The sequence below is a fragment of the Ostrea edulis genome, chromosome 4 (genome assembly GCF_947568905.1).
Source record: "Ostrea edulis chromosome 4, xbOstEdul1.1, whole genome shotgun sequence".
NCBI lineage: Eukaryota > Metazoa > Mollusca > Bivalvia > Ostreida > Ostreidae > Ostrea > Ostrea edulis.
The window spans coordinates 84,121,267-84,265,445 of record NC_079167.1 but is presented as its reverse complement, the minus strand read 5'-3'; the positions used below and the strand labels follow the sequence as shown (position 1 = coordinate 84,265,445).

The 144,179-nt window shown below is 35.9% G+C and overlaps 6 protein-coding genes and 1 non-coding gene across 9 annotated transcripts in view; 4 read left to right on the top strand and 3 right to left on the bottom strand.

Annotated features, from left to right (window-relative positions):
• Positions 1-31, bottom strand: part of Trnas-gga (transfer RNA serine (anticodon GGA)) — a 73-nt gene extending 42 nt beyond the window's left edge. The window contains exon 1 of the tRNA in view: positions 1-31. This exon is cut by the window's left edge and continues 42 nt beyond it. This is a non-coding gene — a tRNA (tRNA-Ser).
• Positions 32-23,434: 23,403 nt separating this feature from the next.
• Positions 23,435-32,345, bottom strand: LOC125671483 (uncharacterized). Its single transcript, XM_048907244.2, has 2 exons — positions 32,224-32,345; positions 23,435-25,847 (listed from the first exon to the last, which is right to left on the bottom strand). Exon 2 carries the CDS (start codon positions 25,819-25,821, stop codon positions 25,030-25,032), a length of 792 nt encoding a protein of 263 aa, XP_048763201.1. The 5' UTR covers positions 25,822-25,847; positions 32,224-32,345; the 3' UTR covers positions 23,435-25,029.
• Positions 32,346-41,101: 8,756 nt separating this feature from the next.
• Positions 41,102-43,262, top strand: LOC125671700 (GTP-binding protein Di-Ras2-like). Of its 2 annotated transcripts, none has more exons than XM_048907561.2 (2): positions 41,102-41,518; positions 42,172-43,262. In XM_048907561.2, exons 1-2 carry the CDS (start codon positions 41,450-41,452, stop codon positions 42,802-42,804), a joined length of 702 nt encoding a protein of 233 aa, XP_048763518.1. In that variant the 5' UTR covers positions 41,102-41,449; the 3' UTR covers positions 42,805-43,262. The 2 variants fall into 2 exon arrangements, with proteins under 2 accessions (XP_048763518.1, XP_048763520.1); XM_048907563.2 differs by lacking the exon at positions 41,102-41,518 and adding an exon at positions 41,811-41,972.
• A 19,930-nt stretch (positions 43,263-63,192) lies between these two features.
• On the top strand, positions 63,193-119,593 carry LOC125669198 (uncharacterized). The gene is made up of 33 exons (XM_056161514.1): positions 63,193-63,352; positions 63,670-63,784; positions 65,110-65,406; positions 65,562-65,697; positions 66,127-66,229; positions 66,997-67,114; positions 69,564-69,672; positions 70,358-70,458; positions 71,578-71,775; positions 72,077-73,183; positions 73,335-73,502; positions 75,046-75,180; positions 77,261-77,409; positions 78,702-78,826; positions 80,185-80,357; positions 81,112-81,193; positions 81,820-82,026; positions 82,120-82,201; positions 85,130-85,237; positions 85,370-85,413; positions 96,351-96,453; positions 97,634-98,525; positions 101,748-102,052; positions 103,728-103,764; positions 106,483-106,618; positions 108,770-109,412; positions 109,846-110,538; positions 113,127-113,251; positions 113,917-114,022; positions 114,124-114,331; positions 115,265-115,445; positions 116,300-116,472; positions 118,409-119,593. Exons 1-33 carry the CDS (start codon positions 63,317-63,319, stop codon positions 118,672-118,674), a joined length of 7,461 nt encoding a protein of 2,486 aa, XP_056017489.1. The 5' UTR covers positions 63,193-63,316; the 3' UTR covers positions 118,675-119,593.
• LOC125670585 (ATP-dependent Clp protease proteolytic subunit 1, mitochondrial-like) lies at positions 104,773-108,151 on the bottom strand. The gene is made up of 5 exons (XM_048905828.2): positions 108,063-108,151; positions 107,087-107,230; positions 106,478-106,762; positions 105,088-105,193; positions 104,773-104,950 (listed from the first exon to the last, which is right to left on the bottom strand). The coding sequence occupies exons 1-5, from the start codon at positions 108,090-108,092 to the stop codon at positions 104,838-104,840; spliced, it is 678 nt and encodes a 225-aa protein (XP_048761785.1). The 5' UTR covers positions 108,093-108,151; the 3' UTR covers positions 104,773-104,837.
• A 9,524-nt stretch (positions 119,594-129,117) lies between the features above and the next one.
• On the top strand, positions 129,118-131,638 carry LOC125671478 (uncharacterized). Its single transcript, XM_048907237.2, has 2 exons — positions 129,118-129,273; positions 129,574-131,638. Exons 1-2 carry the CDS (start codon positions 129,228-129,230, stop codon positions 131,280-131,282), a joined length of 1,755 nt encoding a protein of 584 aa, XP_048763194.2. The 5' UTR covers positions 129,118-129,227; the 3' UTR covers positions 131,283-131,638.
• An 8,091-nt stretch (positions 131,639-139,729) lies between these two features.
• On the top strand, positions 139,730-142,554 carry LOC125671679 (uncharacterized). 2 transcript variants are annotated; one of them, XM_048907526.2, is made up of 2 exons: positions 139,730-140,074; positions 140,136-142,554. In XM_048907526.2, exon 2 carries the CDS (start codon positions 140,158-140,160, stop codon positions 141,799-141,801), a length of 1,644 nt encoding a protein of 547 aa, XP_048763483.2. In that variant the 5' UTR covers positions 139,730-140,074; positions 140,136-140,157; the 3' UTR covers positions 141,802-142,554. The 2 variants fall into 2 exon arrangements, with proteins under 2 accessions (XP_048763483.2, XP_048763482.2); XM_048907525.2 differs by having other exon boundaries at positions 139,733-140,074; positions 140,151-142,554.
• The last annotated feature ends 1,625 nt before the right edge of the window (positions 142,555-144,179 follow it).

Here is a 144,179-nt window from a genome sequence, read left to right as displayed (position 1 = left end):
TCAGGTGCTCTACCAACTGAGCTAACTGGCCACCGGTGATCGAACCCGGCTGACCGCTACACAATTATTTAATTTTAATATCTTTTATTGTTTTAATACACAGAAGGGTGGGAAGGAGGTTTTTTCCAGATCACCTATTCCGCTAAATTTGAAGTCTTGTTGTGTACATCTGGGATATCTTAAAGATGAGGTGTTGGATCAGGGACCTATATACTAACAGTATATATAGGTCCCTGGTTGGATTTATTCAACAGGAAGAATTGAAGGCAGACACAGCAGGGTTAAGGTGTCCCGAGTAAAATAACAAGTAATAACAGCATATTCATATAAAAGTAAAATTCTTTCAAGTGTCGCATATTTTAAGTAAAAATCGTTTGTCCATCGTATCACGTGGGGAAATCCTTTGCTTACCTATTACGTCGTCATACAAGTGACGTAGAGCTATTTTTATCCGCTAGACTTTTAGTTGTTTATCACCTCGTTACAGGTGAAAGATGCACTCAAATCATTTGCAGCTTAGGCTTAATATGTCGACATTAATACGGTAAATTTAAAGAGTGATACGGATCGGTACAATATCCTCTCAAATATAGCAATTTCCTTAATCTCAACTCAAATGTTGGACATTTTCCACATTCACATCCAAATCGTATCTAAACGAGGCAAAATATTGTACCTTCCGTATCAAAATCCTAAATCTGCAACTAGTTACCTTTCTGAATATGCCTAGGTCGAAATAAAATATCGTCATCTTTCACCTGTAACGAGTCGATATACGTACATGCGTTGGTTTTCTTTATTCCAAATGACTATACACATCGGGGGCGATATCAAGGTCACAAAGTGATGTAAAGATTACTTTACAGTCTTTCGTGCACATATTATATATAAATATATGAGACTTATATATTATCGAAGAAATGGGGGGGGGGGGTGTCATCTGACAAACAAAAACACATACAGCTTGAACACTAGATAACGGCAATAAATAGCGAGAAAATATTATGACATTTTCCCCGCGACCTGTACGTCGTGACGTACTTTTAGGGTAGGATAGGTTCGACATGTGAGTGGTATGATTTTAATAAACTTTTCACAGACAGTTTACAACTACAAGGGAGTGGATTTTTATGGAGTATATAACATGCTTTTCTATCACGATCTGAAAGTCGATATATGGAACCTTTTTCTATTTTGTCTCTATTTAAACCGGCCTCAAACAAGGTTTATGACAAAATGGTCTCCAGCGTTTGAAAATAGGGAACAATTCAATCACAATAAACATCTGAAAATCTCAGCCAAGAAAACAGTGAGTCAGGAATGGGTGATCTAGAAATCTCAGCCAAGGAAACAGTGAGCCAGGAATAGGTGATCTAGAAATCTCAGCCAAGGAAACAGTGAGCCAGAAATCTCAGTCAAGGAAACAGTGTCGAGTCAGGAATAGGTGATCTAGAAATCTCAGCCAAGAAAACAGTGAGCCAGGAATAGGTGATCTAGAAATCTCAGCAAAGGAAACAGTGAGTTAGGTATGTATGATCTAGAATCTCAGCCAAGGAAACAGTGAGTTAGGAATAAGTGATCTAGATTGATTGATTTTATGTTGTTTAACGTCCCATTCGAGAATATTTCACTCATATGGAGACTTCACTATTGCTGGTGAAAGAATTCCAAAATTTAGGCCTATGCTCGGCACTTACGGCCTTTGAGCAGAGAGGGATCTTCATCGTGCCACACCTGCTGTGACACGAGGCCTCGGCTTTTGCAGTCTCATCCGAAGGACCGCCCCATTTAGTCGCCTTTTGTGACAAGCAAGGGGTACTAAGGACCTATTCTAACCCGGATCCCCATAGGACTAGATTATCTAGAAATGGTTCAAATGATACTCATTGTTTCCTTGGCTGAGATCTCTAGATGATTTATGTTTATGTCGTGTGCCTTTATCATTATGTCGTGTGCCTTTATCATTATACCATGCGCATTTACCATTATATCATTTGCATTTTTATGTCATTATGTGATGTGCTTTTCTCATTATGCCTTGTTCACCATAAACAGTTAGGGCGTTCTATAGGTTATGGATGATATTCCTTCCCAATCATGCCATGCCACCTTAAACTCAAATTTACTAACAAAGGAATAGATATCGTCTACATAAGCAACATTCTTTATAAAAAAAGGTCTTGTATTCCAGCTTATTTCAAGATCAAGTCCACACCCAATATTTTCTACAAATCTGTTTCCACTATAGCATCCAAACTATTTTAATTGGAAATTTTACAATGCTTATATACAGAGCATCTTATCCATAATCCACCTACGTTTTCTTTGTCTTCTTTCTACTGTAGTCAAGCTGGACATGTCAATCATACTGGTGATGTTGATATAGTTGAAAACGAGGACCTGAAATCTCTTATATTAAAAGGTCCTATATTCAGGGAACTTCGGTATTTCAATTGGCGACAGAACTCCATCTCTATTACAAATTTTGTGGAAGATTATGCCAGACGATCGACTACATATAACTTGTCAGAATGGAGAAAAAGTATAAGAATATTAAAATCTCGTATTAGACACATCAAAACAAAAGTACGTACCATTTATCCTTCGGTATTTAGTTAACCAGAAGTGATCAAAGAATTAGATATGTTATATGAGAACTATGTTTTGGTTACAGTTGACATTGAAGCGTGTAAAACATTGGCTTTGTTTGTAAGGCTCATTATTACAACTGTATTCTAAACGAACTTGGCATTAACTTCACAGTTGGTAATCGTACTTATACTCCAATTGCCCTTTTAAAAGATGAAATTCTTCAAAATCACGCTTCAGTTTTAAATATATTTAATATCCCAGTCAATGAGATGGATGAGTATGAGTTACCGTAGCAACACTGGATTCCTAAACTTCACAAAAACCCTTACAAACACAGATACATTGCTGGATCCAGTAAATGTTCTACCAAGCCCCTATCTTTGCTCCTCACGAAAATATTAACAGCTGTGAATGAGAAACTATAAACGCATTGTCTCACAACATATGCCAGAAGTGGTGTCAATTAGACGTGGACTCTAAAAATTAGAAATCAGAAAACGTTTCTTAAATCAACATCAAAACGCATGACTTTATTTTCAACACTTTACACGATCATTCCTCACGATAAATTATAGACAAGACATTTTGACATCATAGACAGTTGCTTCTTCAACCAAAGAAAAAAGGGGGAAATCTAGTGATCAGTCATTCAAAAACATCACCCTGGTTCTATGCACAAGTACTCGGAAGTGATATTAAAAAGATGCTGGAGTTACTCATTGACAATATCTTCGTAATATTTGGTGATCAGGTTTTCCAACAGTCTGTTGGAATTCCCGTGGACACGAATTGTGCTCCTTTGTTAGCTGAACTGTTTTTATATTCTTGTGAGGCAGAATTTATTCAAAGGCTTCTACATGAGAAGAAAAAAATCTCTAACTGTGGCCTTCAACTTGACATTTACATATATCAATGGCGTTTTATCTATTAACAATAATCATTTTCATTTATATGTCGATTCGATATGTCCCAGAAAACTCGAAATGAAAGACACCACAGAGTTTTCCACATCTGCTTCGTACTAAGATATTTTATTGAACATAGAGACTAACGGCAAATTAACAATTCAACTTTATGACAAACGGAATGATTTCAGCTTCTTCATCGTCAGCTTCCCATATTTATGTAGCAATATTCCATTATCACCTGCATATGGTGTTTATGTCTCTCAACTGAATCGATACACAAGAGTTTGTTCTGCGTATGAAAAGTTTTTAAATCGAGGCAGGCTACTGACAAACAAGTTGACAAACGAGGGGTCTTGTTTAAAACCATGCAGCATTTCGCAAATTCTATGGTCGTTATACGATCTGGTTTGCCAGTATAATCTGTCATTGGGTCCAATGCCACCTGAAGTGTTTCATATCAACTGTTAGGCCATTCTTTACGTATACACTGATTCTGACTACGGATTACTCTTTTACCTGATCAAAATATAGGGCTCGCGGCGGGTGTAACCGATCGACAGGGGATGCTGACTTCTCCTAGACATCTTTACTTTTCTTTTTTAAGGAGGTATGCTACACCAGAGAAATTTGATGTAGATGAAAAGTGGAGGATGTGTACAACAATATTTTGAAGTTGATTTTTTTTAAAATTTACTTTACTTTGTCAAAAAATACAGTTTTAGTAGAAGGTAATCTTAAAAAAAATTTAAAACCCCTGCTGGATTTGAACCTGCGACCTACAGTTCAGTAGTCAGTATTCTTTTTTTTTTTTTTTTTTATCTTTTATTAGTAGTCAGTATTCTAACCTACTGAGCTACTCAGCTAGGTATTTAAATGCATAAGGAAAAGTCTAATATTGCTGATATCGATTTTTTTATCCATGTTTTTAAAGGAAGTCAGCCATTATGACGATGTAGAGTATTACCTTAATTTTTTTTGGCTAGATAGTTAGGTGCTAATGATGCGTGCCTAATGCATAAAAACCTATTAGGAGCAGGCAATGTCTACCACTGCATTACGTGCATGGAATCAATATTTCTTAAAATTGATTTCTACAAGGAAATGTGTTTGTTTCCCTTAAAAAATCACAGTATAAGCAAATTAACAACAACAAATTCGAACATGGCATCGTGCAGCAATTAAAGCCATTTCAACCCACGTTCTGGTATTTCACAACCCACGAGAAGACAGTCATTTACCTGTAAATATGTTTACTTCCCTCAATGATCAGATATGGCAGAATCGCAACCAAAGAAATCAGTAAAGAATACAAGATAAACAAGAAAATTCATTAAATGAGATAGTAGACATGCATATACATAAATAAACAGTAGACACTTGGATTCATGTGATTCTTATTAAACAGTAGACACTTGGATTCATGTGTTCCTTATTAAACAGTAGACACTTGGATTCATGTGTTCCTTATTAAACAGTAGACACTTGAATTCATATGTTCCTTATTAAACAGTATGTATTCCTTATTAAACAATAGACACTTGGATTTATATGTTACTTATTAAACAGTAGACACTTGGATTCATATGTACCTTATTAAACAGTAGACACTTGGATTCATGTGTTCCTTATTAAACAGTAGACACTTGGATTCATGTGTTCCTTATTAAACAGTAGACACTTGGATTCATGTGTTCCTTATTAAACAATAGACACTTGGATTCATGTGTTCCTTATTAAACAGTAGACACTTGGATTCATGTGTTCCTTATTAAACAGTAGACACTTGGATTCATGTGTTTCTTATTAAACAATAGACACTTGGATTCATGTGTTCCTTATTAAACAATAGACACTTGGATTTATGTGTTCCTTATTAAACAATAGACACTTGGATTCATGTGATTCTTATTAAACAGTAGACACTTGGATTCATGTGTTCCTTATTAAACAATAGACACTTGGATTCATATGTTCCTTATTAAACAATAGACACTTGGATTTATGTGTTCCTTATTAAACAGTAGACACTTGGATTCATGTGATTCTTATTAAACAATAGACACTTGGATTCATATGTTCCTTACTAAACAATAGACACTTGGTTTCACGTGTTCCTTATTAAACAGTAGACAATTAGATTCATGTCTTCCTTATTACACAGTAGACAATTAGATTCATGTGATTCTTATTAAACAGTAGACACTTGGATTCATGTGTTCATTATTAAACAGTAGACACTTGGATTCATGTGTTCCTTATTAAACAGTAGACACTTGGATTCATGTGTTCCTTATTAAACAATAGACACTTGGATTCATCTGTTCCTCATTAAACAGTAGACATTTGGATTCATGTGTTCCTTATTAAACAGTAGACACTTGGATTCATGTGTTCCTTTATTAAACAGTAGACACTTGGATTCATATGTTCCTTATTAAACAGTAGACACTTGGATTCATTCGTTCCTTATTAAACAGTAGACACTTGGATTCATGTGTTCCTCATTAAACAGTAGACACTTGGATTCATATGTTCCTTTATTAAACAGTAGACACTTGGATTCATGTGTTCCTTATTAAACAGTAGACACTTTGATTCATGTGTTCCTTATTAAACAGTAGACACTTGAATTCATATGTTCCTTACTAAACAGTAGACACTTGGTTTCACGTGTTCCTTATTAAACAGTAGACACTTGGATTCATGTGTTCCTTATTAAACAGTAGACACTTGGATTCATCTGTTCCTTACTAAACAGTAGACCCTTGGATTCATGTGTTCCTTACTAGACAATACACACTTGGATTAATGTCTTCCTTTATTAAACAGTAGACACTTGGATTCATTCGTTCCTTATTAAACAATAGACACTTGGATTCATGTGTTCCTCATTAAACAGTAGACACTTGGATTCATCTGTTCCTTATTAAATAGTAGACACTTGGATTAATATTTTCTTTACTAGACAATAGACACTTGGATTCATGTGTTCCTCATTAAACAATAGACACTTTGATTCATGTGTTCCTTATTAAACAGTAGACACTTGGATTCATCTGTTCCTTATTAAATAGTAGACACTTGGATTAATATTTTCTTTACTAGACAATAGACACTTGGATTCATGTGTTCCTCATTAAACAGTAGACACTTGGATTCATGTGTTCCTCATTAAACAGTAGACACTTGGATTCATTCGTTCCTTATTAAACAGTAGACACTTGGATTCATGTGTTCCTCATTAAACAGTAGAGACTTGGATTCATGTGTTCCTTATTAAACAGTAGACCCTTGGATTCATATGTTCCTTACTAGACAATACACACTTGGATTAATGTGTTCCTTTATTAAACAGTAGACACTTGGATTCATTCGTTCCTTATTAAACAGTAGACACTTGGATTCATGTGTTCATTATCAAACAGTAGACACTTGGATTCATGTGTTCCTCATTAAACAGTAGACACTTGGATTCATGTGTTCCTCATTAAACAGTAGACACTTGGATTCATTCGTTCCTTATTAAACAGTAGACACTTGGATTCATGTGTTCCTTATTAAACAGTAGACCCTTGGATTCATATGTTCCTTACTAGACAATACACACTTGGATTAATGTGTTCCTTTATTAAACAGTAGAAACTTTGATTCATGTGATCCTTATTAAACAGTAGACACTTGGATTCATCTGTTCCTTATTAAATAGTAGACACTTGGATTAATATTTTCTTTACTAGACAATAGACATTTGGTTTCATGTGTTCCTTTATCAAACAGTAGACACTTGGATTCATGTGTTCCTTATTAAACAGTAGACACTTGGATTCATGTGTTCCTTATTAAACAGTAGACACTTGGATTCATGTGTTCCTTTATGAAACAGTAGAGACTTGGATTCATGTGTTCCTTATTAAACAGTAGACACTTGGATTCATGTGTTCCTCATTAAACAGTAGACACTTGGATTCATTCGTTCCTTATTAAACAGTAGACACTTGGATTCATGTGTTCCTTATTAAACAGTAGACCCTTGGATTCATATGTTCCTTACTAGACAATACACACTTGGATTAATGTGTTCCTTTATTAAACAGTAGAAACTTTGATTCATGTGATCCTTATTAAACAGTAGACACTTGGATTCATCTGTTCCTTATTAAATAGTAGACACTTGGATTAATATTTTCTTTACTAGACAATAGACATTTGGTTTCATGTGTTCCTTTATCAAACAGTAGACACTTGGATTCATGTGTTCCTTATTAAACAGTAGACACTTGGATTCATGTGTTCCTTATTAAACAGTAGAGACTTGGATTCATGTGTTCCTTATTAAACAGTAGACACTTGGATTCATGTGTTCCTTTATTAAACAGTAGACACTTGGATTCATGTGTTCCTTATTAAACAGTAGACACTTGGATTCATGTGTTCCTCATTAAACAGTAGACACTTGGATTCATGTGTTCCTTATTAAACAGTAGACATTTGGATTCATGTGTTCCTTATTAAACAGTAGACACTTGGATTCATGTGTTCCTTTATGAAACAGTAGAGACTTGGATTCATGTGTTCCTTATTAAACAGTAGACACTTGGATTCATGTGTTCTTACTAGACAATAGACACTTGGATTAATGTGTTCCTTTTTTAAACAGTAGAAAATTTGATTCATGTGTTCCTTATCAAACAATAGACACTTGGATTCATGTGTTCCTCATTAAACAGTAGACACTTGGATTCATATGTTCCTTTATTAAACAGTAGACACTTGGATTCATGTGTTCCTTATTAAACAGTAGACACTTGGATTCATATGTTCCTTATTAAACAGTAGACACTTGGATTCATGTGTTCCTTATTAAACAGTAGACACTTGGATTCATCTGTTCCTTATTAAACAGTAGACACTTGGATTCATGTGTTCCTTATTAAACAGTAGACACTTGGATTCATCTGTTCCTTATTAAATAGTAGACACTTGGATTAATATTTTCTTTACTAGACAATAGACACTTGGATTCATGTGTTCCTCATTAAACAGTAGACACTTGGATTCATGTGTTCCTCATTAAACAGTAGACACTTGGATTCATTCGTTCCTTATTAAACAGTAGACACTTGGATTCATGTGTTCCTCATTAAACAGTAGACACTTTGATTCATGTGTTCCTTATTAAACAGTAGACCCTTGGATTCATATGTTCCTTACTAGACAATACACACTTGGATTAATGTGTTCCTTTATTAAACAGTAGAAAATTTGATTCATGTGTTCCTTATCAAACAATAGACACTTGGATTCATGTGTTCCTCATTAAACAGTAGACACTTGGATTCATTCGTTCCTTATTAAACAGTAGACACTTGGATTCATGTGTTCATTATCAAACAGTAGACACTTGGATTCATGTGTTCCTCATTAAACAGTAGACACTTGGATTCATGTGTTCCTCATTAAACAGTAGACACTTGGATTCATGTGTTCCTCATTAAACAGTAGACACTTGGATTCATGTGTTCCTCATTAAACAGTAGACACTTGGATTCATGTGTTCCTCATTAAACAGTAGACACTTGGATTCATTCGTTCCTTATTAAACAGTAGACACTTGGATTCATGTGTTCCTTATTAAACAGTAGACCCTTGGATTCATATGTTCCTTACTAGACAATACACACTTGGATTAATGTGTTCCTTTATTAAACAGTAGAAACTTTGATTCATGTGATCCTTATTAAACAGTAGACACTTGGATTCATCTGTTCCTTATTAAATAGTAGACACTTGGATTAATATTTTCTTTACTAGACAATAGACATTTGGTTTCATGTGTTCCTTTATCAAACAGTAGACACTTGGATTCATGTGTTCATTATTAAACAGTAGACACTTGGATTCATGTGTTCCTTATTAAACAGTAGACACTTGGATTCATGTGTTCCTTATTAAACAGTAGAGACTTGGATTCATGTGTTCCTTATTAAACAGTAGACACTTGGATTCATGTGTTCCTTTATGAAACAGTAGAGACTTGGATTCATGTGTTCCTTATTAAACAGTAGACACTTGGATTCATATGTTCTTACTAGACAATAGACACTTGGATTAATGTGTTCCTTTTTTAAACAGTAGAAAATTTGATTCATGTGTTCCTTATCAAACAATAGACACTTGGATTCATGTGTTCCTCATTAAACAGTAGACACTTGGATTCATATGTTCCTTTATTAAACAGTAGACACTTGGATTCATGTGTTCCTTATTAAACAGTAGACACTTGGATTCATGTGTTCCTTATTAAACAGTAGACACTTGGATTCATGTGTTCCTTATTAAACAGTAGACACTTGGATTCATCTGTTCCTTATTAAACAGTAGACACTTGGATTCATGTGTTTCTTATTAAACAGTAGACACTTGGATTCATGTGTTCCTCATTAAACAGTAGACACTTGGATTCATGTGTTCCTTATTAAACAGTAGACACTTGGATTCATGTGTTCCTTATTAAACAGTAGACACTTGAATTCATGTGTTCCTTTATTAAACAGTAGACACTTGGATTCATTCGTTCCTTATTAAACAGTAGACGCTTGGATTCATATGTTCCTTACTAGACAATAGACACTTGTATTCATGTGATTCTTATTTTCTCTATCGAGGTGTCTTAGAAAACCACCCCTTTACAAGATCATAGACTAATCTCATCAAGAGAAGTAACAAAAGAGGGGGTAATCAAGCGCTGCTGATTTGACGAAATTAAAACTTTTATAAGTCTCAAGGATTGATTGATTGAATATTGTTTAACTCGAGAATATTTCACTCATTATAATATCGATCTCCGTGAAAATATTGAAAAGTAAAATGGAACAATTGATAATGAAAAAATGTTTTCATAGTACAAGATAGTTTTCTAAAAAAGAATGTACTTAATTCTTCAACACAGGTTTTTTTTTAATCAAATTTCACATTTTTTATACCCGGTTAACTTAGCTTGTTTATAGCTAAGAAGCATCTGTAACTGAAAGAGAATTATCACGTGATAACATGTCGTAATGGCTAGACTCCATTGGTAAACATGCCAGTGCAATTAGTATTGAATATTTGGAGATTTAATTAAGGACTATCCCAAGTAAGACCAATCAGTAAAACTGCCGAACAAGTTGTACAAATTATCTGCCAGACGAGATGAAATGCGAAAATATCCGGGTGTTCCGAAGGAACTCGAAGCCTGTACGGGCGTTGCTAAAACTTGGAACTGAAAACGAAACGGAAGACGGAACGGAAAATGGTGTATGCAATAATGTTATGAGGAGGTCAGCATTTTGCTAAATAAAAGGTTTATCATGCACAAGGGAATCAGAAATTACCGAGAGAGCGGGAAGTCATCCACAGAATCCATCGTTTCTCTATTTTGCATCGCTTATAGGAGTTAAAAGATTGATCACTATTCGTTGTCTTCACCTTTCATACTTCATACTAATCATTAACTTACCATGAAAAATATCAATAAAGAAAAAAATAGGCATTCTGAAAAAGACTTGGATTTTCAAATTTTATATCCAATGAATACCCCCCCCCCGCCGCCGCGAAAAAAACATTGCAAAAAGATAAAATAATTTTTTTCAACAATTTCCCCCAAACATAGCCTTCTTAAATCGAACTTGCTTTTATTCGTAATTTAGTTCTACACCTGGTATAATCCATATATGTATTTATGTATTGCATCAAATTTTAAAGCGAACGAGTCCGGTGTGTATTAGCTGCAATCATGTAGCCCTCTCTGATTTGGGGGGGGGGGGGGGGGGAGGGCTACAACTCCGTACGATCTCCGTAATGGTGCAAATGCGGGAGTGATTCACTCCCGCAACATTTGCTCTCATTCTAAACATTTCCTGACTTTCTTTACGTAAATAAAATGATAGTCTATGTTTCTTAGTCATTACATAAATTTACAACCTGCAACTTAAGATTTGTGAGGCTCTATTCTACCGTTTTCAACAATTTCGATAAATTCCAATTTTTCGATTCATATTTGTGCGCCATGTTTGATGTACTGAAGTTTCAACTTCCGATTGTCAAGTCATTTGCATATGCCATATAAGGTAGTATTTACATCAATGGACAAGTATGGAGGCGAAAGCTATTTCGTCGGTATTGAAAAGGTTTGAATTTAATATAAAGTTAAAAACCGAACAGCAGAGTGTAAATTCTTTCTGCAACAATACGATTTTCCTTTCTTTGTCGAAGTGGCTCGAGTAACTACATTTTCGCGCCGATTGTCAATGTTTAGGTTTTTCATTAGATCCACCTACGAGATCTCGTGATAACAAGCATGACGGAGCAGACGAAGAATTTTGCATGCTGTACATTATATTTAATGAAAAATACCTTTATTAGACATGCCCGAGCACAATGTTGGTACTCCTTTTGGTGTAAACAACATTTGGGACTATAACACAGAGTTTATTATCGGTTATTCATAAAATTATTTTGCACCATTACGTAGATCCTATGGAATTGTAGCCCTATCCCGAAAACGTCAGAATAAAAAAAAATTGGATAGGGCAGCTAGGTGTGTATAAAAGGTGAATTTATGTGAAAATTCGTACATTTACCGACATCCTGCGGATTAGTGTTGAACCCGAAGAGATACAGCGGGAAAGAAAGATTGAAGCAGAACCAATGAAAACTAAGGTGAAGTTTATGATCCATAGCATGAGGAATTAACAGAAAAGACTAACAGACAATTCATGCTTGAATGGAATTAAAAGGTCGTCTCATTATTAATCTAAATATTAAGATACAAGTATTTAGTTTATAAATAAACTGCTAGAAGTCCTCCCTATTTAGGACTGGAATGCTGCGGTCACTAAGCCTCTGTAACTTATAATATAATATATCAAACACAAGATGTTTAACTGGCTGACTTAATACGATCATGAATTGTCGTTGTTATATACATACCAAACTCCCTGTTGTAAGTATACACATACACGGTATTATGTATACATGTAAATGTGCGTTAATGACGTTTTGCCACGGGGGGGGGGGGGGGGGGGGGGGGGGGGGGGTAAAGTACGTGTGTTCTTTCCATTCTCTACCCATGGGTGTAGCTGTTCGCTAACACATCTGTCAATGCCGAGATTTCAAAATTCTTGTAAAACGCATTGTAAATTCTTATACAAGCATTTAACTTAGCTGAATCAATTTATGATGCAGAATTTTAAGATGAAATTGTGTTACCGCTTGTAAACAAATTCCACAAATTTTGATTTTAATCATAACAAAGTATTTTCTTCCGAATTTTGGTGTTATCTTAGTTACATTAATCATTCTTTTTTCAGTCTTCCGTTCCATTTTCCAGTAAATCTTTTGACATTTGATAATGAAGTCACAATTCTTTTGTAAGGAAGATGCTGATCTGGATCATCCCGACGTTTGTGTACACGCCGACTCCCCACAAACGTATACTCAAACGTCGAGATGACTCAGACTAGGAAGATGCCGGTGCGATCGTAACAACTCGGCCATTTCCGTAACCAACAGTTGTTACGATTGGATGCCGGTGGGGTTTCGTTAAAATGAACTTAGCCTATATAGATTCCCTATTTATGCAAAGAGAGGAAGAAGTGGATTTATAGATGCAGGTGAACAAGTAAAGAAGATGCCGGTGGGGTTTCGCTGAGGTAAGATATGCGTGTATGAAAGGTGAAAATAACGAACAGTGATCAATCTCATAACTCCTATAAGCAATGTAAAATAGATAGTTGGGCGAGCATGGACCCCTGGACACACCAGAAATGGGATCAGGTGCCTAGGAGGAGTAAGCATCCCCTGTATATATATATATATATATATATATATATATATATATATATATATATATCCTCTTCAGTCACATGACCGAGTAAAACCAATCAGATATAAAATCTCATTTACGTCTCTGTTTTAACATATCTTTACGCTGTGATGTGATGCACCATGACTGCATATCCGAAATGTGTTGTACCCAATGTTCTAAAATGTTATCTCCAGATGTTACCGTATCATAAATCAGGAGATAACGCGAAAAAATGAAAGTTGTCGTCACAGAATGAAGTCAAAATCACCCGACAGTTGGACATACACTCCCGTCGATCCTCCACAAAATTGGTAAGATGAATCTCCGTATCCACCTCAGACTCTCCACAACTAATAAGAGACGAACTTCCTATCCACCTCAGACTCTCCACAACTAATAAGTTACGAACTCCGTATCCGCTTCAGACTCTCCACAACTAATAAGATACGAACTCCGTATCCGCTTCAGACTCTCCACAACTAATAAGTTTTAACCTCCGAATCCACCTCAGACTCTCCACAACTAATAAGTTACGAACTCCGTATCCACCTCAGACTCTCCACAACTAATAAGTTAAAACCTGCGAATCCACCTCAGACTCTTCACAACTAATAAGTTATAACCTCCGAATCCACCTCAGACTCTCCACAACTAATAAGTTACGAACTCCGTATCCACCTCAGACTCTCCACAACTAATAAGTTATAACCTCCGAATCCACCTCAGACTCTCCACAACTAATAAGTTACGAACTCCGTATCCACCTCAGACTCTCCACAACTAATAAGATACGAACTCCGTATCCACCTCAGACTCTCCACAACTAATAAGTTATAACCTCCGTATCCACCTCAGACTCTCCTCATTTAATAAGATAAATCTCCGTATCCGCCTCAGATTCTCCACAACTAATAAGTTACAACCTCCGTATCCGTCCCAGACTCTCCTATTAAGATACAAACTGTAGGTAAAATGTGAAAAAAATAATCCTTCATTATTTACACGTGTGGGATAAGGAAATTCCACCTCTGGAACAAGATTCGATGTGTAGGACTCGGTAAAGCCTCGTCCTAGACTGCGAATCTTGTCCCCTCGGTGGAATTTCCCTATCCCACATTCGTACTAATGAAGGATTCTGTTAGCCTCACATGGGTAAAGTCGATCTCACACTGGTGATAATGTGAAAGTGAGAAAGCCCATCGTCGGTTACCCACGGGTGCTTCTCATCGATTCTCTCCATTATGAGGGAGCGTGTGTGGAATAAAAACCGTGGTTTGCGACGATACAGAAAGCCATGATATATGAGATACTGCTGCGACGTCATTGATTGTGACGTCATATTTTTCTCTATGATTCACGTTACAAGGTGTTCAAAGTGAAACATTTTGTATTGTTTTCTTCAAATTTTAATTTGATATTGCTTTCTGATGAACAACCTTGAGTTTTGTTGTTTACACTAGTGTAAACCATTTTCGGGTATGCTCTTTTTGCCTGTCTAATTAGTTTTTATGCTCTTTCTGCCTGTCTAATTAGTTTTTTCATTGAAGTTCAAATGAGGATCTTAATTTCAAATCTTCTCAAAGCTCTTGGATTAATGTACAAAACTACAGATAAAATGTGAGAAAAATAATCCTTCATTATTTACTCGTGTGGGTTTGGGAAATTCCACCTCGGGGACAAGCCACGTCATAGACTGCGAATCTTGTCCCCTCGGTGGAATTTCCCTATCCCACACTCGTACTAATGAAGGATTATATTAGTCTCAAATCAATATACAATGTAGTGAAATAATTTGAGGACCAAAAGTTTGTCTTGAGTTCTGTAGGAAATGAATTGGTACTCTTTCACCCAGTAGTGCGCAGGTGTTTTATAAGATCCAAACCATGCCGGGACGATTCCCAGAAAAGTTAATTATCGTTAATAATGAATTAGACTGAGTGCGAAGGAAATTATCTGCATATCGATTATGTACGCAAAAACACTCTACCAATAATTTTGTCTCAAGATAAAAACATCATAACAAATATCTATTTTCTAAGAACAAACGTCAAAGCAAAAATGAAGCCAAATTTTTTTTTTAATATATCGATATTATCACGTATTAGCGACATCTTTCCTGTATAAACGAGATAATTATCTCATAATTGTGATTCTTTTTAGTAATGACGAGATAATCATCAAAATTACAAGAGAGTAGAATTTCCTCGACACTACTCGACTTTCGTATTCACCCCTGGTGTTCATGTTCAACAATCCAGGGTCATGGTGTAACAAAATATTAAACTTTTTGCAGTAGTAAAACAAAGACTGGTATATACATGTATTTATTTATTCAAGATGAAAACTCTTTCCTCGAAAACGTTTTCTAAATGTTTTATTAGGTCGTATGCATCGTTGCAAGCCACGGCTGAAAAGTACGCTCCTCTCCCTTTTCGAAAAGGGAGCCGTGGCGTGCGACGATGGGTCATATCATTCACTGAGGAAAACTATTGCTATTGGTCTCGTCCGTCGTCGTCCGCGGTGCCTTAACAATGTATTTTCAATTTCTTCTTGAGTAACTACCCTTCCAATTCTCTTCAAATTTAGCATTTATAAAGCATTTTTGGGACAAGGGGGATTTGGATTGTAAATTTCAGAACTCCTGCACCCACAAAGTCATAGGGGCGGGGCAAATCAAATTGCAAAAATTGACCAATTCTTTTTTTTTTTTTAAATCTATTATAAAACTACAAATCTGTAAGAAAAAGTAAATGCATTTCTATGAAAAACAGGGAGGCCTCTACCAAAATTGTACACTTCATGATCCCCAGGGTAGAGGTTCTGACTCCAGGGCGGGGCCAAACTTGGTGTGTAGTATTTATGTGTAAAACATTTAGATAACATCTTTAATGCTAGCGATACTAAATTGAAACTAAATGGATATTTAAAAGGAGAAGGTAGCCCTTTACCAAAATTGTATGATATTAAGGGTAGGGATTTAGTACCAGGGTGGGACCAAAATGGTCATAGTTATCATTTGAAAGATTCTTCTTTAATTTTGCCGATAATATAAAAACTGAATGCATATTTAGAACAAGAGCACCGCAAACGGTACAATATACGCCCGTGGGACAGTGAAATTCAACCTGGAAGCATATTGTGCACTCTGAATTGATACAACACACACATTCTGAATAGAAAAGCATTAAAGTGGGTCATGGTGCACCAATTCATCTGACATGTGAACTGATTATGTATTTCTCTGAGAGGGAGGTTGAAACAAAATGTCGGTGCAATATCTATCTATGACGATAAAAAGTCCAGGAAACCATTTGATCTACCTTTAGCCTTAAAGTAGGTCATGGTGCACCAATTAAGTTGAAATGTGAAATGATTATGTATTTCTCTGAAAGGAAAGTTATGATTAAATTTCAGAGCAATACCTGTGACCATACCAGAAAAAAATCTGGAAAACTGTTTGACCTACTTCTACCCCTAAAGTAGTTGTAAGTCATAATGCGCCAATCCAGCTGAATTGTCTTCCTCCGAGAGGAAGCTTTTGACTAAATATCAGGGCAATATCTGCATCCGTAATGAAAAAAAGCCCAGAAAACTGTTTGACCTATTTTTTCCAAAAAGTAGGTCAAGGATGGAGCAATCCAGCTGAAATGTTAACTGAACTTATATTCCTCTGAGAGGAAGCCTTTGACTAAATATCAGGGCAATATCTACATCCGTAATGAATAAAAGCCCAGAAAACTGTTTGACCTATTTTTCCAAAAAGTAGGTCAAGGATGGACCAATCCATTTGAAATACAAACTGACCTTGAATTCCTCCGAGAGGAAGCCAATGACTAAATATCAGGGCAATATCTGTATCCGTAATGAAAATGAGCCTGGAAAACTGTTTGACCAATTTTTAGCTGAAAATTAAGTCATGGATGGACCAATCCAGCTGAAATGCAAACTCACTCTTACAATTCTCGAGGGAGATATTGTGACCAAATTTCAAAGTTGTACATGCATCCTTTACGGAAAAAAGTCCGGAAAACATTACCTCGGATGGACAGATGGACAGCCAGCCACCCGGACGTACACACGGACAGCGGCATAACTAATGTCGGGCGTATAAAAAGTAGAAAAGGATGCACACCCGTAGCCAGGGGGGGGGGGGGGTTCGTGGGGTTCGTACGACCCCCCCCCCCCCCCTTGAAAACTACTAAGCACTATTAAAGTCGGCATTTTGTTTGAATTGTGACTAGTAAAGTCGGGATTTTTTATGAAAATCATGAAAATTCATAGTAAAAAAGGCATGATTCCAAAATTCAAATTAAGTGCCAGGAAATTGCTAGATTGCAGGATTTTGCACCAAATACCCCAGACCCCCTACCGTATTGGCACCTCGCGGTGCGAGGTGATAGACTCGCGTTGCGAGTGTATGTAACAACCCCCCCCCCCTTGAAAAATCCTGCCTACGGGCCTGGGATGTATCAAAATTGTGAATTTCTCAACCCCAGGATTTTGACTCTAGGGCGGGTGTAAAATAGTCATCAGTTTGGGTATTTGTTTTAAGAACGCATCTTATTGTACATAATGTTACTGAATATCAGAATTTAGCTTAGATATGCGGAACAGGAAAATCAGTATAGATTTCATTGCCCATGGAGCTAGTGGTACTTTTAACTAATACTCGGGTGACTGATAAGGCCTGTGGACTAGTGATACTTTTAACTAATACTCGGGTGACTGATAAGGCCTGTGGGCCTCTTGTTTACAAATCAATCTGACTATAGTACGGGCCTATATAAAAATTTATTTATGATGTAGATCTGTGTTTTAGCTAGATTGTTTACAAATAAATTGTCGGTGCATTCGATCTACAGTATTCCAGTAGAAGAATTCGTAACTTCACACAGATTGACCGTGGAACAAGGCCGTTACAATGTGCACTACTTATTTGTAAGGTATGTGCTCTTAACAAACTCGAAGAGAAATATCACTTTAATTTAGAGTACCCACAGTATAGTTATTGGCGTAGTACATAACTTTAAAAAGTATTGTTGGACAAGGCCATCTACCTTTAAACTAACAGGAAAAAAACTTTAGAGTCTATATATTTTTCTTCGAAAAGCTACTGACCATAGAAATAGAATATTCTTATAGTGCGTACACTCAATTTCGTATTATACTAAAATATGCATCTAACATTCAACGCGTCTGTATATTGCTGTGTAATACGTGTGTATGTATTGCTGTGTAATACGTGTGTATGTATTGCTGTGTATTACGTGTGTATGTATTGCTGTGTAATACGTATGTATGTATTGCTGTGTATTACGTATGTATGTATTGCTGTGTATTACGTGTGTATGTATTGCTGTGTAATACGTATGTATGTATTGCTGTGTAACACGTATGTATGTATTGCTGTGTAATACGTGTGTATGTATTGCTGTGTAACACGTATGTATGTATTGCTGTGTATTACGTATGTATGTATTGCTGTGTAATACGTATGTATGTATTGCTGTGTAATATGTATGTATGTATTGCTGTTTAATACGTATGTATGTATTGTTGTGTAATACGTATGTACGTATTGCTGTGTAATATGTATGTATGTATTGCTGTTTAATACGTATGTATGTATTGCTGTGTAATACGTATGTATGTATTGCTGTGTAATACGTATGTATGTATTGCTGTGTAACACGTATGTATGTATTGCTGTGCAATACGTGTGTATGTATTGCTGTGTATTACGTATGTATGTATTGCTGTGTAATACGTATGTATGTATTGCTGTGTAATACGTGTGTATGTATTGCTGTGTAACGCGTGTGTATGTATTGCTGTGTAATACGTGTATATGTATTGCTGTGTAATACAGATGATCTTAAGTTACATCAGGTGATCTTTAGTTAGGCCTATATCAGGTGATATTTAGTTATATCAGGTGATCTTTAGTTACATCAGATGATTTTTAGTTACATCAGGTGATTTTTAGTTACATCAGATGATTTTTAGTTACATCAGGTGATCTTTAGTTACATCAGGTGATCTTTAGTTATATCAGGTGATCTTTAGTTACATCAGGTGATCTTTAGTTATATCAGATGATTTTTAGTTACATCAGATGATTTTTAGTTACATCAGGTGATCTTTAGTTACATCAGGTGATCTTTAGTTTTATTATATACCCATTAATATATCGTTCGTTAATACTGTGGATTTCACAGCGTGTGATCCGGTTTTTCGGATCACCACACTGTGGTTTTCTGATTCCGTATCAGTATCCTCTGAAACTGATGCCGTCACAATGACGTCACAATACATCAACGCAACGTTATTTGTGGAAAATATTGACCGCGTCACAAAACAAAACTACGTACACAAAACATAATTTCATGGTATGTCTGTTTTTGATAATTTGGATTACATTTATCATCTTATAAATGTGGATTTAAAATGCAGAAGGGGGTATATAATAAATTTATCATTACTACAGTAACTTGATCCGAAGAGTTGGATCACGTCTCGTTGACAGGCGCGGATCATCAGATCAAACTCGACGCTACGCGTCTCGTGTGATCTGATGATCCGCGCCTGTCAACTCGACGTGATCCGACTCTTCGGATCAAGTTACTGTAGTAATAATATATATTTATATATCGGGTGATATTTAGCATATAAGTCAGGGCCGTAAATTAACCTTCAATTTAGAGGAGGCAGGAAATTAGGCGGGGGTCTGGGGGCCGCCCAGGCCCCCAGACGCTGAGCACATTTTGTGCACACTGAACACGTTTCGTGCAAAATCCTTGATTCTAGGGCCTTCTAAGATGTTACTTGACTAACTCATTCTAAAAGAAAGATTTGGAATGCTTTTTAAGGGAGGTATCATGTTCTTAGTTATTGGAAACAACATAAATTCTAATGAACTTTAAATTTTAATTTTTTTTTGGCTCAAAAGTTGGAGGAGGCAGCTGCCTCCTCCGCCTCCATGTAATTTACGGCCCTGTAAGTAATCATTTATTAATTGTATCAAAGCGTAGTTATAGCTTCTAGCTCAGAAATTGGAAATCCCAATAAAAAATCTTAAATTACAATGAAAATTACGAATTTAAGAAATTACAAAATTCAGAAATTACAAATACAGAATGTCGCATGTACATTTCACCCAGTAAATAAAAATATATTTAGATGCCTTACAGAACCTTATATCTTGCATGCTCCTTTTTCCTAACGTTCAGGCACATGTTTTAAAACATATCTTAAACGTGTGTATTACACATACCCACCTTATTTTCAATGAAATATGAAAAATCCTGATTGAATGTCTGTTGTTATACCTATAGATAAATAAAAAAAAAATACTATTGAAGAACAATGGAGTGAAATATTTCTTTGATGGGGCCTCCGTGGCCAGGGGCGGATCCAGGAATTGCGGTTACGGGGGGGGGGGGGTCACTTTATGAGGCAGTGGGTCCAGGACGAAGCCCTGGTGGGGGTCCAGGGGGACGAAGCCCCCGGAAGCTCCTGGATTTTACAGATTTTATGGGGCTTGAAATATTTCTCCTATTTAGTCATTTGTACTATTTTCTATCATTTTAATAAGGTGAAATTAATAAAATGACCCACATTTTAAGGGTTTTTTGGAAAATTTTTAAAAAGTTCTCCTAATAAAGTAATTCAAGAAAGCAAAAGATTTTGTCATTTATTTCTCCGGGAGTGGTAGAAATTATTGCTTCTTTTATCGTTTAGTACATTTTCCGAAACAAGATACCGCGATTTACCTTAAATTTGAAAATTTTAGGGGGGGGGGGGTTGGCGCCGGCTGCGCCCCCTCTAAATCCGCCACTGGTGGCCGAGTGGTTTGAGCATGGCGCTCAAAATCACACGGCCTCTCACCTCTGGTCGGCGCGGGTTCGAATCCCGCTCGCGCCAGTAAGCGAGAAAGTTTCCCAGTTTACTTTCGGAAGGTCGGTGGTCTCTTCCCAGGTACATTGGTTCTCTCTTCCACCAATAAAAACTGGGCGCCACCAGATAACTGAAAAATTGTTGAGTGTGGCGGAAAACAGCAAAGCAATATTTCTTTGACAGGAGCACTAAAGATATTTAATGTGACATATCAGTCAAGAGAAAATTCAAAAAATCTCCGTCTATACACGCAAATGATCGGATGTCTATCTTATGAAACATAGTCATGTATTTCGAAATGCGAAACTTTGATGATATGCAAAAATATAATTTCAAAATTCAGTACATTAACTCTTGTGTAAGCAGATGTAGCCAAGACGAGCTGCATGTAGTGAACTAGAAATCACCGATCAGTCTAATTTGCCTGTCAGATTGTCATGAATATTTGGAATAATTTCAGCAAGTTTCCCAAGTTTCAATGTCGCGTGGAGAGATGTAGTAACTTTTATTGAACATCAGTACAAAGATCAGAGTGAACAACCTATCATTTTCTACGCAGCCTTTTAAGACCCATAGATACAAAAATAATGAAATGGCAAGATCCTCAATTGTCTCAGTTCACGGAACAATAAAAGTAAAACACACAACATTTTCCCCTTCTTTTTTGAGATTTTGCAGAGTCACAGTAACAGATTAAAGTTGTCAATCCCCTTATGGGTATCACGTGAGACCCCGATGTGGTACGATTCCCTTTTGTCATCACGGGGAATATACATTTCATACCAGTATAAAATATGTTGCATTTATCATGTACCTTTCCAAATTCTTTAATCAAATTACAGGATGTAATTTCAATATGCATATTCTGGGAATATATCCGATCTTAGGAGCCCTAGACACGCAGAGTAGGAAGTTACATATTGCCATCAAATCAGATTTGTATGATTTTAAATAGCAGAATTTCCCCCCAAATTTTTCAGGCATCGCCATGTATATAATAAAATGCATTCTGTATTTGTATAGGTTTTCAGTATTGTTATTGCATGTATAAATCGTTGTCAATATCATTAATAAATTCAAAAAATTTTCAAATAAAGATAAAATTACGGTGTGTACTGAGCTAGGAGTTTGAAATACATTTTTTTTGTAACAGTAAAAATTATGTGCTGGATTCTGAGACAACTTTGAGATAACAGTTCAAATCTGTGCTGGACTTTGAGATAATAGTACTGTATAAGTTTGTGCTGACTTTGAGATAACATTGTAAGTTTGTGCTGGACTTTGAGATACATATATGTAACATTATAAGTTTGTGCTGGACTTTGAGATAACATTATAAGTTTGTGCTGGACTTTGAGATAACATTATAAGTTTGTGCTGGACTTTGAGATAATAGTATAAGACTGTGCTGGACTTTGAAATAACAGCTTAAGTCTGTGCTGGACTTTGAGATAACAGTACAAATGTGCTGGACTTGAGATAGCAGTATAAATCTGTGCTGGACTTTGAGATAAACAATATTAGCCTGTGCTGGACTTTGAGATAACAGTACAAGTCTATGCTGGACTTCTAAATACAGAGTAAATCCGCACTCGATCCTTAATGTCTCCTTTTATCTCGGGGGTTTAGTAAAGAGCATGGGGCTTAAGGTCCAATAACTGCCCAAATTGTACCTAAAATTTCAAACTTTATTATTTTCTCTGATTGATATGATATATACATCTCATTGGTTGTGTTAGTTATTGAAACATCGCAGCCCTTCAACAACAATGGTGATGTCTCCATATGAGTTAAATATTCTCAGAGGGACGTTAAACAATCAATGATCACAAATTATACAATTTAATTTTGGCGATTTATTTCATTTTTTCAGTTTTCTTACTGTAAGTATAGTAAACCAACAAGATAAACTTTGAAATAAAATATTTTTTTTTAGATTTATAATTTGTTCAAATTCAAACCAAAATTTTGAATTAACCGATAGGCGATTTTTTGACGTCATATTTTGGTATGAAAAGCAGATCAGGTTAACTGTATTAGTTTTCAAAACCAGCAAATCTGACAGTTTCAACAAGATTTGGAGATATTCCCCTTCTTCTTTGTATAGTTTTATGTTTAACTTACGTACCTTAAATTTTAATGTCTGGGAAATGAACTGAACTTGTGCTCCATATAATTAATAAAAGCGAAGTAATAATTATCTTTTATTTATCGATGGAAAACAGACAAACAAAAACACAAAATTTCTACATCGACCATGACAGTGTAATCTCGTCAGAAGCACACGTGACTTTAAAGGTCGTACTCCGTGTCTGAGAATTGTGTCTGGCTATGAATAACATGCGAGTAGTCGTTTCAAAATAAACTAAAATTAGGGGGCAAATATTGTCTATCTTCTGGGTTACAATAGTACTTTCCAAAATGTCGCTTCACATCAGGCAAAATCTGTTTCCATTACGAAAGTGTTTTATAAATATGAAGAAACAATTTTAATTTGAGAAAGGGGCGGCCATTTTGGATTTTATTTCGTGATGGACATTGATGGTATCTAGTATCGTGGGTTAAGTGATTTTTTTGTTATGTCATGCACCTGTATAGTTTAAGCAGACATATAATAAGAACCAACGTACATGCATATGAAATTAGAAGTAGGGGGGGGGGGGGGGGGGCTCGATTGTTATGTTATTATTATTATTTTAAATTTGCCGATCTTTAACCACAAAACGAGAACAAAGCAGTCGTGAAAATTGTAACAAGGTGCAGGTTAAAAATGGAAGCGCCTGTGTGTAACAACTGCAAGCAGCTGTGTGACAAAATGCAGGTTAAAACTGGAAGCGCCTGCGTGACAAGATGCTGGTTAAAACTGGAAGCGCCTGTCTGACAAGATGCTGGTTAAAAAAGGAAGCGCCTGCGAGAGTGATGTGCTCATCTCTGCTTCGAAACTGATTAAGCCCCAATCTCTTCCACGATGGGCGGGGGTCAAGATTTCAGTTTTATTATATAGAATATATTCATATGCCTACAAATAGCAGACTTCTACATTGATGTTCAAAATTCATATTCTCACTACTACATTGACGCCCAACATTTACATTCTCACAACAACATTGGCACTCAACATTCACATTCTCATTACTATATTGCCGCTCAACATTCTCATTACTACATGTATATTGCCACTCATCATTCACATTCTCACAACTACATTGACGCTCAACAATCATATTCTCATTACTACATTGCCACCCAATATTCACATTCTCATTACTACATTGACGCCCAACAGTCACATTTTCATTACTGCACTGATGCTCAACTGTTTCAATTTCGTATTCCAAAGACACGAATAAATAAATGTACGTGCATCTAACTAGTATTATGCATAATGATACAATGATCACAATTCTTCCGATGTCTATAGTGTCAGTATTGAGAAATCGGCAGATATATCATTATGCATAATGATACAATGATCACAATTCTTCCGGTGTCTGTCTATAGTGTCAATATTGAGAAATCAGCAGATATATATGGAAGCTTGAATTAGACTACTAATATAACAGCTTGATAAAGAAGAATTATTCTCAGTTGTCTGTTGTTAACTGTCGTTAGCTAATGATTAGAAATTAACGAGAGCCAAGCATCACCCCCTATTCTCTTCTTAAGTACTTTGTTGGCATCAAAGCTTGGATTTTACACGTTTCACAAAGATTTATGGCAAAATAATGAGGAATTTGAGGGACATTTTTTCTACCCGTAGGTGATGAAAGGTATTGCAGACGTACGTTAAAAGCCGAATTTCTCCAGTTTTGCCATGGAGAGTTCGTATTGTTTGTTGGCTGACACAACATCAACCTTGACCTGTTCCTCATGGTCACTTCTCCGATTCACGTTGTAGTTATAAACAACAGCAGGACGGTTAAACTCCGGGTTCAGATAATTTGAGGCGTAAGGAAGAGGTTGGTAGTTCAACCACGAACGGTCCATTATCCGCTGACGTTCATTGCCAACAGGCCGGTCCGAGAGGGAGCCACTGTAACTCGCAACAGGGTTGCCATTGTTTGGGTCATTGTACAATGACCCGCTGTATCTAGTGTCATTTGTGGGGCGATGTCCGGGTTTACTTTTTTCGGCGGAAGGAAATCCGAGTAATGTTCGTACATTTTCGCGGTTTCTCTCTGTACAACAAGAACATGTGAGGTTACTAGATCCTTCATAGAGCGGTATGATATGGCCGTATTTGGCGTAGTGAAGGTAGTCCGCCACTAGACCGTCCACTAGAGTGTTTGTTGTATCTACAGGTGTCAAAGGCGCCGCGTACAAACTGCGGCGCGCCGGTGTCTGGGTGTGAGGGGACTCGTATTTAGGAGATCTTGCTCTCTCCGCCGGCAGAGGGCGCGCATGAACTGTTGGTCGCACTTTGGAAGGATCTTTGGACGTTCTGATCAAGTCGTATTTGGCTTCCGGTCTGACGGATATTCGGGCACTTCCTCCTCTGCTAGAGAATGTCTCTTCACGGATTGGCGGAAGTTTCTTGGCACGGGTTACTGAGATCTGACGAGTTTTGCCAGTGGCCATCGTAGTGGTTTTTGACTTTCAGATAACTACAAATGAGAAGAAAACAAATTTTCGTAAGGAAGATCAAGGTTTCTATACGACATAATTTAATAATTAAAAGCGAAACCTAGGGCCAGTATTAGCTAGAAGTTAAGGAGGCATCAATTTTTTTTTTATATAAGTCAGTACGAAATATAAAGAACTATTGCATTTTAAGCTGATTAATGGTAAGAGGAATTGATTGAATTTGAACTTTATATTGAAATAATATATCGTAATACATAATGTGATATAGCCACAATGTATCGCAATATATCGTGACATATACAAACTGTACCGGTGTAGAGGCAAATTTTGACTCCCATAGAATAATGACCGAGGGTCATTTTTAGACGTCGAAAAATGACCCCTGGTCATTATTCGACGTAGAATAATGACCGCTTTTGCCCGTTGAAAAAATGTCATTTTCCATTTCACGTTTAGAAAAATGATCCCCGTAGAATAATGACCCCCTTGTAAATTTTATTAAGGATTATTTCTCTGGTAATGCCTAAGGGAGGCAGTCCAACATTGTCATATTATAAGTACATCTAAATCTATCATTCATATGAAACGTAACCAGATTAAAACATATTAGGAATTGTAATTTTGTTTCAAAAATAAGAATTTACTTGTTTTAACAAAATAGTGACTAGTACCAAATAAGTGTCTAGTCACAACGAGTTATATTCGTTATTACGAGTAAATACATGCATAGTTATATCGAGATACATGCAATCGTCTTGTCATAAAGGGAATATGGGTTCAGGCGTGGAAGGGGGCTCTATAGTTACATTTGTAAACATGCATTAGTTTATTCTACACTAAGGACCATAACATGCAAACAGAGTGCGTAATTGATTTGATATACACAGAGTAGCTACTACCATAATTGTGAAATGCTTGTCCCCGTGTGTTATTAAGGTTAGAGTGTTATGCTAACCCATTCAGAATTGCATATAGTCAATATAGCTATAAATGTTTACAAAGAATATGGAGTACGATATCAAATGTCAGACTTTGCTTAAGAATGCAGACAAATACTCGTCAAGACTTTGCATAAGAATGCAGACAAATACTCGTCAAGAACATTTCTCATCAGACTTGAATTGTTAATGTTGTTATGAATATACATGCATAGCATAGAGCTACATGTAGCCTGTTTTGGATTTTCTCCGAGACTATTCTTAGTGGTTTATACATATGGAAGATCTACTGATCCTATCTCATTCACACTTGCTTGGCTGATGTGATTGTGGATATATGGCACATCTTATGATACCATTATGTCATGAAATTATGTAATGTTATTTGTAATAAATATATAATATACAGAATAGTAGGTTATCATATGATTTTGTATCGTACAATATCGTATCATATCACATTGTAAACATATATTTTGATGTTAAATTGATACATATGATGCTATTCCATTTAATCATATTATGATATTGAATCATATGCTGTGATATAGTACTATGATATGAATCGAAAAGCAAAATGTCTATCATATAAGAAATGAAGAATGAAGTGCAATTGCTCTGATGGTATATTCTACGATGCACTTCACACTCATGATAGGGAATTTGTCTGCAGAGCAATCGCACTTCATAATGACATGCTCAACGATAAAACATTTATTGATTTGACATATTTGCTTCGTGGATCATTGTATGGGTCGGTTATGATAAATATTGATGGGAACATTTTTAAATCATATTTTGAACGTAATTTCATGAAGAAACCCGTCTACATATTTGTTTTATAATTTAACTTCCTCAAAGGCCTCTATCACGTTCCACCTTATACACATGTATGTGTCTATGAGCAAAAGGGGGGGGGGGACTTTACGCTTCCCTTGCCACTTTTCCCCCCAACACTTTATATATTTTGCTTTTATGCCATTTCCTACTAACTTCATTTATCAAGTTTCATGTATTTTCATGTCTCCCGAAGAAAATTTTGAAGAATTCAAGATTCATGGCCTCTGGAGGGTCTTCCGACTGTAATGACTCAAAATTGTTTTATTTGTGGGTACTAACTAACAATCCCAATCTGATAAAAATGAGATCCTCCATCTGCTCCTTTGTTTTTATGTTGTAGAGACAATATGAAAACAAAGGAGCGGATCGGGGATCTTATTCTATAATCAGATTGTAAAAAAGCCTTACTTAAGGAGGGGGGGGGGCATAACCATACTTCTTCCCCCTTTGAAAAGTGTGGGGGCATGTTCCCCGGCTGTACCTTCCCCTACTCCCCTGTACTGTGTACGACATACTGCACTTTTGAACATTGCAATGGGGGGATTCCCTTCTAATATAAGTGAGATATAACTATTTTCACCGTGAGAACATTTTTCTTGTAGCTAACAATTTTATGACGGTTTAAAACGTAACTCGGTCAAAAAAAAATGTAGTACGGAGAGAATAGGTTAAGTACATGCAAGAAATAATACTTTGAGTGCTGAGAACCTGCATATTAGAATTGAGTATTTTTTTTAACCGTGGTATATTCTCATCTGATCAATCTATGTTAATTTTGTGTTAAAAAAGTGAGGGGGCACAAACCCACTTGTGCCTACCCCCCCCCCCCATCTTCCAAAAGTAAGGGGGCACGTGCCCCCGTCCCCTTGTCCTACACCCCTGATAGGCATAAATTATCCAGTGAAATGCTACAGTCTACCCAAAGTTATCGTTCGCATACTCACTAATACCTCTATCAACACTTACTCATTTTTCAAAATTCTTGAAAAACGATAATGATGCGTAAATGTAATAAGCTATTGACTTCAGTTGCAAAAAAAAGGATGTCAATTCATCAGTTTTAAGACGATTTCGCGCTTCTCTGTGACACAAGAAGTATTGTATTTAGAAGCAGCTCTTTTTTATGTGTGTGTTTGATTACACAAGATCTATACATGTAATTAGATAGCATAAATACATTGGTAGATTCAGAGGGAGGTGTGGAGATTTTATAGATTGTACCTCTGCCTATCGTTACAAAATGTTGCTTAATGAGGTAAAAATAACACAATTTCAGAATGGAACTCCCCTTTTGAAAACTAAAATTTATGGTAGAACCCCTTTTTGAAAATTCCCTGGATATGCGGGTTTTTTCCAGTTGTAATTGGTCATGGAACCTACAGTGGGTTTTCCTCAAATTTAATGAACTAGTTCTTACTTTTATTTTATTAACCGTGAAAAAAAAATTTACACATGGAATAAGAGGAGCAGCAGGAACGATAGCTCTGGGTAAATAATGACCTGAAAACCCGTATCAACTCCTTTAAAATAAATCAATCTGCTAAGAAAGGGAGGGGGTCATTTTTCTACGGGGGTCATTATTTTTCAGGTATGACACGCAAAATAATGACCCCTGAGTCTTCTTTCTACAAAATTATCCAATTTTTCTATACGACTAGGGGGCCATTTTTCGACGTCGAATAATGACCCCCGGTCATTATTGTATGGGAGTCAAAATTTGCCTCTACACCGGCACACCCCTATTATAATGTTCAATTAAATCGGGTTTGAAATATTCGACGACTTCCGGGCTTATTTGACTATGCTTGCAGTTATTGAGCGACTGCTTGATATGCTTGCAGTTTTTGAGCGGTCGTTTGTTATGTTTGCAGTTATTGAGCGATTGTTTGCTATGCTTGCAGTTAATGAGCGGTTGTTAAATATGTTTGCAGTTATTGAGTGGTTGTTTGCTGTTCTTGCAGTTATTGAGTGGCTGTTTAGGGTGTGGCAGTATTTTGATTGAGTTTGAAACGGATCAAGTGTACGTTTTGTTCCAGTTGACCTATACCTTCAGGAGATATGGCTTTGATCTTCAAATCTTTCATATCATCGCAAGTTTCGAGATACGTCCGAGTTATTTCCCTTTAGAAAAATCTTGTACATAGTAAGCCGCCAAACAATTTAATTTGTGCACATGCGGGAGTGGGATAAATAAGTGAATGTGCTCAGTAAGTTTCTCCTATGTAGTTTCATCACCCGAATTCGACTGATACACAAACTAAGTAAATAATACGTGCTCGGGGAGTAATATTTTACACATGGAATTAAGTTACCTATATCATTCTAGGATGTTACTGCAAATATAACAGTGTCTTTTATGTTTCCACTTTGATAAAACATTTCTTTCGATAGTATTTTGTATTTTCTACATTTACATATTTAAACAGAAACCGCTTTTAATGCATTTTATCGTCTTCCTCACTGACAGTAGGTCCACTCTATCCCACTTAAGCATTCAAAGTCCCACTAAATGTACCTTCTACACAGAAGAGCTCTTCACAGCTTTCCCTTACATTGTTCGATGTGCTTGTGCAGATAATGAGATGATTTTTGATGAGAAGTCGTATATGGATGAGTTGTGGAAAGAATTTATAATTGATTCCAATTGACTTGCATTTATTTAAGCAGAGTCATGACCCTTTAACTTTGAAAATTTCATGCAATTTCGTTTTTCTAACTTGTATGCTATTATCTCGAGGTAACCTTTTGACAAGTGGATAATCAAACAAAATCCTCGTGATTTGAACTGACAATCAGACAAACTCCTCTTGATTTAAACACAGAGTCAGGCAAACTCCTTCTGGTTTGAACGCAGAATGAATTTGCAAGACACCGCATTTTATTATACTATATACATTTCTATAGAGATAGATCAAAAACATCATAGATAGATAACTCTCTTGACAGCTAATGTACTTGTGTGTGTATCGGCTACATGAAATAAAACACGTTATATTGTTAGGAAACAGGTGCTAATCTACCTGTTTCAATATAATCTACCTGTTTCACTCAAATCTACCTGTTTCACTATGATCTCCATGTTTCACTATAATCTACCTGTTCCACTAAAATCTACCTGTTTCATTATAATTTACCTGTATAATCTACCTGTTTCAGTATAATCTACCTGTTTCAGTATAATCTACCTGTTTCATTATAATCTACCTGTTTCAATATAATCTACCTGTTTCATTATAATCTACCTGTTTCACTAAAATCTACCTGTTTCAGTATAATCTACCTGTTTCACTAAAATCTACCTGTTTCAATATAATCTACCTGTTTCATTATAATCTACCTGTTTCACTCTAATCTACCTGTTCCACTAAAATCTACCTGTTTTATTATAATCTACCTGTTTCAATATAATCTACCTGTTTCAGTATAATCTACCTGTTTCAATATAATCTACCTGTTTCACTAAAATCTACCTGTTTCAATATAATCTACCTGTTTCATTATAATCTACCTGTTTCACTCTAATCTACCTGTTCCACTAAAATCTACCTGTTTCATTATAATCTACCTGTTTCAATATAATCTACCTGTTTCAGTATAATCTACCTGTTTCAATATAATCTACCTGTTTCACTATAATCTACCTGTTTCACTAAAATCTACCTGTTTCAGTATAATCTACCTGTTTCAATATAATCTACCTGTTTCAGTATAATCTACCTGTTTCAGTATAATCTACCTGTTTCAATATAATCTACCTGTTTCAGTATAATCTACCTGTTGCAGTATAATCAACCTGTTTCACTAAAATCTACCTGTTTCAGTATAATCTACCTGTTTCAATATAATCTACCTGTTTCAGTATAATCTACCTGTTTCAATATAATCTACCTGTTTCACTTGATCGAGACGTGCCGTGTTCCCCTGATGGAAGATTTTCCTACAGAAGATTTTCCTACTGATCATTTTAGGAAGTAGAAGATAAATTTAGAAAGTATGCAGAGATAACCGTGACCCACGTGACTACTAACGTAGTCGATAAAATCTTGTTTCAAAATGCAAAGTGAAAAACATTTAATGACAAAATCTATCTTATGAAAATGTAACAAACATTTAATGGCACGTTCTCGTACAGGGACAACTTCATATACGCAAGCTCTCTCTCTATTTCGTTTTAAGAAGTTCTGATAATTTAACAGTTTAACACTTATATTTGCTTATATTTTGGAGAAAAGCCTGTAAATCTTGATTGACCCTGAATGGGTCTCATTTCACTGGACCCACAAGCAATGAATTCAAGACTTTCACTCCCACTTAAATATCTGCCAGGTATCGGGCAGCGAAGGAACAACTCCACACATATATGCCAACGCGTACACAGAAATCAAATTTACCTACAATGATTGCATGCATCTTAAGTTCAGCCCAGTAGGAGAGTAATGAACCTATATCTATAATTCTGTTTCACCCCGCAACATGGACTAGCGATACACCAATCGATATGACTTTATTAAGCTGGCCCCCAATTCAGAATGTAAACAACAGCGTGCGTGTCTTTATTCTTCGGGTACACGTCCAGGATTACTGAATTACGTCATAATTAATTAATGAACAAGAGTACCTGTCATTTCTGCTTAGCGTCGAACTAATGATTACCCCACCCGTCTGTGGCTTAAGTTTAGGTAGAACTTTCACCAGACCGCCATCTTGTTTATTCATTGCTATGACCACGCGTTTTCTCGTTCGGAGTTTTAACGAGATCAGGTGTTTATATAGTCTATTTAAATCCCACAGGGAGGAACATTGAAAACAGTATACATTACTAAGTCTTACGCGTCACTGAATAGTGCAACTGGCCAAATGTAAATATATGTCATTGATCCATTTAAAGAGACTTCAAATTGCTTAATTGATTTTTTTTTAAATCACGCAAAGTCGTGCAGTGTTCCGTTATACATTCCATAACTGTGATCAATCAATTTCTAAATTCAAATTAAAAGCGATGATTATTTTAGATCTGCGCGATAACACATTAACGATGGATCTGTCGATAGCTCTCTGACATTTATCCAATATTTAGCGGGGGAGTTTCTCGGAGTCATCAATCTAGGCTTTTCCTCCAATGTTGGCCCCGCGGGATTCTATTGGTCGAGACCGTTCACTTCATCACAGTCACCAAAATATCTACGAAACATGAAATCAATTAAGTCTTGATTGAATTAGTACTGCCCCACGCAGTTTTAAAAAAGTGATTTGTGCGTTTCATTTGAATGAAAGAATAAAATCAAAGCCCGGGTTCCGTGCTCGCTTTCCCCGGGATATCGTGCTCCGTATTTGGTCAGACATTTTATGATCCTGTCCAAGGTGCTTTGGTATTGTTGAAGAGAAGAAATAAACAGCTGGACTTTAATTATTGATGAGTGATCGCCCACTCCAACTTCCGTGAGGAATATGTGAATGGTTTCTCAGTACATTCTAGAACACTGTGTGTAGAGTAGATATAACCTAAAAGCCTCGCACTCTGTCTGCTCCACCGGCTGCCATGAGAAGTGAAAGCTTCGGGTACGATGTAACAATGAGAAATAGTAAAATAAAAACACATGATAATTTCACTCTAACATTTCAGGCTCAGGGACCATAAAACCAAGCCGAGTTCAGTTTTATCTAAAAAGGACAGGGCAAAACAAAAACCAGGTAGCTGAACCAAGAGTGAGTTCAATCTCGGTATTCATTGTGCTGATTTGCTTCGCACTGAAGACGTAAACACGAATATTTTTGACACGCGATTATTTCACATCGGTCGGAATAAATAGAATGTGCTGGTCTTTTAGATACCATTGATTCGGGATCCTAGAAATGGTCACCATAAATGTCTTCTGAACAATTATTTTCTAATGCACAAGTCCAAATGTCCTTGGACCAAAAATCAAGATATCCTAATCATTTGTTTCTGAAAATTATGGTAAAATATTGATTGGCCTTAGATGTATGGCATTGTGTCGACCCTCTTATTATTACGATGCACTGATACACATAGAAGAGCAGTAATCAGAATTATACTGGACCTGCTGTACAATATCATTATAAATGAACGAGTGTTTATTTTCCTGACTTCAGACAAAGATAGAAGACGATGAAGAGCCGATACTTACAGGGCTACAGAGGGAGAAACAGGAAATTGTCTGCTCATTAGCAATGTTAAGGCAAAGTATGAGCTTCTTATATATATATATATATATATATAGAGAGAGAGAGAGAGAGAGAGAGAGAGAGAGAGAGAGAGAGAGAGAGACTGAAAAACTAAAAACCAGCAACATTCAACAACCATTTATATGAATGAATTTTGACTTCTTTAATTAGTAACTTTAACCTTGGGTAATTGACTGGTTTAAGGTCAAGACACATCGTCTGTTTTTAATTAGTCTTTTGTATGAGCTTCTAATGACTGCCTAAGAAATATTTCTAGCTTCTTTTTGTTTATTACAAAGTTGTGACCAACATCAGAAATGAGAAGGACAGGAACAAGAGAGGGACATGATACACATGTATTGGGGTTCGTATATTCCACCTTATCGTTGTTTACAAGGGCTTAAATACTACGTACTTAAAAGCATGTTTGCTTTATGTTCAGGGACAAAAGAACACAATATATTAAGATTTAATGTCTTTTCACCATATACGAACTACATATTTGTATCTCTTGGGGCTTTAACAATGGAATCCAAAAATTTTGGTGAGGCTTCCAACTTATTCTGCACTCTGTGCTAGGTGTTCTGGATAAAAGAAGAATCTTAAAGATTTATAGTAATTCATCACATGATACACGTACATACACTGGGGTCTGGGGGCTATGAAATTCACTATTTCGGTAGAGCATTACTGTGTATTCAGTTTGTTTGATGTTTAGCTGTCCAGAAGATTTCTACAGCTCAAACAGAACAATAACACCCTAGCACCAGAACTGCTGACTTACAATGTAGGTGCCATGGATTTCATGATTTGGTAGGTCATCTGCTATTAAAAAAAAAACAACCTATGACAGTATGTCGCATACCACGGTGACCTTGATTTTATGCATCAATCTCAATTCTGTATGCAGTTTCTGTCAGCTAAGTTTGTTTGATCTATAAAAGTTTTTGACAGAGAAGATTCACTAAAACATTCTGATCAAACAAAGATCCTCTATATCCGGTGTCGATACGTATCGACATTTCAATCAGATTGGCGGAAGTAACACCTAATGCCGAACTAACAGAGATAAAGACTTATGGGTCACAATGCTCGCCTGAGTTATCTTGTTTACACAGAGATAAAGACCTATGGGTCACTGATTTATCTTGTTTACACAGAGATAAAAATCTTTGGGTCACAATGCTCGCCTGATTTATTTGTTTACACAGAGATAAAGAACTATGGGATACAATGCTCGCCTGATTTTTCTTGTTTATACAGAAATAAAGATACCAGGGACTGGGACATTACATTGGAATATTAATAATAATGTCCTTTATTTATACAAGATAGCACGATTAGTTTCAGAACTAATTCACATTGTGGTCCTGAAAACATATATATAAAGACAGCTTTATTATACAGATACCATGTAAACTGGTATATGAAATTATTTTACATACATACACTATCTACATACGTAAAACTGGAAAACAAAAACAAATCTATGTTTTTAATTTTCAGGGTGAAATAAGAATTCTAAGATTGTTTCCATTGTTGGATTTGAAAATTCTGGCATATACATATAATTGTAAAAGATCTTTTGAAATATTGTGTCTTTTTCTTGTGGATATATAATGAATTACTTTGACTTAGTCTGGTAGGTCTACTGCTAATTTCATGAACATACTGAAGTTTACATAATTTGTAAAGACCATCCTTGTTTTTCATATTGCCCCCAAACTGTACAACAGTAATTAAAACAAGGGAAAATAATTGCATTAAAAATTTTCCGCAATAATTCGGTTGACAAGAATGAACGTAATCTAGACAAAACTCCTATTTTACTCACAAGTTTTTCTAAAATAAAAATTTCAACATGTTCAGTCCACGTGGGACATCTGTCAATATAAACACCAAGTAGTTTTGCACATGATACATTTTCAATATCAATATTGTCCAATTGTATCGAAAGTTTTCTACAATTTCTTAATCTTTGCTCTGTACCAATTATCACGAACTGTAATTTCTTGAGATTGATTATAAGTTTGTTTTTATCCATCTATTCCAAAGTATTTTAAAGATCACTATGTAATTTGTTTTCTATAGCATCTATACTTTTATCCGAGACATCTTGAGTTGTATCATCCGCATATATATGGGCTGCAGAGTGTTTTAAGCAATGTGGATAATCATTTACATACAATATGAAAAAAAACAAAGGACTAAGTATTAATCCTTGAGGTACTCCTATTGTAATGTCTAATTTGTCTGACTGAATTCCATTCCACCTAACACATTGTGATCTATTGGTCAAGTAAGATTTAAACTAGTTGTATGAATTTTCACATATACAATAGCTTGAGAAGTAATACTTGATGATTTACCGTGTCAAAAGCTTTACTTAGATCTACAAAATAATCAGACACCTGTAAGTTTTCCACAGTCAATGTTTAGTAACCATTTTTCAATTATACTATGAAGTGCTGTTTCGCATGATTGCTTGGATCTGAAACCAGACTGTTTTTCATTGATAAGATTGTAACGCATGCGGTACAGTATTTATGAAAATTATTATGAACATGCTTTTTAATAATTTTGCTGGGAATAGGCAGAACACACACTGGACGGTAGTTATGGACTAAAATAATTGTCACCAGTTTTATACAGTAGGGTAACCCGATCATTTTCCCACTCATCAATAAAACACACTGGACATAATTAAACAATTCATGATATGTGTTAAATATCAAATTTTCATGGACACCGATTTTCAGGAGTTTAATAGACATCGTTTAAACCAGCAGTATGCCTTTCTTCGTAATGCTGCTCTAGGCCACATCGCTCACCTGATCACGCCCTCTTCTTGTGGTCCCACTGTGACCCAGAGAATCATGGTTCATACAAAATTCACATTATACCGGCTCCTAATGATGATTGCACATTTATGACAGATTGTACACTAGCCGATCTTCCCTTCACCACATGAATAAATTAAGACAAAGTTTGAACGCAGTTGTCCTCGTAAGTCTGGAGAAGTAAAGACAAGATTGAAAAATTGACGACGACAAACGATAAGCAATATTTTTGTCAGAAGAGCTTACATAAACCTAAAGCTCAGGTTCTTCGTCAACAGTCAGGGCAATTTCATTAAATTCACTCAGAAAGACTCTTAAATACAGACGGACAGGGCGATTGCTAAATATCACCCCAAACTTTGATTAGTTTCTCAGTGCTATTGTTAGCTCATTTAAACCGATATCAGAGATTCATATCATCAATATTTTATTAGGTTACATGTAACGGTTTCCGCACAAGCATTGTAATAGCATTGGTTTTTCTCCGTGACGCAGGCGGTGCCCTTATGCAACCTTTTCTCTGATGCCTCTTAAATTCCACAAGAAATAACATTTCGAAAATAACAGAAAATTCTAGCGAAGTTCTGAAATTGTTTAATGAAGTGGAATATATAACCTCTTGTCTCTGATTGCAAAAGTAGTTTATTCAATTAATGTTTTAATTCGTAGTAATCTCCGACAAAAAGACCGGTAACTTTTACATCACATGCACGGCGGTGAAACGTATTACAATGTATAGGGAAAAGCCGCCGATCATGTAAGAAAACTTAATTTGCAGAAATGTAAATCGAGATTCTACATGGGTAGGAATGATCGTCATGGCTGACAGCGGGGATTAAATAGAACTATTTGTAACCACCAGAGCAATTATACACCGGCAATGTGACGAACGACATCATATGCAAATAGCTTTAGGAAGAACAAGGAAAATCGTTACGTCAACATAAAGCGTCGTGATTCGACCTTTTTGTATAAAGTGTAACGCATGTGCACGCTTGCTCACATGTAGGGAGAAATCTTCACATAAATGTCAAACTTTGATTGTTACAATCATTATGACATTGCAATAACATTCACTATTTTGATTATTACAGTGGTGGTCATAATGACAATGGTGGTCATTATGACAATGGTGGTCATAATGACAATGGTGGTCATTATGATAATGGTGGTCATTATGACAATAACGGCCGTTATTCTATTCTAACTGCGGCATCATGTAACTGCTATTGCAAAAACTGTTACAAGTTTATTTTAAGATCTACTTCCCATATATTCAATGCACCATGCGTAAATATAAATCTATAAATGTTTATTCAAGTCCTCTTACTCACATGGAGACTTAATCGCGATAGTGATGTAGATTACAGTCGACTCTCAGTCTCTTACTCACATGGAGACTTAATCTCTACTGTGACAATTTCATCACTGACATCATTCCACCCTGGGACATTGTATTACAATAGCAATGTCGCACTATGTAGCTATACGAGTATATCATTGAAATAATGATCGCTATCACAGTGATTGCCTAAGTCGTTATCACAAAAGCGGTTACAACAAATCTCAATTATCAAAACGTCAAAGCGTATAGTTGTTAGGATGAAGATGATTTTGTTCTCGTAAACCAATGTACAAAAGGTATAGAGAAATACAAATACTGCAATATACAATACACAAAGTCAGTATCCAGAGTAAAACAAAAGATATAGAGAAATGCACATTCTACAATATACAATACACAAAGTCAGGAACCAGAGTAGAACAAAAGATATAGAGAAATACAAATATTATATACAATACACAAAGTCAGTATCCAGAGTAGAACAAAAGACATAGAGAAATACAAATACTGCAGTATACAATACACAAAGTCAGGGACCAGAGTATAACAAAAGATATAGAGAAATACACATACTACAGTATACAATACACAAAGTCAGGAACCAGAGTATAACAAAAGAGAAAAGAAATACAAATACTACAGTATACAATACACAAAGTCAGTATCCAGAGTAGAACAATGGGTATAGAGAAATACAAATACTACAATATACAATACACAAAGTCAGGAAACAGAGTACAACAAAAGATATACAGAAATACAAATACTACAGTATACAATACACAAAGTCAGGAACCAGAGTAGAACAAAAGATATAGAGAAATACACATACTACAGTATACAATACACAAAGTCGGGAACCAGAGTAGAACAAAAGATATAGAGAAATACAAATACTACAATATACAATACACAAAGTCAGGAACCAGAGTATAACAAAAGATATAGAGAAATACAAATACTATATACAATACACAAAGTCAGGAACCAGAGTATAACAAAAGATATAGAGAAATACAAATACTACAATATACAATACACAAAGTCAGTATCCAGAGTATAACTAAAGATATAGAGAAATACAAATACTACAATATACAATACACAAAGTCAGGAACCAGAGTATAACAAAATAGAAAGGAAAAAGGAAGAACGGAAAACAAAATGCATATACATACACAGACATATCCATACAGCTATGTATATACCACACAGAAAGAACATGCACATGATGCAACGTACATATTCTGGAGGACTAGTGCATGAAAGTTAAGTAATCAAAGGGACTGGTTCACGATTTTTGATAAAAATATTTTTCATTTTTGATGTTAAACATTAGAAATATAGCTCATTTAATGTTGACAGTCAAAATTTTGACCTTCTGAATGCAAGAATAAAAATAATATTTTAGCCTTAAATATGTGTTATGTAAACAAAGACTCGAGTCTTTTTATGTAATCAAACAAACAAGTGAAATATTGATTTTGCAATATAATGCATCTTAATTTTGCATAGTAACAAATTTTAACTTTTAGATGACACATTTCGCCCCAAAAATGCTTGAAATGTGAAAGATATAATAATACTTAGATCGATATCCATTTCTTTTGAAAATTTCGTAAACAATAGCATACCGCAATCTTTGTTTACAAAACAAATAATAAACTCTCTAAAATGAGATTCTGTGATGATGTATCACCTTAATTTTCATGTGAAATCTTTCAAACACATTAGACAGTAGATTTTGATCATTAAAAGTGAAAAACAAAATTTTGGGTAAAATCGTGAGTCAGTCCCTTTTTAGCTGCAATAATGTAGCCCTATCCAATTTTTTTTATTCTGACGTTTTCGAGATAGGCTCTCCCTAAAAAAAAAAAAAAAAAAAAAAAAAAAAAAAAAAAAAAAATCAAAGAGGGCTACATTATTGCAGCTAGTCCCTTTTAAGTGGTAAATTTGCATAATTTTTTGAAAGTAACAATATTTTAAGACTGGAACAAATTTTTAACATTATTTAATGTTATAACATTTGTTTTGTTTTCCAAACTAACTAAAGTGATTCCTGTACAAACATAAGTGTGGACAAAATAAAATATAATAAAACTCATCTCCTCAGTCATTTTTGTACATTTTAGGGACAGTGCGAGGGAATATTTCATTGGTGCAGGGCATATTTGAGCCACACACTAAGCGTAACCGAGAAAAGCGACATAAAGAAAATTCAGAAATACTGAAAAAGACAGATACACAGTGTAAAACTGTACTATATCTCCCTCGCTTGCTGCGCGGAGCACTCATATCTCTGTACCAGTATGTCCACCCAATTACTGGAAACCATGGTAGCCACGGACAGCGTCTGACATTGGCCAATCAGACGTTATGTAAGGAATTGTTCACGTGTATCCTCGACAATTTTCACGATTATTTTAGGACTTCTAATTGTCTTATACAACCACGAAAAACTGCGTCTGTGAATAGAGACTATTACACGGGAAGAATTGTGTCACTTAAATCTGAAGTTATATCGTCTGAAACTGTCGTATCATTGACGAGGTTAGATATATCAAATTAAGGCTTAATGATATAATACATACATCAAAGAACTAGAATAGCAAATTAAGAAAAAAGTTATTTTCATTCATATATAGTTTAATTTTTTTTTTTTTAATAATAAAAATATTCGAAAATAGTTATCACTTGGAAAAGAGTGAGTTACATAGTAAAATGTCGTACAGAACTCGGGGATATTGGGATTCATCGTTAACTCCTGATGCAGCCAGTAAGTATAGGGGTTTCCCCTCCAATTTTGCTAAATGTGACAAATTCCTATGATGTTCTAGTGACGAAAGGGAAACTGTACATATTTCCTATTGTTTCAATGTATGCCCACGGCGATCGCGCAATCTTCTACTCATTTCACCGCGTCACGGGGCCACACTCGTCAGAACTTCCAACTATAATCTATCGAGGACATCAGTGTATAATTTTTTCATCCATCAAAATGGGACATCTTGTTTTTCGGATCAATAAGCTAGGATCTATTTCACAGCCTCAGATGATTGTCACAAATATTATATATATATATATATATATATATATATATATATATATATATAACCACAGTTCACTCCATGACCAAAACTCAACAAGCCCCCAAGAAAATAGCACTCATGCCCGCCTGCTGATACGTCACAGCGCGCGACTAAAAAAAACATTCTACCACAGAGGCGCGGACTCTGCCAGGGCTGTGGTTTTGGACCGATAGGTAATGGTGCGTGCCCCGTGCCAGCAGACGATCGATTTTCTGAATCTATCGATGCTGTCAGTCTCAATTTAGCAAACAACGCCAGCTTATTTGAAGGCCGCGCGCAGTATATATCGATTTCTCAAAGAAGCGGGCGAACAGTGATGAAAAAATGGCGAATGGAGACATCAGCTGCCCTGTAGAATACTAGAGAGGATTTCATACCGTCATCATGATGAACAGTGGAACTCGAATGTCCATCCGTGGCTCAGCCAACGTGAATTCTCGGACATCGCTCCAGGTAAGGACTGCATGGTAGCTTTTGTTTATAGGAAAATTGGGGACTGGGTTCGATTTTAATGAGAATTCCACCCTAGTGTAGTTTGACGACACTTCGTATCTAATATCGGTCGTCATTCCCCCTGTTCTAGAAACATCGTAAATATACGCCTGTCGTGGCTATCTGTAGATTGCAGACACCCCGATTGATTGGCTGATGACGTCACAACTGCGTACAAGTTTCCATATCAAGTCATGTTCAATTACGATCTTGTCCATCCTAGACCTAACACCCTCGTTGACATTTAATAGCTCAATACATTTAGCCATTTCTTGAAGTTGTGAACGACTCTCATACAGACATTAATCAATTAAAAGAATCCATTATTCTCCCGAGACTTGGAGTCTGTGTGGGGTGATCTTTATACAGAAGAGTAATCAGTTGCCTTTGTTGTTCAGTAGGTGTTAAAACTAAGGTGAGAATTACTATTTATCGACGTAACGCCAAAAAATTTGTCTCTTGATATTCACTAGCTAGCGTGCGGTCGTCTGCTCATTATAAAATGAACATGCCATGAGGAAAAGACGAAGTTGTACATTTTTAAAAAAAAAAATTGTTACACAAGATTTACTAAAGGAAATATTAACTTCATGGAGATTCTGTCTATTTGCCAGGTACCACCAAAAGATCGTTCTGTACGCCTGCGCGTAATGCCAGAACAAAGCAATGATTACCGAGTGGTAGTGTTTGGCGCAGCCGGAGTAGGCAAAAGTTCCCTGGTGTTAAGATTTGTGAAAGGAACATTTAAAGAAAGTTACATTCCCACCATTGAGGATACCTACCGACAAGTGATAAGTTGTAATAAACAAGTGTGTACTCTACAAATTACGGACACAACCGGAAGTCACCAGTTTCCCGCCATGCAGAGACTTTCAATCTCGAAAGGCCACGCCTTCATTCTTACGTACTCTATAATAAGCCGACAGTCCTTGGAAGAACTAAAACCTATATACAGTGAGATTGTGCAAATCAAAGGTGACCTTCGGGACATTCCTGTTATGCTCGTGGGCAATAAATGTGACGAAGAGTGCCGTGACGTTAGTCAGAGCGAGGGCGCCGAGTTGGCGAAAAGTTGGAATTGTGCCTTTCTGGAAACTTCGGCAAAAACAAACTATAATGTGAAAGAACTGTTTCAGGAGCTTCTGCAGCTGGAAAAACGGCGGACAATGAGTCTCCAATTGGAAACCAAGAAAACAAAGTCACAGAAGAGAAAGGAAAAGTTAAAGGGGAAGTGTGTTGTGATGTAGACTCCAATCGTTGTATGTAATTTCTATGCAGATGTGTGTGCATTTTGTTGAATTCATTTGCGGTATCAGCATAAACATAACTTGTTTCTTTTAACAGTAGTTTGACGACTCTTCTCAGGATTATGCCCATGTTATAAGTTACATCATTTGAATTTGCGCATGCGTCGCTGTTACGTCCGGTTGTTCGTGTTCTGATGGACGTCTGGGCACCAGTGCTTTAGTTAACAAACAAGGAGTTCGAGAGACATCTGGAGTTTATGTTATAGTTAAATATGTTGAATTGGACTGATTATTAAGTCCAAGATCTTCGTTGAATACGGTTTATGAAAATCTCTTGGTGCAAAAGCGATTGTTTTTGCAAAAAAAAAAATATTTTTGTGTTATATCAACAACTAATTTGTATCAGGACTTAAATAGTGTTTTTTAGAACTTGAAATATAAATTCGATATTTATTGTGGTGTGTGTTGTAATTGATTGGATTTTCGTTTCACCGGAAGTTTTGCTGATAGAGGCTTATGTCCCCCTGATCGTCTTCTTCCCCTGGTCAATGACACACCGTCCAGTGACTTAATAGCAGCCTCTCTCCAAGGCAAATAAAGGCGGTCGATAATCACCAAAACAAAACCACATTTGTATAAATTCTAGGAATATTTGAGAAAAGCTATATATAGAGTCACTTATTAGATATGACCCTTTGCTGATCTATCTTGTTGTTCGGGTAGAATTACGAAATCTCTTATGGAGTATAGTATTGAATAACATGTACGCGTAGAATGTTTCGTAATTTCACCGACCATAAATATACCATTACCCAAAATGAGAGAAGTTAGATAACTGTATTGACCTCATTAACGTGTGTAATTTTATTGTTGTATGGCAGCTGCAGATCTGTGACTCTTCGTCCGGGACATACCGGGACTCAAGACCATAAACAGTCTAAATTTCGAATCTAACTAACTTTTGATATGATTTTCATAAACAAAACAAGATTTTAGTATAACGTTGCATTTAATTGTTTCTATAAACCAGCAATTTTTTTTAAAAAATACATCTGTGCAAGATAAATCTTAAGATATAATGAATTTAAATTTTGACTTGAGTCTATTATGGTCGGGCAACAGATCCACCCCTTATAAACGGTAAGGATTTTTTAAATATTCTATTTTTGACACAGCAATGCAAGATAAAGCCCCAACCTTTCGCAGATTTTTCTGCGCCGTAAATAGCAGGTTTTTGGAATCACCTCGATGCCTACTGGGGATACCTACTTTTGGATCACCTCGATCCCCCCAATATTTTCCCAGAGAGCTACTTATCTGCAGTGAGTTGTATGGATGAATTATGATTTGAAGCAAAATATGAATCTTGCCATTTTGGTATTTCCCCCCCCCCCCCCCCATAACCAATAGTAGAAAGGTACGAAGAATTCCACTGGACTCCAAGTAATATAACATGCCTTACTTTACAAATGACCATTTGATTGGTTGGTTGTAATGAGACAACCAGTTTCAGGAGAAGTGCCACAATGACATAGGGGAGGGGGTCATGGAAATTACCTTTTGGAAAGCAGATTTAGGAAGTGAACCTTTTAAAACAGAAATAATGCAGATATCTTTGATAATGCATGGGCGATTAACATGTTTCCAGAATTGCATGCTGACGTTGGACTGTATCCACTTACATGTAAACAAGGCCAATATACACTCCTTTTGAACACTTAAACACAACTTTTTTATTCGTAACTTTAATCGAAACTAACGTTTCACTTTACGACGTATTGGGGCGGAAGTCCACAATCTTGTATAATAGAATTTTCTTGCTCAATGTATCTATCGTGAACATTTTAGAGTTTTTGGTTATTTGTCATATAACAATGGCTGAGATTCTTGTGAGCTAAATTCTATTTCAGTTATTCGAGAGTTGGATGCAAACAAGATGCTTTTTAAAATTTGGATTCGATTCCAGATTACCAATACAATTTTTGTTCTTCGATTTCACCATAAAAAAGTTTTTTTCAAAACAGATATGATGAGTTAAAAATCATGAAATGTTTTTATTTCCATAATTAGAAATAATGTCAGCAAATATGTATATTTTACATCTGTATGTGAAAACAGTAGGCATTCTTCAGCCTTTTACCCTCATGTCATTTAAACATGGGTATGTGAAACACTGATTAGAGTCATTAAGCAGCAAGGATTCTTCATCACCGTACTCTGATTCAGACCTATCGTCGCGGCCTGGGTCTTCCTGTCACGGCCCGGGTCTTCCTGATTCAGACCTAACGTCACGGCCCGGGTCTTCCTGATTCAGACCTATCGTCACGGCCCTGGTCTTCCTGATTCAGACCTATCATCACGGCCCGGGTCTTCCTGATTCAGATCTATCGTCACGGCCCGGGTCTGATTCAGACCTATCGTCTCGGCCCGGGTCTTCCTGATTCAGACCTATCGTCACGGCGCGGGTCTTCCTGATTCAGACCTATCGTCACGGCGCGGGTCTTCCTGATTCAGACCTATCGTCGCGGCCCGGGTCTTCCTGATTCAGATCTATCGTCGCGGCCCGGGTCTTCCTGATTCAGACCTATCGTCACGGCCCAGGTTTTCCTGATTCAGACCTATCGTCGCGGCCCGGGTCTTCCTGATTTAGATCTATCGTCACGACCCGGGACCTTCTGTATAGTCATGAAGCGAGTCATCTACCATTTGCTTCTGTAACAATTTCTACCTCCACAATGCGCAATTACCGAGATACCTCATAGCTCTTTTGTGATAGAGGTACGTTCCGTATTCTGTTGAATGCTTGGGTATACATATAGGGTAGACTGACTATGTAATTAAGGATTAAAGTTCTGAAAGCGTAAATTTTGTGTATGTTAGCCGTTGGTATACATTAAACTGACCATATCAATAATAATTTACCTGAATGGGCTATTAAATTAAATCTGAAATTATTATTCATTTCCTCTTCTACACAATCAGTGATACTTTTATCAAAGAAAGATGGTGATTATCGATTTTTGCTTGCGCTATATTATCATCAAATACTCATAAACTTACTAAATTTGTGTTTCCCTGCAGCTCGGGTGGTTGCATGACGTCAGGTAATCATCCTTTACGCAATATATGAACGCAGCGATAAGCATTTGTACCCACCGCGTGAATACGAAAACTTATTTTGCGCCTCACCGTGCGTAAGAGGTCAACAAAGTGCAACTCGGAAATTGTGTATTGGAACTTCCGGTACAATGGTAAGATAATCTCGAACGTCTCTGTATCAGTGGTCTATTCTCGCCTGGACATAAATACATATAATCTCGGTTGAGATTCGGCTCGGCTGAATATTTGGACTGACGCCTTCACCGAATCTCGGAGCAGCCCTTCATAATTCATATAGAGACTTACTTAAACAGTGTATATATATAGAAAGTTAGTTTAACAGTCAAATCACTTATTTGAAGCGAACAGCAGTGTCACCTAAGTGCACATTAATTGCTAGAACTGGCTGAAGCTGAAAGTAAATTTCCAGACATGAATTATGAAGGACTGCTCCGTGATTCGGTGAAGGCGTCAGTCCAAATGTTCAGCCAAGCCGAATCACAGCCGAGATTAAAATACATAGTCTGTTTGAAGCAGCCATGTTTAAGCAAGACCTTGACTGGGATGCTTTTGTGTAATCTTTGCAAGCAATCATGTTGGCCTTTGGGTAGGTATGTACGGTAAACTGAATGTTTTCAAAAAAAGTGACTGGTGAAAATTGATGGAAGAACTTTGACATAGTTTTGAGTTTTCCTACTTAAAAAGTTTATTTAATGTAATGGAACGTGCACTAAAAAATACTGAGTGACGACATTTCTTCTGGGTCGGTCGAAAAGAGGGAAACAAACAAAATAATAACTGTCCGTCAATCCAAATCCATCGCTCTATTGGAAACATAAAGTCCATAGAATTTTAACAAATGGAGGTACGTGCGCAAATATTCTTTGGAGAAAAAAGACCGTAAGTTAATAATACAAAACTATTTTTATACTTATTATATTCTTTATTAAAGCAATCTTGCGCTAACCTTGGTCCTTAAAGCAATAAATGCAATGGCTTTCATCCGATCCCAAAATACCAGAAGTGTTGCCATTTGGTAACGCTGATTCAGTAAAAACTGCCGAGAAGCTGACGACTGAATGACAAAATATGTAATATTGATATCAACTGCATAGTAGTAAGTGTAATTATAACTCCATAATTACATCTGAAAATATCTTACGTCACGCTGCTCTCACACTGGCGAATATGGAACCAAATGGCCTAACGAATGAAATTTGCCACCAATTTGCATCCTCACAAGGTGATCATCAGACATGCAGGTGTTCGTGGTCGTTCGCAGGTGTTCGTGAGCATTCGCGGTTGTAGATTGCTGCGAATATTGGGAACATGTTTCTAAATCTTTTGAGTTTTCGAAAGCAATCGCAATTAAGCCATTTCTTATTGATGGTAAGTCATTTGTGGTGATAGTAAAATATTTGTAGAGATAACACTAGGCTTGACTTTCACTTTGACATTACCATATGAATGCGAACAAAAGGTCGCCAATGCATTACCAGAGACGTCTATATGGTATATATGTCGCTGTTATTATGAATAAAGCGAATGAGTTATGCTTTGTTTTTATATTATCATTTTGATAATGCGTGCTACCGGCGTGCCAACTCTTGCAAATGCTTGAGAATGACACATAAACATTAATATTGCTTTGCCATTTCCTAGCAATTTGAACATTCGCCCCAGGTAGTGGCGCTAGGGCTATAAAAAATGGAATGAATTACTCCATTTTCCCTTGTCCTGTTGTTTAATGACGTCACGGTCTCTCTGGCACGTGACAGACCTTCGTCGTGGTGTTCGCTAAAAGAGCACAAGACGACTAAAAAACTTCGGACCCGGTGTTGCATGACGGGTAGCGGGTAGTTTGATTTGAATATATTTTACTGCATATATAATATACAACAGGTTTGAACACAAGTTTATAAGATCACAACTTACGAGGTTCTCACCTAAGATTAATTGATAACAACTGTCATAAAACATATGTATAGACAAAATAAATACATGTACATATAGCATAAAATGAATTACTATCATGAAAATCTGCTTGAATTCAATATTTTGTGAACAGTATTAAAAATTTTGCCGTTAATTCCATACCCCAAATTGTAGTTTAGCGTTCCGGCGTATGATTTTCGTTCCGGTCTATAATTTACGTTCCGGTGTCACATGATTTACGTTCGGTGGGAACGCTAAATACCTATAATTTTTGTCCCGGGTTATAATTTACGTTCCGTATTTGTCTAAGAACATGGTGTACCTTGCATCGAACCTATCACGGTTCTCGCGAAGTTCTTTATTTTAGCGTATTTGGTTAGTTTCACGTTGTTATGTCACACGAAGTTTTATCATATTGATTAACAATCTCTCTCTCTCTCTCTCTCTCTCTCTCTCTCTCTCTCTCTCTCTCAATGAGAAGTAATAACAGAATGGCATTGAATTCATATAACAACGGTACAAAAAGATTTCAAAACTATATAAGTATAAAAATGATATAGACGAGTGAAATATTGTATGAAAGTTAAAGGGACTGTTTCATGATTTTCCCCCAAAATTAATTTTGTTTTTCACTCTTAATGATCAAAATCTACTGTCAAATGTGTTTAAAAGGTTTCACAAAAAAATTAAGGTTATATACATGTATTATCACAGAAGCTCATTTTAGAGAGTTTATTATTTGTTTTGTAAACAAAGATTGCGGTATGTTATTGTTTACGAAATTTTCAAAAGAAATGGATATCAATCTAAGTTTATTATATCTATCCGTATTTCAAGCATTCTTTAGATAAAATGTGTCAACTAAAAATCGAAATTTGTGACTATGGAAAATTAAGATGCTTTACATTACAAAATCAATATTTTACTGGTTTATATTGTTTGTTTACATAAAAATACCCGAGTCTTTGTTTGCATAACACAGAGTTGAGGTTAAAATATAGTTTTTATAGGATAAAATTTTGACTGTCAATGGCAAATGAGTTATATTTTTAATGAAAAATATTTTTTTCAAAAAATCGTGAACCAGCCCCTTTTTAAGGACGTATCTAGAACATTGAGAGGGAATTTTTTTTCCCTACCAAAAAGGGCTCTAGTCCCAAACGACAGAAAATAACTTATCATTCGCCCCCTTTTTTTAATTCTTCGTCAAATGCTTTCCACTAAATCGGGGCTTGCATTATTCCTCGTTATCCCCAGTTAGACCCACTACTGATAGTTTAGCAATCATGTTCTCTACATATTTGAATTCCCAAGGGGAAAATGAAACTAAAAGGGATTCAAAATTGACAACAAGCTTGAGAGTTCATTAGATATCTAGGCATCGAACGAAAAAGTTTAGCATCGATTGAAAGTGACATGCTTTCAGTGTACTTCCCACAGTAAACACACAAAACAAGGCAAATGGAATTGATGAATATGTACCAAATCTCTTGTGAATAAAGCGTGCTCACTTTTCTTATTATGTTTATCAAATGTGCCTTGTATTGCGAATTCAAATTCATTTTATAAATATCATATAGGAAGTAAATGCCAACTTTGTTTGTGTGGTGGGTGTTTGATTTAAGTAATCGATTGTGTAGAAGTCGCATCTGAGCCTCCAATGTTTCTTTTATCCTAATAATACAAACAAATAAGACAATTATCCCTATCACCTGTAGCCATTTCTCTGTTTAGTTGAAATGTCTCTTTAGTGTGTTACAGTTTATATCGAGAATTATAAAGCGAAACATCAAAGACTTACCAATGAAAACCATTGGCTAATGTAAATATCATAGAATACATTTCTATATTTATTTTTTCCGCAGAGCTAATGTCTTTCAAATTCCGTCAAATATGTCACTTCTCAGTATCGAACTATTCAATTCCAAGGACAGAACGCCGAGCTTCGCAATTACAGTGTCAAAAGAGGCATTGTCAATCTGAAACGAGCCAATATCCATTAAAAGGATTACATGTTTAAGCACCAACTAAGATTTATACACGATTGGATGTAATTTACACCTGTCGATCGCCATGGTGCAAAACAATCACCTTGATGTTAATTATAGGCATCTCTGGGCGCATTTGAGATCTGCGAAATGCATAAATGCTGATTCCGGATCTAATCTCGTTAAAACAGTTTGTGATCACGTGTCAAAAGCATGTAGACAACACGTGCTGTTAGTTTTGGATTGATTAATTAATTGCAGTCTGGAATTCGGCGCAGCTATAAGATTATTTTGGGGGTCTTTTTATCAAAACTGCTGTAAATTCATGCAAATGCGTTTCATAAAGGACGTGGGAGATTAAGCGAGAGAAACGCCCGTAGTTTGATTTTCACTTATCAGCTTAAGACTTAAATTGATCTAAAATGTATATCCCTGTGGTGTAAGTTTCAATTGATATCTACCGGCAATATACCTTTTTATACGATTATTGTCAAATTTTGAATATTGAATTTAACAGTTTTCAAAATACAAATAAAGTATTCAATTGATGGAAACTGTTTTTGGTGGGTTTTTGTTTTTTTAATCGGAAATATCTTGAATTCCAAAGTTATGGACACTATCATGACCATTTACACCAAAGTCAGAGTCACGTGTCGAGAAGGAGTACAAGATCATCAGTAGAACGCTTCACTTCATATATCACAGGAGAAAATATCGTAAGACTTCATTGGACTCAGATGCACCTTCAGTCGTCATGTTACTATTTAAGTGATGTCCCCATTACACATGATTCAGATAGACTAAACAAGCGCATTAATTGCACTTGGTATTTTGTTTAATGAACAGTAGGAGGTTTTCACTGAATACTTTCAGGTCGTCTGTTGGAATTCCCATGGGCATGAATTGTGCTCATTTCTTAGCTGACCTGCTTATATTCTAGTGAGGTAGAATTTATTCAAAAGCTTCTACATGATAAGAAGAAATATCTTGCTGTGGCCTTCAACTCGACATTTAGATATATCGACGACCTTTTATCTATTAACAACAATAATCATTTTCATTCACATGTCGATTTGATATATTCCAGTGAACTCGAAATAAAAGACTACATAGAGTCCTCCACATATGCTTCATACTTAGATATTTTATTGAAAATAGATATTAACGGCAAACTAACAACTCGACTTTTTGACAAACGGAATGATTTCAGTTTCTCCATTGTCAACTTTCCATACTTATGTAACAATATTCCATTATCACCTGCATATGGTGTTTATATTTCTCAACTGATCAGTTTTTAAATCGTTGCAGACTACTGACAAACAAGATGATGGTACAGGGGTTTCAACAGTCGTTTAAAGTCAGCATTTCACAAATTCTATGGTCGTTATAACGATCTAGTTTGCCAATACAATATGTCCTTCAGTCAAATGCTGTCTGACGCTTTTGATACAAATATAGCTTAGCTATATTGATATTCTTTCTTAACATACAGTTGTAACATTTAATACCAAGACGGTGTCTTGGAACTTAATTTATAGGGGACTATATTTTCAATGGAATGAACAGCGTAGTAAAATATTTAATCCCTCATTTGAAAAAAAAATGAAAGTACTGACTTTGCCTCCAGTAGAAGATTACAACAATTATAGATTTTAAAACTGGGAATAAGTTGTAAAAAAAAAAAAAAAAAAAAAAAAAAAAAAAAAAAGTAACAATGTATAGAAAATTTATATGACATTTTAACAATGAATAGTAAATTTGGGGGGGGGGGGGGGGGAATGAAAGTACTGACTTTGCCTCCGGTAGAAGGTCACAACAATAAAAGATTTTAAAACTGGGAATAAGTTGTAAAAAAAGAAGTAACAATGTATAGGAAATGTAGGGCATTTTAACAATGAATAGTAAATTTGTAGGACACCTTGAAGAAGAAAAAATGAGAAAAATAATTTTCTCTGCCTCATATGATCCGATGCCCTTACTATATTATACACCTTAATCATTATTAATTATTACACCAGTGTTATATTAAAAAGTCCAAAACATCAAAGGAGTAGAAGTATGATAGAAATAGCGATCAATATGGGAAAATATGAAATAATCAGAGGAAATTCAGTCTACCCTATGTCCATCTTTATTAGTTTTGTAATGAAAAAAGACAGATATATGGCAAGCCCTTTTACTATCTATTCAAAAAAGAAAATGAGAGATATCTCTTAATTTTAAGAATATCTTTCTAAAAAAGAGATATCTCTTTCACCTAAACAGATATCTCTTTCACTTAGAGAGATATCACTTTCACTTAGAGATATATCTCTTTCACCTAGAGAGATATCTCTTTCACCTAGAGAGATATCTTTTACTTAGAGAGATATCTCTTTCACTTTAAAAGATATCTCTTTCACTAAGAGAGATTTTTTTTTCAATTAGAGAGATATCTCTTTCACTTAAAGAGATATATCTTTTACTCTGAGAGAATGTTCAAGAGGTGGTTGGGGTAACATTATCAAGTTTCTAAGAGGTTAAATCCAGTCTAGCTCACATAATTTATCAATCTATTGTCTTTGTTTTTTGTTACCTGTATACACTTCACATGCAGTAAACGCAAAATCTTCCCCCATATTGCAGCCATCATGCTAAGATTTGCTTTGGCGGGCTTCCGGTTTAGGGAGAATTCCTTAAGTATTCAAAGTAATAAAAAATATGGGGAAAAGAGAGATATCTTTATTGGTTGTAGAGATATCTCTTTCGCCTTGAGAGATATCTCTTTTTCAACGATTAAAGATATATCTCTTATACTTTGAGAGATATCTTCCTAGCGTAAAAAGATATCTCTCTAACTTACAGAGATATCTCTACAACCAATAGAGATATCTCTCTAGTGTAAAGAGATATCTCTCTTATATAAAGATATATCTCTCTTATATAAAGAGATATCTTATTTTACGAATAAATTGTAAAGGGGCTTGCTATACATGTACATATATAGTGTGTACATGCTGCAAATTAGGACACCATTTTTTAAATTCCGTTAGAGCAGGAATGGTATGTTGTAGTGATTCATTATAAACCTTGTCCGAATAAAAACAGAAAACTACTCACGTGGTTGCATGATAATTATGTAGAAAGATTAGCAATCTTGTTTGTAATCAAAAGCGTGGGTTATTTAATGAGTTCTAATGTGTAGTTGGCTGACAGGGGATCTGTAATAACGTTTATAGACATAGACAGGCAGACTAGTGGTAACTCTGTTGATCACGTGACTCAGAGGATACTTACGGGGATTATTTTGGTCTAGAAGTTTAAGGTGGATTGATCCTCATGTGACTTATCAATGATAGTGGTTAAAAGTGCAAAAACTGTATTAATTTCCATTCAATATAGTTAAATTTAAACAATAACCAAAGAAAATGTGTATGTTGCCACATTTTTAAAGATGTCAGACATTAAAAAAACGGAAGTATATATTGACATAAGAAAATCACATTTTCGTTGTACAGAATAATTAAAATAGATAAAAACTTGTTGAAATGACAAATTTTAAATGTCAAGAGTTTAAAAAAACCTGTTAATTCATAAATATGTATAAATTATTTGTGGATATTAGGGAAATCATGCATAATAGACATGCTGTAGAAGAAATACCAGCATAGGAGTTATTGCCCTTGACAACATTTTTTTAATTATAAAGAATTGATTATCTATAGAAAATATACACTTTTTCAATATCAATATTTTACCAAATTTTTTATTTTATGCAGTGAATAAAATTTCTCTGAAGATATATTTCTATTATGTGCAAAGTTTAATTTGATAAAGATTTTTGTAAAACCTATGACATCACATGAGGATCGATTAACCTTAAACATCAAAACTACTGCTTTCAATTTATTAGTGCATCATATGATAAATCCTAGGAATTTCATTGGATAACGTTGTCTATTCTATAAATGATATCATCTTAGCCTAGTTTCTGAGACCTTCCGTGTTTGCACATCGGAAGACCTCGGGAACCAGGCTAACTTTTGCTTTACAGAGTTATCTTTCGTTGATAAAAACTACTTGTACTAGTTAGCCAGAGGGCGCTGTTTTGTTTGCAGACGATAAGATGATAAAAGAAATGTTAGAAGCAACAAAATTTACATAAAGAATTTTAGAAAATGTAGAAAATATGAATCAAATACGTACATGTAATCAAAATGCACCTTCTTAATAATCAATGTTAATTGTACCGAGTCAAAGTGCACATGTACACCAAACTTCAACCTGTTGATGTCTTTATAACATAAACTAATACATGTAGAATGCATGCTTATGAAGCAATGAGTTTTTGTTACAGTTATGTTATCAATGATAAATGATAGAAATAAATTAAAATGCAAAAATATATTTATTTTGTATATCATTTTGTGAATGATATCATTTTGTGAATGATGAATAAAATTGCATTGTTGGCCATGAAAATAAATTTTACATTAATTGCAGAAAGATAAGTTTTATCAATATAGAAATGATAGTGTATGTATTTGTCATGTAATGCCGTGTTTATAATAACCCATTAATGACTGTTTAGGTGGGTACTCTTGTGGTGTCGCTGTCTCTCCGACACTATAGCTTTCCAATGAAAGCAACACCATGAGAGCATAGTACCCACCTAAACAGTCCTTCTATCTGTTACAAAGTTATTTGCCTTTAAGTAAAATAAAACCTTACCTTTGAATTATTATTGTTTCAAATAACTTTCGAATATCGAGATTACTAATATCTTTATAATAACCGTGTGGGTGGTGTTCTAGTATTTAATTATTTACATTGTATAATTTTTTCTGAGATAATGTCACATTTCTTATGTAACGCCATATTACATTACGGACTGTGATTAAGCGTACACGTCGTCAGAAGTCGCTCCCACTGCTGAGTATTTGAATTAACAAAGCTGCATCTGAAATCTCCTCTATTGATTTTTCTCTCCGACAAACTTTCTTATTTCTACATTTCATTTTATATTTAGGAATTATAAACCACATGAAGGAAATCAAATCATTCAATGTCAGTTTTTTAGTATCTTTTAGCACATCACTTTGAAATAAGTGTCTAAAATTTGACTAACCCAAAATGCTCCTCACACCTACAACTCCTCCTCCGCCTCCTCCTTGTTTGAAGTACAGATTTATGGCTGTTGTTGGGGTTTTTATGGTGTACGATTTAGACATATTGCTTTATAAAACTACAATTAAAACAATCAAATGTTGAAGTCCATAAAGGTCGGATTTAACGTCGTTCGGTTCGTTGATTAGTACAGCCACGAGCATCCTAAGACTATATACACAGACTGAGAGAATAAGCCTTAGAGTTTTCAACATGTGTATCAGATCATGTGACATATCGGCATATCTATTTTAATTAGCATAGCCAACATCTCAACCTATGAATTTAACCCACACACCAAATCTGCTATTGTATATTACATTTTATTTAAATTTTGGATGGGACTACGAGTGTGAAAAGTGAAGGTAAGGAACAGTGATCAATCTCATATTTCCTATAGAGAATTCTTATATGAGAATACAAAATTAAGAGTAGGGCATACGCGGATCTATGGACACACCATAGGTGGGATCAGGTGCCTAGGAGGAGTAAACGTCCCCTGCTGACCGGTCACACCCGCCGTAAGCCCTATATCCTTCAAGATCAGGTAAACGGAGTTATTCGTAGTCAAGAACTGTACGCTTTGTTGTGGAGGAGTTTTCAAACGAAATTTTGACAAATATCTTTTTTTTTAACTATTATTAGTGTAGAGAACAGTATGAGGGGTCTTGTACTACCTCGTTAGTGAGCTACCTTTTCTAGCAATGTGGTAGAATCTCTCTCTCGATCACGCAAGTTAAGCAACGGCGAGCGTGATCAGCACTTGGCTGGGTGACCGCTACACGTTACACTACTTCGGTTTTCAGCTATTTTATAAATTACAGACCAAAAAAAAAAAAAAAAAAAGAAAGAAAGAAAGAAGATAAAATATTATTACAAAAGCCGGTTAGTGTCCTGAAAAAAGGCTTGTAATTACCTTGTTATTACGATTACGAGAAAATAAATTACGAGAAAAGATCTCAAATTTACGAGAAAAGGCCTCGACATCATGAGAGAGAGAAAAATCTCGACATTTCGAGTTATCTTTATTCGAAATTACAATTTAAGATCCCGAAATATGAGTCACTGTTTTCGAAGTTGAAAAAAGATATCGAAATTACGAGTGTAGAAATTTCGAGACATCAAGTTTTAGTAAGACAAGGACCTCAACTGGGGTAATAAATGAATAAAATGACAAACATAAAATCGGTACCATGTGAACAAAGAGATTTCTTACCTGTAGATATGTTATAAGATATAGTATGGAAGGTATATGGATATTAACTTATTTCTTGGTTACTGACATCAAGGGCTTACAAAGTTTGACAAGTTTCAGTATCTTCACTATTCAATGAACCATGAAAATTAACTAGGCATTTTCAATATAATATTAACCTACAAACTTCTTTCCTTCAGAATTTAAAAAGTCGCAAACCGATAGGTGATGAATTTCATATCTCCAATATTTATAGGTTCACACAGAGTACGTGTTTTATCATTCCTGTCAATTAGTCTTTGATTATATGGAAGATAAATCAGATGCTTCTCAAAATCGTGTAAAAGCTTAAAAATCCTATAATTGAAAGCTTTTGGGCATCTCAAAAATGTTGGAATATCAATTTTGTATGAATTGATTCATTAACCTAGTCTTAAAGATTTTTGATAAGGCAACTTGCTTGAGAACGTATTGAGAAATCCAAAACTGATGGACCACTATCATTCAGTGTTGTTGTTTTTTTATTTATTTTTTTATTTCTGCACGTGTCAAACCATTGTAACAAGTTGTGTTACTGAAATTAACTTACTCAGCTAGCCGACAAGTTTTCAAATGAATAGACAAATATTGCTGATATCTATATTTTCATCCTTGTTTTAAAAGGAAGTCAGCCATTATGACGATGTAGAGTACTCTCGGCTAGCTGAGTAGTTCAGTAGGTTAGCACCAGGCATGGGGTAATTAATTGTAATCGAGTAATCGTAATCGATTGTAATCATTACTTTTTTCAAGTAATCGACAGTAATCTGTAATCGAATTTTCATTACTTGTAATCGTAATCTAATCGATTACAGCTAAATTTTGTGGTGTAATTATAATTACTTTTTCAATTACATTCAATTACTCTACACTAAAATATTGTCATTTTGTTAAGTTGGAAATATAGTTTAAGTTCCTGGCAAGGATGTTTAAGTTAGTGAATCAATGTTGATGACTGTTCATCACAATTTAATAGCCGTAAGGATATACACAGGTTCACTTAAGTGTATAAATAGTTGAATTATGTTAACCAACCTTAAAGTAATCGATTATTAATCGATACATCCTCCTACGTAATCGATTACAGAAGAAAAATTACTGTAATCGATTATTCACAAAACCCCTCCAAGTAGTCAATTATTAATCGATTACATTTTTGAGTAATCGTGCCCATCTCTGGTGAGCACGTCGACTGCTGAATTGTAGAGCGCGGTTCGAGTCCAGAAGGGATTTTAAATTCTTCTCAGATTGCTATCTATCAAAACTGCATTTTTTTAAACCAAATAAAGTAATTTGATAGTTTTCAATTTCAAAATATTGTTGTACATAACCTCCACTTTTCATCCATATCAATTTTTTTGTGTGTGTAGCATAAATTACACAATCAGAAATCAAACAACAGTAAAAAAAAAAAAAAAAAAAAAAAAGCATAAATAAGTTATTGAGATATTTCTATTTATAATTTATCACGGCTTTATATTTAGAGAGAGAAAGAGTTACTGAGATATTTCTATTTATAATTTATCACGGCTTTATATTGAGGGAGAGAGAGAGAGAGAGAGAGAGAGAGAGAGAGAGAGAGAGAGAGAGAGAGAGAGAGAGAGTTATTGAGATATTTCTATTTATAATTTACCACGGCTTTATATTTATAAAGATAGATAGATAGATAGAGAGAGAGAGAGAGAGAGAGAGAGAGAGAGAGAGAGAGAGAGAGAGAGAGTTATTGAGCTATTTATAATTTATCACGGTTTTATGTTTATAAAGAGAGAGAGAGAGAGAAATGTGTAAAACTGTAGCAATAATATAGATGAAATAATATGGCATGGCAATAGTGTTGCATACGTATGACAATAATTACTCATTTAGTCAATGATTGAGAGTAAGGGAGAGAGAGAGAAGGGGGGGGGGGGTAGACTAGCTATGTGTCAGCTTCTGTTTGGGATACCATCGTTACACAAACACTACGTCCACAGAAACCCTAAACAGAGAGAGAGGAGGGGGCGTAGACTTCTTGTCAGCTTCTGTTTGGGATGCCATCGTTACACAAACACTACGTCCACAGAAACTTTAAAGAGAGAGAGAGAGAGAGAGAGAGAGAGAGAGAGAGAGAGAGAGAGAGAGAGAGGGGGGGGGGACTTGGTGTCAGCTTCTGTTTGGGATACCATTACGCAAACACTACAGCTACAGAAACCCTACAGACGGCCCATATTGAGGGGTATCTTGACCATTCTTCATTTGGTTGTACATGTACACAGATCTACTTGGATTTATTCATTCTCTCGAAACATGGATATTTTACCTACTACACCCACGACACCGCGAACTCCCAGGACACCAGGAAGTGCCTGGAAACGCCGGGTAATATTATATTTCGGAAATTATTTATATACGATATATAACAATTTAATTAGAAGTTTTAAAAAGCAAAGGTTTAGAAATGGACTAAACTTGTCATTTGCAATACATAAATATGACCAAGTTTGAAGGTTTGAAGGTTTACGGGAAATAGAAATGCGGTATGCATGTAGGTAGAAATTTTAATCATTTTTTGTTGTTGCACAAATCAAGACACTAAGCATAATTTGTAATAACCTGAGAAATTTCCTGTGTATATCATAAAAATATTCACAACAACCGATCTCTTGGCCAGGTAAATTCCAGGTAAATAACATTGACCATGGATAAGCTCCGCCCACATTCAGTCATCCGTGGAGCAACCGTACGGTGTGGTTTTTTTTTGGGGTCTTTAAGATGACTGACCTGACGCATGCTGATTACAAAAGGAAATATCACTATATATAGTAACTAGATAAACACCATAGACCTGCAGTGTAGTCCGCTCGCCTAAAATCAGTAAATCCGGCTGTAGCATTGGAGTCTGAACGCCTAAAATCTGTAAATCCGGCTGTAGCAGTGTAGTCCGTTCGCCTAAAATAAGTAAATCCGGCTCTAGCATTGGAGTCCGTACGCCTAAAATCTGTAAATCCGGCTGTAGCAGTGGAGTCCGTACGCCTAAAATAAGTAAATCCGACTGTAGCATTGGAGTCCGTTCGCCTAAAATCTGTAAATCCGGCTGTAGCAGTGGAGTCCGTACGCCTAAAATCAGTAAATCCGGCTGTAGCCAATCTATTCTTTGCCATCTTTATAGATGTAACCTGTGTGTTCTCTTCAGAATCGATGAATCTAAAGTTCGTTTTATATAGAAATTATATAATTTGTTAACTCAGCACAATAAAGAATTTGTAAAAGTGACTGTTGATATTTGTATTTATATTGGACATTTGTCTCGAAATTACAAAAATACATCTCGAAATTACGAGATAGTTATTTCAAAATTACGAGAAATTATCGTGAAATTTTGAGATAAAATTAGGTTAACATATCTGTTTGCTTAGATGCTGAAATATGGTGGATCACAAACCCATGACTTAGGGAAGATGCCCACCAGAAGCTGGAAAATGATGAAATCAATAAGAAATGTTCATATAAGATAACTCATGTGACAACTGAATGAATGCGACATATCAAAAAATGTCTCTCAAATCTGGAAATAAGAAATATTATAATATAAACATCTACAGGTATTGCAGTGATAACCAGGGGGTATAAATAAAAAATTGTGTTCTTTAGCCTGTAAAACCCTTCGCGCGTGCATGCATGCCTGTTGACTTAAGGGCATAGGTTACGTGTATCAGGGGATTAATGTGAGGCATCAATGTTTTCATTACGTTATAGACGGCAAATTAACAACTCAATCTTACGACTGACTTCAGCTTCTCCACCGTCAACTTTCCATATTCATGAAGCAATATCCCTAACACGTGGTGTTTATGTATCTAAACTGATTCGACACGCAACAGTAGTCGAATACTCTCTGATTCATACTAATTGTTAGGCCGCTCTTTACATACTGATTTTGACTACCGTACGAATTACTCCGTTATGGTGTAATAGGTCAACAGGGGGCGCTTACTCCTCCTAGGGACCACCTCTGGTGTTACCAGAGGATATTCTGTTCTTGATGGCAATTATGAGATTGGTCATTTGGTTATCTTCATTTTTTCACTAATATAGATGTCTATGTTCCAAATAACTGTACATACAAAACAGACTTCTTTGTGACGTAAGGACGAGTTCTTCAATGAGGATATATAAATAATGAATTACCAAAACAGTTGTGATTGTAAACATTAAATGATTAAATAGGGTCAGATAAAAAAAAAATTCAAAGGGATGGGGGATTGCGACCCAAGTTTGTATCTTTTCCTCCCAAAAAGGAAAAAAAAAAGGGGGGGGGGGCGAAAACCCTAACATGGTAAAAAGACTTCGTTAAAACTTTTGGCCAAAAGGGAGGCATGTTGCAACTCCCATAACCCCCCTAGATCCACCAGTGTTAAGCAAGCATTAACAAGTTTTACCTTAAAGTTCACCCTATATAATTATAATCACTTTTACAACTCTCTATTTTTAAATTAAAAAGGTCATTGATAGTATTTATAGAGATATTATGGAAATTCAATATATCATCAACTCTGTTAAATCCCAATACCCTGCTTTAATGTTAGGGAAATTTTTCTATGTTTCATTAGCACTAACGAATATAATGGCAACAAAAAAAAACAAACAAAAAAACAACCCCGAATTTCAGTGCAAAAAGGCCAAATTTAGTGCCGCCCGATCGTGATTATGAAAGTAAATTTTGCCAAAAAATTGATTACATTTCTGTCAGCATCATACATCCTTAATCAAGGAGACAGAGACTGTCATGACGAATCTGAACAACTTCAGCAATCAATGATTAACTGTCCTGTTTTCTCCTGTTTTGGCGATAGGTCTGTGGGGGTTATCAATCAATGGTAGCACGTGATCACTCGCTCAGACGCCGAATTTGCTACAACACGTTGCAATCGATCGATAATTCACCTACCCCTAAATTACTTCTATTTCTATTTGGCAAGGATATCCCTAAATTACTTATATTTCTATTTGATAAGGATACCCCTAAATTACTTCTATTTCTATTTGGCAAGGATATCCCTAAATTACTTATATTTCTATTTGATAAGGATACCCCTAAATTACTTATATTTCTATTTGATAAGGATACCCCTAAATTACTTATATTTCTATTTGATAAGGATACTCCTAAATTATTTATACATGTATTTCCATTTGACAAGGATATCCCTAAATTACTTATATTTCTGTTTGACAAGGATACTCCTAAATTACTTATATTTCTATTTGATAAGGATACCACTAAATTACTTATATTTCTATTTGATAAGGAGATTCTCAAATTAGATACCATTATGACTCCGTGGAAATAAATACGTCTGCAATAGTTTATATAATTAGGGAGGGGTGGACAGAGGGGGATCCTACCCCCTTTTCTCTCGTTATTTTTTTCTTTTCTTTACCCTTCACTCCCTTTTCCCTGACCCTTCACTCCCTTTTATGAGGCGATCCCATCATAGGCATGGCTTTAGGAGCAAGATCAAAAGTTCAAGGTCTGACAAAAAACTAAAATTCACGTAGTTTTTATCAAGAACCCCCACTCTTTAAAACTAAACATGATGAATGTTGATTCAAATTGATCGTGGAATACAAAAAACGTTAAAACATCATATACGTTCTTTACGGAAGCCGATAGGTGGCCGCCACTCAATTTAAAAAAAATTAAAGGGGTGCAACCCCTCCCCAATGCTTAGTAATATGTGTGTGATATACAATTAAGAGCATTAAATTATTGTTTTTCGATTGTGCTGTTAAATAAATGTTTCCGATATCAAATGTCAACAGATTCGCGCAAGAGCAAATCTTCATGTTTACTTAATATACATTGTACCAAAGTAGAACCACGGGGCTGACCCTCCATTTTTTGACAACGTTCAATTTCTGTTCTTTTCACATGCAAACTAAGTTATTTTCACATGTGAAATAAGATTAATTGGGGGATTGGCCCCCACCCCACTCTTTTGGTGGTAGTAATGAATGGTAAAAATGTAGGCCTAATAATGAATGAACTGATAAATTGAAGGATGAACGGAGTATGGAGTTTGGGCAAAAGATACATTTTTAGGTTCCTTTTGTGGTTGTCAACAATTGTAGAAGACAATTTCTCCTCCGACTGTCCATACACTTGGAAAAACGATGCTGCGTGTTTGCGTACTGTACTAAATCTTTCCAAAATAATCACTCAGCATTTTGAATTGAATTGTTTTCGCAATTGGCCGCCATGTGTAAATTAAGTGGCGGCTGCCATATAAATTAAGTAGCGACAGTTTATAATATAGCGGCCGTCAGATAAAAAGTGGCGACCACCAGATAAATTAAGTGACGGCCGCCAGTTATTAGTCAGTTAAATAAATAGTAATTCTATACCATTGTACCTATCGGCTTCCGTGCGTATTCTACTGTTCATGCTGCCATTTTTTTCTCTTGTGTCAAAAATATATGAAAAAAATTGCAGCCATAGTTCAACCCTACTTTTATGAGTGGACTTCCACCCTTTCGTAAAACGCGGCTTCTGCACACGTAAAATCAGTCGTACATCCTACGTGATCTACGACAAAATTTGCAACCTTTAATAAAAGTCTTTAAAAGTTTATCCGTTCCAAAAAATAACACGTAATTGATGAAAGGTGCAAATAACGAACAGTGATCGATCTCACAACTCCTATAACTTGGCTATTATAAGCAATACAAAATAAGAGTTGGGCAAACACGGACCCCTGGATATAGGCTACCAGAGGTGGAGTAAGCATCTCCTGTCGACCGGTTACACCCGCCACGAGTCCTATATTTGATCAGGTAAAGGGAGTAATCTGTATTCAAAAGCCGTGTGTCAAGAACGGCCTAACAATCGGTAACACGTCAGACAGCATTTGACCCAAAGATAGTTATGACGTCATACTAGCCTACTCACTTCAATTGAAATGCATCGGGCTCGACATACATGATGTATAGGCGGATGTAAAAATGCAGACGACCAAATGTTGCATCTGGAAAACCGATCGTCAATGTAAATGCCATTATTTCGAAAAATGAACAATGGCTTAGTATGATGACATTTCAACAGTGTTAATGCTAACAAAATCTGAATATCATGGTGAAGTATCTAGGACTGGATTACCTGTCGCTGGTATGTTAGGAAGAAAAACGTTGCTTTCAGTTTCACTGGAAACTCATATCTAAAAATTTGTGATATTGCAACATCACCACTCACGAACAGAGATAGCAAATTAATTTGGAATCCGCATACAGACTGATAATTAAATGTGTTTACTTTGATAAGCATCTCTTGACAGATGAAGCATAAAAAATATCAATTTATTTCTCTCTGAGATTAGTAGACCTGTGTGATTCGGTAATACAAGAGATGAAATGAAAATCCAGAATTAGCAATTTCTACCTTACAAAGAAAAAGGGTATTGAAGTTCTGTAATTAATCATTTCAAGGTAAAATTCAAAAGGAGAGAGATAATAGCCCAAGCCTGCCTGTCTGCACCAGAAATGCATGATGACATTTATTTGTATCAAAGTCTGGACAAGATCCGGTCTCCATGGAAAGAAGGTGAATAATAACATCAACGAGTTTCCAGTCAAGTCTGGCTTTTTACCCCCTAGATGTTATTTTATACAAAATAGCATTTCTCTAATCATTTTTAAATAGCTTCATTTTTGTATTTATCAATATTTCACTACAAAATGTATTTATATATAGATCTAGATATAGAAAAAGCTTTTTCTGTTTTGTAATTATTAAGAATTTATAAAGAATTCTAAAGTATTATGAAAATAGTACAAGAATCATGTGTTTATATGACATAACAATGACCAAGCTCTATTTGCAATTAACTAGATATATTTTACTTCTCACTCAAAATGCTGGCATTTCAACTTAAATAAAGATGTGTACATTTTCTGAAAAAGATCAAGCTAAATTACAAAAAGGGCTAATACATTTAATTTGTATTAAGGTTTATATAATGATAAAAACAATGGAAGTATGGGGTTATTCTGTACTCATCAAAGTTCATTATGCAGCAGTTTAATTATGCAGTGGACAGTATACTGTAAACCAACTTTTATTCATTGCTACTTTATTTCGTGATTCACCTGTGGTAAACTGGTTCGCAGGGAGTAATTTTTGCCATTGAGCCTTTTTCAAGCTTACGACAGACATTCAAGGACTGGTTCACAACGAGAAATATTTGCGATAATGAGGTTCTCACAAAATTTTCTTGCACGCACACAAATAAAAGTTGGTTTACAGTATAGGCAGGGGTATAATATCAACAGTAGCACAAAAGCCCAGACCTACATGTAATTTTCCCCAAAAAAATTTAATTAAGTCGTCTGCCTAAAAAAAAGTTGTGTATGCCTATCTCTGCACTGTCTGGTTAGGAGTCACTTTGGTATGCCAAAATTTCCATTCACCATAACATTAAATTCACGATACTAGGTTGCATCCTTTGAGTTTCCGTCATTTGTTAAACTCTCTTAAAAATTATTGTTTATGCATATTCAAAATTTTCTGTATCCTAGCTTTAATCTTAATGTTTCATTTGAAATTTTTGATTAGGCTAAAATCAGGGGATTAAAGCATTCCCTCAAGTCTGAATCAATATGAAGACTGTACAGCCATCTTATGACATTTCAGATTGCTTTTAAAATCTGTTTTCGGCAGAGGGGCTTTAGGGTGAGGTGTATTGGACTGTATATAGGGGGAACTTCTACTGCCTTGCTAGTTTCAATGATACTGTAAACAATACAAATATTTATCCCTTTAATAACAAAAATTTAAATCTAAAAGAAAAATATCTTAATGTTTTGTATAAAATCAATACAAAAATGGAGATTTAATTTGACAAATTACATCAATATTCTGCTTTGTAGCAAATGTTGACCTGATCCCATCATTGGGGGACTCTGATCCATGGATTGACAGGTTGTTCTGTGATGTAGCTCTACTCAAACAGCACTGCCTTGAGAGCTATGGCAAAGAAGGTCCCTCTGTGAACACTGCCTCATTATATGAGGTTTCATCGATAGAGGATGACATACAAGATGAGGACCTGGGATATTTAGATGAGGACCCATATGGGGTCTTTGATTTGACAAACACAATGAATATTGAGGAGGAGTTCGAGGAACCTTACACTGAAGCATTTATGATACAAAAAAATTACTCAGGTAATCTACACTGTCAACAAGGGTTCATATTGTAACAGGACAGAAATAGTGTTGTCTGAACTATTACTTGGAATCCTCTGTATGCCATGTACTATTAATTGAGCCACCAGGCTGACACCAAAGATTGAACTGTGAATATTACCATCTTTTTTCAGATGATTTCTTTGAGGAGATTGTAATTGATCTTGACATCATCTCATCACAAGTTCCCCCACTGAGGATAGCGGTCCAGAGTCTGCAGCCATTATTTTTACAGGACCCCTTCATACAGCGGGAAGAGGAAGAGGACAGGTCAGGGAATTCCCCTCAGCCCTAACCCCACCTCCTGTTGTTATACAGTAAAATATAATTAGACCAAAATCAAGAAACCAAATGAAATGGGGGAAAATCTTCATTGTAAACAGATGTTTAGTATATAATGTTTTGTTGTTCCCATGCTTTACTGTATTATATTGGACCTTTTCAAATCTGTCCAACTTTTGTAAGATTTGCTGAAATTCATTTTGAAACCTTTGTATGTTTGATTTAAGATAGGTTTACATTCAATGTAGCTTCTCCACAAATTTGTGTTGAGGTGACAAATTGCAAATAACCTGACACCTGTGAAATCCACTTGTATTGTGTATTTCAAATTCTACATTGTGCTATACGACATTCTGTCTAATTTGATTTTTCTCCCAGTGGATGTTGGATTACACAGGTTTCACTGTAATTTGATAGGTGTGGTCCTTTTGAACATGGTAATGCCTTGCCAGAAAGAAGTCCGCACAACTCGGAGGAACATTTCACACCAGTGGAATTATTCCAAGAAGACATTTTCATGGTATAACTTATGATTGTTTCTGTTGTTGGGCAAGTGATTAAGTTTTTATCCCAGACATACACTTTTACTTGTTGCTTTCCATGATTCTTGTCATCCAAAAAGCATAATAATTGTCATATTTGTGTTGCCTGCTAAGCAAAGTGACTACCGGTATTAGGGATCACTTTGTCCATCGTCTGTCTTGTCTATCACCCCATAGAACTTTGAAACAGTTAGAGCTTGGATGTAGATTTTTATGCCCCCTTGAAAGAAAAGGCTATATTCGTTTGTTCCTGTTAGTCATCAGTAGACCATGTGTTGTCTGCCCAATATTTTAAGAACCCTTTGCTTGACAGACATCAAACATGAAACTGGTTCTACCTAAGAACATACTGCAGAGCATTTTTTTTTTTTTTTTACCAAATTACCTCTTTACGTTTTTTTTGTTTGTTCAATTCTTATGCATTGGATGTGGAATTCAAGAGTCTCCAGTCTAATTAAAATTAGCCCCTACATTTTATTATTTGTTATTAGCCCCTACGCTTTATTATTTATTATGCCATAGGCATAACAAATAATAAAATGTAGGGACTAATTTTAATTAGACTGAAGAGTCTCATGTGTGGTGAGTTAATGAGCACATCATATAAATGTTTCAATGGCAAGGAGATTTATCAACAGAAACCATAGTTTTAAATTTTAAAACATAAATAGGAAGTAGAAGGATTTTAGTAATGTGGTCAGAGTGAATTTCAAGACTGTAAACACAATTTACTGTTGTTTTTCAGGAAGTTCCCATGGTAACAGTTGAAGAACTTCCAAATCCAGATTCCTGCATTTGGAATCTGGATCAGCTGTCTCCATTTCCATCTAATATTGGTACATCCTACAAACATAGCATCATTGGTTTGCCTTTTATCTGCATTGATTGCATTTAGCTGTCAATAATTTTGAATGGTTCAATTATACTTAATTAGGCTGGTACATCTACAATAGAATTCATTGATGTTTCATTTGAGCTAGAAAAAATACATGTACATTGCATTAAGATACATTAAGAGGTTTTTATTTATATTCAACAACTGATGATAATTCATTCTCAATAATTTGTCACCAGTTTTTCCTTGTGATGAGGAAATCAAAATAGGGAATGGTGAAGAAGACAACAGGCCTATATTAGAAAAATATGAAGTGGACTCAAAGATAAGAGAGACTTCCCAAATCTCTGGAAGGCACTCTACTGAGACATTTGTTGTGAATAAAGAGTCTTATGAAGGTTGTTATATTACTGCTAAAATGGAACTCTCTCTCCTTCTCTCTCTCTCTCTCTCCCCCCCCCCCCCCCCTCTCTCTCTCTCTCTCTCTCTCTCTCTCTCTCTCTCTCTCTCTCTCTCTCTCTCTCCTTTCAGCTGAAAAGGTGTTAATGTATCATGTGTCAAAATGACAAGGAATTGAAAGTTTAGGTGTGTACATACATACATTTTGTATTATGTATTTGAATTTGTCTATGTATCTAGTATTTTTCAGCATCGTCCCATAATTTGAATGTCAATAATTTGAATTTGAATTCACCCTTCTGAAGACCTTTAAAAACAAGATGTGTTTGTGAAACACTAGTGCCCCTTTATGGCCAAAGGTAGCAGGGGACAGTTTTGCACTATAGGCCCGGTCAACTTTTTAAAATAATGAAAATACCCCATATTTGAAGTGATATTACATGTGTAAAAATATATACAATAATTTTAGGATGCATGTCAAATGTTGCTGAGTGCTTGATAAAAAGGTTGATATACAACATGTAGGTGTCACCATGATTCCTAGCATATAGATGGGTGCAAATACGAAACCAAGACATGTGGTCAGTTGCTGAAGAAATTCCAGTGAAAACATGCATGGTCCAGCAAAAGGTCTGTAGCTGAGAGGGAAGATGGATGGCCCCATATGAAAGATAGATTTTTAAGAAAGGCAGATAGGGTTCTTGATTGTGCACAGTGTCTAAATCCCCATCTTTGGTACTGTGATGGTGTGGGGGTGGTGCGGATTAGCCCAAATGAGAGAAAATCAAAGCATAAAAGGGGCACCTGCTCAGAGCATGTTTTGTGCACCAGCACCAGTATTTATAGAGTACATGTAATTTAGGGTCATAATTTATTAACTACACCAATAAAAAATACAAGTATTGACATAAAAGGGAAATATGATTTTTTGTTAGTCTGTCATAATCTGACTTTGATGTATACCCCCTACCCTCATGTTTCAGAACCAAAGAAACTGTCCCCTGCCACCCAAACTCCAAGGTCATGAGGTCAAAAAATTTGGCATGAAAAGAAAGGTCTTGTCACAAAAAATACACAATATTGAAATATGAAAGCCCTTTCATCATCCATTCAAAAGTTATGGCCAAGGTTTAAGTTTTGCAGACAAACAGAGCAAAAACTATATGCCCTCGAATCTCCGATTACAGGGGATAGAAATAGGTAATGTTTATGATTATAGTAATTGTGGAAATGTCTGTAAGTGGATAATCTTTGTGGAAATAGCAATAAGGAAAAATTTACAAAACATTTATTTCTTCTATATCATTATTACATATTGTTTATTTCAGCAAAGTTAATCTCCACAAAAAAATGTTTGATATGCATGAATCGCAAAAATTACCCCCGTGTAAAAATGTTCATGCTTACAGTGATACATATTCATTACATTTATGCATCACTGAATTAATGAATATTTAATACAACAATGTGATTAACCTCATACAATTATACGTAAAGATCAGTTGAATAGTCAATTCAATCAGTTTGGTTCAGATACCTTTTACAAAATTGCATTGTGTTGGCCATAGTTGTTTATCATGGTATAATTATGTTTGCTATGATGTTTACATGATATATAAAATGATTAGAGAGTTGGATACTTAATATTAAAATCCAGGCACCTGACGCAGAACAACTCATGACCTCACGTGATGAAGACTTAGTTATTATGTCTGAAGTTGGGATAAGTATAATGCTATGTGACATACCACATAGACAGACTCAGTAATCATATTGTTGTAAGGAGGCCTTGGATGTACAAGGAAATTACTGGATTCATAAAATACTGACAGATTTATCTTTCTACCTCCTCAAAGTTTGGAGGGGTGGGGGGGTATATGGATCTGTCCCACTTCTTGTGGGTCAAAGCTTTCTAAAGAAGAGAACATAATACTTGATACAAAAATTGCATATGACCATACAGTGTGTTATGACCCAGTGTCAAGGTCAATTCATCGAGGTCATTGGAAGAGGAGTTTGAATGTTCCCAGTGGAGGATTAGTCCCATAAAACAGCTTCAGGGTTTTTTCTCTCTTCAGAAACATGTCCCACAGCCAGAGACTGGTATTTGGAGACCCTACTGCTTCCCCCAGTTCTGTCAGCCGAGATCCTTATAGTGGGGGAACTTCAACCTATATCACTCACAAAGTATGTGAAATCATATTTACATTCGGCAATATTCCTTTATGTATTATTGTAGTACATTTGTCGGGTGTCACACTGAAAATTGTGTGTTAAATGAAATGTACAGCACAGTTTGAATTGTAATAACTGTCTAGTTTGGGGTGTATGAGGATGGTCTTTAAACGAGCAAGTGATAATTTTCGCATAGATAGTGTCCTCAAACTTCATTGAGGTTTTCCTAACATGTCCCCAGCTTTAGAAATTCTTTACCACTTTTAATCTTATCTGCCAGCCAATATGCAAATCATGAATACTGTTAATGTATTTTAATTAGTGTGTGCAATATTTGGCGGAAATTGAATTTGCAACAATTTAGGATAGATTTGATTTAGCGCTTTCAAAACTAAACATATAAACAAGACATGTAGCTAGCAATGTACTTGATTTAGCAGTAGCTGCTTTCCAGAAATGGCACTGAATAGAAGACACAACCAAATATAATATGTTTACAGTATAAGATTTACTATAAAGTCAGTGTCTTCACTTTAAGCTCAGTCCAAGACCTGTTGTGCATAAATAACATCAAAACTAGAACTCAACACTTATACAGAATAATACATGTAAAATATTCTAAAAGTGTTATGAGAACTTTGATGATTTAACAAATGATGACACAGATGTTATTTAGGCAAACTTCTCTGAATTTTAGTTGGTCAAACTCTCCATCATTGTCACCGATTTCTTCACATCAGCTGATACAGTCAGATGTCAACTTTGACCTCTGTTGTGTGGAAAGGTGCAGGTTTTCTGGTAAATTATCTTGGGTTTTTCTTTTCAGAAATTAATGTTAACTTCTTGAAAAATTTCATTGGTTTTCTGAATCTTATCATTCTAATGAGACCGATTCGTATTATGGTATGGCATCTCTCCATCTGTCAGCATCATGAGTCAGAGATAAAACCAGTACTTAAACGAGGCTAGGATCATCAGTCTTGGTGCACAAATTTCCAATGATTAGAGAAAGAACTCTATTGTTTTTCGAGATCAAAGGTCAAGGTAAAAATTACATGGTTGTGAGGCTAGGATTATCTAACTTGATACATGTCTTCCCAATGGTTAATGGAAGAAGCCTATTGGTTTTCAAGGTAATGGGTCAAGCTCACATGGGTAATTTGGTAATCACAAAAGAAGATAGAAACAGTACTAATAAGGCTAGGATAATAGACTTAGGATACATATTCAATCCTCGTAAATTGGCTGTATTATGGTATGGTGCAGTTTTTCTGCATGTAAGTGTTGTCTGTTCATTCATCAGCTTGTAGAGGGAAAGATAAAAAGAGAACCAATAGATAATCAAACCTGGTATACCTCATGGTGAGAGATAAATAAGTTTTTTGTTTCTCAAGGTCAGAGGTCAAGGTCATACTTTCATGGGTAATCTTAAAGGAAAAACAGTACTAATAAAGAGCTAGGATCATCAAACCTGGTGTATATATATTGGTGCCAAGTATATTTTGAAAAGTAATAATGTTGCTTCTCGAAATTAGATATTCTACTTTGTTAGAATGAAATCTCTTTCTTTAATTTGACATTTTACAAGGCCACCTAAAATCTAAACTAGCATTGTATTAATGCTCTGATATATTAAAGAAAGTGTCGAAAGATCACTGTCAGAGCTTCTTTTATTTTAAGCAAAGAATATAGTTTATTTGAATATTAATTCTTTATTTGATTATTTCTGCAGTACTGAATATATTGGATGGGTGTGTTTAGCAGTATGAGAATTGCTCTTGTTAGGACTTGAGAAATATTAACTTGACCATCTTGGCTTGAATTAGGACCATTAATTCAACTAAATTTATTTCATTTGAGATTGATTTGATTAGACTTTAAAGCAGTTAATTTGTACAGATAGTTTTGAACATTCAGAACCCGAGGTGGAAAGAGTGGAATATTTCCACATGGACAAACTAAGTAAGGAGTGGACCGAGGTCGCGGTAAGGAAATGGAATGAGTGGAAAGTGGAGCTGAACTTGCCGTGGATCATAAACTCAGCACCTGAAATCAGAGTGGATCTGGAAGAGGCAGTCGTAGAATACATAAACAATGGCAGACAAAGAGAGATAGGTATTTGTTAGAATGGTTGAATCAACTTGGATGCTCTGAAATATTAGAATGGTAATTGATAGAAATTTTCTATTCAGCAAACAGGAAGGTTGCTCAAAATTATTGGCAAAGATAATCATGCATTGTTTGAGTATTAGTTATAGCCTGAAAACTCTTAATGTTACTTATCTTTATTGTCAATCAAATTGTAAAAGTAAGAACCATAAATTGTGGAACTGTAACAGTAGAGAAAGGTAGTGTAATGAAAGGGAGATAACTCTAGATCCTGCATCACAACTCAAGATCCTGCATCTTATTGTAGAAGACCAGGAGGTATTTTATAAGGTGTCTTTATCAGAGTCAGCTCCCTTGGATCTGTCTAGCACTGTGATAGAAAACCTGGGAAAATTGAAAGATTTACATCATTTCAACGATCCGGATACTGACAACAGACCAACATCCTTATCAAAACACAGTGGACTCCTGCATTCTGATCTTAACACAACAAACAGTGCAGACAAAGATGATTGTTTCCCTCAATCATCCTTTACTGCATCAAGAATACATTTAACTGCACCTTGTGAACTTAATGATAAGAGCAAGGGAGATAAGCATCAAAATTCAATCTATGTTGAATCTCCATCACACGAGACGGATGGTAGGGCTTTGATACAACAATCGGGACTCATCAGAATTTCACCCCAGAGAATCAGCAAACCTGTGACACTCGTGTCCCAGAGCCCCGAGGGATTCAGAACCCTGAGGTCCCTACAGGATCCTTTTATGGAATCTGGTGACAATGTGGCTATGACGAAGACAAGATTGCTTAACAATATAAGTCACAGGAAGACAAAGGATAATCCTCTGAATCAGCTTCCACAGAATATCCAAAAGATTAACAAAAACCAGCAGTACACCAACCCTGAACAGAGGTGTTCACCAGCCTCCCTAAAGATTAACAAAAACCAGCAGTACACCGACCCTGAACAGAGGTGTTCACTAGTCTCCCTAAAGATTAACAAAAACCAGCAGTACACCAACCCTGAACAGAGGTGTTCACCAGCCTCCCTAAAGATTAACAAAAACCAGCAGTACACCAACCCTGAACAGAGGTGTTCACCAGCCTCCCTAATGGAGGAGAAAGAGAGCACAGTATCTCAGAGGGTAACAAGAGATGGTCCATCTTCAGGACTGACTGTTGGTCAGTTTGATTCATGGTCAGGGTCTGATCATCAGACAGTGTCTAACACTGACCCATGTCTTGACCCGGATGTTGACCAGAGCTACAGTACACAGAATGACACAGGGGTCAGTTCAGATAACTCGCATGCTGCAAAAGGGAGAAAAGCAACAACTAAAACATCACAGAATAGTCCTAACAGGAGGCCATCTAAATCAAGGATTAAATGTATATCCTACCAGCTAAACGGTAAATTTGTTTTCAACTTGCATACAGAATTATCATTTAATAGGTAGTTATGATCTAAATATATGTATGTATGTATGTATGTAATATATATATAGTTCCATCTCAGAAATGGCGTGATTTTAAAATATGTTTTTGTAAACATCATTTTCAGGTGAATACCAAAAGATTCTGAATCTGATTGCCCACCATGCATCCTATTTTATCACATCTTTGGTGAACAGTGGTGACCTTGACAAATCTACGACCTTCACCTCCCTGACCTCTGATTTCACACGATTTGTCATGAAAGAGGTCACAAGTCAACCAGGAAAACTACAGTGTAAGTATTGATGTCATCCTTGTCAATGTGTCAGCTTATTGGACTACTCTGAAGTACTAAATTGATCTGACTAAAACCTACAAACTTGTGAAATTTATACTAAATTTTGGTGGGTTGTTTTATTGCTCTATATCATAATTAAACAGTTACTTGCGTAAAACTTGATTTTGTAAAAGTTTGGTGTTTCCAGCAAATGTGTATACTCACAAACCAGTCCCTTTGTTAACTCTTGTGAGCCGAAGGCTCAAAGAGCTAATCATATTGGCCATGTGTCTGGCATGCGGTGTGCGTCAACTTTTTGGAAAAAGGGCTATATCTCAAGAACCCCTTGGCCAATTTTTGTCAAATTTGTCACAGGGTATCCTTGGCCAAAAGGCTTTCATTTGTACTAAAACTAGGTTTGTGACCCTTTAACAAGGGGGAGATAATTAGGAAAATGCAAACAAAAGTAGTTGTTGCTAAAAAATCTTCTTCTCAAGAACCACAGGGCAAATTATCACCAAACTTATGCATAAGGATGAGGATAGGTTGTAGATAGAAAATTGTTCAAGGCATCATCCTGGGGCAAAGGGTGTGGTCTCAAGGTTACTTCAAAGTTGACCTTAAATTTTGTTTTGTTAAAACTTTGATATTTTGCTTAGTATAAGGACTAGGATCATCTAATTTTGTCAGTTGATGCATCTTAGGACCTAATATCATGTTGTCTCAAAAGTAGGTCATGGTGACCTACTTTTTGAATTTCGCAGGTAATTATGATTAAATGGATTTTGATGCATATCTTGGAAACTTTTGAGCCTATGATCATCAAAAGTTGTCAGTTGATGGATCATGGGACCTTGAACTGTGTAATGTGAAAGTATGTCACCATGTCAGATTATTTACATATGCATGATATGTAAATGTCACTCAAATCTGTAACAATAAGGGAGAAATTGAACCCGTCTGACTGCCACATTCTTCCCTCAAATGTCTTAACACCTAACACCTTGAGGACATCAACCCAGGATCTTTATTCCCTGGCAGACATTTTCACCTGTCAGTTTTAGGGGCTGGTCTATGGCACCAAATGTAACAGGAAGGGAGAAAATGCAATGCACTAGACCAGGATTTGAACCTAGGTCCCCTGAATCTCTAGTCAAGTGTTCTACTAACTGAACTATCTAGACACTGGCAATTGAACCTGTCTTACTGCCACATTCCTCCCTCCTTAAAAATAAACAGAATTACAATTTTGTTTACATAAATTATTGTCATCTAAAGAAGGAACTTCTCATCCCTGGGGTTATAGTCTCTAAGAGAAATCAGAGGAACAACTCCAACAGTAGCATGCTGTCTGGTCCTGGCTGGCATCAGTTCTCTGAACTCACGGCACCAAATGTAACAGGAAGGGAGAAAATGCAATGGCTGCCAAGAAGATTAAGATTACTAGTAGCTGCTGATAAAAGTTTTGATAATTCATTCAATTCTATAAGAACTATTATTAACTAATAGCTATTATTAGCTTATGTTCAATAGAATCAAATATCTTTTTTTTATTTCATAGATGAGGATAGGTACCGTTATAGCCTGGCATTACACACCCTGTGTTGTGCAAGCAAGATGACTGTACTTCTCTGTCTGGAGTCCTGTCTTGAACTGTTGTCCATCATCCAGGAAAAGTACAAGGACCATCTCAAAGGTCAGGATTCAATGTCACATATTTAAAATGCTGCTCAAAATTACAGACCAAGAGAATTCATTCATTTTACTCTTTAATTATCTTATTTGGTGAATTTGAAAGTAATTGTCATTGCTTTATTCCAGGTGAGAGTGAGGGTCAGTTGCCAAGGTTAAAGGTCAAATGCTCATTGGTAGTCTTTCACCAAACATATTCCATATATGCATGGCAAATGATAATTATATTTATAAACAGCAAATGATATCTGTACACAGCAGATATCTAAATTTGTATACATGCAGTAATTGCTATCTACTTACACAGCAATTGATATCTATATACACAGTAAATGATGTCTATATTCATCAAATGATAGCACCAGTTGCGGTAGCTCAGTGGTAGAACATTCACTTCGTAACCGGGAGGTCGTGAGTTCGAGCTCTGCTTGTGCCTAAGACGTTAACATAGGTAGTGATTGCTCCTTCGCCAAACGGTCGGCATTTAAAAGTGAGAATCACGGGTCTTTCAGATATGACCTTAAAAACGGAGCTCCTGGGTTGCAGTACCAGGCATCGGCACGCTAAGCATAGGTCTAAATTTGTGGTACTTCACCTACAGCTGGTGACATCTTAATATGAGTGAAAAATTCTCAATGAGACGTAAAAACAAATAATCGATCTATCAAATGATAGCAAATTATATTTTACACAACAGATGATATCTATGGATATATACTAATCATGGACTTTTAAAAAAGCAACATATCTTTCTAATTCCCTACCGACAAAGTCGAAGGGGACTTTAGGTTTGCACTGTCCCTCTGTCTGTCCGTCAGTCCTAAAAATCAGTTTTCCATACTTTTTCTTCTCTGTTTTTGCAGATATTCATTTGATATTTGGTACATTGCTTTGCCACAAAAAGTTACAGATCAACATTGGATTTTGTTTCGATCCGTTGATTTTCACTAAGTTATGGCCCTTGGACTTAAAAAAATCACATGAATTATCAGTTTTCCACACTTTTTCTCTCTTTTCTTTTGGCAGATATTCATTTGCTTTTTGGTACATTGCTATGCCATAACAAGTTACATATCAAGTTAGAATTTGGTTTTGGTCCGTTGATTTTTCACTAAGTTATAGCCCTTGGACTTAGCATAATAAGTTACAGATCAAGTTTGAATTTCGTCTCAGTCCATTGATTTTCACTAAGTTATGGCCCTTGGACTTAGAAAAATAGCATGAATTATAAGTTTTACAAACTTTTTTTGTTGTGCTTGCAGGTATTCATTTGAAATTTGGTACATTGCTTTGCCATAACAAGTTACAGATCAATTTCAATTTTGGTTTCAGTGTGTCGATTTTTCACTAAATTATTGCCCTGGACTTAAAAAAATAGTGTGAATTATCAGATTCCGGACTTTTTTTGTTGTGCTTGCAGATATTCATTTGATTTGAATGATTTTTATCCCCTGGCAGGCATTTTCACATGTCAATTCTAAGGGCTGGTCTCGGGCTATGGCACCAAATGTAATAGGAAGAGAGAAAATGCAATGGACCAGACCCAGATTCAAAGCTTGGGCACCTGATTCTCTAGTCAGGTGCTCTACCAACTGAGCTATCTGGCCACTGGCGATCAAACACGTCTGACTGCCACATATTAGTTAGGTGCTCTAACCACTGAGCTATCAGGACCAATATCCACGGTTCATATAACTTGAATTGCTACACTACTAAATTGATAAGTGAACCCTGCCTATATGCATATTTTGAATAATATTGCCCTTAACGATAAAGGCACAAAGCTAAAACTGATAAGTAAAACCAAAAATTAACAACCCAATTACTCACTATGCAAAGATTCATTAATTTCCTCTTTTATTTTAACAATCTAACAAAGGTTTTTTTTAACAATCCTTGACTCTTAAGAACATTAAAAGGAGTTGATTATAACCCTCATTATAGAGCTAACAGGCAGGCTTAAGGACTGTTATTAATAGCAGGTAAAAGGGTCATCATAAAAAGATGACTGCTTACTTTATCATAATTGTGTATTCATGTTGCATGCATCCTGTTCACTGTAACTCTGCAAAATGATTTTACAGGTTGTTTAGAAACTCTCAGGAAAAAGTTGTTTTCTGCCAAACTGTGGTGTGACCAGGAGAGGATTATGCATCCAAAGATCTTCCATGTCTGTCTGTCTGTCTGTAAAACATTGGCAGGAAGAAACTCAGACAATCTCAGTCACACGAAGGTAGAGAACATGTGAAATCTTCTGTTATGTTTTCACATTAGCGACTAGAGTTATTACTCTTAAATTTGCTATTGAGGTGATCCATTTCCATTTGACAGTCTTTGGTTGTGTAATTTCATGGTTCCTTTGCACAATTTTCTTGCTCCAAGCACACTGACTAAATGATGGTTTAATGCCTTCCTGCTTCATATAAAAATCTTGCATTTTTGTCAGCAAACATTTTTCTTGATATTACTTGGTCTTTCGGCAATATATTTTGGTGCAAAGTGATTCGATCACTATGCTCAAGCTAAATATTTGTCAACCTGGTCAATGTCAGTGACATTTACATTCCTATGTTGTTTACCAGATTCAAACCAAAGCTTATGAAGCTTTAAATAAAAGTAAATTGGGGATTATTTCCTTATTTCCAAAATATTTTTATTCCATTGAATTATATTATATGTTGATGCTATATTGTCATATTATTGTCCAAATGAGGGTGTCATTGTGAAAGGTGAAGATAATGAACAGCGATCAATCTCATAACTCCTATAAGGAATGCAAAATAAAGAGTAGGGCAAACACAGATCCCAGGATATACCAGAGGTGGGATCAAGTGCCTAGGAGGAGTAAGCATCCCCTGTTTACGGGTCACACCCACTGTGAGCCCTATGTCTGATCAGGTAAACAGGAACGGCCTAACAATTGGTATGAAACATGTTAGACAGCATTTGACCCAATAATAAGTTGTATTGACAAACTAGATTATAACAACCATAGAATTCGCAAAATGCTGACTTTAAATGAGACTGTTGAAACCCCTGTAACATCAACTTGTTTGTCGGTAGTCTGCCTCAATTTAAAAACTGATCATATGCAGAACAAGTTCTTGCTATCAAATCAGTTGAGAGATATAAACACCATATGCAGGTGATAATGGAATATTGTTACATAAATATGGGAAGTTGACAATGGAGAAGCTGAAATTGTCCCATTTATCATAAAGTTGAGCTGTATCAATATTTGAACACATTGGGAATATTTTGTGTGTGTGTATTTTCAATTATTTACCAGTATACAGTATGTAGTAAGCGGTATATATATGCAACAGAAAAGTAAATAAACTACATTGAAACAACATGTTGATATTGCTGGACAACATTTGTGAAAAGGCTGAATATATACCATGTCTGTCTGTCCACAAAGTGCCAGCAAGAATTGACTCTGTAGGAAAAGGACAATACTCTCTAATATGTTTTCTTTTCATTTTGTTAATTGTCATGAATTTAGATGTGATATTTCTTCATCAGATCCTGGTGATATTGAATAAAAACCTTGACAGTTTGGTGAGCACACTAGAACAGAGTTTACAGAGGGTGGACAAGGTCAAAGTTCATGTCCAGGTCACAGGAGGCTGTCAAAATGTTCTCAACAAGTAAGTTTACCCCAAAACAGATCCGCTCCTTCCTTTCCTGTAAATTTTGATGAATTGTGAATAGATACTAATTTATTCAAGTAGCCTTGTTAATCTGGGCGCTTTGGTTCCAGGAAAAAAGGTCAGGGTAAATGAAGTATCTGGATAACTGAATGACATCTAGTAAAGAATCAAATAACAGGGGAAGAAAAGAGTATCATCTATTAAGGCTGAATTGTCCACATTGTTAACATTCAAATAAAAGCCAGACTGCTGATAAGTCTGGGTAGTGCATGAATTTTTCCTATTGCGATATATCAAAATGCATTTCAATATTTTACATGAAGAATAATGAAATAAAATTTTGAGTAGTTTCTGATCTTTCAAAATTTTTATGCCCCCATAATTGGAAATCCGGGAGCATATACTTTTTGCTGTGTTTGTTTGCAAAAAACTTTTAACCTTGGTCATAACTTTTAAATGATTGATGATCGGGCATTCTTATTTCACATAATTGTTTATTCCTTTTGGCAAGACTTTTCTTTAGGTAACAAAAATTTTTACCTCATAATCTTGACCTTGGAGTTTGGCCATATGGGGATGACATTGTTCCACAGACACATCTCGTTTGATGAATATTAACAAAATAAGAGCATTTCTGATATCTAAATAATTATTCAAATAGAAGTTGTTTCTAATAATCCAGTGGCCTAGGAAAAGAAAAAAAGTATTAAAAAGATAAATTTCAAATAGTTGTCAATTCAGTATGGACCATGCACTGTATTTGTATATTGTGAAAATCACTGTATGTTGTTACATTTCAGTTTGGATCAGTGTAACTGTTTGTGTGTTATATTACAGTTTGGATCAATGCTACTGTTTGTGTGTTATATTTCAGTGTGGATCAGTGTAACTGTTTGTGTGTTATATTACAGTTTGGATCAGTGTAACTGTTTGTGTGTTATATTTCAGTTTGGATCAGTGTAACTGTTTGTGTGTTATATTTCAGTTTGGATCAGTGTAACTGTTTGTGTGTTATATTTCAGTTTGGATCAGTGTAACTGTTTGTGTGTTATATTTCAGTTTGGATCAGTGTAACTGTTTGTGTGTTATATTACAGTTTGGATCAGTGTAACTGTTTGTGTGTTATATTTCAGTTTGGATCAGTGTAACTGTTTGTGTGTTATATTTCAGTGTGGATCAGTGTAACTGTTTGTGTGTTATATTTCAGTGTGGATCAGTGTAACTGTTTGTGTGTTATATTTCAGTGTGGATCAGTGTAACTGTTTGTGTGTTATATTACAGTGTGGATCAGTGTAACTGTTTGTGTGTTACATTACAGTGTGGATCAGTATAACTGTTTGTGTGTTACATTACAGTTTGGATCACTGTAACTGTATGCTGTTACATGAAGACCAGATTGGCTCTGACTTTCCCTGGTCACAGTTCTGTCTGGTTGTTGAGTATGAAGGGGATCATTTTCTAGATCTTTGTCAGAGACAGAACATCAAATATAGACACTTTTCTTACACACCAACTCCCAGTAATACAGGTAGGTAGATGTTTACTCTCTTTTCAAATATAGACACTGTTCTTACACACCAACTCCCAGGAATACAGGTAGGTAGATGTTTACTCTCTCTTCAGGATGGTCAGTTACAACTTGATTGATTGATTGTATCTTGCTTAACGTCTCACTCGAGAATTTTTCACTCATATGGAGACGTCACCAAGACTGGTGAAGGGCTTCAAATTTAGGCCTATGCTCGGCGCTTATGGCCATTGAGCAGTGAGGGTTCTTTTGCGTGCTACACCTACTGTGACACGGGTCATCCCTTTTTAAGGTAATCTCCGAGGACCCATGACATTCACACCTGATGCTGAGCATTTGGCGATGGAACTGTCACTACCTGTTTTAACGACTTAGGTCTGTCGCGGCTGGGATTTGAACCCTGGTCTTCCGCATGCGGGGCAAATGCTCTAACCTCTCGGTCACCGTGGTGGTTGTTACAACTTGAGACATCAGCATTTGTGAAATTTGGTTGACATAGGTTTGTTTCTATAGGTTTAAATAATGGACAGCATTCTTTCATTTGTGAAATTTGGTTGACATACCTTTGTTTCTATAGGTTTAAATAAATTAATGACAGCATTCTTTCATTTGTGATCAAGACCATGACTTGTTACTTTCACTGGGTTTTTTAGAACTATCAATAAGGAATCTTTTTGAGCTTTAACTTGCACCTATATCTGTATCTTAATTCGTATGTAGATTTACACGGAACTAATCCATAGCTTTACTGTAGGTACCAGTACTCCGGAGGTCAACATGACTATCGTGTGTTCTAGTTTGATACCAGAGACTTTTGTACATGTCCTGGAATCCAAGTAAGCATTGTCTTAGTCTTTTGCAGGGGTCGGAGTTAACTCTGTATGGGAAGTACAATGAGACATTTTTCTGCCCTATGGTTTTTTATGAAAAATATAACAAGGAATGTAACTCTGCATACATGGCTGTAATTTTGAATGCTAAAAGAAACACACGAAAAGATATACAATTTATTCAAACAAACTCTTTTTCTGTTTGATTTTCACTTTTATTAGAACATTCTCATAAATCATGGATTTTGTGAAGAAGAACGAAAAACTTCACTTGAAGTTAAGGATATAACATTAATAAAATAACACCTTAAACATTTACTTAGTAGAGAGTGACCTACATCTACAAAATTCAAGGGGTGTGGTTGACCCTCCTTTACATCATGACGGATGAGGTGACCTGTTTTCTATTTGTATTACTGTAAACTAGATATGGAGTGACCTGTATATACAGAAGCCAGGGGGTGTGGCTTACCTGCCAGTACATCATGATTGACACGGTGACCTGCTTATTTGTTTTACCCTACTCTAGATAATGGAGTGACCTGTATATACAGAAGCCAGGGGATGTGGCTTACCTGCCAGTACATCATTATTGACAAGGTGACCTGCTTATTTGTTTTACCCTACTCTAGATATGGAGTGACCTGTATATACAGAAGCCAGGGGGTGTGGCTGACCCTCCCTTACATCATGATTGACGAGGTGACCTGTGTGGTGATGTATGATGTGTTAGAAGTGGGCATGGATTTCTCTGCCCTTCTCTCAGACCTCTCCTACCTAGCCCAACAGTTCAGTGATGTACTCATCATTGCCAGCACTCATAACTTTAATCAACCACAGTAAGTCAAGGCCTGTTCAAATTCCTCACATTGTGATGTCAGTGAATTCACGAACAGACCAACTCAACACATCTCTTGCATCTATCTTGGCAGACTGAAGCTTAGGCAACATCAACAGAAACTGAACTTCTGTCTGGGACGGAATTTTCAGAATGTGCCTGATCTAAGGTTCAAGGTAAGTGTAAAACCACATATATAACAGATCTACAGTCCTCCATCGTAAGTTGCTGATGAACAGAGAGGTCAAATACACATATCTAAAAAAATGATGCAGCCTTCACCAAAATGGATGCTAGCTTTAACACTGTTACCTGGGTATAGGCCAATCCGAAAACATGAGTTATCTTTCCTTGATCCGGAACGTAGTGCCCTTGCGTAACAGTAGTTTAAGACTTCCGGGTAGTATATTCGAGAAGCGTCATTATCAACAGTGCAGAAGACCGCAAAGATATTGCTGTATAATTTTACAGTAATCATGCCAACAAATATGTTAACGTTAATAAAAAATCCCAATGCATAAGTTTACTTCATACACGTGAAAATAACCAACTTTGCATGTAAAAATAATAGAAAATTAATTTTGTAAGTAGAGGAGGACCCCCCCCCCTCCCCGATAGAATTTTCTATCATTAAAGTGATGTAATTTCCTACGGCGGGCCTGTCATGAGACGCAGTTAGATTATTCTAACTACCCTTCCCCCTCCCACTTTCCAGGATTTCACGTGTTTTATGACTGAAATTAGTATATATTATATATTGCATACATTTCATCAGGATCTTTAGCCCGTGTTTCAATAGTCAGATTTATAATAAAATATCAGAAGTTACTTGTTCAATATCAATGTAGTACATTCAGCGATAACAGTTCTACCACGATGAACGTCTAGGTATGTCGGACTGACACCTCTGGATTTTGAAAATGTCCATCTCTTTGATTGGCGAGTAAAATTTATCCCAGCCTGTATTTGTAAGTGAGAGTCCACTGACAGATTTCCAGCTGACTACTCACAAATTTTATACAGTTTCAAATACAAGTATAACCATAAAGAAATTCATCGTCACAAACCATCTTTATACTGACATTTACACATACAATTGTTTTGAAAATAAAATAACTTATAATTGAACGCCCTGAATTTATAGTCGACTAGAGTGTGTACCTGTAAATACAGCCATTTGGGGTAAAATATTTGGAGTTTTACTCAAATTATTTTGTAAATTTGTGGCGAAAAGGGGGATCTAAATCTGTCATTGCAATTTCTGTTATGACACGATACGTGCCTATATATAATCACTTACATTTCAAGGGGGCTAAAACGAATAAAAGAGGGAAGATACAGAGACGTCAAAAGCATTCTATTGGGGGTTAAACTTACCTTCCCCCAGAAAGTACATTTGAGAATATACCCCCCCCCCCCCGGATCACACAGGTCTATGAAAAATAATTTATATCAATCGAGCAATATTGAATAAAATTAATAAATTTTTTAATTTAATTACCTATTTTTCTGCATTTTAAACATATCAGTTGATATTTTAAAACAATTCCAGTCTCATGCTGCAGTGTACAAATTATATGATTTGCACACAGAATGAACACGTCCAGGTACTTTGGAGAAAGTTACCCAAACATTACGATCTGGTTTATTTTTGAAAGAATCGATTGGTAGTGGTGGAATAATTTTAGCGCTGATAAAACAATGAGAGCGTTGATTTCCTAATTTAATTGATTTTTTTTTTTGGAGAGGGGGGGGGGCATGTTATGCAAGATCTTTGCACGTGTCGATCCTCGTAAAAACTCGAGCTTTGAGTTGATGAGATACCATCATCTCTTGAGAATCAGAAGTTCTGTTCTGATTTCATACAAAATAATTATGTCAGTCTTTATTGGAGACATATGTAAACAAATGAATGTCTGCGTGATTTCCAATTCAGTTTTTAACCCCCCCCCCCCCCCCCCCCCCCCCGAAAAATCACAGCCGACTCGATCAAGAAATTAGTTTTTGTTTCCATTAACATTTTCTTACTCTCTCGTACAAATGATTTCAACTGTTTACGATTTTGAACAACACCCATACTAATATAACTCTAATATATGCGCAGCCTGAGTGTGTTACTACCCGGAAGTTGTCATATTCACACTAAATGTAAGAACACAAAGAGAGATAACTCACGTTTTCGGAAAGGCCTATATATAAGGTTGTAGTATGGCAGTCTTATTAAAATCAAACCTCTCACTTCGCTTGATATACAATCTTCGCGATTGTCTGTATATCGAGCAAAGTGAGAGGTTTGATTTTAATCACACTGGTAGTATGGGGTCTTGACCAAATGTATAGATTTTAAAATCTTTTACGTGAGACTATGGTGTGATGACAGAGAATGTTGGATATGAGTGCTATACATACAGAACTGACAGTGAAGGAATGTTACTGTTTCATAATGCCTTTGTTTATTATAATGTGGAAGTGTTAGATACATGGCCTTCCTACTAGCTCTGGTTAGAGGGTTAACCCTTTAACTCAATAGGTAGAGCAGCACTGAACTGTCGCGCCAGAGGTCATGGGTTTGATCATCAGCAGAAGCATGTATTTGACTTCGATAAATTTGGCACCCATGATGGGACCCGGTTATGCTCACTGGCAAGTGAAAGTGACTGCCCCCAGACCTTCACCCAACAGGTGCTGGCACTCTGGGAGAGTCAGAACACTCTTTGTGGAGGGGAGACAGTGTAGTAGTGTTCAATACATAGCCTTCCTCCTAGCTCTGACTAGTGGGTAAACACTTTAGCTTGATCAGTAAAGTACTTGATTGTTGTGCCAGAGGTCTTGGGTTCAATCCTCAGCAGATATATAAGAGTTTGTTACCATATCTCCTTGCAATGGATTTGGGGATTAATACATAATAACGAAGTGATCATAGATCCAGGTTTATGTGTGCATACATAATGCCACTAAATGCGTTGGGATCAATAGATGTCATGGTTATTCAGTAAGTTTCTGTTTGAAATTGTCAACGTTTGTTATGGACATTTATGACCCGTGACAGTGCCTTGTTACCAGGGATACTTCACTCATTTAATTTGATTATGCTCTCCATTCAGGTAGTGACCAGTGACAGTGTCCAGATGATGGCAGAGATTGTGGCCAGAGTCTGTCACATGGTCCTGGCATCTGATGACCAAAACTGGATGTCAGTGTCACCCTCCCAGGTACCCTCTCACTTAACACCACAGTCAGATCACATTAATACATCTACCTTATTTTAGTCACTGAATGTTGACAACAAATTTATTATTGATCTCTAGAAAATGGAGTACAGTAACTGTTATTTGTGTCTTTAGGAAGAGCAGTGTCTGACAGAAATCCCAAGCATCAATCCTATATTGTATGTAATGTATTAATTTTTGTGTTGCCTGTTAAGCATGCCAAACTCATAAGGATCACTTTGTCTGACATTTGTCTGTCTGTCTGTCTAGCTATCTATCTGTCTGTCTGTCTATCTATCTATCTATCTGTCTGTCTCTCCGTCCATCCATCTGTCTAGCCATTCATCTGTCGGGTGAGTTACCCTCTTCCAACTATTGAGTACCTGCAGGTGACGCACTCTCCATAAAACTGTTTTGAGTTACTTAGAGAGTTCCATTCATTGAAGTATCTAACTCATTGTCAATATAATGTACACTTAGTGAGACATGATATAACGGAGCACGATTCTCAGCGAATCACTATCAGTTCTGTATCAGGGCCTACATTTTGATATTGGGGGCATTTTGGAAATATTTCAAATTTCTTATACATTTCTTGTTGTTTTTTCTTTCTTCTGGTGTTTGAAAAGGCCATTTTCCAAAAAGATGGAAGTATATGGCTCTAGTCCTTATTGTAACACTGGTATAGTGTACTGTTATTATGTGTGTTGTAACACTGGTATAGTGTACTGTTATTATGTGTGTTGTAACACTGGTATACGGTGTACTGTTATTATGTGTGTTGTAACACTGGTATAGTGTACTGTTATTATGTGTGTTGTAACACTGGTATAGTGTACTGTTATTATGTGTGTTGTAACACTGGTATAGTGGACTGTTATTATGTGTGTTGTAACACTGGTATAATGTACTGTTATTATGTGTGTTGTAACACTGGTATAGTGTACTGTTATTATGTGTGTTGTAACACTGGTATAATGTACTGTTATTATGTGTGATGTAACACTGGTATAGTGTACTGTTATTATGTGTGATGTAACACTGGTATAGTGTACTGTTATTATGTGTGTTGTAACACTGGTATAGTGGACTGTTATTATGTGTACTGTAACACTGGTATAATGTACTGTTATTATGTGTGATGTAACACTGGTATAGTGTACTGTTATTATGTGTGTTGTAACACTGGTATAGTGTACTGTTATTATGTGTACTGTAACACTGGTATAGTGTACTGTTATTATGTGTACTGTAACACTGGTATAGTGTACTGTTATTATGTGTGTTGTAACACTGGTATACGGTGTACTGTTATTATGTGTGTTGTAACACTGGTATAGTGTACTGTTATTATGTGTGTTGTAACACTGGTATAGTGTACTGTTATTATGTGTACTGTAACACTGGTATAGTGTACTGTTATTATGTGTGTTGTAACACTGGTATAGTGTACTGTTATTATGTGTGTTGTAACACTGGTATAGTGTACTGTTATTATGTGTGTTGTAACACTGGTATAGTATACTGTTATTATGTGTGTTGTAACACTGGTATAGTGTACTGTTATTATGTGTACTGTAACACTGGTATAGTGTACTGTTATTATGTGTGTTGTAACACTGGTATACGGTGTACTGTTATTATGTGTATTGTAACACTGGTATAGTGTACTGTTATTATGTATGTTGTAACACTGGTATAGTGTACTGTTATTATGTGTGTTGTAACACTGGTATAGTGTACTGTTATTATGTGTGTTGTAACACTGGTATAGTGTACTGTTATTATGTGTACTGTAACACTGGTATAGTGTACTGTTATTATGTGTACTGTAACACTGGTATAGTGTACTGTTATTATGTGTGTTGTAACACTGGTATACGGTGTACTGTTATTATGTGTATTGTAACACTGGTATAGTGTACTGTTATTATGTGTGTTGTAACACTGGTATAGTGTACTGTTATTATGTGTGTTGTAACACTGGTATAGTGTACTGTTATTATGTGTATTGTAACACTGGTATAATGTACTGTTATTATGTGTGTTGTAACACTGGTATAGTGTACTGTTATTATGTGTGTTGTAACACTGGTATACGGTGTACTGTTATTATGTGTATTGTAACACTGGTATAGTGTACTGTTATTATGTGTGTTGTAACACTGGTATACGGTGTACTGTTATTATGTATGTTGTAACACTGGTATAGTGTACTGTTATTATGTGTGTTGTAACACTGGTATAGTGTACTGTTATTATGTGTGTTGTAACACTGGTATAGTGTACTGTTATTATGTGTGATGTAACACTGGTATACGGTGTACTGTTATTATGTATGTTGTAACACTGGTATAGTGTACTGTTATTATGTGTGATGTAACACTGGTATAGTGTACTGTTATTATGTGTGTTGTAACACTGGTATACGGTGTACTGTTATTATGTGTGTTGTAACACTGGTATACGGTGTACTGTTATTATGTGTGTTGTAACACTGGTATAGTGTACTGTTATTATGTGTGTTGTAACACTGGTATAGTGTACTGTTATTATGTATGTTGTAACACTGGTATACGGTGTACTGTTATTATGTGTGATGTAACACTGGTATAGTGTACTGTTATTATGTGTGTTGTAACACTGGTATAGTGTACTGTTATTATGTGTGTTGTAACACTGGTATAGTGTACTGTTATTATGTGTGTTGTAACACTGGTATAGTGTACTGTTATTATGTGTGTTGTAACACTGGTATAGTGTACTGTTATTATGTGTACTGTAACACTGGTATAGTGTACTGTTATTATGTGTATTGTAACACTGGTATAATGTACTGTTATTATGTGTGTTGTAACACTGGTATAGTGTACTGTTATTATGTGTGTTGTAACACTGGTATACGGTGTACTGTTATTATGTGTGTTGTAACACTGGTATAGTGTACTGTTATTATGTGTGTTGTAACACTGGTATAGTGTACTGTTATTATGTGTGTTGTAACACTGGTATAGTGTACTGTTATTATGTGTGATGTAACACTGGTATAGTGTACTGTTATTATGTGTGTTGTAACACTGGTATAGTGTACTGTTATTATGTGTGTTGTAACACTGGTATACGGTGTACTGTTATTATGTATGTTGTAACACTGGTATAGTGTACTGTTATTATGTGTGTTGTAACACTGGTATACGGTGTACTGTTATTATGTGTGTTGTAACACTGGTATAGTGTACTGTTATTATGTGTGTTGTAACACTGGTATAGTGTACTGTTATTATGTGTGTTGTAACACTGGTATAGTGTACTGTTATTATGTGTGATGTAACACTGGTATAGTGTACTGTTATTATGTGTGTTGTAACACTGGTATAGTGTACTGTTATTATGTGTGTTGTAACACTGGTATAATGTACTGTTATTATGTGTGTTGTAACACTGGTATAGTGTACTGTTATTATGTGTGTTGTAACACTGGTATACGGTGTACTGTTATTATGTGTGATGTAACACTGGTATAGTGTACTGTTATTATGTGTGTTGTAACACTGGTATAGTGTACTGTTATTATGTGTACTGTAACACTGGTATAGTGTACTGTTATTATGTGTGATGTAACACTGGTATACGGTGTACTGTTATTATGTGTGTTGTAACACTGGTATAGTGTACTGTTATTATGTGTACTGTAACACTGGTATAGTGTACTGTTATTATGTGTGATGTAACACTGGTATACGGTGTACTGTTATTATGTGTATTGTAACACTGGTATAGTGTACTGTTATTATGTATGTTGTAACACTGGTATACGGTGTACTGTTATTATGTGTGTTGTAACACTGGTATAGTGTACTGTTATTATGTGTATTGTAACACTGGTATAATGTACTGTTATTATTTGTGATGTAACACTGGTATAGTGTACTGTTATTATGTGTGTTGTAACACTGGTATACGGTGTACTGTTATGATGTGTGTTGTAACATTGGTATAGTGTACTGTTATTATGTGTGTTGTAACACTGGTATATGGTGTACTGTTATTATGTGTGATGTAACACTGGTATAGTGTACTGTTATTATGTGTGATGTAACACTGGTATAGTGTACTGTTATTATGTGTGTTGTAACACTGGTATAATGTACTGTTATTATGTGTGTTGTAACACTGGTATAGTGTACTGTTATTATGTGTGTTGTAACACTGGTATAATGTACTGTTATTATGTGTGTTGTAACACTGGTATAGTGTACTGTTATTATGTGTGTTGTAACACTGGTATAATGTACTGTTATTATGTGTGTTGTAACACTGGTATAATGTACTGTTATTATGTGTGTTGTAACACTGGTATACGGTGTACTGTTATTATGTGTGATGTAACACTGGTATAGTGTACTGTTATTATGTGTGTTGTAACACTGGTATAGTGTACTGTTATTATGTGTGTTGTAACACTGGTATAGTGTACTGTTATTATGTGTGATGTAACACTGGTATAGTGTACTGTTATTATGTGTGTTGTAACACTGGTATAGTGTACTGTTATTATGTGTGTTGTAACACTGGTATACGGTGTACTGTTATTATGTATGTTGTAACACTGGTATAGTGTACTGTTATTATGTGTGTTGTAACACTGGTATACAGTGTACTGTTATTATGTGTGTTGTAACACTGGTATAGTGGACTGTTATTATGTGTGTTGTAACACTGGTATAGTGTACTGTTATTATGTGTGTTGTAACACTGGTATAATGTACTGTTATTATGTGTGTTGTAACACTGGTATACGGTGTACTGTTATTATGTGTGTTGTAACACTGGTATAGTGTACTGTTATTATGTGTGTTGTAACACTGGTATAGTGTACTGTTATTATGTGTGTTGTAACACTGGTATAGTGTACTGTTATTATGTGTGTTGTAACACTGGTATAGTGTACTGTTATTATGTGTGTTGTAACACTGGTATAGTGTACTGTTATTATGTGTGTTGTAACATTGGTATAGTGTACTGTTATTATGTGTGATGTAACACTGGTATACAGTGTACTGTTATTATGTGTGTTGTAACACTGGTATAGTGTACTGTTATTATGTGTGTTGTAACACTGGTATAATGTACTGTTATTATGTGTGTTGTAACACTGGTATAGTATACTGTTATTATGTGTGTTGTAACACTGGTATAGTGTACTGTTATTATGTGTGTTGTAACACTGGTATAGTGTACTGTTATTATGTGTGTTGTAACACTGGTATACGGTGTACTGTTATTATGTGTGTTGTAACACTGGTATAGTGTACTGTTATTATGTGTATTGTAACACTGGTATAATGTACTGTTATTATGTGTGTTGTAACACTGGTATAGTGTACTGTTATTATGTGTGTTGTAACACTGGTATACGGTGTACTGTTATTATGTGTGTTGTAACACTGGTATAGTGTACTGTTATTATGTGTGTTGTAACACTGGTATACGGTGTACTGTTATTATGTATGTTGTAACACTGGTATAGTGTACTGTTATTATGTGTGTTGTAACACTGGTATAGTGTACTGTTATTATGTGTGTTGTAACACTGGTATAGTGTACTGTTATTATGTGTGTTGTAACACTGGTATAGTGTACTGTTATTATGTATGTTGTAACACTGGTATAGTGTACTGTTATTATGTGTGTTGTAACACTGGTATACGGTGTACTGTTATTATGTATGTTGTAACACTGGTATAGTGTACTGTTATTATGTGTGTTGTAACACTGGTATAGTGTACTGTTATTATGTGTGTTGTAACACTGGTATAGTGTACTGTTATTATGTGTGATGTAACACTGGTATAGTGTACTGTTATTATGTGTGTTGTAACACTGGTATAGTGTACTGTTATTATGTGTGTTGTAACACTGGTATAGTGTACTGTTATTATGTGTGTTGTAACACTGGTATACGGTGTACTGTTATTATGTGTGTTGTAACACTGGTATAGTGTACTGTTATTATGTGTACTGTAACACTGGTATAGTGTACTGTTATTATGTGTACTGTAACACTGGTATAGTGTACTGTTATTATGTGTGTTGTAACACTGGTATACGGTGTACTGTTATTATGTGTGTTGTAACACTGGTATAGTGTACTGTTATTATGTGTACTGTAACACTGGTATAGTGTACTGTTATTATGTGTACTGTAACACTGGTATAGTGTACTGTTATTATGTGTGTTGTAACACTGGTATAGTGTACTGTTATTATGTGTGTTGTAACACTGGTATAGTGTACTGTTATTATGTGTGTTGTAACACTGGTATACAGTGTACTGTTATTATGTGTGATGTAACACTGGTATAGTGTACTGTTATTATGTGTACTGTAACACTGGTATAGTGTACTGTTATTATGTGTGATGTAACACTGGTATAGTGTACTGTTATTATGTGTGTTGTAACACTGGTATACAGTGTACTGTTATTATGTGTGATGTAACACTGGTATAGTGTACTGTTATTATGTGTACTGTAACACTGGTATAGTGTACTGTTATTATGTGTGATGTAACACTGGTATAGTGTACTGTTATTATGTGTGATGTAACACTGGTATAGTGTACTGTTATTATGTGTGTTGTAACATTGGTATAGTGTACTGTTATTATGTGTGTTGTAACACTGGTATAGTGTACTGTTATTATGTGTGTTGTAACACTGGTATACGGTGTACTGTTATTATGTGTGTTGTAACACTGGTATACGGTGTACTGTTATTATGTGTGTTGTAACACTGGTATAGTGTACTGTTATTATGTGTACTGTAACACTGGTATAGTGTACTGTTATTATGTATGTTGTAACACTGGTATACGGTGTACTGTTATTATGTGTGTTGTAACACTGGTATAATGTACTGTTATTATGTGTGATGTAACACTGGTATAATGTACTGTTATTATTTGTGATGTAACACTGGTATAGTGTACTGTTATTATGTGTGTTGTAACACTGGTATACGGTGTACTGTTATGATGTGTGTTGTAACATTGGTATAGTGTACTGTTATTATGTGTGTTGTAACACTGGTATAGTGTACTGTTATTATGTGTGTTGTAACACTGGTATAGTGTACTGTTATTATGTGTGTTGTAACACTGGTATAGTGTACTGTTATTATGTGTGTTGTAACACTGGTATAGTGTACTGTTATTATGTGTGATGTAACACTGGTATAGTGTACTGTTATTATGTGTGTTGTAACACTGGTATAGTGTACTGTTATTATGTGTGTTGTAACACTGGTATACGGTGTACTGTTATTATGTATGTTGTAACACTGGTATAGTGTACTGTTATTATGTGTGATGTAACACTGGTATAGTGTACTGTTATTATGTGTGATGTAACACTGGTATAGTGTACTGTTATTATGTGTGTTGTAACACTGGTATACGGTGTACTGTTATTATGTGTGATGTAACACTGGTATAGTGTACTGTTATTATGTGTGATGTAACACTGGTATAGTGTACTGTTATAATGTGTGTTGTAACACTGGTATAGTGTACTGTTATTATGTGTGTTGTAACACTGGTATAGTGTACTGTTATTATGTGTGTTGTAACACTGGTATAGTGTACTGTTATTATGTGTGTTGTAACATTGGTATAGTGTACTGTTATTATGTGTGATGTAACACTGGTATACAGTGTACTGTTATTATGTGTGTTGTAACACTGGTATAGTGTACTGTTATTATGTGTGTTGTAACACTGGTATACGGTGTACTGTTATTATGTGTGTTGTAACACTGGTATAGTGTACTGTTATTATGTGTATTGTAACACTGGTATAGTGTACTGTTATTATGTATGTTGTAACACTGGTATAGTGTACTGTTATTATGTGTGTTGTAACACTGGTATAGTGTACTGTTATTATGTGTGATGTAACACTGGTATAGTGTACTGTTATTATGTGTGTTGTAACACTGGTATACGGTGTACTGTTATTATGTGTGTTGTAACACTGGTATAGTGTACTGTTATTATGTGTGTTGTAACACTGGTATACGGTGTACTGTTATTATGTGTGTTGTAACACTGGTATACGGTGTACTGTTATTATGTGTGTTGTAACACTGGTATAGTGTACTGTTATTATGTGTGTTGTAACACTGGTATAGTGTACTGTTATTATGTGTGTTGTAACACTGGTATACGGTGTACTGTTATTATGTGTGTTGTAACACTGGTATAGTGTACTGTTATTATGTGTGTTGTAACACTGGTATAATGTACTGTTATTATGTGTGTTGTAACACTGGTATAGTGTACTGTTATTATGTGTGTTGTAACACTGGTATAGTGGACTGTTATTATGTGTATTGTAACACTGGTATATGGTGTACTGTTATTATGTGTGATGTAACACTGGTATAGTGGACTGTTATTATGTGTATTGTAACACTGGTATAGTGGACTGTTATTATGTGTATTGTAACACTGGTATAATGTACTGTTATTATGTGTATTGTAACACTGGTATAGTGGACTGTTATTATGTGTGTTGTAACACTGGTATAGTGTACTGTTATTATGTGTATTGTAACACTGGTATAGTGTACTGTTATTATGTGTGTTGTAACACTGGTATACGGTGTACTGTTATTATGTGTGTTGTAACACTGGTATAGTGTACTGTTATTATGTGTGATGTAACACTGGTATAGTGTACTGTTATTATGTGTGTTGTAACACTGGTATAGTGTACTGTTATTATGTGTGATGTAACACTGGTATAGTGTACTGTTATTATGTGTGTTGTAACACTGGTATAGTGTACTGTTATTATGTGTGTTGTAACATTGGTATAGTGTACTGTTATTATGTGTGATGTAACACTGGTATACAGTGTACTGTTATTATGTGTGTTGTAACACTGGTATAGTGTACTGTTATTATGTGTGTTGTAACACTGGTATAATGTACTGTTATTATGTGTGTTGTAACACTGGTATAGTGTACTGTTATTATGTGTGTTGTAACACTGGTATAGTGTACTGTTATTATGTGTGTTGTAACACTGGTATAGTGTACTGTTATTATGTGTGTTGTAACACTGGTATACGGTGTACTGTTATTATGTGTGTTGTAACACTGGTATAGTGTACTGTTATTATGTGTATTGTAACACTGGTATAATGTACTGTTATTATGTGTGTTGTAACACTGGTATAGTGTACTGTTATTATGTGTGTTGTAACACTGGTATACGGTGTACTGTTATTATGTGTGTTGTAACACTGGTATAGTGTACTGTTATTATGTGTGTTGTAACACTGGTATACGGTGTACTGTTATTATGTGTGTTGTAACACTGGTATAGTGTACTGTTATTATGTGTGTTGTAACACTGGTATACGGTGTACTGTTATTATGTGTGATGTAACACTGGTATAGTGTACTGTTATTATGTGTGTTGTAACACTGGTATAATGTACTGTTATTATTTGTGTTGTAACATTGGTATAGTGTACTGTTATTATGTGTACTGTAACACTGGTATACGGTGTACTGTTATTATGTGTGATGTAACACTGGTATAGTGTACTGTTATTATGTGTGATGTAACACTGGTATAATGTACTGTTATTATTTGTGTTGTAACATTGGTATAGTGTACTGTTATTATGTGTGATGTAACACTGGTATACGGTGTACTGTTATTATGTGTGTTATAACACTGGTATAGTGTACTGTTATTATGTGTGTTGTAACACTGGTATACGGTGTACTGTTATTATATGTGTTGTAACACTGGTATAGTGTACTGTTATTATGTGTGTTGTAACACTGGTATAGTGTACTGTTATTATGTGTGTTGTAACACTGGTATAGTGTACTGTTATTATGTGTGTTGTAACACTGGTATAGTGTACTGTTATTATGTATGTTGTAACACTGGTATAGTGTACTGTTATTATGTGTGTTGTAACACTGGTATAGTGTACTGTTATTATGTATGTTGTAACACTGGTATAGTGTACTGTTATTATGTGTGTTGTAACACTGGTATAGTGTACTGTTATTATGTGTGTTGTAACACTGGTATAGTGTACTGTTATTATGTGTGTTGTAACACTGGTATAGTGTACTGTTATTATGTGTGATGTAACACTGGTATAGTGTACTGTTATTATGTGTGTTGTAACACTGGTATAGTGTACTGTTATTATGTGTGTTGTAACACTGGTATAATGTACTGTTATTATGTGTGATGTAACACTGGTATAGTGTACTGTTATTATGTGTGTTGTAACACTGGTATAGTGTACTGTTATTATGTGTGATGTAACACTGGTATAGTGTACTGTTATTATGTATGTTGTAACACTGGTATAGTGTACTGTTATTATGTGTGATGTAACACTGGTATAATGTACTGTTATTATGTGTGTTGTAACACTGGTATAGTGTACTGTTATTATGTGTATTGTAACACTGGTATAGTGTACTGTTATTATGTGTGATGTAACACTGGTATAGTGTACTGTTATTATGTGTGTTGTAACACTGGTATACGGTGTACTGTTATTATGTGTGTTGTAACACTGGTATAGTGTACTGTTATTATGTGTACTGTAACACTGGTATACGGTGTACTGTTATTATGTGTGTTGTAACACTGGTATACGGTGTACTGTTATGATGTGTGTTGTAACACTGGTATAGTGTACTGTTATTATGTGTGTTGTAACACTGGTATAGTGTACTGTTATTATGTGTTGTGGTACATTTAGGCATGCTTACTAAAGCACTTCTGTTTTGTCTATAGAATTTCTTGAAAAAATACTTTTTATACTGTGGAATCATTAGATTTCAGGTAGGGGGGGGGGGGGGCTCAATATTTGTCAGTTTGAGGGTACCCCATTCTATAAATTTCAAACCACAATGAAACACACAATTTATATAATGTTTCATTACACAGAAACTAGATCCATGAAATTGTAAAAATCTTGAAAAACCATGAAAAAAATGGCCCACATGAATTTAAATGATTTCTCAGACCTATTTCGATTATTTCTGTTACAATACATTTATTGTTTTCAGTGCTCAGAAGATGCTACAGATATTATCCCTACAGTCTATCACGGACCTTCACCCAACTCAGCTGTCCAGACTTTTCTGCAATGTTCCACGGAGAATCATTCAGGTCTGTTTCAATGACACTGGCAGAACAGTTCATCTCTGGATTAATGCAGGAGACATACATAATCTGATCAACAGATAACTTTGCTATTCAACCCATAGCACTGATTAATGTTTTAACATGTGACAAAGTCTCCCAACTTTTATAATGTAGCAGTCTTTGCAATTAACATTTTTTACTACAAGCCCATCGAGCAAGTATAAGTGCAAAATTTGGTAGCCCAAATTAAATTTTACTAGCCCAAATGGTATGTAAGAATGCTTCAACATGATTCGAAATTTCAAGTTTAAACATTTTTATTGAGTATTACAATACAAGTTTAAGACAAGATTTCAATGTCTCTTTCAACTTCTAACTCTGTCATTTCAGTCAGGTTCTACAGAATCCTCCAATTCTAATTCTTCTAATTCTTCATTATCACTCCCATCCTAATTAAAGTAAAAGATAGGGTTGTTAACTAATGCTCACACATTCTGAACGTCTGAGGTGGCCACTTATGTTTTTTACATTGTGGCAAAATGTTTACGCGATTTACTATTTTCGTGTTCACTTACAGAATCAATTCTAAAATTATCCGAGCCAGACACGAACCTACAATTTGCAACATTTTCATTTCCGCACTAGATGCAAAATACGAGACCGTTATTGTATTCAAGCTAGGCCAGTTCTTCTGCCAAACATGCTGACATTTTCTTTATCGCTTTGCTTCCTCACACTTCTTCTTAGCACCAACTTTCTCTTCCTCTGTAAGAACTGGTTGTTTCACCGATTTCTTACCAGGAATTGCAACTTAATACCAAAAAATCATAATCCCCACCGGAAATATGCACTGGCCCACTGGGCCTGCACGTCAATAATTTTTGGTAGCCTGACCCAGATTTTACTGGCTCAGTCATCGGGCTTAATTTCAAAGACTGGTGTATATTTTATTAAACTGTATACCTTGTGTATATCAATTTTAACTAGAATCATATTTAAGCACATTTGTAACTGAAGCAAGCATGCTGATTTTAATGTGGTTATGCTGAATTATGAAGTTCTCTATTTATCTACTATTGTAAAACAGAGTTGCACTAAATCAAGATAATGCTTGATACTGTGTCAGTTTCGGTTGCACCAAGTTTTACATATGTGAAAATAGGTACACATACAGTGCAGAATTCAGATTTATTTCCCTATACAGATGTTTTACAAAGGTCTGAAGAAGCTCAAGTCTGAAAGCAATCCACCAGAGGTTCTAGTAGAGGCTGGGGGAGTGGCACAAGAAATTGATGATCCTACCTCTCTCTCACCACCATCAAACATGGAGGAGGAACCTTCCACATTTAGAGAAGGTTGTCAGAAGAATTTCCCAGAGGAAAGTGTGAGTAGCTGGGAGTCGATCTCAAACCGTGAAAAAGATCAGGTGACCCCTCTCTCTCAAACTAGCGCCCACTCCAAGTCTGCAAACGAATTTGTTCGCGCTCAAAGAGGACTCAAGGAGGAAAACATTTGTTACCTGGAGGAACTCAGAAGAGTGGTTGACAGACAAGTTCAGGAACAGATGGCTGATAGTGGGACAGGAGAAACTTGTACTGATGACAAGGTAACATCCGCCTGTAATCTCATTGATCCTGAGGTAAAGGTTAAAAATGACACCTATTCTACTATACCATACCAACTGCAAAAATTGTACAGATGTAATACCAGTGATTGTAGTTCAAAAACACATGATCAATATGATTTCATTGATCCTGAGGTAGAGGTTAAAAATGACAGCAATTCTACTATACCAAACCAAATGGGAAAAAAATTGTACAACTGTAATACCAGTGATTGTAGTTCAAAAACACATGATCAAGAGGGTTGCACTCTTGATGCTTTCCAAACCAGTGCAGAAAACAATCAACTGGAGAGTGTAGACTTTGACAGTTCACTTCCAACATGTCAGGATTTTCAGGACAATGTTGTTGCTACGACCCGACAATTATTGAAGCATGCAGTTTTGTCTTCAAATGACAGAATGTTTCGCAGAGCTGGACCCAGGAAAGTTAGCATTGGACTGGCAAGGCCACTCAGACAGACACAAGTCGCGGGTAAGTTTATACAGTGTGTGAAAATAAAACCAACATCAATTTCTGACGGACATAAGTTGTGGGTAATTAAGTTTATACAGTGTGTGAAAATAAAACCAACATCAATTTCTGACAACCACAAGTCATGGGTAAGTTTGTACAGTGTGTGTAAATAAAACTAATATCTCTGACAACCACAAATCGCGGGTAAGTTTGTACAGTGTGTGTAAATCAAAATGTAATACTAATTCCCATACAAGAAATATCCACACAATACAGAATGTCGGAACCATTATTTTGTCTTTGATTCCGTCGCGGTTGTAATATTTAGTATGCCCAACAAGATTACGTTTTCTGCATTAATTTGGACAACTTTCAGTATATAAGCACTTATTTATAATTAGTGTTAGATATAGTGAGTTCAGGCACCGTTTAGCGTCATTTTTGAAAAATAAGGGGGAGGGGGCAAATGGAGAAAAAAGATGCCGTTAAATAAAAATAAAAAAAAGCAGTTCTGCACAAACCCCAAAATCGTATTCTTCAGTACATGTATGATTTCTAATACATCAACTCAACCTTGCATTTCTACTACCTTTCATCGCCACTATAACAAGTGACCAGCTAATAAATCGATCTTTGCATCTACTAATAACAAACCTTGTATATGATAACACGATAAGTACATCACATGTCGGGGGGGGGGGGGGGGGGGGCTGGGCTACATGTTCTGCATGTATGTCTGGAGATCGATGCAAATTATAAATTGTGATCATTTATATCATTTCATAGGGGTTGGTTTGTTTTAATGACTCGAGAAAATAAATTCATTAATCAAATATCCACATACCTGTATACAGTAGAGGAAATATACTTTTTGGAGGGGTTTAATCCACTACGAAACATCAGAAATTTAATCCAATAATTCATGTTTTTCATTCTACAGCATTCACTTGCAACATTCTAAAAAATAACCTTCAAACCAAGCAGATATTTTTGTATCAGAAATGAGTCATCATAGCCTCACTATTTTGTATACAAGAGTTGTCCAAGTGATGCATAATTTTCGTAACTTCTTTTTCTAAAGAGTTCCAAAGTTTTCTAGTTCCAATATCCCGTATTCATGATAATCTCATTCCCTCACTCTCAAAGTATTGCAAACCATTCACCCTCACTCCCAAAGTATTGCAAACCATTCATCCTCACTCTCAAAGTATTGCAAACTATTCACCCTCACTCTCAAAGTATTGCAAACTATTCACCCTCACTCTCAAAGTATTGCAAACCATTCACCCTCACTCCCAAAGTATTGCAAACCATTTGCCCTCACTCCCAAATTCACCCTCACTCCCAAAGTATTGCAAACTATTCACCCTCACTCCCAAAGTATTGCAAAATATTCACCCTCACTCCCAAAGTATTGCAAACTATTCACCCTCACTCCCAAAGTATTGCAAACCATTCATCCTCACTCCCAAAGTATTGCAAACCATTCATCCTCACTCCCAAAGTATTGCAAACCACTCACCCTCACTCCCAAAGTATTGCAAACCACTCACCCTCACTCCCAAAGTATTGCAAACCATTCATCCTCACGCCCAAAGTATTGCAAACCATTCATCCTCACTCCCAAAGTATTGCAAACTATTCACCCTCACTCCCAACATATGGCAAACCATTCACCCTCACTCCCAAAGTATTTCAAACCGTTCACCCTCACGTTGTGAAGTCTTGTGTTACCTATAGAGTCTATAGTATGTAATAAATAACAAAATCTTTTGATTTATTGAATTACTTTTATTGGGTGTCCGGGTAGCGCAGAGGTAGTGCTCTCGCTTCTCACCGCTGCAACTCGAGTTTGATTCCTGTGATCGGCAGTGGTTGTATGTAAGAGGGTGTGGCGGTCGCCCGCTTGGACACATGGGTTTCCTTCCACTTAAATAACCCCCTAGCACAAACATCTGTGCATCAAAGGACCCCATTGGAAATAAGCTTTCGAGCTTTGATGGGCTATTCTTCGTATTTATGTTTGTATGTATGTATATACCGAATAAACATTTATTTATTTACATTTTTTCCAAAACCCCCCAAATTTGTGTCATTTTATTGATTTCCCTCTATCAAAAATGACAGAAAATAGTAAAAATGACTACATAGGAGTCATATTTCAAGCTCTATAAATGCTGTAAGATCCAGGAGCTCAAGGCGGCCCTCAGACCCCCTGCCTCTTAAAGTTGCCCCCCCCCCCCCAACACAATTCCTGGATCCTCCCCTGATACACATATATATAATGTAGACTCTACCATGGTTATTGCAAAGATCAAAGGAATGTCGAAGTCAGTATTCTACAATATACCTTCATACATATTAACTGATTATTAGAAAATTGATACACATCTCGCTTGCACTTCTAGTTTTGCTAATGTAACAATAAAGTTGATGACTAATGATTCAATTTCATAATATCATAAAAATCAATTAATATATGTTGTAAAACAAAATCATAAATGACTTAAGAACATTTGTCATTCAGAATAAACCAATCATCTGCATTCTGAGGCTGATACATATGTAAACATGGTGATGCACAGACAAGTTTTTCTTGAACAAAGCATTGATATAATCTGTTAACATCAAACTAGATACTTCAAATATTTTTAATAGATTTAGAATACCCCTACCATCTCATCTTTTTCGTCAGCAAAAAAACCCAATTTAGGCTGTTTCGGAAACTGCCATGACGTCACAGTGACCTAATCCTTAGCTATACAGGAAAATGATGAGCTGTATATTTCTGAGCTGTAATACAATAGAAATAAAGCTCTTGTTCTTGTGTATGTTGCAGAATAACCTCCTTGGTCTTGAAATGTTGTTTGGAATATAAAAGCCTCAGCTTTTATATTTCAAAACATCTCTCGACCTCGAAGGTTATCCCGAAATATACACGAAAACGTTATCATTATCTCTTAAATAGATTATCCAGGGTTGCCTCCCCCCCTCCCAATAAGTAACTTATCTGTGTGAAAATACATAATTTGTTATGAGCATGGGAGTATGGAGTTGGCACATTTAATACAAGACTGTTTATTTCAGAGTTTGTTGGTAATGAAGGTTCTACTTTGTCCTCTCCATCACATTCTTTGTGTCAAAGCCATCATTAAGTGGTGCCAAGACAAATCATAAACCCACACTGCACCACCTACCAAATGGTGTCTGAAACTGTAAAGAAAGACTTTCTAATTTCAGGAGAACCACAAGGTTCCCTAAGGTTGTCTGACTATCAGAGAGAAGTCACAACACCACATCAAAGGAAGGACAGTCATAGTAGAGGTCCCAACACACCTAGTACAAAATCATGGAATGGAAAGGGACTCACACAGTCAAACAGATGTAAATTGACCAACCAGAATTGTTTGTCACAATCTGTGAGCCAGAGTTATCTCCCTTTCGATTGTGACCAAGAGAATCGATTGGCGGGAGAGCGGGTAAAGCGATGGCCAGGTTATGATTCACCACCAATGGACATAGAGTACAACTATTATCCGCAACAGGTAATATTTACTGTCCACAACATGTAATGATTACTGTCCACAACATGTAATGATTACTGTCCACAACAGGTAATAATTACTGTCCACAACAGGTAATGATTACTGTCCACAACATGTAATAATTACTGTCCACAACAGATAATAATCACTGTCCACAACGGTTATAATTGCTGTCCACAACAGGTAATAATCACTGGCCACAACAGGTAATAATTACTGGCCACAACATGTAATGATTACTGTCCACAACAGGTAATAATTACTGTCCACAACAGGTAATAATGACTGTCCACAACAGATAATAATTACTGTCCACAATGGTTATAATTGCTGTCCACAACAGGTAATAATCACTGTCCACAACAGGTAATATTTACTGTCCACAACAGGTAATGATTACTGTCCACAACAGGTAATAATTACTGTCCACAACAGATAATAATCACTGTCCACAACAGGTAATAATTACTGTCCACAACAAGTAATGATTACTGTCCACATCAGGTAATGATTACTGTCCACAACAGATAATAATTACTGTCCACAACAGGTAATGATTACTGTCCACAACAGGTAATAATTACTGTCCACAACAGGTAATAATTACTGTCCACAACAAGTAATGATTACTGTCCACAACAAGTAATGATTACTGTCCACATCAGGTAATGATTACTGTCCACAACAGATAATAATTACTGTCCACAACAGGTAATGATTACTGTCCACAACAGATAATAATTACTGTCCACAATGGTTATAATTGCTGTCCACAACATATAATAATCACTGTCCACAACGGTTATAATTGCTGTCCACAACAGGTAATATTTACTGTCCACAACAGGTAATAATTACTGTCCACAACAGATAATAATCACTGTCCACAACAGGTAATAATTACTGTCCACAACAAGTAATGATTACTGTCCACATCAGGTAATGATTACTGTCCACATCAGGTAATGATTACTGTCCACAACAGGTAATGATTAATGTCCACAACAGATAATAATTACTGTCCACAATGGTTATAATTGCTGTCCACAACAGATAATAATCACTGTCCACAATGGTTATAATTGCTGTCCACAACAGATAATAATTACTGTCCACAACGGTTATAATTGCTGTCCACAACAGGTAATAATCACTGTCCACAACAGGTAATATTTACTGTCCACAACAGGTAATGATTACTGTCCACAACAGGTAATAATTACTGTCCACAACAGATAATAATCACTGTCCACAACAGGTAATAATTACTGTCCACAACAAGTAATGATTACTGTCCACATCAGGTAATGATTACTGTCCACATCAGGTAATGATTACTGTCCACAACAGGTAATGATTACTGTCCACAACAGATAATAATTACTGTCCACAATGGTTATAATTGCTGTCCACAACAGGTAATGATTACTGGCCACAAGTTCAACAGGTACTTGAATTACCTGTCAGTAGTCGATCTTTTCTATTTATGTTCAGTTACCCAATTTGATACTCTAGAAAATAAAGTTAACTGTGGTAATTTTCAAACCACTTTTAAAGTAACTTATTTCAAAGCCATTTCTCACATGAAAAGTATTGAGAGTTTGTATGAAAAGCAAAAACTTGTTCAACATTCTTGTGTTTAATCAATTTCCTTATACTCTGGTTTGTTTTTCAGGACACTGATGATCTACAAAGCTTGGACAAAACTTCAGGTAAAATATACTGGTACAATCCCTCCCACCCATTTTTTTTTTTACATTCAATCTGAGTTTGGTTAATATACTTTACTGCTTCTATAACGTTTTGCAGGGCCCATTAACAGAAAGCTGACTTTTCAAAGGGTCCCAAACTCCAAGCAAAGCCAGCTTGTCTTCAAGTCATTTTAAGTCATGTGTATCACGTCATATGACTAACATCAACTATGTACCAAAAGGAGAAAAACCAGCAACATGGTGCATGTCTTAATATGAAAAAAAAAAAAATCGAACAATTCATTCTGCACTAATAAAATTTGAATGATCAAAGTCTTCAGAATCAGAAGAATCTGGCTTGGTGCATCATCAGACAAGACTCGTATACACACTGATGTAGTATGTAGATTGATTTAATTTTTGTTCAACTGAACTGCACAGAAGTTATTTATAAAATTGTTTACATTATGTTGCAAATAAAAATGAAATTACTTGGCTTATTCAAGACCATTTTTCTTCCACTTTACACAGCAGCATCAATGTGATTTATGAATGTAATTAAGAAGTGTTGGTTTGCTTATTTTGCGCCCCATCCTAGAATTTTTTACTCTTGTAGAGACCTCACCAGTGGTAGGTCAAGTGTTACAAATTTTGACCTAAGCACGGTGGTCAAGGCTGTAGCAGTGAGGGATCTTTATCTAATAATGTGATATGGAACATTGGTTTTTTTTTTCAAGGTCATATTTGAAAGATCCATGACTTTCCCTTTTATTGCCAGGTGCTTGGTGGAAGAACAGTCTCTACCTATCGGTATGTTAAATGTGTCAGGTTTGATGTTGCATCAGAACCAAGAATTGAAACAAGGACCTCCCTGTTACAAAGCGACCTTCTTCACTACTAGGCTACTGCAAGAAGTATCTGAATGTAATTAAAGACTTGCATGTAAACAGTGGTTATAGAATTGTAGAGATAAAACAATTTCTAATGCCACAGCAGGGAATGCATATAATCAGAACACTACAGATACTGTACAGTGTAAATGCATTTATTTGTATATGAATATGGAACACATTAAACATAACTGTTCTGGAGTGCTAGGAGTCGGACGAGAGGCTGGGGACCTGTGATAATTCCTGTACGTGATCTATTAGTCCATATTCTTTGGCTTCTTGAGGAGTTAAGTACTTGTCTCGTTCCATTATTTGTTCTGAAATTTCCAATGTATCTCAATATAGATATATAGTGAGGTAATCAAATGAAATTTCTTATTCATCTGTATAACTATATACTAAAAGTTGTAATAAATCAGTACCCAGCACAAACAGCAGAATACAAACTTCTTACCTATAACATCATACGGCATATTTGTGTGATGGACATACAATTCATTCAGCCTCCGTTTCATTTTCTGTAAATGCTCTGCCTGAATCTGTATGTCTGTCACTTGTCCCTGAAAACCAGAGTAATTGCAGTGATTTTTGTGTCATCCATAAAGCTGAGATCATTTTGTCTTTCTGTCAAACTAAGGCAGACATATAGGGATCACTTTGTCTGGCATCTGCAGGCAACATGTGTTCCAGAGCACCATAATTTACATGCTTACAGATAATATTTGGTCAATATTTGAATCCATTTATGATATAAAGTTTGGGTGAAATTTAATCATAAAAATTTCATAGTCGATAATCAAAAGAACTGTATTGATCAATGTAATCAGCATTTACATGTTGTTAATAAATGTTGATTATTTTTTAGGTTATTTCTTTTTAGTTTTATGCCTGGATATGTGCAACATACACACATCTAGATATTAGTCCTAACGAATGAAATATGTTTTCTCTATCCACAAATCAAGATTGGCTTTACTTTTACGAAAGAAAAAAATCCAGACGTCTGACTTGGTTTCCCTGGGTTGGGATATTCATATGTATATATGTATCAAGTTATCAACTAATCCGAGATTCCTCTGACTGTAAACCCCGCTTTTATATTGAGACATGTGCGGGGGAGATTTAGAGAGGATTCCATATTGAAAAGTGGGAATTCCGCTAATGTTGCTGCTTTGCCTACCTTTTACAACTTTATTTTGCCAATCTAGATAGGATTCAGTTATGGGATGAGTATTCAAGTTAATCATGACTACTTTGACACCCATTGGAATTTTGTGTATTTGTGTGCTGACATCATGCGCAAAGAAATCAAATGGTTAGGAGGCGCCCTAAGTCAAGTGATGCTTCATTTGTCAGTGCAAGAGCTTTTTACATGGCAATAGCAAAGTATTAGTCATGATTAACTTGTAGAATAATCATCTGATAACTGAATCCTTGCGTCTTGGAAAGTAAACCCGCGAAATAAAGCTGTTAAAGGTAGGCAAAGCAGCAACCCACTTTCAAAATGGAGTTCACTCTGACTCTCCCTTGCACATGTCACGATATAAAAGCGAGGTTAACAGTCAGAAGAATCTCGAATTAGTTATCAACTAGTGTACAGGTGACATTCAATTATGAAAAATATAATCATTATCGAAGAGCCAAAAACAACTGACAATCGATTGTCGGCGACAATCATTTCTTCACTACTATTTATACAATTTTGCTGTGTAGCCTCTCTATTCACACTATCTGACTGTGTTACCTCTCACTTACTCGAGCACCTCCTGATGATGGATGATTTTAAATTGTATAATGTCTTCCTTTTCTACTAACAATATCTGGCTGTGTAATCTCTCACTTACCCCAGCACCTCCTGATGGCTGGTGGACCATTATAGTGGAGTTAGGAAGGGCCTTCCTCATCCCTGGGGCACCTGCCGCTAGTAAAAATGCGCCCATACTGCAGGCCTGCCCTAGGCACCAGGTCGCCACAGGAGGGGTGATGTACTGCATTGTATCATAAATCCCAAGTCCCTGAGTCACGATCCCTCCTGGAGAGTTTATGTACATGTGGATTGGTTCCTTGGAGTTCTGGAACTGAAGGAAGAGAAGCTGGGCCACCACGGCCGATGCCATGTCTTCTGTCACCTATAAAACAGAAATATTCCTCAAAATGTCAGATTCGTAACCTACTAATAGGGGTGTACCATGTGACTTACAGGTACTATTCCAAGATTTAAAGTGTCCTCTGGAACATAAAAAATTGGGGTGCCCACCATGTGGTGCAAAGGTACAACCCTGAAGATTTAAATTGCAACGCTTCATGCAAAGATTTAAGCATTTCAATGGGGCTGTTTGTGCAGTCTGGATCTAAAACTATGCTGTCTGAAATCACTGGTTGAGAAGTATTACAATGCTTATGTTATGGTTAGGAAACTTGTGTTTTCAATGCTGACTATAGTCGAGACCTACCGGACCAAACACGCACACTATCCGGCTGATTAGAAGTCTAGAGTAGATGTCATACGCTCTCTCTCCACCTTCGCCTTTCTCTATGACGATGGGGACTCGGTAAAATCGACATCCTACTGGTCGGAGTAACTGCTGACAGATGATCTGAAATGTTTAGAATCAGACTTTTATTAATCCACCTTTGACCATAGTGTCTGAATAAGACCATTTCTGAAACATGTAAAGCACAAAAGATTAGATAGACTAAAGCATAATTAAATGGTAAAATCCTGAGTTTGTTCTTTTCTTGCATAAATTTCAAACTTGAAAGAATACTTTCTATACATACATGTACGTGAGAATCAAAAAGTCTCAAACATGCATATATTATATGCTAACCCAGTGCATATTTTGAAATGTTATGTAATGCCTGTGTAGTGGTCAAATGGGTTTAGAACAGGGCTTTATATAGTTCAGTTGGTGAGCAATTAGGGGGCCCGTGTTCGAATTCCGGTCTAGTCAATGCATTCTCTCCGTTACATTTGGTGCTGTAGACCAGCCCCTACAACTGACAGGTGAAATGTCTGTCAGGGTATGAATATGTTAATTAGGTTGTAGGTTTCTCTGAGAGTAAATGACATGTTGGTGGGGAACGCTGTGGTTAACCTTGTACTGTACAATTGGTAGAGCACCCGACTTAAAATTCAAGGGGCCCGGGTTCTAATCTCGGTCTGGTTTGTTGCATTTACTCCAGTCCTTTAAATTCGACGAGGACCCTGAAATGTCTCGTCTTAATTCATCTGAGAACACTACACATACCCCCTTGAAACAACTACTTTTAAAAGGTTATGCAAATTTAAAGATTACAAAATAAAGTGTCGTGCGATGAATGAATTTTGTGAGTTCACGTAAACATTTTCGGAAGCTGAGTGGCTCTTTATCTCTGCATGTTTTTACATAGATGAAAACAATCGTGAGTTTTAAATTGATATTTTACCTTCGATGTATTTCGTATTAAAGGAAGCATGTTTTCGTCTGTCAAAATGCTTAAACGCGCGTGTTACGATTTTCTGTTTCACTTCCGGCAAAAAACGCGCGTGTAACAGACAATCTTTCATCTCGGCAACCCTCCGAAATGTTTTGAAGTTTGCAGGTGGAACATTGAATAACATCTCTATAGCACAATGTAAGCATTTAGTATTTATATATTTAGATTCTTTAAATCAATTAAGTTGGAGATATATTAAATGAAAATGTGTTAGCACATTGAATATGTATGGTTGCTAGGGTCGCTTGCAGGTGCTTGATTGTTTACAAAATAATTTCCCACTGAATTTCAAACAACAAGCTAAATATAACAATGTTTTTAAAAAAAGTCCGGTCTTTGTTGACTTTTGTTATGAGAATTACTCCGAGTACAATTTATTGCCAATGTAATTAAAAATTAGCTGTTCTGAATCCGCTACCAGAGGCGTTAGTGGATTGAAAACAGCCAATTTTAATTAGATTAAGTTCACTACTGACTGTTGATTTATGTATATCTTCATGGCAGCTGGTTCGTTGAAAGTCCAACTCAGCCATCATATATTTACATATCATATATTCAACATTTTTCCTCTTGCTGCATGTTGCATGACATGATTGTAATAAGTGCCCATGCAGCACATGATTGGGAGGATTAAATTCTCTTTTGTATAAATGTAGGATGACAGAGTCCTTGCACAGTGAGTCGGGGGTTGACCGACAGAACATAATGCGTTTGAGGATCAATAGAATAGCTCTGGTGCAGGAACTAAGATCTGAACACATAATCAACTATTTACTGCAGACAGGCCTAATATCGGAGTTCGACCGTGAACGCATAGACAAAGGGACAACACCAGCAGATAAATCAAGGCGACTTGTGGACATTATAACAACCAAAACACATGTACCAGACTGGTATAACATATTTCGACAATCAATCTTGTCACCTGAGGATGCCAATGCCGAGACAAAGAAGCGATATCGGTCGCTGGTGGAGTTCCTCGACAATACCGTCATCCACCGCCCAATGTCTCAGTCTTCAAAGTTCAGCATGAATAGCTCCATAAATTCATTAAAACTGCCTCGCTATGAACCACTGCCAGAAATCTCCAAATCGGAACAGCAGAAGAGCAGGGGAACGAATTACAAGAGGAGGACAGAGGAGGAAGAACTGATGATGGAAAAAGGAGCCAGGGACAATGCTCCTGAGAAAGACGACAAGGTTTCGCTCAGCCATGACAAGCCACAGACCATGACGCTGGTCAAGGGCTTTTTCCAACAGTGGGTAGCAACACCAGACAACTTCCGATCACTTCTACAGGTTTGGAGACGATGTTGTTGAATCTTCAAGTCTAATAGATATTCAAGAACTATAATGAATGTATGCCTTGCCTCTGTGTTTAGCTGATTTTTATAGATAAATTACTTTGTACACAGAGTGTGGTTTTCATTTACATACTGTACTGATATACCAACAACAATACTTATAAGATATCGATGTAACAATTTACAGATTCATTGACTACTTTCTTGATTTGTAGTCAAAAGTTCTTTGAAAAATTTGGGTCATGTGTTATAGGTTTTAAAGAAGAAAGTTAACTAGAATACTTTAATGTAATCGTAACTAAGTTTAGATTCAAATAGTACTCATAGGGTTCAAGAAAATTGCAATTAGGTTTTAACACAAGCTAGATTCACCATTTTTGCTATAATTTTTTCAATACATATGTTTCAATATTTCCTTTGTTCTACAGGTTCCTGAGGATCTGTTTAGAGAACTGGAGAACTCACAAGACAAATTTGACAAAGCTCAGCTTGAACAAGAGAGACTAGTGTTTGAGAAGGTCAGAAAACTTGAAATCATTGCAGTATTAGCCAGAAGAAAACAGCTCCCAGATGGGTTTGAACTCTGCATGTGTGAAGCGGTACATGATGTTTTACTTGACACAAAAAATCACCACATGTATTTCAAATATCTGAGGATGTTAGAAAGATCTGATGTTGACCTTTTGATCGACATTGTGCAATCATTTGGTTCGGTTTTGGAGGGAATGGACATCAGTCGAGTTGGATCAGACGCCACTCAGTCAGCCATGAAGATCGGCTTCGCTCTCCTGGATTTCCTTGGTAAATACGGCTATTTCCAACAAGCAGAGGGAATCATGACAATTCTGTTGGCCGTACTGAACCTTTCTCACAACATCGACTCATGGGTGACCAAATACAAAGGCTTCATCAAACTAATGCATTTTAGGAACCTAAATTACGACTTTAGGAAGACTCAGAATGCTTATGGCTTGGTGAATGAGATGGAATGGCAGATTTCCATGATGTCGTTTGGTCAGGATATTCTGGATAAGACTGCGTTCTATGTGGAGATGTCCACCCTAATGTTGGAGTATGGATCGGCCAATGCTTCCTTTGGATGGGTTCAGAAAGCTATCAAGGTTAGATTTTGTTTTATTAGTGTAAAAGACAGAAAACACTTCTGAATTACACTAACAGGTTTTGTGTGTGTTGGGCCTTTAGGGATGGAACTGTAAAAGATAGAAAACACTTTTTGTAAGGGGGGGTGGGGTGGGGTGGAAGTATAGAGGACAGAGAGCACCTCTAAATTACAGTTTTAGGCTTTTTTGGGGAGAAAGAGGACGTGTTGTTTAATGTTGAAACTGTAGAAGACAGAGAACACTTTTAAGTTTTTGAGAAAGGCAGAATGCTAATTTAAGTCTTTTAATGAAGAGAAATTTACTATGTTTTACTTGTACTTTTAAAAGATGCATCTATAAGGATTAATAAATCTTTTTTAATGTATAAAATTCTTATATTCCTTTAAATTGTTAATCGATCATGTTTAATATAATTGATAATTTGTTGCTATGGAAATGTATGAATCTGATTTTCTTTTCACTAAGAGACAATCTCACAGAAACCAAATACTGTTACTTAATTAAAGGGAGGAAATTGCTGTAATTAATGGTGATAAATTATTCCTTGTCTGTTCTAATAACATTAATAATGGAAACAATAATTAAGGAAACCTGCAGTCCATTCTATCTAGTCTTTCTCCAGGATAAGGAATCACACTGTACTTGCATTTTAAATGAACAAGCTTGTTTCTATTACAATTCCTATAATGCGAATTCACATATGGAACTAGTGCAAAAAATGCACACAAAGGATATGTTGTTAATAGTGATTTAAATTCAAGACTTAAGTTAATCCCCCCAACATTTTATAGCTCAGTGTGAAGGGCTGACTGGAAAATCCTATTCCATATATAAAATAACATGAATTGATTTCCTTTATTTCATGTCGTGAATTATTGTGGATTAATAAATTCACTATTTATGTTTCTGTGAATTCATCCTCTCTGTAGATAGTTTTAATTCCTATTCAAGAATTTCCCATCAAATTAAGATAATCAGGACTACTTCAGCACTTTTTAGGGCCCACTTCATTCTTTCTTGAACAAAATAGTGTACATTTTCAAGGTCTGTATGACTGAAGCACAACTCTATATGTAAGTATTGAACTCGCAACCTGTGTAAAATCATTATACCACTGTACCTTCAGTTCAGTGCTCGCAACAAAATTTATTGCATCTCTCTAAATCAAAATATTGATGGAGAAGGCAAAGTAAAGTAAAATAATGAAAATACAGTGAAACCTGTCTAATCTGACATACTGTATATACTCGCCTATAAGTCGGTCCGCCTATAAGTCGGTTGTATTTTTTAAGGTTATTTTGTAGGAATTTGCCATTGACCCGCTTATAAGTCGGTACAAATTTTTGTCAGAATCGGTTGACAATTTCAAGTCAATGCTCTAGTGTTTTTACCTATGTTTCAAAAAATATTTTGAGAAATTAATAATTATGAGGTGCTTAATATCCAAGCCATATCTGTTTGGAGTTTAAACACAACCTTGATCTATTATGGACAATGATCCCTTGTTTACCTATGCAATTATGGTCTCCTAATTACCAGTACCTGACATCATGTTTACTTAGTGGCACAAGCCTCACAGTTATTGTGGGGTTCCAGTATAATTCAATGTATCAACAATAGAGTTTTTAAGGGTCAAGAATGATGATCTAAATTATCTGTTAACAAATATTCAATCTTTTATGAAATATATTTCAGCCGGTATACATATGAATATTTCAATATTAAATCGGTTTCGTAATTCAATTTTACCGATAAACGATAGATTAGTTGAATTGAAAGTATTAGTTATTGGTATGTAAATAATTTTTAACAAGATAAAAATATGTAAATACTTGTACTTTATACATAATTTTGAAATACATAAACAATACAATATGTCTAGATATTTGTGAACAATAATCATTTGTGTGGTAGTCCATGATAATCATCGGAGTTGTTTAAAAAACACTACATTATGCCGCCTAGAAAAATACCAATCTTCTTAGGACGCGCCTATAAGTCGGACATAGAGTTTTGGACCAAAAATTGACTCCCGAAAATCCGACTTATAGCCGAGTATATACGGTACACTGGAAGACAAATTTTTGTCAGAATACACAGTGTGTTGGAATAAACTGTGTAACAAACAATGAAAATATGAAATTGAGAAAGGAGAACTGGAATATCCTGTGAAACGGACTATACAGGTGTCAGATTATGCAGTTTTCACTGTATACATAGGTGTTGGATTAGGCAGTTTTCATTATATACACAGGTGTCAGACTAGGCAGTTTCCATTGTTCACATGTGTCAGATTAAGCAGTTTTCACTGTATACACAGGTGTCAGATTAATCAGTTTTTTTCTGTATACACAGATGTTGGATTAGGCAGTTTTCTCTGTTCACTGGTGACAGATTAGACAGTTTTCACTGTATACACAAGTGTCGGATTAGGCAGTTTTTGCTGTGTACATAGGTGTCAGATTAGGCAATTTTCACTGTAGTTATGAATGGTTTGTAGGTCTGGATCCAAAATGGATTTAAATCTTTAGGGGATTTTGTAATGTAGCTCTGTGTATGATTTGATTAATGAATCCTCTCCCCCACAGAGCATGAGTCAGGAGTCTCCAGAAGATGTTGTGAATACACTTTGTGCTGGAGTGATGACTTACTGTGCTCGATGGAGCGTGAAGAGGGCAGAGACTTTGGCCATTCAAGCAGTGCAGCAGGCCAAGTATGTCAATATCTAATCTTATATGTCGTTTTGTGTAAAAACTACATATCCTTTTCCATGTCACATCACATATCAACCAGAGACTCCAGTATCAGCTAGGGACTGAAATGTGAAGGCTTGATATTGATGAAGGGTCGATGTGGAACGTGATGTGGAAAAGGGTGTATTTAATCATGTTCATTACATTAGTAATGAAAATTTATCAATGGAAAAATTTAATAAACAGATTCAAAGAAATATACAAAACTCAATCTGAAAAATTCTATAATGTAATGAATAAAACATGAAAATTATATTTTGATGTAACATTGAAAAGGTCTGATATATTATACGGTAATCAGAATTGAGTATGATGAGGTAAGCTGCAATTTTCCAAATTGGAAAAACTCTTAGAGGTTCCACAAAGGATGTATTATGAATCCATTAAAAACCCAGAGAGGTTTTGCAAGGGGTGTATTGTTAATCTGTGATGCATGGATTTAGCCTTGTGTGTCTTATGGAGTACATTGTAATTACCAGACACAATTTAAGCATTATAATGTCACTCAAGATGCATACAGAAAATTTTATTAATGACTAAGCATGTAAGAAACGTCTCCCTTTTTGTATCCGTATTGGAGAGGAACTGCCTGGGTCACTCTGATTTTTTTACCTGTACTGTGTAGACACCACTTTGGGACCAGCCACCCTCTGTACATCAAGGCCCTTCTCCACTTCTGTCACTTTTCCAGCGAGTTCAAACAGGACAAACAGGGACTGCAGATCGCCAGGGTAGGTTTATTTAACTGCTTGATTCTGCTCTACCACTGGAAATAGAGATGTGATCTTGTATACATCCGACTTTAGCTCATTAAATGTGTTGTTCACTGCAGTACACTTTGAGGACTGCCCAGAAAACGTATAACTGCGAGACGATCGATGTGGCCCTGGCTCACAGGGCTGTTTGTAAGGCCCTGCTAGTCCTTCAGGACTTTGAGGACCTGGCTTACTACCACCATGCCACCGAGGCCTTAAGGATTGCTCGAAGTCAGCTCCCTGACCAGTACCACGGAATGATGGCCATGTTCCTTCACACCTCAGGTCAGTGTCAGCCTGGCTGATTGCTTATTACAGATGTTCATCTAATGACGGAATAACCATGTAGATATTAGAAACACGAGATAATACTATGAGATGCATCTTAGCACTGAAGGAATAACTGTGTAGATATTAGGTGTAAGAGGTACATTACTGTACAAATAACTGTAGATATTGGGTGTAAGAGGTACATTACTGTACAAATAACTGTGTAGATATTGGGTGTAAGAGGTACATTACTGTACAAATAACTGTAGATATTGGGTGTAAGAGGTACATTACTGTACAAATAACTGTGTAGATATTGGGTGTAAGAGGTACATTACTGTACAAATAACTGTAGATATTGGGTGTAAGAGGTACATTACTGTACAAATAACTGTGTAGATATTGGGTGTAAGAGGTACATTACTGTACAAATAACTGTAGATATTGGGTGTAAGAGGTACATTACTGTACAAATAACTGTAGATATTGGGTGTAAGAGGTACATTACTGTACAAATAACTGTAGATATTGGGTGTAAGAGGTACATTACTGTACAAATAACTGTAGATATTGGGTGTAAGAGGTACATTACTGTACAAATAACTGTAGATATTGGGTGTAAGAGGTACATTACTGTACAAATAACTGTCTAGATATTGGGTGTAAGAGGTGATACTTTGAGGTTCATTACTGTACAATTATTGTCTAGATATTGGGTTTATAATAAGATATCTCAATTGAGCACATATGATAATTTATCAGAATTATCACATGCTGAGTCTAAGCATCTCTTTCACAAGGCAATGAATTGTTCAAAATGACAACATGTAGATATACATGTAGTTATCTAGAGCGGAAAGGTTTATGATGATGTAAATATGTTTATGTAAAGGAAGGTGATGACTCTTGTCCATTTGCATAATTAACGCATCACTGTTTCTTGTGTAGCCTCAGCACTCCAGTGGAAGGCACTGCATTCTTCTAAAGAGGCCCAGGACATGACACTGAAACAAGCTGAGATGGAGGCCAAACAGGGTTTAATGGTTGCCTCATCCACGTACGGAGAAATCAGTCTCCGGACATCACAGATGTGTCTGCTGCTGGGTCAGATCTACTCCAAAATGGATCAGTAAGATATCAGATATCTAAAACCAGATTTACTCCATATCGTTAAATAGATCTAGTCCAAAATATCAGATATTATCAATAAGTCTTTTCCATATCAGTAAATAGATCTAGTTCAAAATATCAGATATTATCAATTAAGTATTCTCCATATCGGTAAATAGATCTAATTCAAAATATCATATACATGTATCATCAATTAAGTTTTCTCCATATCGGTAAATAGATCTAGTTCAAAATATCAGATATCATCAATTAAGTCTTCTCCATATCAGTAAATAGATCTAGTTCAAAATATCAGATATCATCAATTAAGTTTTCTCCATATCGGTAAATAGATCTAGTTCAAAATATCAGATATCATCAATTAAGTTTTCTCCATATCGGTAAAGAGATCTAGTTCAAAATGAGCCATTGAGATATCAGATATCCATACACAGGTCTGCTCCATATCAGATATTTTAAACAGATCAAGTCCAATATGGACCAGGAAGATTAGAAATCAGTAAACAGGTCTACTCCATATCATTAAACAGATCTGCTTTATAATCCATTAGTATGATAGATAGACAATATTTTTAAACAAATCTACTTCATAATCCGTCAATATGATTTTCAACAGATCTACTTCAAAATATTAGTAACCAGGTCTACTATTGGATGAGTAAGATTTTAGTTTTCCACAAATAGGTCCATTTCAGAGTTGACCAGTAAACTTTCAGACATAGCAGACATAGATAAACCAGGACTTTATGATGAACTACCTTGTAGTTATGCACATATTAGACTTGATTTGGCATACACGAGTTTCACAACAGTAAAGTTGGTGAGGATTGATGTAATTGAATTTTGTTTTAGAACCCAGCAGGCAGAGGAGATGTTGAAGAGGAGTGTCCTGTACATGAAGCTCTGTCAGCCCAGTTACAGCTTCTTCCTGATGTTAGCCAACGCTACCCTGGGAACATTCTTCAAGGTCATGGACAAACCAAGGGAGGCTATCCAATTCCTGCAGCAAGTGGTCAATGCACCGGGTAACTCTCTCTCTGTGTCTCTCTTTCTCTTATCAATCCAAGGTACATATATACTTTAAACCAACTTTTATTCTCGTGCAAGAAAATTTTGCGTGATTAGTGAGAACCTCATTGGCACGAATATTTATCATTGCGAACCGGTCCTTGAATATCTGTCATCTGTAATGAAAAAGGCTCAATTGTGAAAATTACACACTGCGAACCAGTTTACCACAGGTGAATCACGAAATAAAGTAGCCACAAATAAGAGTTGGTTTACAGTATTCATATTATGTACAAGTGCATTGTATGTGCCCTCTCCCCCTCTCTCTCTCTCTTTGTAATATTGGACATTGAACAAGATTTTGTCACTGCATATTGTGTATTTTTCACGTTATTAGAAATACTACAGTCTACTAGTATTCTTGTATACAGTCATTTTGAAATGAAAAAAAAAATGCTTTAAAAACTTTTATTTTCTGTCCAAAAATTACCACAGACAATACGATACTTCACTTCAAATGCCATTTTATTTTGGGGAAAAAGAGGGGGGGGGGGTTGAAATTTGTGGTTTGCATACTCATGATTTTGTCGCACGAATTAGCATTTGAAAAATGTACATTTCCAATCTCAGATACATCACTTGAATGTTTCCATCCATAAGGAGCTGAATTAGGCCCAAGCAATTTATACATGTTGTCCTTTATTGTCTCTGAAATATGTGAAATATCTGCTAGCTCATACAAATGCATAAAGCAATATTTTCACATAACCAATTAAACATAATAAGTTATTTGTACAGTAAATGTACCTAAATGCTTCATACATTATGTGCAGTTCATTCAATAAGCATGGAGTGTGCGTTTGAAATTCAAGTTTTTCTGGATGTCTGTCCAAATATTGTGTATGCTTTTCCATTTGTCAGACTGTGGTAGTGTGGAGTGCTTTTCCTTTTGTAAGACTGTGGAGTGCTTTTCCTTTGTCAGATTGTGGAGTGTATTTAAGTGTATGCATTTTATTAGATCACCTGAGTAAACTCAGTGACCTATTGCAATTGGCCTGCGTACGCCGTTGTCTGTCGTGCGTTGACAATTGAACATTTTCAACTTCTTGATAACCGCCATTCCAATTCCTTTCAAATTTGGTATGAAGCATCTTTGGGACAAGGAACATAAATTTTAAATTTCAGGACTCCTGCACCTCCAGGGCCTTAGGGGCAGGGCAATAACTGCCAAAAATTGATTTATTATTAAAAAAATTCTTCTCTACAACTGCATATCTTTAAGAAAAACTAAATGCAATGATATAGAGCAGGAAGGCCTCTACCAAAATTGTAGCTTTCATGACCCCGGGGGTAGAGGTTCTGACTCCAGGGCGAGGCCAAACTTGGTATGTGCAAAACATGTAAATGCATGGTTTCTGATTTAATGCTACTGATACTAGATTGAAGGAATAGGTAGTCCTTTACCAAAACTGTAAATTTCATGATCCAAGGAGGTAAGGGTTTTGTTTCAGAGTGGAGTCAAAATAATTATAGTGATTATTGATTTGAAGGACTTCTTTAAGTTTGCTGATACAGTATAAAAACTAAATGCATATATAGGAATAGCAGAAAATGATGTACAAAAAATGGTGAATTTCACAACCCTGGGGTTTTGAATCTAGGATGGGTCCAAATTAGTCATATCGTTTAATATTAATACATGTATCCTATTATATAAAGCCTTTCATCAGTATATATGCTCTTTTGAGGGCAGTGAAGTTTTAAGAACACACCTCATTTTATACTGTTGCTGAATATTAGGATTTAGCTTAGATATTCAGAGCAGGAATTTTTTTCTAGATTTTATAGCCCTTGGGAATATAGTGATACTTTTAGCTAATACTCAGGTGACCGATAAGGCCTGTGGGCCTCTTGTTTTATTGATTCTAAGTGTATGTTTTTTTATTTTACTAGACTGTGGAGTGTATTTGAAGTGGGTCCATGTCTGCTTTGACACATTGATTGCCACACTACAATCACTGAACCGGAACAAAGAGAGTGACCAGTGTCAGATCCAGTTGTCCAAGTGGCTCCGTGACAACCCAAAACACGACACCACCGTCACGCTCCAACAACTTCAGGAGGAACCGCCAAGTGTTGAAAAGTTCAAGGATGAGTTTAATGTGTGGGAGAAAAAGGGCAAGGCCATCATGAGTCTCTTAAAGAAAGCGAAGGATTAGAGACTGCAGCAATCATCATCTTACCAAGCATTGACTGGTTTACTATTAACCTATCAATCACTTGTAAGGAATTTGATTATTGACTTGTAACCCATGCTAATGAATAATGAACTTTAAACTGATCTGAAATGTGATTCTATATCAGTGAATCTTTTAGTGTTGAAAAATGTACAGATATGAAAATAAAACAACTTACTACAGGAATTTCTGCATGAAGGTGATGACATATATTGTATGTGTATTTATCTTAGCAGGATTCCTATTTTAACATCTTTGACTCAAAAGCAATCACTCTGATTTATTTAAACTATGAAATTATCGCTATCATACTCAGAAAAAACCTGTAAATCATGATTACTCCAAATAGTGTATCTGCGCTGACCGAGTCGAATTTTATATATGTTAAGATAAGTACACTTTCATATACCGTGCAAACTAATGAGAGCAGTTTGGCATGATCATGTGACCAGCATGCTGTTAATTATGAAGTTTTGAGTTCAGATGAACATTTGATAAGAACCTTACTTTAATGAAAGTCTAAGTTTGTTTCATGATCCAAGAATCCGATGTTTGAGTCTGAGGAAAGTTTCACTCTGTTGAGTGTTCTTTATTATGTTGCTTTCTGTTCAAATCAGATTTATCTGTGTGTTTCTACGATATTTACTGATATTAAAATGGCAGATTTAAAATACCATTACAATGTATATCTTTGTTACAATGTCAATTTACAACAGCATTGTGATGTCATTCTATCCGTCCATTTGTTTCGTCAATATTTGTTCTGTTGCTATAGTAACAGATTTTGTACCTAGCTGAGCAACAGTTGTTTCCTGTAATATAATGTGACCACGTCATTTGTCATGATGTTGTTCTAATTAAAAACTTTCTTTGAAGAATAATAAAATTTCCCTGACCAAAATATGATTGTGTGGAGAGGACTGATATCAACAATACTGAATCAAAATCTGTAGTTTAGAGATTGTAAAAATTATGCATACTTCACCATGACAGTTGTACAAGCACGTAGCAGTGTTTTGGGGGCAGGAGTTGAGTTCACTTTTCAGCTATCTCAGAATAAGTCTTGGCAAGCTGGAAAACCGTAAACAATTTAATTCAACTCAAAATCCAATTCCTAATGAGGTTGGTGTGTGTGGAGGTAAGGGGGGGGGGTGTAATCCTTCAGTACATGAATTCAATTCCTCAGCTCAAACTTATCTTTCCACTACCCTTTACCACTGCCATAAAAATGTGGTTGTTGGATGATGACCAGCCGGTGATCCCCCCCCCCCTTTTTTTTTTTTGCTCACCTGAGCTTAAAGCTCAAGTGATCAAGCTATTGTGATCACCCATTGTCTGTCTCTGTAAACTTTTCACATTTTCATCTTCTCCAGAACCATTTGGCTTGTTAATTTCAATCAAACTTGGTACACATCATCCATGGGTGAAGAGGATTCAAGTTTGTTCAAATGAAGGGCCATGCCCCCTTCAAAGGGGAGATAAATGCAAAAATAGGGTGTGGTCAATTAAAAATCTTCTCGAGAACCATTGGACCAGAAAAGTTCAAAGGAGTATAGCTCACTTGGTATGCAATTTCGCCTATATAAATACTTATTTCTTGAATATCATTTTTTTTACAAATATTCTGCTATACAATGTCAGTTTATACTTCTGTTTACCCAAATTACTTAATAAAAATATCTATATGTTGATAGTATCTTTATTTGATAAGCATAAACATCACCGTGATTATATAGAGTATATAGTAGATGTAACGTAATGGGCATACAAAATTGCAAATTGTTACAAAAGGCCACCCTAAACCAGAAATAAAACACTGAAATAGTTTTACTTGAGTATGACTGTACATAAGTCCATTTGAGGAAATTTGGTTTAAGGTGGCCCTCTTGTTGAAAATGGATAAAATATGAAAAAATCGTTCTCAAAATTTACCTTGAGATATAGCAGCCTGTCAAACGTTAAACCTTTAAACTTACATGCCTGGGTGGCCTAGTGGTTTAGGTGCTCAGTAATTTAACATTTAAACCATACATTCCGAGTTAAAGTCCAATATTTTCCCAATCTTTTTTTTTTTTTTTTTGCTTTTCATATTTTGGGGTCGTGTTTTTGAGTTATAAATGTGATACAATATAACAAATATTAATCATTTTCATCATAACTTCCAATATTTGCAAGTTACGACTTATAGTAAAGGAATTTATTTCGAGATCACTGTAGTTCCGTTTGTTTACACTAACATGTTCCTGTGTGCACATGATTTTCAAACCGTAATGTCACAGGCTGACGAAAACCTAAACAAATACTACAAGAAAAAGGACACAAATACACAGCATGTAATAAGTAAAAATAGGTCAAGGGAGGAAAAGAACTATTATACAGTTTGACTTCTCAAAAGTAAATATAAAAACTCATGTACCAACTGTCATATGATATTTAGGCAAAGTTAAACACTCGAATTATCAACCAACGGCAAATGAACTGATGAAATCTATTAAAGGTGCTGCAGTCATGTCAGAAAAAGACAGTCAGTTAAGTAATGTCATATGTAAAAGGGTTGTTGTGTAATATGAATCCACCTATGAAAATATTGACATACTGTTCATCATATTCCAAATAGGAAAATGGTTTATTGATTTAAGAACGACTCATATAAATGTCAGTAATGCTAAACTGTGGCAGTTATTTATCTTGGTTAACGAAACAAAAGATGTTGGACTTATATTTATATATAACACGCCAGTCTATTTTTGGAAACCGGTGTTTTTCCTTTAGATTTCTGAGTTGGCCGTTTCGTCAGCAAATGCGCTATACCTCTTTACATGAAAGTTTCCTGACATAGGCTTAGTGCAGATTCAGATTTGTTGAAATCATTGCCCTGCCACAATAGGAGATCAAAGTTTTATATGTAGGGAAAATCCACTGGGTCTGAAAAGTTCTACATGAAAGCTTCCTGAGTCATAATGCAGATTCAAGTTTGTTCAAATTATGGTCCTCGTGCATGGCTAGGGGTGGGGCCACAATAGGGAATCATAGTTTTACATTTGTCATGAGTATTTAGGGAAAATCTCATGAACCACTGGTCCAGAAAAGTTGAAATTTACATGAAAACTGCCCAACATATATCAGATTCAAGTTTGTTCAAATCATGGCCCCAATAGGGGATCAAAGTTTTAACATTTGAGTATAAAGGGAAAATCTTCTAAAAAACCAAATAGTTCAAATTTGCATGAAAGCTTCCAAACATAGAGTAGATTCAAATTTGTGCAATTCATGGTCCCTGGGTGTAGGGTTTGGCCACAATGGGGGATCAAAGTGTTATACTGATATTTGGGGAAAATCTTTAAAAATATATGTATCTCTTGAACTATTTAAGCCAGCTAGGGCTTTCATATTTTGTATATACATTTTTTATGGAAAGACATTTCATGTGATGCAATGGTGTGTGATCTTGAGACTTTGACCTGGAAGTTTAACCTACTTGTAATGAAAATCTGACCTATACAATATGTCCTGAACCATTTAATTAAGGTAGATTGATTGATTGTATATTGTTTAATGTGCCTCTAGAGAATTTTTCATTCACTTGGGGGCATCACCATTGCCGGTTAAGGGCTGCAAAATTTAGGCCTATGCTTGGTGATTACAGCCCTTGAGAACTTTCAATGGGAGGCATCTTTATCATGCCACACCTACTGTGACATGGGATCTTGGTTTTTGCAATCTCATCCGAAGGACCACCCAATTTAGTCGCCTTTTACGACAAGCAAGGGGTACTGAGGACCTATTCTAACCCGAATCCCCAGGGGTCTTTCATATCTTGAATATATATATTTCTTATGGCAAAACCTTTCATTTTCATAACATGATTTGTGATCTTGAACTCGGGAGTTTGACCTACTTTTAAGAAATCATAACTAAAATATTCAGAACTATTTTGGATGGGAATTTCATATTTTGTATATACATGTAGATTCTTTATGGCAAGACTTTGTACACAATGGCATTTGATCTTTTTACCCTGGAGTTTGACCTACTTTTTAAACAAGAGACCCACAGGCCTTGACATGAGTTTCATAGACCTGTCAGGGAGTCTCATATTTGCATTTTAAAAGCCTCAATATGGAGTCTAAAATGTGCATTATGATATTAATAAATATACATGCACGCTATTCCCATTCAATTACAATAGAAGGAAACATGAAGTTTGAAGTAATTTTGGTTGACAGCTGTATCATCTCCTCTAAATATGTATTCATCTTTCAATGAAATCAGGAAAAAAAAATGAATATACCCTATGATCATTTTTGCTCTCCCCTCCTCCTGGAATCAGTGGCCTGCCCCAGGAATCATGAAATTTCCAATTTAAGTAGACAGCTACAACATACATACAGTTTATTGCTACAAACCTACAATGCACAGTAAATTAAAGTAGATTTCTAAAATAGAACACAGGTTTACTATAATATGGTCAAGTTAGCTCCCACCCCAAGTCTCAACTGACCTGACTTAATATAGGCCATGGAGGATATTGTCATAATCATTATACGCAAAAATAATTCTCACAATACATAACACTAAAAGGATTCATGCTGCGGAAGTAGAGAAAAAGATTTTCTAAGATTAAATACATTTTCACTATATAGCCATATTGGCTCTGCCCCAAGTCTGAACCCTGCATTTAGCTTTTCATGCACATGTGCGGTTATGAAGAAGATTTTTGAAAATTGGTCAATTTTTGGCAGTTTTTGCTCCACTCCTAAGGCCCCGGCCAGCAGAGCAGGATTCTTGAAATTAACAATCTATGTTCTCCTTGTCCCAAAGATTTTAACTTTTTATTTAAACACTAGATTTTAAAAAGATTGGAATGGTAGTTATCTTTTTTTAAGCATCTGTATATTTCACAATACAAATATGCATAACAATTAAAATATAGAATCGATACAGACTTTTCTATTGAGAAAGAGAGAGAGAGTTATGAAAAGATTAGGTTCCATTTGTTCCATTGGGTATCAAATATTTCCTTATCACCATTTTTGCAATGTACATGTATGAATTTTGTGTTTTGTTAATTAAAGAGTTTTAAGTAAACAATGCAAAACAAAGGCTCAAAGATTTCTCGGTACATCTTGCTGTATAAATGTAGTACTTCAACCTTTAAGGAGAAGAGTATTTTGAATTAACCCCTGTTTATATCAAGGATACCCAAGATACACAATTTCCTGGTAAAAACTCATTCAAAGTTTGCTTTATCTTTTACATAAAGTTCAAATTCAGTTCAACATAGTCACATTCCTACAGTACATATTCTATTGTTTCTTCTTAATGACAAAAGGTACACATTTTAGAGGATACCTTTTTGATTTTAAACAAAAATGAATTTGTTGCTAGATCGGGCTTTGTTAATTATTTTGCAATGAAACCACTGGAGTTTGCAATCTTTAGTTATTTTGAAAGGTAGTTTGTGGATATTTTTCCATTCCCCGTTATCTATGATCTAAAAGCTCAATCCATCTTATTGTACCTGTTGTCACTGAGGAGGTTTTATTTTTAAAATAGAATTTGGATTTCTTACACTTCAGTACATTGTAAATATTTGTTCTAATAAATGAATATGGTAACTTTTCAAACTTACTGATTCTACCCGACTTAATTTTTAATACAAGAATCTTTCTTGTATATTCCAAGAGTCAATCTTCACATTCGGATAGAAAGCCCAAAATGTACCATCTTCCTTAATATCATTGACTGTATCCGACACCAATGTCAAATAATTGTTTATCATAGAATGTTTTCCCCACCAATGTGGATCACAGAGTTATAAAATAAAGAGACATATAGACTGTGTACAAGTGTTCTGTATCTCAATCCATGCCAATCCAAAATTTGTTCTTATTAATAATGACTTCAAAAGTATATTAATTGATGTATTCAATGAAAGGTGAAGATTCAATCTCCCAAAGGATGTGAATTTAGTTAGATTAAAATTAGGTAGGAAATTGCCTATTTAGTCCCTATTTGTAGAGATGTAAGATATGCCTTATCCAAAACAATTTCATGATGAACGATTTTAAATTTTCATTTTAAGACCACCTTACATCCTCTTTTACTCCATGAGTTGGACCAATCCATAAATGAGGAGAATATCTTTTCTAATTCTTTACAATAAGTAATGTATGGCAAGCCCTTTTACTATTTATTCATAAAATAAGATAAAAGAGAGATATTATATTGGTTAAAGTGATATCTCTGTAAGTTAGAGAGATATCTTTTTACGCTAGGGAAATATCTCTGTAACCAAAAGAGATATCTCTTTAAACAAATGATATACCTCTTTACGCTTGGGAGATATCTCTTTTTCTTTGAGAGATATCTCTCAAAGCTAGAGAGATATCTCTCAGAGAGAAAGAGATATCTCTCTAGCATAAAGAGATATCTCTCTATCGATGTAAAAAGAGATATCTCTTCAAGTTAGAGAGATATCTCTTTAAATTTTCAAAAAGAGATATCTCTTTAATCTAAAGAGATATCTTTTTAGATTTTCGCCCCGGCGATCATAATTACTTCTCCCTGTTGCATTGTCATTGAAATGATGTAACCCTATTTTTAACCAAGCAAAATACTTCTAGTGTACAAATGGTGGGAAAGGTTGAAGAGGTGGTTGGGGTAACATTGTCAAGTTTCCGAGAGGCAAAATCTAGTCTAGCTCGCATATTTCATCAATTTATTGTCTTTATTTTTGTTACCTGTACATGTATACATTTCACATGCGGTAAAAGCAAAATCTTCCCACGGGATTGCAGCCATCAGGGTGTTGCTAAAACACCGAACGGAAAACGAAACGGAATGGAATTTAAGAATCAAAATGATTAATGTATAAGATAACGGTAAAAATCGGTGGGGGGGGGGGGGGGGGGGATTCATTTTGATTAAAATCAACAATTTGGGAATTGTTTACAACAATTTTCTCTTTAAATTTTGTATCATAAATTGATTAAGTGAATTTAGTTAAACGTTAGTATAAGAATTTACAAGACATTTTACAAGAATTTTCGAAATTTTGGCAATGACAGAGGTGTTAGCGTTAGTGTAAGAGATATCTCTAAAAGTAAAAGAGACATCTCTCTAAATGAAAGAGACTTCTCTCTAAGTGAAAGAGATATCTCTCTAAGAGAAAGAGATATCTCTCTAAGTGAAAGAGATATTTCTTATTTAGAGAGATATCTCTTAAGATTAAGAGATATCTCTCATTTTAAAGAGATATCTCTTTAAAATAAGAGATATCTCTTTAATTTAAAGAGATATCTTATTTTTCGAATAAATTGTAAAAGGGTTTGCCATAGTAATGGATATATCTATGGCAAACCCTTTTACTATTTATTAAAAAAAACAAGATATCTCTTTCAATAAGAGAGATATCTTTTTACACTAGAGAGATATCTCTATTGGTTGTAGAGATATCTCTGTAAATTAGAGAGATATCTTTCTATGTTAGGGAGATATTTCTTTAACCAAAAGAGATATCTCTTTAAACAAAAGAGATATCTCTTTAAACAAAAGAGACATATGTATCTTTTTACATTGATAAAGATATATCTCTTAAAGCTAGGGAGATATCTTAGAAAGAGATATATCTCTAGCATAAAGAGATATCTCTATCAATGTAAATAGAGGTATCTCTTTCAGTTAGAGAGATATCTCTTTAAATTTTTAAAAGAGATACCTCTTTAATTTAAACAGATTTTCCCCCTGGTGGTCATAATGACTTCTCCCTGTCGCATTGGCATTGATATGATGTAACCCTATTTTTTAACCAATCAAAACACTTCTAGGTAAAGATGAAAGAAAAGGTAACATTATCAAGTTGTCGAGAGGCTGTAAATGTAAATCCAGTCTAGCTCACATATTTGATCAATTTATTATCTTTGGTTTTTTTTTTTGTTACTTCACATGCGGTAAATTAACGCAAAATCTTTGCATGAAATTGCAGCCATCATGGTAAGATTTGCTTTGGCAGGCTTCCAGTTTAGGGAGAATTTCTTAGTATTCAAACTGATAAAAAAATATTGGAAAGAGATATCTCTTTCCCTTTGAGGAATATCTCTTTTTCAATGATTAAAGAGATACCCCTTATACTTTGAGAGATATCTCTCTAAGAATTGTTAGAGAGATATCTCTTTAAGTGAAGGAGATATCTCTCAAAGTAAAAGAGATATCTCTCAGGGTAAAAGAGACATCTCTTTTTAAGTGAGAGAGATATCTCTTTAAGTGGAAGAGATATCTTTCAAAGTGAAAGAGATATCTGTCTAAGTATAAGAGATATCTGTCTAAGCATAAGAGATATCTGTCTAAGCATAAGAGATATCTCCTCAAAGTAAAAAAGATACATAGGAGAAGAATTAGAAGATAAAATATGTACTCCGTGTTCTTGAGATTGTGTTCCCGTCGGGGGGGGGGGGGGGGGGGGTGGATAAATGGGGTGGCGGCCCTTCGGATGAGACCATAAAAATCGAGGCGTCGTGTCACAGCAGGTGTGGCACGATAAAGATCCCAGGAGTCCCTGCTCAAAGGCCATAAGCGCCGAGTATATAGGTCCTAAATTTTACAGCCCTTCACCAGCAATGGTGACATCTCCATATGAGTGAAAAATTCTTGGGAGGGACGTTAAAGAATATACAATCAATCACTTCTAATAGATTGTGTAGAAGATGAGAATCATTAATGTCACTCTAAGTGAGAGATATCTCTCTATGTGAGTTATATGTCTTTCCCCCCATTTATCTACAGAATAGATTTAATTTTTACTAACTTTGGATCATAATTTAGTTTAATAGGTATATTTTGCAAATCAACACCAAAATTAATTCCTAGCAGAGTGAGTTAAACATGTTCAATGTAGTAATTATGCACGACAGATGATATGAAGATGGACACTGACTGATTGCAATAAAAATTAGTGTCAATACAAAACTAACAAGTCAGAAAGGACCCCACAATGAATATTAGAGGCAAGCATGACAGAAAGTGCTGTTATCTTATTGATATTAAAAAAAATTAAGTCCCAAAATTCTTTTAAATTGAGAAAGTGTTGACAGACGAACAGACAGTGATTTTTTCTACAGGGCACCTGTCATATGGTTGGGCCCTAACAAGTGCTATATTATGGGGATTACTTCTGTACAGTAGTAGTTAGGGCTAAATGGACTTTGGATATCGACCTGGATAGCTGCAGTGGTTAGAGCACCTGACTAGCACTACAGGGGTTCAGGGTTCAATTTCACCTCCAGTCACAATTTTTCTCCTTTCCTATATTACATTTAGTGCAGTGGATCACCACTAGACTTCAGGTGAAAGTCCTCCCAAAAAGAACCTGGGTCATGTGTTTTTTATGGTGAAGACAATTTAAGGAGGGAGGAATGTAGTAGCTAGAGCTATATGGATATCTGCCTGGATAGCTCAGTGGTTAGAGCACCTGACTAGTAATGCAGGGGTGATGGGTTCAATAGCCAGTCCAGCCATAAACTTTCTTGTTTCCACTCCGATATTACATTTCCATGAAACATCAGGCTCCCCCACCCTCACATAATTAATCTAGAGAGTTATCTCTTTCTTCATCAAACAATTAATTCATTATTTATTCAAGAGCAGTTTTATTACATCTATTTTACAATTATCCTCAAGATTGATTTATTTATGTAACAAGAAGAGAGAAGAAGGGAGAAAATGCGACAGACCAGACCGTCAGGTGCTCTACCAATTTTAACTGAGCTATCTGGCCACCGGCTATCAAACCCGACTGACCACTACATTCCTCCCTCCTTAAATGTCTTTACACTTGAAGACATTAGCCCTGGATCTTTATCCCCTGGCTGTCATTTCTATCTGTCTGTTCCAGGGGTTGGTCTACGGCACTTAATGCAACACGAAGGGAGAAAATGCAATGGACCAGACCGGGATTTCAACCCGGATCCCCTGAATTTCTAGTCAGGTGCTCCACCAACTGATAGAGCTATCTGGCCACCAGTGATCAAACCCGGCTGACCGCTACACTTGTAAAACTGGAAGAGTGTCTATTTTCAAACACAGACTGATAAGTATACTTTCATTTAAATTTCTAACTTTACCATCAAACCAAGTATCAGTCAATTTTCACAATCAATGAATTTCTTATTTTAGTAGTATGTGTTTGAATTTATAAGCACAGCAGTGCTTGGGGCTTCTCTGTCAAACTCTGTCATCAATTAAACCTTCCAGCAAGATAAACAGAGTTGTCTCCTCTTTTCTAGCTAATATTTCTATATCCTGGATTCATTTTTAGGAACACCCCATTCAGTTCAGAAGTCTGAACTTCATACATTTGTTGCATTTATTGTGGAAATTTGTTAATAAATAAAAGTTGTATAATCATATGTCTAAATCAAACCACAGTCTAGGCAGACTCAAACCTCTAGATTGCATTTCAATATACAATTTAAATCCACAGATAAATGTAGACCAGGAAGAATGAACACCTGTCAGGTAAATAATGCAGGTATAACATGATCAAAGTACACATAACTGTCGGGGAGGACAGCCGCCATTACGGTAATAATCTGATTTTTCTTGTTTCACGTTATATGCAGAGAATTATGTATATAAAGATAAGTAAAGTACATAGTTTTATAAAATCAATCATAAAATATGCTAAAAATAGAATCACTGGAAATCAATGATAAAGCCTACATATCAATTAGCCACATTATATCTAGGTATTGTTCCCTATGAAAGAAATTTAAGCTGAAGATTTTCCTGATAATGATTTGCTGTGTACTAAATGTTGCTTTGTTTACTTTCGTTAAATACTGATATTGTATGTTATAAACATTGTTGTTTATTTCTATTCAGATCCACAAGCAGATCTGATGATGGACTCCCGTACCAGTGCCCAGGACGTGATGCGATGTGACCTGTGTGAGACCGCCCTGGTACAGATGCACTGTGATACATGCCTGGTCAATCTGTGTAAGGCCTGCGTGGGGGAACATTTCTCTGCCGACCTCTCAAAGCCTCACAGAATTGTTGATGTCAAGGACAGGAATTCCACCCTCCTCTACCCTGGGTGTACCTCTCATGAAAAAGAACGATGTGAGATGTACTGTAATCAGTGTCACATTTCAGTCTGCAGTACCTGTCTGGCATCAAGTCAACATTTAGGTCACGAATTATCAAAAATATTGCAAGTATTGGGGGAAAAGAAAGAAAAGATCAATAAAGAGAAAAATGAGTTAAATGAAACAATTTATCCAACCTACCAGGACATTTTATCTGATATACAAAACAGAATGAGTTGGTTAGAAAAGAAATATGGAGATCTCTCAACAGCCATAACAAAACATGGAGAGGACTGGCACAGAGAAATTGACAAACTCGTCCAGAAACTGAAATCTGAAGTAGAGGAGATGAAAACCACACAGTTACACACTCTACAGAAACATCTGGACGAAGTTAACAAGAAAATCTCTGAAATCAATGATGAAATCAATTCGATGGATGTTGCTTTGGACTCTAATGACATTTCAAAAGTATTCAGTCTTATGCCTAATGTAGAGGAATACAAAAATCTTCCACACAAAATTCTGCCATCTTTACCTAAATTCAACCCAGGAAGAATTCAAGAAGAACTCAGTAAACTGTTTGGAACTTTATCATCAATTTCTGTCCGATCAGAAGAACATGGTTACAGTATAAAGACAACACAGAAATCCCCAGAAGCTGCATCCGCTCCTGTCATCAAACAGCTGCTTGATGAACCACAGACTGTCACCACCATACACACCGAGTATGATAGATACCTTTACGATGTGGCCTGTCTAAGTGATGAAGAAATCTGGACAGATGGAACTGGTAACATGAAACTCTACAGCATTAAACAGGGATCACTACTCAAGTCAATCACAACCAGGTCAGGAAACACTCCATGGGACATAGCAGTGACAAACAGTGGGGCTCTGGTTTATACTGATGACAGTGATAGAACTGTGAACATTGTGAAGAATGAAGAGATACAGACCATGATCACATTACAGGGGTGGAGACCTCGCAATGTCTGCAGTACCTCCTCTGATGATCTCCTGGTTACCATGAACAGTGATGATGGAAAACAATACAAAGTTGTGCATTACTCTTCCTCCACAGTGACACAAACCATTCAGTTTGATGATCAGGGTCATCCTCTCTATTCATCTGGTGATTATAGCACTAAATTCATTAGTGAGAACAGGAACCTGGATATCTGTGTGGCTGACACGACAGCTAAAGCAGTAGTGGTGGTCAATCAGGCCGGGAAACTGAGATTCAGGTACACTGGACATACTCCTGCTCCACAGAACAAACCATTCTATCCACGAGGAATCACCACAGACAGTCAGAGTCACATCCTTACAGCTGATGATAACAATGACTGTGTCCACATCATAGACCAGGACGGACAGTTCCTCCGTTACATAGACTGTGGACTGAGTGATCCCTGGGGACTGTGTATAGATACAAACGACAATCTGTTTGTTGCTCAACGTAGAAACAAACAAGTGAAGAAAATTAAATATCAGCGGTGAAATTAAACATCAGTGGTGGATTTAGACAGCAGTGAAATTAAACATCAGTGGTGGATTTAGACAGCAGTGAAATTAAACATCAGTGGTGGATTTAGACAGCAGTGAAATTAAATATCAGTGGTGGATTTAGACAGCAGTGAAATTAAACATCAGTGGTGGATTTAGACAGCAGCATTCCTGTTAAAACTGAATATTTACATGTACAAATGATTTGTTCCAATGGTTTTCATTTTTCAATAAAACCCTACATGTATTGATAAAAACAAATGAAATCAAGTAAAAAGCATACATAAAGAGTATATTTCTGGGTAATGTTTGTTGAAAGGGGAGACAGTATAAAACAATTAATGATGGACTATACTTTTATTATTATTATTATTTTTTAATTTTACAAAACTTTATCTCACCCTGTAAACGTGAGATTGTTAAACTCGAATGCAATCAGTAAATTGGATGCCAGTTTGATAGCGGGCAAGTTTTGATGCTTTATCTAGTTTAAAATTTTACAAAATATTAGTATAGTAGTGACAATTGATGAAAATTGAACTGTAATTGTAGAAGAGTTGTTCCCTTAAATTTTTGTATGTATGTAATCTGACATTTCTTGACGTTAAAAATCACTTATTTTCTTCATGGTTCAAATAAATGCAAAATTATTTTGATTTTACAAATCAATTTTAAGGTAACAAATTTTACATGCATCGCCAAAACATGCATTTAATTATTAGCATCTAGAAATGGTTTTTCTACAAAAAATTGAGAAAGTAAAGGCTATCAGCAATGCAACAAATTGTTTACACACCGATTATATAACGTAAACAAGAGGCCCACAGGCCTTATTGGTCATTTGAGTATCACTAGTGCCAAGGGCTATGAAATCTAAAAGGAAAAAACTTTCCAGTTCTGCATATCTACGTACGCTAAATTCTAATATTTACCAATAGTATAAAACAAAATGTGATCTTAAAACTTAAATGCCCCTGAAAGTGCCTATATTGATGAAAGACTCTGCATAATACAATATACATGTATCATGTTTACATTAACATGATACGACTAATTTGGACCTGTCCTAAAGCCAAAACCATAAGGCTGAAAAATCCACAATTTTGGTACACCCTTTCCTGCTTTTCCTAAATATGCACTTAGATTTTATACCATATCAGCAAACATAAAGAATTAAGTCTTTCAAATGAAAAAGACAATAATCATTATAATAGATTTGGCCCCACCCTGTAACCAAAACCATTACTCCTGGGATCATGCAATTTACACTTTTGGCAAAGGATGACCTACTTCTAAATACTTTAGTATCAATAGCATTAAAGAAGATGAAATTTAAGTGTTTTACACATAAACACTAGATCAGAACCCTATCATAGGGATCATGAAAGTTGGTGGAGGCCTTCCTGCTTTACATCACCATGTATTTAGTTTTCCTTACACATGTGCGGTTGTAAAGAAGAAGATTTTTTTAAATTGGTAAATTTTTGGCAGTTTTTGTTATCCTCCTAGGGTCCCAGAGGTGCAAGAGTCCTCATATTTACAATTTATGTCCCCCTTGTCCCAAAGATGCTTCGTATCAAATCTGAAAAGAATTGGAAAGGTAACTATCAAGAAGTTAAAAATATTCTATTGTTCACACATTTAATAACTGCATGACCATTTTGGCCCCACCCTGATACCTAAACCCCAAACCCTGGGATCATCAAATTTACAATTTTGGTAAAGGACTACCCCCGTTCTTTTTAAATATCCATTTACCGGTAGTTGCAATTTAGTATCGATAGGCTAGCACTAAAGAAGATGTTATTCAAATGTTTTACACATAAAAACTATATTCCAAGTTTGGCCCCACCCTGGGGTCAGAATCTTGAATTCTTCAAAATTTTCTTCGGGAGACAAGAAAATACATGAAACTTGATTAATGAAGTCAGTAGGAAATGGCATACAAGCAAAGTATATAAAGTGTAAAAAAAAAAAAAAAAAAAAAAAAAAAAAAAAAAGTGATAAGGGAAGTGTAAAGTCCCCCCCCCCCCCCTACCACCACCAAATTAAAATTCCTAATATGTTTTAATCTGGTTACGTTTCATATGAATGATAGATTTACTTATAATATGACAATGTTGGACTGTCTCCCTTAGGCATTACCAGAGAAATAATCCTTAATAAAATTTACAAGGGGTCATTATTCTACGGAGGTCATTTTTCTAAACGTGAAATGCATGGACTGATTTTTTTAAGAAGACATTTGTTCTACGGGCAAAAGGGGTCATTATTCTACGTCGAATAATGACCGGGGGTCACTTTTCGACGTCGAAAAATGACCCCCGTAGTGATAATGCCCTACGGAGGGCCTGTCCCGAGACACAGTTAGATTATTCTAACTACGAGGACCCGTGACATTCACACCTGATGCCGATGGAACTGTCACTACCTGTTATATATTCGAATCCCGACCTTCCGCATGCGGGACGAACGTTCTGACCTCTAGGCTAATCTCGGCTGAGATTCGGCTTAGCTGAATATTTAGACTGACGCCTTCACCGAATCTCGGAGCAGTCCTTCATAATACATGTCTGGAAATTTACTTTCAGCGGCCGGTTCTAGCAATTAGTGTGCACTTTATATATGACACTGCTGTTCGCGTGATAGAGAGTTAGTGTAACAGTCAAATCACTTATTTGAAGCGAACAGCATTGTCACCCAAGTCCAGATAATCAGCCAAACCGAATCTCCGCCGAGATTTGCCTCTAGGCCACCGTGGCGGTCTCAGTGTTGCGTTTTGCAACATGCCTACATTAGAATATATAGTTCACTCTTGAAGGTAATTCATGGTAAGAAGATATTACTTTGTTTTATATGAGTTAATCTTCACCTTTTGTGCACCATCCGGCATCGACGCGACAGAAGCATCGTCGTTAGCCATTTGTCAATGAAGGTGGCGACATAATGGGATCACATGATCTTATAGTGGCATTGGAGTCTAAAGGAACATCAGTAAAGTATGGCAAGCCCTTTTACTATTTATTGGTTAAAGAGATATCTCTGTAAGTTAGAGAGATATCTCTTTAACCAAAATAGATATCTCTTTCAACAAATGAGATATCTCTCTACGCTTGGGAGATATCTCTTTCTCTTTGAGAGATATCTCTCAAAGCTAGAGAGATATCTCTCAGCGAGAAAGAGATATCTCTCTAGCGTAAAGAGATATCTCTCCAACAATGTAAAAAGAGATATATCTTTAAGTTAGAGAGATATCTCTTTAAATTTTCAAAAAGAGATATCTCTTTAATCAAAAGAGATATCTCTTTAGATTTTCCCCTCGGTGATCATAATGACTTCTCCCTGTCGCATTGTCATTGAAATTATGTAACCCTATTCTTTTAACCAAGCAAAATACTTCTAGCGTACAAATGGCGGGAAAGGTTGAAGAGGTGGTTGGGGTAATATTGTCAAGTTTCCGAGAGGCGAAATATAGTCTACCTCGCATATTTCATCAATTTATTGTCTTTGTTTTGTTTTTTTTGTTACCTGTACAATCATGTATACATTTCACATGCGGTCACATGCGGTAAAAGCTAAATCTGCAGCCATCAGGGTGTTGCTAAAACGCGGAACGGAAAACGAAACGGAACGGAATTTTAGAATTAGAATGATTAATGAAGGTAAGATTTGATTAAAATCAACAATTTGGGAATTGTTTACAACCGATAAGACAACTTTATCTTGCATCATAAATTGATTAAGCGAATTTAGTTAAACGTTAGTATAAGAATTTACAGGCATTTTACAAGAATTTCGGCAATGACAGAGGTGTTAGCGAGTGACACCTATGGGAAGAGAATGAAAAGAACACACGTGGTTTATACCCCCCCCCCCCCCCCCCCCCCCCCGTGGCAAAACGTCATTTACACACATGTACATGTATTTACACATAATACCGTGAATGTGTGTACTTACAACAGGGAGTGTGATATGTATAAAACAATAATAATTCATGATCTTATTTAGTCAACAAGTTAAACATCTTTTGTTTGATTTATCATTTTTTAACTAACAGGAGATTTAGTAACCGCAGCACTCCAATCCTAAATAGGGAGGATTCCTGGCAGTTAATTTTAAACTAAATACTTGTATAGCTTAACATTTGGATTAATAATGAGATTACTTTTAATTCCATTCAAGCATACATTCTGTGTTAGCTTTTTAGCTATTTCATATACAATGTGTATTATGAAATAAATCTGTTAATTCCTCTTGTATTGTATTGTTTATTGGCTTTAATCATCAGCATAATACATATTCAATAACAAAGTATAAACAAAAAAAGGTGTATACAATATGAAAAGTGGAGTGAATATTAGAGGATGGACATACATAGTATCGGTAAATGTACGAACTTTGACATAGATTCATCCCAAATGAGGCAAAACGTTTTTCTTTACCGGACTTGTTCGCTTTAAAACTTGATGTGATACATAAATGTGTATTGTACCAGGTGTAGAACTAAATTCAAATTCAGTTATCTTATACATATGTAGTTCGATTAAAAGCACGTTCGATTTAAAAAGGCTATGTTTGGGGGAAATTGTTAAAAAAAATTATTTTATCTTTTACAATGTTGTTTTCGGGGGGGGGGGGGGGTGTACCTTTTATTCATTGGATGGGCTCATAAATATTTTCTTTCTATACCAGCCAGAATAAAGTAAATAAATTTGAAAGGGGTTGAATTATTATTCAAGTCTTTTTCAGTATGTTACCTTACTTATTTTTTCTTCATTTGTGAAACAACATACTGTCAAAATCTGGGGGGAGAGATGACAAAGCCGGGGAAAAAGAAGGTGCCAACAGGCGCTTGCTTGATATTTTTATTAAAACTTACTATGCAAATTATCAAGCAAGCGCCTTTTAGTACATTCATCCACAAAGCACACCGTGTCAGAATACATAATAATGCATTAGCATGAGGTATCAATATGAAATGGTGGATTCTGAGGATGACTTCCTGTTCTCTCTGTAATTTCTGCATCCCTTGTTCATAATAAGGCTTTTGATTTGCAAAATGTTGACCTCCTCATAACATTGTTGCATATATTTTCCGTTCCGTTCCATTTTCCGTTCCGCGTTTTAGCAACATCCCAGCCATCATGGTAAGATTTGCTTTGGCGGGCTTCCGTTTTAGCGAGAATTACTTAAATATTCAAACTAATAAAAATATTGGAAAGAGATATCTCTTTCTCTTTGAGAGATATCTCTTTTTCAACGATTAAAGAGATATCTCTATACTTTGAGAGATATCTCTCTATGAATTCTTAGAGAGATATCTCTTTAAGTGAAGGAGATATTTCTCAAAGTAAAAGAGATATCTCTTAGACTCTCAGTTCAATTATAATTGATTTTACTATTGAACTGCAGGGTGATGACATGAAGAAAAAGTAAACGCTGGTTACACCTACCGAAAAGAAAGTTAAAACATACACGTACACCAAAATAAAAAAGGCTGCAGTGGGCAATATGACCAAGATATGATAGCAACAAAAAGGGAATGGACACTCGTCTTTATACAACTGAAAAATATGTGGTGTTTACACCAAAATCCAGTCACAATTTGCATATATTTCTAATAAGGCCAAAATAAAATGTATGTGTTTCCGGTTTCCCGACCCCACCTACCCTTTCGTTGCCGATCCTAAATAATTTATTGAAAATATACATGTATATGAAAGAAAATAGAAATCCTGAATTTGGATTTTTTTTTCATTTTGCATTCGAGTTTCTCCGATTTACATTAAAACTACTATTAATTGATCTTCAAAATGTGTGAAAAGTATTTGTAATGTATATAGACCTGTATTGAAAGCGTATCAAAAACTAAGATTTCAAATAAAATGTTTTAATGAAATAAATTTTTTACCTAACAACCCTACCTAAATATATTTAGGAGTGAAATAGGAAACACACATATTTCATTTTGGCCTAAAGTTTGTTGTTAAAGATCCACATTGCAATAGAGGAACAAATATTAATCACACTAGTGCACTCGCTGTTTTTGCAGGCGATCTGATTCTACTCTTCAGATAAGAGCCCCACAGGCCTTAACGGTCGCCCGAGTACCAAAGCCTTTACATAGGCCATACCTTTTGCGTTTCCTCTCGTATGTCTGAGAGTAAAGAAGGAATATTTGATACGTTTTCACTAGAGAGCCACATTGGCCCCACCCTATGGCCTAAACCCCTAATCCAGGGGCCATGATTTTCACAATAGAGATGTCCATGAACATCACAACCTTGCATTTAATTTTTCTGAATCAGGACTGAGAGTAGAGAAGATTTTTAAAGATTTAACATAGCTATAATAAATGGCCAAACTTGCCCCACCCTAGAGACTGAACCCCTGACTAAGGGGCCGTGAATTTCACATTATTGGTAAAGGGCTTCATGTACATCATAACCATGCATTTGTTTTTTCTCACACATGTGTGGGAGTAGAGAAGAAGATTTTTGAAAATTTGGCATTTGTTATAGCAATTTTGGGAGCTTAGATAACGAATTTCACAATTTACATTCCTCCTATCCTAAAGAAGTTCCACACCACAAAATGATAACAATTGGCCTTGTAGCTTTCAAGAATTCAAACATGTAAACTTGCTAACGGACGACGACTAACGACTCGGGTGACCTAATGCAATATGTGTCACAGGCTAGTTACAAAGAGGTTTTGGAATGTTGGATATAGACTAACGACTCAGGTGACCTAAAATAGTAGCAATATGTGACACAAGCTAGTTACAAAGAGGTTTTGGAATGTTGGATATAGACTTTACAACGCTAAATTCTTGTATTTTAGGGGTGGTTCAAGAGCGATTGGCCAAACAAAAGAAGACAAGATATTAGTGGGTTCAACAATTTCATATTTTAGAAAAATACCGGGCCAATGTCGTATTAAAACCATTTATTCTTTCATCTAAAGACAATCAACAACTGAATTATACCCATAAATAGACAAGTATATTTTATACAAGTTGAATTTTCACAATCAAAATTTAAATAACATTATTCATTTTACATTAGATCCTTTCGTACATGCATGAAAATACGTGGTTATGGATAAAGGGTTACTGTGTTTAATACCAAACATTAATAGCGTTTTGTATAAGAAACATTTATGTGTGGTAATTTAAAAGAACGCAAAAAGAAAACATAGGTGTAAGTCTGAATAAATTCATTGCTGTGATCCATGTGTATTTTTGAAAATGTTTTATATTTCCTTAAAAACCAATAACTTAGAGATTGGTTCATTGCCCCCTACCTCCAATGAAAGCTGTACCCCTAGTGGCACACACTAAAATTGAAGTTTTGACCATTCATTTGACGTGAAATTTCGGAAATCATAGAAGTATCTGCTACAGCGTTATGTGCAGAAACCATGCGTATCAGTTATATTATGTGGAGTGGCAGTATAATTGAAAATTTCGCCAAATATCGATCAAATTTGCATCCTTACGTGTGGTTGCCAAATATTGTTGAAGTGTTCACCTATTTCTAACACAAACTGCGAGGTGGGAAACGAGTAAGAGAAAGCGGGGACATCACTGTGTTCCGTCGTATGTTAATATAAGACTAGTTTTATCTCTATAGCTGTAACCAAGCTAAATATGTCAACTTGTCTAGTAAAACACTAATTCCGTACCCCCTAAGGTCACTATTCCACACCTCCAAATGTGGGGTTGTACACGGTGGATTTGGCTTGGCGTAATTCGAGTGGTAAGGCGTACCACAGTTTTGGTGAGGAGTACTTCATTCTTTTCTGCATGTAAAATTACTATATATAAGTAAAAAATAACCGTTAGTAACATGAATGGTTACATGACATATTTATTTTCACTACTGGCATTATCTAAATATCCCATCACAACAAAATATCGGTTATTTCATATTGCAGAAGGTGCAATTTTTGAAATCTGAAGCTTTATTGGACTATTAGTGAATAATAATACATACTAAAATCATTCAATTATCATATATGCATATATTGTATATTTTCTCTAAACTGGTGCTAAATTTATTTATTTTTTCAAGATTACAGGAAATCAAATAATTTGTGTCTTTCGATTGCTGCGGTTATATCTAATGTAATCAAATCTGTTTAATTTGACCCGCGATCAACATTGAAATAGGTGAGTTTATATGTTGCAGAACATATCAGACCATGTTAGAATGAGGATAAACATAAAATATTATCAACTTCCTACTATATATGCAATTTGTCTCAAATTTGTGGAATCGCCCTCTAACGACAACTGATGAAAAGGACCCATTGTCTTCCACAGAGTTATCGGTCCTTTCTCTCCCTTGCACTGTGCAGGATGTCTTGTGAATGTATACTACTTATATATGTTCTTTTGACCTGTCTGGTAAATGTCAAGACCCACCAAAGAAATCCTTGATCCATTCCCAAAGTTATGTAGTGAATTTAGATTCAGCGAAATATTCGGTCTGCCATTGGTCGATCATCTCCTTATCATGCAGATCAAGTGCGACATGCCTAAGGATTTATAATTTGATGATCGCGCAAAATCAGAATGTAAACTTATGGTGTATGTTTTCCGTAGATGTGAAGGTTTCTGCAGGTCGAGTAAGTGTTCATTGCTAATGGGAAGGCACACATGTCCTATAAATGCCGGGAAACTGCCACACATCGCGGAAATGATGCATTCACTAGGCACCTATGCATTCAACACGAATTTCAAGGAAGAGATGATAAATCGAAAGTTGATACAAAGTAGATCGGTAAGGAAAATTATTTTTGAAAAGCAATATTTCATAATTAATCAATGAAAATGATGTATAGTTTTGTTTATTTTAGTAGAAAGATGGCTACCTCCTCTTCCACTTGGGCACAGGATGTAATCACCTGTGACCTTTGTGTTAACCCCACCCAGCGGTTCTGTAACAGCTGCCATGCAAGTCTGTGTGGGGCATGTATCAACAAGCATATAGAAGACTCCCAGTCTCTCTCACACGACATCGTTTCATTCAAGGACCGCACAGCACGTCTCGTGTTCTCTCTGTGCGAGTCTCACCCCACTCTCCGATGCGAAGGTCATTGCCAGCAGTGTGGTGTCTCCGTGTGCTTCAGCTGTGTAAGTGGTCCTCATGCCGGCCACAATGTCATCGACGGTTACACTAACATAGCGGAAGTTGTACGACAGAAGAAAGAAAAAATAAAGAGAGACACCCAAGAACTGGAGTCCATTTTCAGTCCACGATTTCTTAAGGGCATTGCAGATGTCGAACCAATGATAACCAAGACCGCAAAGAAATATGGAGAATTAGAAAAAGAATCTGAACACCTGAGAACAACTTGGCACCAAGAGGTGGACCAAATTTTTGATGCAATACATTCTTCCATAAGTTCCATGAAAGAAGACGATCTTACAACTCTTAAAAGACATCAATACCGCCTTCAAGGTTTAGAACAGGAAGTAAAATCAATTATTAACAAAAATAAAGAAATCTTAAAGTCAAATAAAGTTGATGAGGTTGCAAGTTATAAATCAAAACTGGACGACTACAGGAACATCGCTACACATATTGATGTTACAATTCCTGAACTAAAAACAAACATTGTCCTGGAGCGAGAACACCGTGTAGAATTAGGAGAATACAAAGCAAGACTGACCCGGACGTCGCTGACCAGTCTCGCCGTCACCGATCTTCTGGACAGAGTCCGAGTAATTGCAACCATTCCTACAGAACACGGGTCTCCACTGGGGGTGGCCTGTGTCGGAACAGATGAAGCTTGGATTATTAATCCAGACAATACCATCAGACTCTTTGACATACGTGGGTCGTTCCTGGGTGCTGAAAAGACGTTCACTGGTTGGCTGAGCGGGATGACAGTGACCAGACGGGGAGACCTTCTCTTCAGTGATGGTGACGACAGAACCGTGAACATTGTGAGATACGATAATACAGAAATACTGATTACCGCGCCGATAGGTTGGCACCCTGCGAGTCTCTGCTGCACCAGAGCAGACGACATACTGGTCTGTATGTGTGATACAAATCAAAGGAACTTCAAACTTGTTCAATATCAGGAACAGACAGTGAAACAAGAAATATACAAAGATAAAGGCGGGAATCCTATCTTTAGAGGATTACTGTACTTGGCTGAGAATAACAATGGTGACATATGCGTCTCTGACACTGGAGCTAGCGCTGTTTTAGTGGCGGACAGGACCGGAAGCATCCGATTTCGATACGACGGTTCACCGGCCAAGAAAAGAGCACCGTTCCTCCCCAGGCAGATCGTAACAGACTCCATCAGTCAGATCATTGTGACCGATGAAAACAATGACTGTCTGCACATCTTAGACCAGAACGGACAGTTTCTGAAATGTGTGGAGGACTGTGGACTAGATAAACCTATAGGGCTGGGTTTGGACGATGGAGGGAAGTTATGGGTCGCGTTGCGTGGTTCAAATGTTTTGAAAGTGATCGAATACATGAAGTAATTGTACGTTTAAGCAGACGGGATATTACACCAAGGCGATGTGAAAGTCATTCATGACAGTGATGCAGCCGGAAGTGAACAAGCATCCAAAAACATCAGTCATTTATGTTGTCACTGACTACAGGAACTAAGTCACAGCTACTGCTTTTTGTTACACGACTATTTTAGTTGATGTTTTAAATAGATGTATATTTAAATACTAATTTACGTTAGAATAAGTTTGAAAGTCTATTCATCGTTGTTTTCACATTAAATTGTCTGTACCTATGTGCCGGTAGCTGGTGAGCAGTACCTCGGTGCGATGTTAAAAGTTGATAATGACAAATGTTTACATTCACTGAATATTTTCTGCTTCGTTTCTATTGAAATCCATTGCTTGTCATTGGTACATTTTGCTTCACTCTAGTTACATCCGGTTTTAGAGCTGTCTGTCCGTGTGTGAATAAATTCATTCCACAAACTTCGCGATCACAGGCACTCAATCTAATTAAAATTAGATCCTTTGATCCGCTCATCTACTATCGCTACTTGTGTAGCGATAGTAGATGAGCGGATCAAAGGATCTAATTTTAATTAGATTGACAGGCACTCGACGTTTTAAATATCTATAGGCCTAATAAAAAAATTGTCTTCCCGTAAACATAATATTCACGAGTGCCTGTGTTCGCGATCTACTTCGCGGCATTGTTGAAATTATTGGAGTTTGATTTTTACCTGTTATTTGAATAAGTGTAATAAATAACGCTTACCTTTATTACATGATGGTTTATTTTTTGCGTTTAGAGTTTGTCCTTGGACAGCTATTTTCCTATACCACCGTTCAAATGGAAATCATCACAAAATATTGAGACATGTCAAGGTCGGGTGATTTTCAGCTGTTGCGTTTAAAAATAACATACAAGTCAATAATACATGTATCTATATTTTACCTGCTTAAACGTATTTATGTAACACACCTCTCTCTCTCTCTCTCTCTCTCTCTCTCTCTCTCTCTCTCTCGGCGTCTTTCTTTGTGACGTCCAAAGGTGTTTTAACTAACGTCTATACCTCCTTCATAAGCTGAGCCATAACATCATCTCCTCCCGAGAGACAGTAGGAAGGGTGTGTTTTTGCTCCATTTTACCACATATTTTCACATTCAACAAAAACACAGTTCTGAGGGTCATTGCTTGCATGCACCTCTACCAGGGCCCGGCTCTTAACCTCGCACTCCTACAGGGCCCGCCTCTAAACCTCGCACCCCTACCAGGGCCCGGATCTTAGCCTCACACCCCTACCAGGGCCCGCCTCTTAACCTCGCACCCCTACCAGGGCCCGCCTCTTAACCTCGCACCCCTACCAGGGCCCGCCTCTCAACCTCGCACCCCTACCAGGGCCCGGATCTTAACCTCGCACCCCTACCAGGGCCCGCCTCTTAACCTCGCACCCCTACCAGCACAGGGCCCACCTCTTAACCTCGCATCCCTACCAGGGTCCGCCTCTTAACCTCCACCCAGGGCCCAGTTCTTAACCTTGCATCATACCAGGGTCCGCCTCTTAACCTTGCATCCCTACCAGGGCCCGCCTCTTAACCTCGCACCCAGGGCCCGGCTCTTAATTAACCTACTGGAGTATGGAGCGCCAAATTAACATGAACTCAAATAATTGAAGATAAGTTTGAATTTATCCGCGCATTAATTCAATTATTGTGCACATCAAATTCAATTATTGCGTGCATTAATAAATGCATGCGAGCCACAATTCAATGGAAATGGAGCATTAATTCAATTATTACGCGCATTAATTGAATTACAGCTCTTCAATTGAATTGTAGCGGCACCCCTTCAGTTGTTAACATGAATTAATTTGAAGAGAGCAACAATTAAACTATAGCACGCATCAATTCAGCAGAATAATTGATGCTATTACCAATTAAATCAATGCGCGCAATAAACAAAATTGAAGATACTAATTATTTGAAGAATTAATTTTTAATTGAATTGTTGCGCGCAATAATTGAATTGATGATATCTTCAAATGATTTAAGATATCTTTAATTCTTTGAGTGTATGTTTATTAGGCGGTCTATACTGGCGGTCTCTAAGCCACACCCGGATCCTGTCTTTGTTCCTTCCGTGTGAGACAGACCCGCCACTCACCCATGCCGTATGAATCTAAAGTTACAGACTTTTGTGAATGAGAAGAATTAATGTCGTAAAACATTCCCCCGCGTATTGTCGAAAAGGGGTGCATTGGATTCATTTGAAAAACATGATTACACATGATATTGTCCTTTATAAGATCTGGACTTCACGGAAATTGTGCGGCAGATCCAGAAGGAAGAAAAATCAACTGAGAAACGTGGAATATCATCTACTTCAAGATTTCCCCCGAGATTTC

What these genes read in the sequence shown, in the direction of transcription:
- LOC125671483 (XM_048907244.2), bottom strand. Translation starts at nt 25,821, where the DNA reads ATGGCCACTGGCAAAACTCGTCAGATCTCAGTAACCCGTGCCAAGAAA.
- LOC125671700 (XM_048907561.2), top strand. Translation starts at nt 41,450, where the DNA reads ATGATGAACAGTGGAACTCGAATGTCCATCCGTGGCTCAGCCAACGTG. An exon ending in ATTCTCGGACATCGCTCCAG is followed by an intron (nt 41,519 to 42,171) that starts GTAAGGACTGCA and finishes TCTATTTGCCAG; the next exon opens with GTACCACCAAAAGATCGTTC.
- LOC125669198 (XM_056161514.1), top strand. Translation starts at nt 63,317, where the DNA reads ATGGTGAAGTATCTAGGACTGGATTACCTGTCGCTG. An exon ending in GACTGGATTACCTGTCGCTG is followed by an intron (nt 63,353 to 63,669) that starts GTATGTTAGGAA and finishes AATCATTTCAAG; the next exon opens with GTAAAATTCAAAAGGAGAGA. An exon ending in TGTCAGTGTCACCCTCCCAG is followed by an intron (nt 85,238 to 85,369) that starts GTACCCTCTCAC and finishes TTGTGTCTTTAG; the next exon opens with GAAGAGCAGTGTCTGACAGA.
- LOC125670585 (XM_048905828.2), bottom strand. Translation starts at nt 108,092, where the DNA reads ATGCTTCCTTTAATACGAAATACATCGAAG. An exon ending in TAGTGTGCGTGTTTGGTCCG is followed by an intron (nt 106,763 to 107,086) that starts GTAGGTCTCGAC and finishes TCTGTTTTATAG; the next exon opens with GTGACAGAAGACATGGCATC. An exon ending in TATGCCGTATGATGTTATAG is followed by an intron (nt 104,951 to 105,087) that starts GTAAGAAGTTTG and finishes TGGAAATTTCAG; the next exon opens with AACAAATAATGGAACGAGAC.
- LOC125671478 (XM_048907237.2), top strand. Translation starts at nt 129,228, where the DNA reads ATGATCAAAGTACACATAACTGTCGGGGAGGACAGCCGCCATTACG. An exon ending in GGAGGACAGCCGCCATTACG is followed by an intron (nt 129,274 to 129,573) that starts GTAATAATCTGA and finishes ATTTCTATTCAG; the next exon opens with ATCCACAAGCAGATCTGATG.
- LOC125671679 (XM_048907526.2), top strand. Translation starts at nt 140,158, where the DNA reads ATGGCTACCTCCTCTTCCACTTGGGCACAGGATGTAATCACCTGTGAC.